This window comes from Podarcis cretensis (assembly GCF_951804945.1).
Source record: "Podarcis cretensis genome assembly, chromosome: 1".
NCBI classification, from domain to species: Eukaryota; Metazoa; Chordata; class Lepidosauria; order Squamata; family Lacertidae; genus Podarcis; species Podarcis cretensis.
Genome location: NC_137170.1, coordinates 7,694,206 through 7,838,384, shown reverse-complemented (window position 1 = coordinate 7,838,384; position 144,179 = coordinate 7,694,206). Strand labels below are relative to the sequence as shown.

The following is a 144,179-nucleotide window of genomic DNA, read 5'->3' as shown; positions in this document are numbered from 1 at the left end:
AGGTAGCCTCCTTTGTGTGGTTCAACATTGCAGCCCAGGGGTGCTTCTCCCAAGAGATGCTGGGGTCAGGGCCGTCTTTAGCAGATGTGGCACCTGGGTGCAAATATCCGCTCAGCGCCACCAAATTACCATGGATAGTGTGTGTGCTAAGCACACTGTCAGCCATTGGGTGTGTGTGCGCGCAACTCTCCCCCATGCTGCTGTGGGAGAGCAATACCTGTAGAAACTTGGGAGAGAAGTTGCTCACCCGCCATATAGTTGCCGGGGCGCAGCTTCCATCCTAAGCCTCTGCAGGGATCACCCTCCTCCTGCGGAGCCTTGGGAGGCAAGCTGCACGCCCACCAGCCATATAATAATAATAATAATAATAATAACAACAAATTTTATTTATATCCCGCCCTCCCCAGCCGAAGCCGGGCTCAGGGCGGCTAACAGCACTAAAACAATACAACATTAAAACATTATAAAAATTAATTAAAATCAAAATTGATGGCAACCATAAACTAAAGTTGTGTAAAGATTGCCAAAGGAGGGAGTCAGGCTGCGCCCTGACCAAAGGCCAGGTGGAACAGCTCTGTCTTGCAGGCCCTGCGGAAAGATGTCAAGTCCTGCAGGGCCCTTGTCTCTTGTGACAGAGCGTTCCACCAAGTCGGGGCCAGTACTGAAAAGGCCCTGGCTCTGGTTGAGGCCAGCCTAACCTCTCTGAGGCCTGGGACCTTCAAGGTGTTTTTATTTGAAGGCCGTAAGTTCCTCTGTGGGGCATACCAGGAGAGGCGGTCCCGTAGGTACGAGGGCCCTAGGCCGTATAGGGCTTTGACGGGGAGCAGCTGGCGGGCACACAGGGAAAGGGGAGGCTGCTGGCAAAGCCGTACAGCTCCCCCACTCATTGGGGCACCCCTTAGAGGCTGGCGCCCTGGCGCAACGCACCACTACATCGTATGGGAAAGATGGCTCTGACGAGTGTGCTGACAGCCAAGGGAGAGCCCCGCCAGAGTCCACGCAAGCCAGCATTGTGAGGGAGCTCAAGAAACCATCAGGGCAACCCTAATACAGACCCTACAAGTGTCCCCATTTTCCAGGAAAATTCCCAGATTTACAGAAGCCGTCTCTGTTTCTGATCTGATCCTGGAATGTCCCGCTTTTCCTTAGGACGTCCCTAATTTCATCGGAGAAATGTTGGAGGGTATGGAGTGATGTGACAACAGAGCCAAGGAAATGAGTAACAATATAACTTGTAGAAGACACCTGAAGACAGCCCTGTATAGGGAAGTTTGCTGAATGCTTAAAATTTTATTATGTTTTTATATATGTTGGAAGCCGCCCAGAGTTACTGGGTTGCAACCCAGTCAGATAGGTGGGGTACAAATAACATCATCATCATCATCATCATCATCATCATTGAATAGGATGTCCTTATTTTCAATGGAGAAATGTTGGAGTGTGTGCATCCCTGTTCTGCAGTACTGCATTTCTCCATCTGTATTCTTTGTATTCCAGAATGGGAGAGGCAGGGGAGCCAGTCAATCAGATTCTTCTCCTTCTTTTCTATAGACTTTGAGAAGGAAAGCCAAACACCATCAAACTACAGACTCTTTAGAAGCCTCTTCCTTTACAGATGTCTTCTGGATTTGGAAAGGACGTTGTTGCGTCTGTCCTCTCCAAAAATGTTCTGGCCCTGCAGCCCCTTTGGAACAGGCCCAAAGTCACTAATTAGATGTTAGACACGGTGGAGGGCCTGTTCCGGAGTCTTCCGTGGGCCTCCGCTCTGTGCAGTTGGCAAGCTGTAATTTTAGCCAAGGAGGCTGCAGTGCCGTCCATGCGCTTGATGTCAATGCAGCCTATTTAAAAGCAAAGATAAACAGAGATGTCCCAAATAACCCAGTTATTTACCAGCGGCTTGGAGTGTATTTTTAATCAACGTGATGCAAAGGGAGAGAGGGAGGGGAGAGAGAGGGAGGGAGGGAGGGAGACCAACTCCATGCTGGGATGTTTGAAAAAGGAAGGCAGTGAAATGCAATCTGCTCCAGATTGGAATACAATTGCAGGATTAATTCAGTTTAAACCCCAGGACAAAGTACTGGAAAACATAGACCTGCTCTCCAAATGTGACACAGAAGGAGGATGGCTTTTGTGCTGTAGAGGATGCTGTCAGGGGTTGCTGTTGTTGTCGTTTAGTCGTGTCCCGATTCTTCGTGACCCCATGGACCAGAGCACGCCAGGCACTCCTGTCTTCCACTGCCTCCCGTAGTTTAGTCAGTTTGATTCATGTTGGTCTCTTCGAGAACACTGTCCAACCATCTTGTCCTCTGTCATCGTCCCCTTCTTCTTGTGCCCTCAATCTTTCCCAACATCAGGGTCTTTTCCAGGGAGTCTTCTCTTCTCATGAGATGGCCAAAGTATTAGAGTCTCAGCTTCGGGATCTGTCCTTCCAGTGAGCGCTCAGGGCTGATTTCCTTCAGAATGGAGAGGTTGGATCTTCTTGCAGTCCATGGGACTCTCAAGAGTCTCCTCCAGCACCATAATTCAAAAGCATCAATTCTTCGGCGATCAGCTTTCTTGATGGTCCAGCTCTCACTTCCATACATCACTACTGGGAAAACCATAGCTTTAACTATACGGACCTTTGTTGGCAAGGTGATATCTCTGCTTTTTAAGACGCTGTCTAGGTTTGCCATCGCCTTTCTCCCAAGAAGCAGGCGTCTTTTAATTTTGTGACTGCTGTCACCATCAGCAGTGATCATGGAGCCCAAGAAAGTAAAATCTCTCGCTGCCTCCATTTCTTCCCCTTCTATTTGCCAGGAGGTGATGGGCCCAGTCAGGGGTTAGGGTCCCAGTTAGAGGATATATAAGGGTTTTTCACCAAAGGAGGCACCAGCAAGGCAGTCAGATAAAGCACAGACTCCACCTCCCAGACTGGTACTCTCAAACCAGATCCAAAATCTCCCACTGGCTGAGGATGCTTCCTCACTTTGGCTTATGGGCAGCTCTACAGAATCCCTTGTGAGATAATGGAGCCGCCACAATCCACATCAAATCCATCTGGTTGAATTCCTTGCGAAAGCAGATTTTATGTTCAAATTTCAAGGGAAATGGGAGAGTTTCTTTTCAAAGGGGGTGGCATCGAATGTGGATGTTTAAACTGGAGTGTTGGGGTGGGGAAACCTAGCTAAAAATTGCGTTCCAGCAAAAGTCAGCCCACGTTGCCCAAATCCCAGTAATGTATTCAGCCCCATTAAGATGCCTATAAATCCTTATTTGTATGTTAATAGGTTTCAAATTAATGCTGCGTCACTAGCTAGGAATTAGTGCTGAGTCGTCACACACCTCTTCACCACATCTGATTACGAGGTGCCCCTCCCCGCCCCCCCCTCATATAATCTCAGCTCATCTGTGGGCTAGACAGCACCAGCACGGTTTCACTTGCCGGCTAATCTTCCACATGGGCCTGGTAATCCATGAGCCACAAAAAAATTAGCCTCAAAAAGCACAAAAGGGCTTTCGGGATCCCTGCAAAGTAGTGGTCAGTTTGGTGGCTGCTCTCTAGTGATGAACAGTACTGGAGAACTGAGGGTGGTAGCCTACAGCTCTCTGTTAAGTGCCTTCTTTGAAGATAGCTCAGTTGGGTAGAGCATGGTGCTGATAACGCCAAGGTTGCAGGTTTGATCCCTGTATGGGACAGCTGTCTATTCTATTCTATAATATTCATACCCAAGATCCCATTGGTGAGGGGGCATAGCTCAGTGGTGATTTGCATTCAGCCCCACCCCCATCCCCAGAGAGCTGCTGCCACTCAGTGCAAACAATACTAAGCTTGATGGACAAAGGGCCATCTAGGCAGTGTTATGTACTAAGCTTGGATCCTAGAACAATAAGCAAGTAGGATCCTAGAATGCAACAACTGATTGGCTTGCAGGAAAAGACCAATCAGGCTCCAGGAGGAAGTTAATCAGCCTATTAGGCTGGTAGGATGGTAGAATGCAACAACTGATTGGCCTGCAGGAGAAGACCAATCAGGCTCCAGGAGGGAAGCAGAATCAGCCAATCAGATGGGACTCATTGTGTAAATAATGTATATAAAAGTCTGAGGTTTGGGGGGCAATTAAATCACCGTTTTACAAGCTGCAATAAAGAGAATGAAATCACTACAGGACTCTGAGTATATTTCAGCAGCTAACTTTGTCCCATCCATTGTAGGTTTGCTTGCTTGTTTATTTGCATGCTGCTTTCCCACCAAGATTGTGGGTTGCCAGAATCCAGGGGCATCCGATGAATGCTGGAAGATTCAGGGCAGAGTGAACAAAAAGGGACCCCAGGGGTCATCTAGTCCAACCCCTTGCAATGCAGGGATCTCAGCTAAAGCATCCCTGACAGATGGCCATCCAACCTCTTGTCCTGCTGCTTTGTCCCGGGGAAAACCGCTCCTTAGTGTTCTATTGGTTCAAATGGCAATGTTATTATGATTATCATATTATTATTGGGGGGGGGGGGGGTCTCAAAGCAGTTTGCAACCTACATTAAAAAATCAAATAGAACAATCCGGAATAAAACATTACTGAAGAAAGTAAAATATAAAGTATATATTTAAAGACAATTAACATTCATTCAGGGACGCAGGTGGCGCTGTGGGTTAAAGCCTCAGCGCCTAGGGCTTGCCGATCGAAAGGTCGGCGGTTCGAATCCCTGCGGCGGGGTGCGCTCCCGCTGCTCGGTCCCAGTGCCTGCCAACCTAGCAGTTCGAAAGCACCTCCGGGTGCAAGTAGATAAATAGGGATCGCTTACCAGCGGGAAGGTAAACGGCGTTTCCGTGTGCGGCTCTGGCTCTGGCTCTGGCTCTGGCCAGAGCAGCGATGTCACGCTGGCCACGTGACCCGGAAGTGTCTGCGGACAGCGCTGGCCCCTGGCCTCTTAAGTGAGATGGGCGCACAACCCCAGAGTCTGTCAAGACTGGCCCATACGGGCAGGGGTACCTTTACCTTTACCTTTAACATTCATTCAAACATAAGTAACAGGAAACTTAAATATTATCCTAAACATTTAAAAACAAAACAAAGCAAAACAAAGCACTACAGAGGTCAACTGCAGAATGCACACTTAGTAGAGCAAAGTTAACAAAAAAATTATCTTAAACATTTCAGAAGAAGGCATTACTAAGTGAAGTCAAATATAAAAGGCACATTTGAAACAGCGTAACTAGCAAAATGATGGGACGCAGGTGGCGCTGTGGGTTAAAGCCTCAGCGCCTAGGGCTTGCCGATCGAAAGGTCGGCGGTTCGAATCCCTGCGGCGGGGTGCGCTCCCGCTGCTCGGTCCCAGTGCCTGCCAACCTAGCAGTTCGAAAGCACCTCCGGGTGCAAGTAGATAAATAGGGACCGCTTACCAGCGGGAAGGTAAACGGCGTTTCCGTGTGCGGCTCTGGCTCTGGCTCTGGCCAGAGCAGCGATGTCACGCTGGCCACGTGACCTGGAAGTGTCTCCGGACAGCGCTGGCCCCTGGCCTCTTAAGTGAGATGGGCGCACAACCCCAGAGTCTGTCAAGACTGGCCCGTACGGGCAGGGGTACCTTTACCTTTACCTTTAACTAGCAAAATAATAAAATATGGGGTTTCTCCTAGATGGGCCACCTTCCCAAGTGGATGAGCCCCATCTGCCCCTCGCTTCCCTCTACGGCACAGGCAGAAACCATCTTCTTGGCTGTTGGACCCACTCTTGGGTTTCTTCTGCCAGAGCCTGTCTTTCCATGCAAGGGGGATGCAACAACAGCCACAGAAGCTGCTCACAGTCTCCCCTTTCCTTGCTAATGGAGTTTTGTTGTGGGAGACAGCAGGCGGCAATGTGATATGCCAGGGCATGGGCAAGAGACATGACCCATTCTTGTCCCTGTTGGCAAGGACAAAAGATGCCCTTGTGCTCTACGCCCCCCCACGCCCCCCACGCAACCTCTGCACATGCATCAGGGTGAATGGACAGAGGGCAAGTGAGATAGATCCTGGGCTCTGCAGTTAAAGGAGCTTTATCAGCACAGAGGGACCCCTGAAAAGGTTGCTGTCAGAGCTGCCTCCAGGTCCCAGCTCACAGAGGAACAACGCTAGGCTGTAGTTATGTACAAAAGTCTTTATTGAGATTCAGTTTCCATTTTAAAGCCGCAGCGTGCAGCTCTACGTCTCGACCTTAGACCGGCGAAGTCCCGTCTGAGTCTCCTCCCCTTCCACACCAGTTTAAGACCCTCGCCTTGCTCCACCTCTTCCTAAGTTCCTTTCTCCTCTGGGCCCTCCTGCCCACTAGGGTCTCATCCTTCCTGGACTCCTCTGACGCTGACCCTGACGATTCTTGCCCCTCCTTCCGGCGGGCTTTAGGACCTGGTTCCCTATCCGGGCTACCTTCTGTGCCGCTCGCCTGTACATTTGAACTTGGCGCGCGCGCCCAGCCTGCAACTTTCCTCTTGACCGTTCCCTCGCTCTCCGATGGAGGCGTGGTCAACCCTGACTCATCTTCTCTCGCTGGTGGTGCATATGTGGGCTCTGACACCTGGGACTCCTCCCCCCCACTACGCTCTGGTGGGGAAGCTGGTCCTGATTTGCAACTGCTGCTCTGGGAGTCCCCGCTGGCCCCTTGCTTCTGGGGTGTCCCCCTTGGGTCGCCCCTTGCCCTGCCCATCGGCGCCCCCTTCTGTGAATCTTCCGATTCGCTGGAGAGGCTCATGGAATCTATCGGGCTGCTGTCATATTCTCCTACGCTGCCCTCGGATTGCTCCCCCTCGCTCTCCATCTCCTCTCCTCCCTGCGCTCCCGCTGAGTCCCTGACAGTTGCGCTTTGTCTACTGCTGGAGAAAGTCCCTCTTGGGAGAAGGGCTTTGCTATCCCACCTTCGCTATCACACCGGCATGTCAGAGGGCAGCCAAATGGGCTTTGTATTTAACCCTCTGTGGTCACAGATAGATGTAATGTTTTTAAGAGGAACCTGATATGGGTTTGTGGCTTGCTGTGCCAGACCAACTCCACATTGCAGAGGTAAATTCTTGCAAGCAGAGCAAGGGGAGGAATGTGAACCAATCTAATCAAGGGCATCCTGATCAAATTTGCAGATGGCACCAAACTGGGAGGGGTGGCTAACACCCCAGAGGACAGGATCACACTTCAAAACGACCTTGACAGATTAGAGAACTGGGCCAAAACAAACAAGATGAATTTTAACAAGGAGAAATGTAAAGTATTGCACTTGGGCAAAAAAAAATGAGAGGCACAAATACAAGATGGGTGACACCTGGCTTGAGAGCAGTACATGTGAAAAGGATCTAGGAGTCTTGGTTGACCACAAACTTGACATGAGCCAACAGTGTGACGCGGCAGCTAAAAAAGCCAATGCAATTCTGGGCTGCATCAATAGGAGTATAGCATCTAGATCAAGGGAAGTAATAGTGCCACTGTATTCTGCTCTGGTCAGACCTCACCTGGAGTACTGTGTCCAGTTCTGGGCACCACAGTTCAAGAAGGACACTGACAAACTGGAACGTGTCCAGAGGAGGGCAACCAAAATGGTCAAAGGCCTGGAAACGATGCCTTATGAGGAACGGCTAAGGGAGCTGGGCATGTTTAGCCTGGAGAAGAGGAGGTTAAGGGGTGATACGATAGCCATGTTCAAATATATAAAAGGATGTCACATAGAGGAGGGAAAAAGGTTGTTTTCTGCTGCTCCAGAGAAGCGGACACAGAGCAATGGTTCCAAACTACAAGAAGGAAGATTCCACCTAAACATTAGGAAGAACTTCCTGACAGTAAGAGCTGTTTGACAGTGGAATTTGCTGCCAAGGAGTGTGGCGGAGTCTCCTTCTTTGGAGGTCTTTAAGCAGAGGCTTGACAACCATATGTCAGGAGTGCTCTGATGGTGTTTCCTGCTTGGCAGGGGGTTGGACTCGATGGCCCTTGTGGTCTCTTCCAACTCTATGATCCTATGATTCTATGATTAATCCTCATTTGGCGAAACAAGAAACAAGTTGAAACGTAGCCATCCCTTGAAATTCTTTGGATTTTGCAGTTCACTTCTCCAGCAAATAACATGTATAGCAGTGCATATGCTAGGGTAAAGAGTGCATTTTAAAAAACGCGTATATCTGGGGAAATAACACACATGTGTCTCCCCTTAGGCAAAATTGCTTTGTAAAAATGTGTATATTTTGCAAAATTGTATACCGACCTGTGCATATTGGGAGAAATTTGCACTTAAATGCTGATGAATCCCTGGGAAAGGTGATGCCACGTTACTACAACTCATAATAATAATAATAATAATGCCCCCCCGTCCTCCCAGCTGGGTTTCCCCAGCCACTCTAATACAGTTGTACCTTGGTTCTCAAACAGAATCTGTTCCGGAGGTCCGTTTGACTTCCGAAAATGTTCAGAAACCAAGGCACGGCTTCCGATTGGCTGTAGGAGCTTCCTGCACTCAATCAGAAGCTGCGTTGGATGCTCGGCTTCCAAAAAAAAAAAGGCCGCAAACCGGACCAATCACTTCCAGATTTGCGGCATTCGGGAGCCAAAACATTCGAGTCACAAGGTGTTTGAGAACCAAGGTATGACTGTACAGGAATGGGGAACCTATGACTCTCCAGCTCCTATGTTCTCTTACCATTGGCTGGGGCTGATGGGCGTTGGAGTCCAACCACATCTGTAGGATCACAGGGTCCCCATTCCTGTTAAAACAGAAGGAAACTGAAGTGTTCTGCATTTGCTGTGGCCAACACAGGTAGTCCAGTCTCATGGCTTCTTGGTCCTATACCTTCAGGATGGAGTCTTTATCAGCTGGCAAAGGAAAGGGTGACTACTGATCCCTGCAGATGTTGCTGAACTGTAACTCCCATCTGCCCTAGAAAGCATGGCCAATGGTAGAGGTGATGGGAGCTGGGAGTTCAGCCACGCTCCTGAGCAAGCGCATGAAATATACATGCCCGCCACATCCCCAGGGCAGACAGCAGCAGCATGTTTAGAAACAGAATATAGCCATGAACCCGAACCAATGGCTTCAAGTTACAAGAAAGGAGAATCCAACTAAACATCAGGGAAGAGCTGTTTGACAGTGGAGCAAACTCCCTCAAGAGGTGGTGGGCTCTCCTTCTTTGGAGGTTTCTAAGCAGAGGTTGGATGGCCATCTGTCAGGGATGCTTTAGGTGAGATTTAGGTGAGATTCCTGCATTGTAGGGCGGTTTGACTAGATGACCCTCGCAGTCCCTTCCAACTCTAAACTTCTATGATTCTAAGGGACGTGGGTGGCACTGTGGTGTAAACCACTGAGCCCCTTGGGCTTGCCAATCAGAAGGTCAGTGGTTCGAATCCCTGTGATTGAATGAGCTCCCATTGCTCTGTCCCAGCTCCTGCCTACCTAGCAGTTCGTAAGCACACCAGTGCAAGTAGATAAATAGGTACCGCTCCAGCGGGAAGGTAAACGGCGTTTCCGTGCGCTCTGGTTTCCATCACAGTGTCCTGTTGCACCAGAAGCAGTTTAGTCCTGCTGGCCACATGATCCGGAAATCTGTCTGTGGACAAACACCGGCTCTGCAATTCTATGATTCTATGACCATCGAAATAAATGGTGCAGAGGTGGAAGTTTCACAAAGCCACTTCCGGCCTGCCCAGGAGGTGGGGTTGCGGGCTTCACGTCCACCCCACGTGAGCGGGGGCTGGTCCCAGCCCCCGCGAGAGCAGGGGAATCCCGGTCGGGTCTGCCCCCCCCCCAGCCAGCCAATCAGCTGGCTGGCTGGGGGGCGTGGCCTGCCCTATTTAGGGCCGGCATGGAAGGGGCTCGCCTAATTAACCTTAAATTATGGTGTCTCGTGTCTTTATTTACCCTGGTGGGGGGCGGGAACTCGCCACGCAATGGCTGCATGTACATCAATTTTTTAAAAAATCCCTGAAGGCGCACGAGAACAATCACGTGAAGATTTTACGCAGATTGACGAAATCATGTATGGCATAGCGAAAGCAGAAGGATAGGTTTCCCCCGCTCCCTGTCCTGTAAATTCTACAGCTCAGGGTCACTCAATAATACTGACTGGCAGGAGATCTCAGCTAAACCAAGGAAAACCCTTCGCAGAATGGATGGCTTGCGTAATTCACTGCCATGTGGTGATGTGATGGGTTAAAAAATGGGTTGAAAGCGGGCTCAGACAAATGCATGGTGGGTGGGTCTATCAACGGTCTATAAGAGCCAAACAGCCGCAGGGGAATTGCTGTAGCTCTGTGAGAGAGTATCGGTTTTGCATGCAGAAGATCGCAGATCAAATCCCCAGCATGTCTGAGTAAGGGCCATAGGCTGGTAGAGCATCTGTCTAGCATGCAGAAGGACCTACATAAGCACATGAGAACAGCCCTTCTGGATCAGGCCAGTGGTCCATCTAGCTCAGCACCCTGTCCTCACAGTGGCCAACCAGGTGCCTCCCCACTTCTGACCCCCAGCAACTGGTGTTCAGAAGAAACCCTGAGGAGCAATCCGTTTGTACCTGCTGCATTGCAGGACATATTTGGGAGAAGAAAAGGCTAAACAGTAAACCCTACACAAATCCAGAATGAAGTCCCTAAGATGGTTGGATGGCCCCTTGTGCGTCTCCTTCTGGCAACTCCTGCAGCCAAGCTGGTACCAAATACATTGCTCTGCTTTCTTTGGTCCACATCAGCAAGACCGAGAAGGTGGTCTTTGTCGTCTGGACAGCCCAGGACCTCCAGACACACTGCCCAGGCTTGCTTGCGCTCTGGGAAGCTCACTTCGGTACTGCAAACACTGGTGTTCAGAACAGTAGCAGACCTTGGGGATTTCAGCAGCTCCCTGTGTGATGCCAAAATACAGCAGCCCTGCCTCTCGCCTTCCATTCTACAGGGGCACCCTTTGCAGCACCCCCAAGGCTCTGCACCCAGTGCAACCAAACTGATTGGTGTTGTTTAGTCATTTAGTCGTGTCCGACTGTTGGTGACCCCCTGGACCAGAGCACGCCAGGCACTCCTGTCTTCCACTGCCTCCCGCAGTTGGGTCAAACTCATGCTGGTAGCTTTGAGAACACTGTCCAGCCATCTCGTCCTCTGTCGTCCCCTTCTCCTTGTGCCCTCCATCTTTCCCAACATCAGGGTCTTTTCCAGGGAGTCTTCTCATGAGGTGGCCAAAGTCTTAGAGCCTTAGCTTCAGGATCTGTCCTTCCAATGAGCACTCAGGGCTGATTTCCTTCAGAATGGAGAGGTTGGATCTTCTTGCAGTCCATGGGACTCTCAAGAGTCTCCTCCAGCACCATAATTCAAAAGCATCAATTCTTCGGTGATCAGCCTTCTTTATGGTCCAGCTCTCACTTCCATACATCACTACTGGGAAAACCATGGCTTTTACTATACGGACCTTTGTCTGCAAGGAGATGTCTCTGCTTTTTAAGATGCTGTCTAGGTTGGTCATTGCTTTTCTCCCAAGACCAAACTATTTGTGCTCCTCCAAATCTACCTCTGTTCAGAAGCGTGGTGCCTCTGAACGTGGAAGCAGAGTATAGCCATCATGACTAGGGCCAGCTCTGTGTGTCTCTGTTGTCATTGAGAAAACCAGTACAGCAAACCCTAATAATAATAATAATAATAATAATAATAATAATAATAATTTTATTTATGTATAACCCACCCATCTGCCTGGGTTTCCCCAGCCCCAGCCAGTGAGTTTTTACCTATGCCTAGATTGTACAACTTGCATGCAATGCAATGCAGCTGGCTCCCAGGTAAGCCAGTAAGCCTCTCCAGTTGTGCTACAGACATATATTTCTCAAGCACACAAAAACAACGCAACTTGTCCTTGGATTATTTATTGATGTGCACTTTGCAATTGCAAAAACCCACACAAACTGTTGCTCATCCAAATGGAGAGGACTCTTTAGCTGGGACGCAATCAGTCAGTCTGTCAGTTTTACTGCACATAGCCAAAGGCTGCTGCATTGTACACAGAATCATTCAACAATTAAAAGATTAATACAAAAAACTTAAAACATTTATATTATCAAGACATTACCTACTCTAAACAGAGCTATAAAAGTACCTTAGTATACAGGTTAAGACATTAAACAATAAAATTTATAGTCTAAAATCGTCACATGGCCACTAATATATTAAAAAATAATGTTAATTAATACAATGTGCAATTATATTTGGAGTTTGGTCATAAAGACAGAATATAGCTTGATGTAGATAGGGTCAAATAAATTCATCTCCTTTACAGTTGGTGGCTATCTTGGCTATATAATTTGCTCTAATTTTCCTAGTGGCAGTTGCAAAGAGTGCTGCCCGCCAGGTCACATACCGTACTTATCTGAGATATAAAATCATGTCAGGGGGGTTCTGGCCAGGGGACCTTGTCATTATAGGTGCTGGGACACTTTTCTTGGCAGGGATTGGGTACGCAGGTTGTGGTGGTGCTATTAGGCTGGGATTTGTTTTTGCTGCCAACTTCGTAATGCACCTGTGCAGTGGTGCCCCGCAAGACGAATGCCTCGCAAGACGAAAAACCCACTAGACGAAAGGGTTTTCCATTTTTGAGGCGCTTCGCAAGACGAATTTCCCTATGGGCTTGCTTCGTAAGACGAAAACGTCTTGCGAGTCTTGCAATTTTTTTTCGCTCCCCCCCCCTTTTCTAAGCCGCTAAGCCGCTAATAGCCGCTTAGCCGCTAAACCGCTAATAGGGTTGCTTCGCAAGACGAAAAAACCGCTAGACGAAGAGACTTGCGGAACAGATTCTTTTCATCTTGCGAGGCAGCACTGTAACTCATTGCTGCAGGAACCTTGCCGAACCAAGACTGGGAAGCTCCGCTTTGCCTTCTCTCTTTCTGGTGTGCGTGTCAAGTGAGCATCTCTGGGAGATACCAAGCGAGCTTTTCTCCAGAGCGCTTTGTTTATGGGGTAGGAGGGGGCGACTCATTAACAGGAACTTGAGTGGAAACACCCTGCTGGCAGGTGGAAGACAAATGCTGAGTCGACTGTGTCATTTATCAAACCAAGGGGGAATGACCTTTGCTATCCATTTAGAAGGGAACGGAAAGCTTTGAGGTTTTTCAGCTTGCCTGGAGTGGAGGCAGGATGCTCCCGTCGCGACACCTCCAATTGGTGCTTTGCCCAGATTAATCAGAGAATACACTTTGGAAGCATTTACCGGTAACTAGAGGTTGTCCTTAGGGATGGGCTGCTCTGTAAATGTCAGTATTTCTACAGTTTCTCCTTTTTCCCAGCCTTAAATCCCGCTCTTCACATTTCCACATCAGTTCACATTTTTTTTTAAAAAAGTCTTCATGCAAATTCGTCAGCATTCCAGTGCAAATTTCTCCTTTTTTTTTTTTTTTGCATGCAGTTTTGCCTAATAGACACATTTTTGCAAAGCAATTTCCCCGAAGGTACCACATTTTTGCATCCCATTTTCAATTTAGTTATGCTTTTTCTGCAGACTTTATCCCAGCCGGTCCTTTTTTTCCTTTTACACATCACTTGGCTGGGGAACTGCACTGAAAAAAATTGGAGAACTGCAGATTTCAAAGGATGGCTGTGCATATTGTTTCAGAATGTGTGAATTAGGTAGGTTTGCTTTTAAAAGCAGTATGGAATTGAATGTCTCCCCCAGAACACACTATTTTTAAAAGAGGCCTTCAGAAGCACTGCTGTTATTTGAAAGTCTCTCTCCCCCCACAACTGCAATTTATCTGAATGCATACTGAGTGTTGTAATGGTCAGATTCATTGATTAATGGGATGCAATACAACAAAGCCCACACAATGAATTCTGCTAACGCAACAGGATTTCTCTCCCCTTCTTCCATGCACCTTCCCATCCAAAAGGATGTGCAACAGATCTATAAATCTAAGTTAGCTCCACGTATATTACCAATCGATCAAACCTCTCCATTCTTAAGGAAATCAGCCCTGAGTGCTCACTGGAAGGACAGATCTTGAAGCTGAGACTCCAATTCTTTGGCCACCTCATGAGAAGAGAAGACTCCCTGGAAAAGACCCTGATGGTGGGAAAGATGGAGGGCACAAGGAGAAGGGGACGGCAGAGGACGAGATGGTTGGACAATGTTCTCGAAGCTACCAGCATGAGTTTGACCCAACTGCGGGAGGCAGTGGAAGACAGGAGTGCCTGGCGTGCTCTGGTCCAGGGGGTCACGAAGAGTTGGATACGACTAAACGACTAAACAACAACAACAAATATTACCAATCGCATCAGGAATGTATGGTGGGAAATTTAATCTAGGAAAATTGGGCACATTTGTGATCTGGAGAAGAAATGATCAGAGCTTTATCAAGATTGGGCACAAGTTCAAGCCTATGAAAAAGCAATGCAGAAAGTTCAATATGATTCCTCCCCCCTCCAGGTTATACAAATAAAAGGCCTGTTTAAATAGATTAGACCAAAGGCAAATGATAACATAGAGAACAAGGTGAATTTGGGAGACTGTTAACAGAGAACAAACTAAAAATGTTTTCAAGGTTATGTAAAATTTTATCTGATGTAAAAATAAAAAATTCGCAAGGCAATATGTGATAGGGGATGGTGAAGAATATTGCAAAATTGCACAAGTTTGGAGCTTTTTATTTAACAGAGGTTCTACGTTTCTGGTTTCGAGCAGTTATAAAGAAAACTGTTTTAAAATGACGCATCAGTATCACTGGACTCTTTAGAAGTCTTTTAAAGTTGGAAGAAGAGGTGGCAGTAAGTGGAGCAGATCATGAAGGTGACATTTCTCACCTTTGCTGGAGATGCAATAAAGTGAAAGTCTTTGGGCAGGTGGTTATTACTATGTGTAATGAAATCTTTGGACACCACATTCTACTGGACCATCTTCTGCGCTCGCTAAACTACGCGGAAGGTCATGCAAGAAGATGTCATTCAAACCAAGTGTTATATATATTGCAAGGCAGGCTGGAATATTAGATGCTAAGTCATGGGGAAATAACCAAAAACCTAGTAAAATAGAACTCGCAAGGAAGAAGTCAAAACGTCTAAATGTTGCTAAATTAATTAAGGAGCAAAGTTTAGAGAAGTTATCGGCCAGAAGAATCTGGTAATGCAATCTGTAAAAGGAGAGCTGGGAGTCCCAGGACAGGGAATAAAAACATGTACCCATGACGTTAAATAATGTTAACTGTTCTGGGTAAACAATAGTGTGACTTTTTAAAAAGAAGAATTAGGAACTAGTCAGCCAGTTAGATTACCCACCTTATATTGAGTAACTGCATTGCAAATGCATATCTTTGTATTTTGTGAACTTTGAAAGGTTTCTCCCTCTCCTTCTGCTGGGTGGTATCCAGCAAACACGTCCCATCAGTGCAAGGATTTCCACTTGTGCTACTCCTTCCTATTCTCCACTGACATATGCCACCCGCCCTCCCCAAATCTGCTCCAGAAGGCTGGGAGAACCCTTACAACAGATTTCGGGGGAATGTGGGGGAGAGAAGAGGGTGGGGAAGTTCTGTCACACAAACAGAAATCCTTATGCTGATGGAACAAGTCACAACTTGCTACTTCGGATTCAGTCTGCTGTTTAGATCTTCATGCCATGCTTTGTATTGATTACATATCATAAATATCAAATAAATAAAGGATCAGACCAGCTTTCCTCAAACTTGGGTTCCAGGATGTTGTTGGGCTACAACTCCCATCATCCCTGACCACTGGTCGTGGTAGCTAAGGATGATGGGAGTTGTAGTCCAACAACATTGGGGGGATTCAAGTTTGAGGAAGGCTGGATGAGACAAATCTATCCATGGCTGTTTGTTGCAATGGCTGTATGGAAGCTCCAGGCTGAGAGGCAGTAGACCACTGAATGTTGGAGACTAACATTGGGAGAAGTTTCTGGCCTTATTGCCCTCCTTGGGGGGCTTCTTGGAGACATCTAGTTGGCCTCTGTGGGAACAGGGTGGTGTCTCAGCAACGCTCTTCTTATGTTCTTCACCCTGGATATGATATGCATCTACCCCCTTCAGCTCAGAGATTTTAATTCTAGGAAGAATGGGTGGGGGAGGGGGTTGAGCAAGGTCTCAAGGGCATCTTTAGGACGAAGATTGCGCATGGACGGATATAATGATATTCGGAACGTATTTACTGAAACAATAGTGACATGTGAACTGATGTATACTAGAGGGAAATGAGAAGTTCATCTATTTACATATATACTACATAGTTTTGTAACCTTAATTACATTTTATTGTCATATCAATGTTGGTATTTTTCTCTGCTTTCTTTTGCTTTCTTTACGAATTTTTACATACCTCTAACCAGGCCTTTGGCTGATTGATATCCTATTGCCTTTTAAAATGTGTTGGGGAGGGGAGATTATTGGGTTGTTCTTGTTCTTGTTTTTATTATGTATATTGTGTTTTTATGTTGTGTCGTGAAATGCCCTGAAAGCTGTAGTTACACGGCAGTATACAATAATAATAATAATAATAATAATAATAATAATAATGATGATGATGCTTTCCTTTACTTAAATTCACTGCAAAACTCTCAATTTTTAAAGAAGGCACCTCAGAAGCAGAAAGGGGACACCAAGTTGCCAGGAAGAAGTAATTAGGAATCAGAATCGTGGAATGTAGAGCTGGAAGGGACCACAAGAGTGATCTAATCCACCCTCTTCCAATGCAGGAATCTTTTGCCCTACACTGACTATGAGATTAAGAGTCTCACACGCTACCGACTGATCTATGAGACGCTTGCAGAATATGGAGAAAGTCGGAACCACTTTGTTGCTATTTTCAGGGGGAATTCGATTGCACACTTGAAAATTCAGGATGCGCAATTAAAGCGGAGTCCATGCTCTCTTCCAAGAAACCCCGAACTTTTTGCGGTAAGGAAAGTGACAGGAACTTGCACTGGGAAGTGATAACATGAGCTCGACACAATGTTGTCTAGCCTCCCTACAAACAGATCGGGACGGATGCTCGTTAAACAGTGACTGAAGAGTCCGCAAATTTCATTCCTGTGAACCCAGACATCATTTCCAGGGAAATGAGAAGTTCCATTTCTGCAGGGTGTGTGTGCACACACCTTCATTTCAAATCCTTCTTTGCTGTCTTTAGCAATGCCTCTGACCTCTGTTGCAGAGAACTTGATATCTTGTTCCCCCCTTCCCTCCTCCTGGAGCTGAGCAATGGCTGGTTTCCAAGACCTGGTGCCGAAATCTCACTTCGGCAATAATGGAGCAGCGATGCCTCCTTCAACCCTCCGGTAGCAAATTAAACACAACTTTGTGGCTTTGGTGGTTTGCTGGGAAGAAGCAGCGCGGAGCTCCCTATTAATAGTTCATGACAGAGTTCCTCTAGAGTTTCCTTGGCAGCCAGGAATGCCTTGGCCTTAAATCCACTTGTGGCAAAAAAATAAACAACAGAAGCATTTTCGGAAATAAAAGCCATCTTTGGGGGGTCAAGTGAACTGTGTAGGGGGCTGCAAGGGTCTGTGACTCCAGGCCCATGTCCTGGGCTTTACCTTCTGACTAGGAAGGTCCAAAGGAGGACTTTAACCACGTTCAGTTCAACATGGTTGGAATCCTCCCACAACCAGGAACTCCTGTGCAGGTTTTATTTCTTTATTAATTCCTTCAACAAGGTTTATATACTGCTTAATCATATTGCCTGTCAGCAGGTAACAGCTTTGCTCAGAGGTGTGCACTGGCTGCTGATTTCCTATGGGGCCAAGTTCAAGGTGTGACTATTGGTATATATACAGTGGTACCTCGGGTTAAGTACTTAATTAGTTCCGGAGGTCCGTTCTTAACCTGAAACTGTTCTTAACCTGAAGCACCACTTTAGCTAATGGGGCCTCCCGCTGCTGCCGCAACACTGCCACGCAATTTCTGTTCTCATCCTGAAGCAAAGTTCTTAACCCGAGGTACTATTTCTGGGTTAGCGGAGTCTGTAACCTGAAGCATCTGTAACCTGAAGCGTCTGTAACCTGAAGAGTCTGTAACCCGAGGTACCACTGTATATAAAAAAAGCACTCCAGTTGGAGAACAGCCTTTACCCAAAGGTGTCGTGGGCTTTGAAGACGCTTGAACTCAGGTCACAAGGGAGAAACGTGCTAAGAGGAAGGCACGCTTGGCAAATCCGCACAGTGATCAACGCCCACCCGGAAACCAATGTCCCCACTGTGGAAGGATGTGTGGATCCAGAATTGGCCTCCACAGTCACTTATGGACTCATTGTTAAAACCGTGTCTATGGAAGACAATCTTACTCGGCTACGAGGGATCGCCAAAGAAGAAGATTGGTATATAAACAACTTTTTCTCCAAGGAGCTCGAGGTGGAACACATAGTTCTTCCTCTGAATAAGAGGCACAGCTTAGTCTGGCATCTCATCACACGATTTTGGTTCCAAGATGGCAGCGGCAGCAGCTTCCCAGTTGGCAACTGAGGCAGGGAGTTTCGGCACCCTCCCCCCCAATAGCACTGCTGCTGCCCATAGATAAATCACAAACTGTTCCAAGAGCAGTTAGCTGGAGTTTAGGCCGGGCTGCGGCGTCCGCTGTTAGCCCTGGCCAGGAGGTCTCCCTGGAGGGTGCGCCGAGTAATCTTTCTCCTCTTGGCCATCATGCCTGGCTGCCTCGCAGCAGCTCGGATGTCAAGTGAAACCAAATGGGCTTTGACGACAGGGCAGGAGAAAACAGATTCCTGGGATGAACTTAAACAAAAAACAAAAAAAAAAACCAACACACCCGGGGGGATTAGAGCCATTTATTTTCACGGCCGCCCTCCTGGTTTCAGGATGAAATGTGAAGACTGAGTTCGTTGGTGTTTTTCTTCCGTTCTGCGTGCTGGTTTTCCATGCGCAAAGCCACACATCTATCGCTGGAGGACTTTGCCTGCCTCTTCCAAGATGGTGGCGCAGGCCTGGTCTGTAGTCATATAAGAAAACTTGGGGGTGAAGACCTGAGGCGGCAGCAGGCTGGGCCCACCACCCAGACTTTCCTGCCAGTCTTCTACCTCTGGCCCATTCTCAGTGTCCTATCCCTAGTCCCCTGGCTCCGAACTGTTATGTACTGAAGTTCTCACCCTGGGCCAGCAGGGGGATACTGTAGATAGTTATGCAAATGAAGGATCGAAAGTGACGTTCAGTGATTGGATAGTTTGTATGCAAACGAAGGATTGAAAGTGACGTTCAGTGATTGGATAGTTTTAGAAAGTTGTTACAGTAACAAGGTACTGGAGCTCTATATAAGCAGGCTGACTGAGGCCTTCAGTTCAGTTCTATTCTGGCCTCTGAATAAGCAAGAGCTGTTGAAGAATCGCTGTGTCGTCTGATATGTTCGCCCACAACTTAACACGAACCTTCTTCATCTGGGGGTTCCCTTGCGGCAGGGACACCATCTTGGGGGGCCGAGGGTCCCCAAACATTTTTCAAAGAAGGGACCAGGTCCCTTCATTATTTCTCAGGCTGCATTGGGTCCCACTGGGCTTTCCCACGGCTGCAACGGGCCCCACTGGGTCTACCCACAGCTAGCAGAAGGTTGCACCGAGAAACACGTGTGATATCATGCGTCACATGTTTTATATCACATGTGTGTGCTAGGCTCCTTCGATCTTGGAGGCATCCCGATGCATGTGCCCTGGGGGTTCCCCGGATGGTGCCTCCCACCGCTCCTGAATTTTGGCCTCGCACAGGGCACTGCTGAAATTTGAAAGACCAAAGTCTGCCCCTGATATATCCTAAAGGCATCACAGTCTCTGCTGACTTTCATCCAAAGAGACCCAGACCCTGGAAAAGAACTTGGAACACCCAAAGTCTACCAGACTGGATTATTGTAACTCACTCTATGTGGGGCTGCCCTTGAGACTGACCCAGAAACTCCAGCGGGTGCAGAATGCTGCGGCGAGACTCCTTATGGGGTCCTCTCCGTGGGATCACATTCACCCGGTGCTATACCAGATGCACTGGCTCCCGGTGGAGTACAGGATCAGGTTTAAGGTGCTGGCTTTAACCTTTAAAGCCCTATATGGCCTAGGACCTTCGTACCTCTCCTGCTTTGTCCCACGGAGGACCTTAAGGTCTTCAAACAAAAACATCTTGGAGGTCCCAGGCCACAGGGAAGTTAGGCTGGCCTCAACCAGAGCCAGGGCTTTTTCGGCCGTGGCCACGATCTGGTGTAACACTCTGTCCCAAGAGACTAGTGCCCTGCGGGACTTGACATCTTTCCGCAGGGCCTGCAAGACAGAGCTGTTCCACCAGGCCTTTGGCCAGGGCACAGCCTGACCTCCTCCTTTGGCAATCCTCACAGAACTCTAGCCCAATGGTTGCCATTAATTTGATTTGAACTGATTTTAGAATGAAATGATTTTAGAATGTTGTATTATTTTACTGTTGTTCTGAGCCTGGCTTCGGCTGGGGAGGGCGGGATATAAATAATTTATTATTATTATTATTATTATTATTATTATTACTCATAGATTGGGGTGTTAGACAAATAATGTTGGGGTTTTTTTTTATTTATTAAAAGGATGATCCCATGATAGAAGGCAAGCAAGATAGAAACGGTCAGGGCAGAACCAAATTCATGCAGTGTGGGGCAAGGAAAGGGGGTGGCAAGGCTGGAACAAATCTGGGTTCATCGTCTCTGAGTCCAGCACAGCCATCGCTTTTGTGCTTCCCACCTCTGTGCTCAAAGTGTTCCTTGTTAACAGTGGCGCGTTTCAAGAAGCAGAAGGAGAGAGAGGGAAAAGGAGAGGCTTTGTCTCTGCAGCCTGACAGTGCCAGCCATGCTCTGTGGGTGAAGGGCATGGGGCGGGGGAAGCCCAAGAGGCAACCCACCCCCTTTGGCACCACCGAGTGCCTATTGATCCGTCCATCAGCACAAACAATGGGGGAGCAAGCAGGCTGGAGACCGGTGGCTGCTGCTGCTAGGAAGTGGCCGCGCTTATTGGATCCGGCAGATGTGCTTATCTGACGCTGCAGATAAGGCTGCGAAGGAATATGGTTCAGGCTGGCTGGAGATGCTGCAGACTTTGGGGGCAGGACAGCATGTTGCACAGAACTCAGGACGCCTGCCTAAAGTGGCAGGCTCAAGTCAACCCTTTGGTAGATGTGGAACAATTCATAGAATCATAGAATCATAGAGTTGGAAGAGACCACAAGGGCCATCGAGTCCAACCCCCTGCCAAGCAGGAAACACCATCAGAGCACTCCTGACATATAGTTGTCAAGCCTCTGCTTAAAGACCTCCAAAGAAGGAGACTCACTTGTCCCCACATCTTCCTGCACAGGAAGAACCAGGTGCACAAACATAAGCCGGGGGACACTTGGTTTACTAGCAGTACATGTGGAAAGGATCTAGGGGTCTTGGTGGACCACAAACTTAACATGAGTCCACAGTGTGACTCAGCAGCAAAAAAAGGCTAATGCTATTCTAGCATTAGGGATGCGGGTGGCGCTGTGGGTTAAACCACAGAGCCTAGGACTTGCCGATCAGAAGGTCGGCGGTTCGAATCCCTGTGATGGGGTGAGCTCCCGTAGCTCGGTCCCTGCTCCTGCCAACCTAGCAGTTCGAAAGCACGTCAAAGTACAAGTAGATAAATAGGTACTGCTCCGGCAGGAAGGTAAACGATGTTTCTGTGAGCTGCTCTGGTTTGCCAGAAGTGGCTTAGTTATGCTGGCCACATGACCCAGAAGTTGTACGCCGGCTCTCTCGGCCAATAAAACGAGATGAGCACCGCAACCCCAGAGTTGGTCACGACTGGACCTAATGGTCAGGGGTCCCTTTACCTTTATTCTAGCATTAGCTAGAAGAATATTATCCAGATCAAGGGAAGTAATAGCCCCACTCCATTCTGCCTTGGTCTGGCCACACCTGGAATACTGTGTCCAGTTCTGGGTGCCACAATTTAAGAAGGATGTTGACAAGCTGGAGGGGCAACCAAGATGATCAAGAGTCTGGAAAGCAAGCCTTATGAAAAATGGTTGAAGGAGCTGTGTATGTTTAGCCTGGAAATGGGGAGACCGAGAGGAGATTTGAGAGCCATCTTCCAATATCTCAAGGGCTGTCATATGGAAGATGGGGTGAGCTTGCTTTCTCCTGCTCCAGAGGGTAGGACCTGAAACAATGGAGTCAAGTTACGGGAAAGTGTGCTGGGCCCAGGGGTAACCCTTGAAACGGGGTCCAGGACCGGTCCAGAATCCGAAGGTTCTGCTAGGAGTCAGTCTGACAGGGCCAAGGCAGGACACGAGGCAGGAAACCAGGCAAGGACAGGTACAGGATCTCATCTTCAAATATCTCAAGAGCTGTCACATGGAAGATGGGGTGAGCTTGTTTTCTCTTGCTCTGGAGGGTAGGGCTCAAACCCATATCATCTCCGAATCTCCTCTTTTCCAGACTAAACATCAGGGGTGCCAACTTGAATAAAATATTTGGGGGCCCAAGTAAGTCCCACCCTGCATAATCGATCACAGGATGTGGTGCACACATGTCATTTGAGTTGCAGTGCCCATCAATTTGGGGGGCAGCCTCCTCAAATATTATTTATTGGGGGGTAGCGGCAAAGGGAACTCGACCCCCAGAAATTGGCTCCTATGCTAAGCATCCCCAATTCCATCAACTGTTCCTCATAAGGCAAATCCCTCCCATTACGTATACACATTCTGTATTTTGGGTAGGAGAACACACAGGGAGGCCAGCCAAAAATAAAATTAAAATGCAGATATGATAAAGGGGAGGAAAAATAAAAACCTCCTCCAGTTCCATCTGTAGGCAGTGACCTTTGCATAATTGGGGACTTGTTCCTCGTGGTAAAAGTGGCGGGTGGCTGCATTGCTTTGGTTGCTCTCAGCCTTCTCTCGGTGGACTGGAATTCCGAAAATGATTGATTGGCTGCACATTTTTAACATTTCAGGATTTATAAGCAGTAAGCGTTAGCCGGAGGCCCGGGAAGGGAGAGCTGCAAGCGCTTTTGGATCACAACTGCGGATGGAATGGGAACAGGATGGAAGTCTCTGTAGCATGTTCAGTGCAGCTAGTGAGAAGCGCATCACCTTCAGGCTCCTTCAGAAGGGTGGGGTGTTTTTGGGTGGTTGCATTCCACAATACAGTGGTGCCTCGCAAGACGAAATTAATCCGTTCCGCGATTCTCTTCGTCTAGCGGTTTTTTCGTCTTGCGAAGCAAGCCCATTGACGGCTTAGCGGATTAGCGCTATTAGCAGCTTAGCGGCTTTTAGCGGCTTAGCGGCTTAGCAGATAAGCAGCTTAGCGGCTTAGAAAAAGGGGGGGGGGGAAGGAAAAAAACCCCGCAGGAACTCGCAAGACATTTTCGTCTTACGAAGCAAGCCCATAGGGAAATTTGTTTTGCGAAGCACCTCCAAAACGGAAAGCCCTTTCGTCTAGCGGGTTTTCCGTCTTGCGAGGCGTTCGCCTTGTGGGGCACCACTGTATGTAATTGATGCCTTTGCAGTGGATTTATGCTGGACCGTGCGCACGTCATTGGGCTTTGTTATCATTTCTTCATTGCATTTGCATCCCACCATTTCCCTCCGAGGAGCTCAAGGTGGCAGATCCACGGTTCTCGCTCTCCCCATTTTATCCTCAGAACAACCCTGTGAGGTAGGCTAGGCTGAGAGACAGTCAATGGCCCAAGGTCACCCAGTGTCATGGACTGGTTGGACAAAGAGGAATGGTGGGAGGAACCAGCTGGAGAACCCCCAAGAGAAGAAGGCGCAGCACCCAGTGAGTGGTGGTGGGACAAGGATGAGTGGTCAGAGGGATAATAATAATAATAATAATAATAATAATAATAATAATAATATATTTGTACCCAGCCCATCTGGCTGGGTCTCCCCAGCCACTCTGGGCGGCTTCCAACAAAGATTAAAAATACATTAAAATGTCACACACAAAAACTTCCCTAAAGACTGGGGGGAGGAGGCAATGGAAGTGGAAGGAGTAACAGGGCTTAGGGAGCAGGGAGAATCAGTGGCAGAAAGTCCAAAATCAGAGGCAGAAGCTGAAGCAGGGGAGGAGGGAGGCCAGGAGGCAGAGATGAGTTGGGCTGGTGAAGAAGCACAGAGATCTCCCCCTCCTGGTGAGACAAGGTCCCCTCCCCTCGGTCTCCCGGAATCAGAAGAGGGCTGAAATGGGCAGAGCAGTTACAGACTGCACACAGACGCAGTCTCTGATTGCTCGGGGACTTAGACACCTCTGAGGACGAAGGAACTTCCAGTCTCGGCAACTGATTTCATGCAGCAAGACTACCGAGAATGAGCTGCTGTTGCTAATTATGCCTGACGCTCAGCCAAATCTTTGCTCATAAAGAGTTAACGTCAACTGTGAATTGAGTGACTACTCACCAGCACACTCTGTGATACCCAGTGAGCTTCAGGGATTTGAGCTCTGGTCTCCTAGATCCTAGCCTGACACTCTAACCACCACAGCACACTGGCAGTGCTTCCCCTGGTGTTATTCCATTATTGCCATCTGGGGAGGCAACAACGGCAGGACAGAAGCTATTCTGATCCTGATCTGATTTGAGGATGTATTTTAATTGATTGTCTGATTTTATGTTAATGTGTTTATACATTTGATGTTAGCCGCTCTGAGCCTGGCTTCGGCTGGGGATGGCAGGATATAAATAAAATTTATTATTATTATTATTATTATTATAATTATTATTATTATTATTCCGGAACATCTGTGGTATAAAAATTACTGTATATGGGCAGGAAGTTATAGGACAAGCCCTGATTGGAGACGAAGCAATCTTTCTGCCCCAAAAACCTTTGCAGGTGCTATCCCTTCTGAAAACAGGATCACATATTACTGCCTTGATAACCATGATAGGCAAAAACAATCATGAATGCACAATGAAAAATGTCTTCGTTAGCGGCAAATTCTGTCTGATGCACAGGGCAAAACACATTCAGTGGAATCTGTGGGGTTGTTTTTTGTGGTTTATCCCTAAACAGGGTTCGGATCTGGGTGCCTAAATATCACCGCTATAGGACAGTTTGCGTCTTTCTCGTCTCTCCCAGCAAAGGAAGTGAATGCAACAGGTTAAATTCAAATGAGAAAGAAAGGAAAGCTTGCGTCCCTGTGCGAGTAATTAATCACAGGAAAGAGTCCACCCAAGGAGACTCGGACTTCGCCGTGGTTTGCATTCTTCAAATCAAGATTTAATTCACTTGCAGAAAGGTGTGCTTTTGGCCAAACTCAGCAGCTCGATCGAGGAGCAGGGGAGGAAATTCTGACACTGCGAGGCTCTCGCTGGGTGCTTCTGGTTTTTAAATTCAAGGCTCGGCCAAGGCAAATTAGGAGCACTGCCAACTGAAGGCTTTGAACTTGCATGTAGATTGAGAGTGCAAGAACACCAGGAATCCCTCCTCGCCCTTTTCCGGACAGATGTGCAAACCACCGCATTCTGCTTGGGAAAAGCAGGTTCTTCCAATCTGCAGAAGGAGCCTGGCTGTGCAGAGTGCTGATTGGCTGGCTCAGTGACAGAAGGTCTCAGGTTCAAACCCAGGTAGGCAGATAACAGAGTCTCCTGCCTGAAACCCTGGAGTGCTACTGCCAGCCGGTGTAGGCCGTACTAAGCTAGATTGATCAATGGCTCTTACTTGGCAGCTTCCAAGGTAAGATCTGATTCATGCAGCCCAAAGTTCGCTGTCCATGTCAGATGAGGAAGAGCAGCCACCCAAGCCAGCATCAAAAGCCCCAGGCAAAAGAGCAGTGACAGTGTGCATCTACAGACCCAGAGTGATTGTGTGGCTTGTAAGTATGGGGTCTACTCATGAGTAAAGAAGTCCCTGAAACTCCTTGACTACCATTGGCTGGGTTAGGGTGTGAACTAGTATGTAAGGTCTCCCTGTTGAGCCTTCTAGCTGATAGAAACAAAATAATAACAATAATGATGATCATGATTTTATTTATACCCCGCCCTCCCCAGCCAAGACCAGGCTCAGGGTGGCTAACACCCGATATAAAAACAATTGATTGAAATACAACTTAAAAACAAGATTAAAATACAACATCACAGCATTAAAATGCAGCCTCATTTCAGTGGAAACGCAAATCAAAAACTTTTTTGGGGATGAAAATGTCAAATCTTCACCAAGGCCAACTATCCAGACTGGTCCTACATGGACCAGAAAAAAGCCAGGGAAGTCCCCAAGTAGGAGTTCCATCACAGAAAGAGAAAGGAAGAAGGAAAGAGGGGGAGAGGATCAAGTTGATTCCAAGCCAAAGGTCAGGCGGAACAACTCCGTCTTACAGGCCCTGCAGAAAGAAATCAGATCCTACAGGGCCCTGGTCTCATGAGGCAGAGCGTTTCACCAGGCCGGGGCCAGTGTTGAAAAGGCCCTGGCTCTGGTTGAGGCTAATCTGACTTCCTTAGGGCCCGGGACCTCTAGGGCGTTGCTATTTATGGACCTTAAGGTCCTCTGTGGGGCATACATGTCTCTGGCTCCTTTCCCCCCGTTTCCCCCTTACTGGTGAGCTCACTGCGATAATTGTCCCTGGGCTGTTTTTGTCCCTGGGCTGTCCCTACAAACCTTAGGTTTGCAGAGCTGGACTAATTCCTTGTGCATGTCCTTGACTTGTCAAGACCATGCTGCTCCTTGAGTCTCACTCTCTTGGGTAAGTGTTTTGGTAAAAGGTTATTGGGCTGAGAGCCCAGCACCCCGAGGGAGCTCCCTGGAGCACCTCGGTTTTGAACCACCCTGATTCCTGCTAAGTTCCAGAAAGCAATGTTGAGTTGGAGGAGGAGGAGGAGGAGGAGACTGACAGGCGATGCCACTCCCTGGACCACTTGTAAGGAAGAAGGCAGGTAGGTGAGGGCGGGTTGAGGTTTGTGGGACAATGCCCTTTGCACTCTAGTGGACCATCCTCCATTGGCTGGGTCGAAGATCAATCAAGACAGGAGGTCAAACTAGAAAGCAGGCCCCAAAAGCAAGACACCCCACTGCTCAGGTAGACTCTCTTGTTCAATGGAAGTTCTACTTAGACTGTTCAATGGAGGATCCCTGTGCTCTGGTTGAATCTGTGTATGGGAAGAAGCCAAGAATTTTGCTCAGGAGGAACGGACACCATCCTAAATGACCTCTCTAGGACTACCTGTTGAACGCAGCCTTAGTGCTAGTTGATGGGCCATTTTGAAATAGGTTTGGATGGCAAGCCTGCAGGCTTTCACTTACATAGTGCTATTACAATGGATTATGGAGTTCAAGATGATAGACCCCTGCCCCGAAGAGCTTACAATCTTTAAATAACGATGCAACTCTCCACCTCCAGGCCAAGGGATCTCTTCAATCTGCCTGTTCTCTCTCCATTTCCCTTCTCGACACCTGCCATTGACCTGTGGCCCTTCCCTTCACAGCATTGAAGCAGTTTGGCCAATGGCAGCTGCCCTGTCACTCTGTGACATAAGGGCAGCTCAGCCAATCACCATCAGAGGCTTTCTCACCAGCAATGATGAGCATCAGTATCGATGAGTACATGGACGGTGGCTGGGTCATGAGATGGCATCCCTAAACATAGCCCTTCCTTGCTCTGTCAAAACAAGAAGCCAGATTTTTATTTTGCATTTTTTTTTGTAACCACTGCAACGATGCCAATGGCAAAACAGAAAAAGGGGGAGGCGGGGCGGAAAAAAGAGAGGCACTTTTGCCAGAGCTATTTGTAAATGTCAGTACGGAGGAAAACTTCAACAAAAGGCCTCCTTCACCACTTTAGGAAGTCGGCATGAGTAATCCCAAAAGCACAAACCACGAGATATTTAAAGTTCTTGCCGATAATTGACTGCAGCTGTGAGAACACTCCTAAGCAACTGCTGCATTTGTTGCTTCAGTTACAAGGAGGAATTTTTTTGCAACTGCTGGAAATCATGGTTACTGTTCCTCCTTGCGGGAGGCCACGCTGGGAGGACAAGTTGACCCATAACGCATGAGAGACACAGATTGGGACTTTCTGTATCCAACCTGCCTGACCAGCCATAGGTAGGAACGAGAGAGCTTTCACGTCAAACAGGCCTGACATCCACAGAGTGGCCTGGTATGGCTTCAGAAAGGCAGGGGAGCTGGGGTTGTTTATAGACCACAATTTCATAGTCACATAGCAAAGCAAGAATATAGTCACTATTTCATAATAACATAGCAAAACAGTAGTAAATGTAATAACACAAACCCCATTTTTCAATGCTATAAACATAAGATTACGTAAACAACATGCAGCATGCAATAGCAAAAATAACCAGGGAGCGTCACAGTTTTACCTCAGTCCCAGAAACACCCCTCCCTGGAAGTTGCTCACGTTTTCTCTCCTGCAGCAGCTTGTTACGAGGATTCCCATGATGTAACTGACTCTCGTCTTACGTTCTAATGTCCACGTTAAATATCCACATTGATCTTTCATGGCGTTCTATTGCTTCTTTTATTTCTTGCAACGCAACATGAGGAATAAAAGAAGCAATAGAAACAGAATTTCAAATCATGCAGCCGCTAGCATTAGCAAATCTAACTGTTTCCACAACAGGAAGGAAAATTCATTAAACGGTCCACCAAAAGCTATCAGCAATTCTTTGTTTTTAAATATTTGTTATTAACAGACCAATCAAATCAAATCAGATCACATAAATTCCGAATTACAGAACATAATTTTAAATTTTTGTTGGGGGTACCCATATTTCAAGTTCCGAAAGGGATCCAATCCTCTTGTTGCTGCTGCTTTAAAAGTCCACAAATCTGTCCAAATAATGTTCACCATTCTGTCCAATCCTTTCTTTTCCACATCTCTTCTAGTTGTTTTCATGTATTTTTCCTTTCTCTTTGTCTTTGTGGCCTCTGATAGTCTCCATAAGCGGGTTGAAACAAATTTGTATTCCTGTGTGGATTTTTCAATTCGTCCAAGGGTCATATTTCAGACAGCTACCATATTTCATCGCTTCCATAAAGAAAAACATTCTTGCTGTCTACTCTTAACTTTTCACAGGTCTGTCCTCTCTTTCTCAGTCCTCGAGGAGGTTCTATCAGGAATCCAATATGAAAACAAAGCTTCCTCCTCCTGATCATGAATCTTTCGACAGGACCTGTCAAAATGGCGACTCCCTTTTTGCTGCACCATCAAAAGCCCTTGTTCTTTTTCTCAATCTCACAAGCCAAACTCTTGGTAGTAAATCATTTCCACACAGTTTTTAATCATCCTGCTTAGGTCGGTTATGCAAACGGTTCTTTTTGGGGAGGGGTTATTGATTAATCACATAGAAGAAAAGAAAAAAAAGGCGTCCCCCCCCCCAATCCAGTCCCACTCCAGCATACTAAACCTGGTGTATTTTCTTCATGTTGTATTCCATTAAATCATTTCACAGAGGTCACTTCAATTAGCAGTCTTCACTCCCGTTCTTCACTTGAAATATGTGCATTTGCTTCTTTTCCAATTATATATTTCGAGCTGATGCAAACCAGTGCGCGATCAGAGACAGTGTCTGGGAGAGCCAGACCCACCCGAGGGCTTTGTGCCTAGTGCCCTCGCCCCCTTCTTTCGAATCTGGGGGTGAATTATGGACACAGCAGGCAAGGCAGCGTTCCCCATTCCCTTGGGGCAACAAAGGGAGGCTGCATACTCCCATATCAGCCTCTTAATTACCTCGTGTGGGTCGGAGAGATGTTATTGTCGGCCACCTTCCAATGCGCCCCCTGGTGCCCCCCTAGCTATCAGCAATTCTTAAGTGGTCTGCAGGGCAAAAGAGGTTTGAGAAGCACTGCTCTAGGCAATGCTGAGCTAGATGGGCCATTGGCCTGACTCTGAACAAGGCAGCTCCCTATGTCTGCCTGTGCGTTAAGACCATAAGAAGAGCCTGCTTGGGGAGGGGCGCGCCGAATTTTAGCGTCGCTGCTGAAATTTGCAAGCCCCAAATTTCACCACTGGCAGAGTATAGCCATCATGGCTAGAAGCCTTTAATAGCCCTCTCCTCCATGAATTTGTCTCTGTTTTAAAGCCATCCAAGTTAGTGGCCATCACTGCCTGTTGTTCAAGATTCTGGGATCGGGGGCAGACTGGTAGTATGGAGCCCTGAGCAAGGACAAAATTTGGCGAATGCACTCTTGCAAATATTTAGTAATTCCTTTTGGTACAGTTGATGGATCTTCTCAGTAAGTACCTGTATAAATGTAGGTATGATGATGATGATGATGATGATGCACCCCCTCACTTTGGTGCCCTGTGCGGGGGAACTGCCCATACCACCCAAAAACCAGCATTGTCAGGGTTCATTGTAGTGCAGAGATGCCATTCAAGTAGAGAACTGGCCTATTAAGCTTTTACTTGCCTCTGCTTACAGCAAACTCTGGAACAAGGGCTAGATAGAAGGGAGGTTGTGATTGGCTGGTGGGTGGACCCCTAGCCAGTTTTCAGTTGTCCACTTCGTGTTTTCCAGCTGTTGCAATTCTTGCTGGGCGAGATGGACTTTGCCTTGGCCTGATCCGTCCAGGCACTTGTGCTTCAGCCATTAAGAGGTCCTGAGTACGCACTCCTATTTTGCAAATTTTACAGCGCTCCAGTGGACCACAGGTATGCAAACAACGAAGTCAGCCTGCCCCTGCCTTACAACGGCTGAATCAGAGCAAGATCAATGCGCAGCTTGGAATGTAATTCCACACGAACTCTTAATGCTCTCTTTTCCATTCCTGCAGATTGGGTAGTCTCAGACTCTCTCTGTTTATTTAGCAATGGCAACAACAAAATGCCTTTTGGAGTTTCCATCTCCTTCTAAGTCGGGCTGCTGAAATAAAGGAAGTTCTGGAGGAAATCAAGAGTAGATTTATTTATTTATTTATTTATTTATTTATTTATTTATGCAAAAGGGGCGAGCACTCAATTCTGGTACAGTCAAACCTCGGTTGTCGAACGTAATCCTTTCCAGAAGCTCATTCGACTTCTGAAATGTTCAACAACCGAGGCACAGCTTCTGATTGGTTGCAAGAGCTTCCTGCACTCAAGCGGAAGCCGCCTCAGACGTTCGGCTTCCGAAAAGCGTTTGAAAACCGGAGCATTTACTTCCAGGTTTTCAGCATTCGGGAGCCGAAACGTTCAAAAATGGAGCCGTTCGGGAACGGAGGTTTGACTGCAATGGAAAAAAAAAAAAACATGGGTTTTCCATGTGCTCAGAGAACCTCTGTCCCTGCGTATTTGCCCCCCCCTCCTGATCTACTGTTTTCTTGATGGACCTTGGTATTATAGACAACCCTCCCCCCAAACATAGCCCACAAGTCTGACATCTACCCATTCGTGCCCTAGATTATAAGCCTGTAGATAAGGCCTTGTTCTGTTCTCTTTGTAGACTAGCTCGTTTTTTTTTTAAAGCACTTGATTATTCATATTATTAATGCCCTTGGACCGGGTCCAGAAGCACCAGCTGGTATAAAATGCTGCAGCTAGACTGTCGGTGGGGTCAAAGTACCTCTGCTCCAGCAACTTATGGGCTTAAGAGCTTGCATAGGATGCCCGTCTGTTACTGGGCCAAGTTCAAAGCGTATTAATTTACAGGGCCCCTAACAACTTGGGTCCAGGGTACCCTAATGTACAAGCATGGCTCCTTATATCACTGCCTCAACCTTAAGTGATATGTAAATTGTTAAGACTGATCAATAATCAATCGAATTAATGCAATACTGTACTTGGTTATCCTTAACATTATCCCTAAAACAAACAAATGTCTGGTGCCTCTCCAGCCGCCCCTTCCATTGCTTATTTCTATTTTCTGGATGCGAGGCTGCCTCTTGTCTCTCTGCCTTCTCTTCCCTCACCCCCCGCCCCTCTGCTCTGAAGTAGAGAAAATGTAATTTAAAGATGAAGAGGCTATTATTCCGCCTCACCCTCCTCGCTGCCCCAGCTCCGTAGCAGAGACAGTTCCACATAAGTCACTGTCAAAACAACAGACAAAAGCTTTTCGAAAACAAAAAACCACATTAACCCAGTGCTGGATGCCTGGGCTCCTGAGGTTATCTCTGAGGTAGATTCTGCAAGTAATGAGATGAATACAAGCCTTTAACTCTTCTTCTTTTTAGCCAAGCCAGCTCTGATCCAAAAGGGTGGAGTTTCCAGATGTGTTGGCTTCTAACAACAGGCTTGTATTTTGCAACACGAGTTTCCAACAACAGCAACAACAAAAAGACGCCCCTTTGCAATAACCTTGGTTCTGAGGCCACCACATCAATGTCACTGTTCTGACTCGACCAGACATGTCCCTTTGTGATTACTCGCATACTCTCTAATATTTCACAGCTGGAAAACAGGGACACCCTCATTCAATTGTATCAACCCCCCCATAGCAACAGCACATCTGGATATCTGATGTAAATTAAAGAGTGTTATTTCGTTCAATAATGTACACCAGAAAACTGGGATTGTCCTAAAATATGTTACTGGTTTTAGCAGTTCTAAGGGAATCTCCCCAGCTGGAATGTGTTAAATGGCTACTTGGTTCCTTAGTATGGGAGGCACCCAAAAACTAGATTCCGTCTCTAGAAAATCAAGGGAGAAGAAGAGAACTGAAATCCTGAGGATGGAAACTCCAGCAATCCGTACCTGAGAAATTTAAAGAAGGACTCTCCAGTCATTCAGTTCACCTGAATGTATCTGTGATGGCCTGGGATTCAGACTCGGAGGCTGAACCCGAGGAATCCCAGCCTGCACAGGAGTCCCCGTCTCCAGAACCAGCTGAGCCGGGGCTGCGGCTTGAGCCTGAAGGGTCCTCACCTCAGAGTCTGCTCTGGCTCCTGAGGTGATGGAGGACCCATTGCCTGCAGGTGCTCCACTCTCAGCCCCGTCAGAGGAAGCTGAGGTTGCCTCTGGGTCCGGTAACCCTCCAGCCTCTCCTGAGCTGCAGAGGCTCAGGGCAGAGAGGCAGAGGGAACTAAGTTCCCACAGGAGGAGTGCTTGCCTTCAGGCCAGGAGAGGCGAGTCACCTGTGGACCGGGGCCGCCCTATGCCTCGGGGCAGATAAAAGCCAGCCAGCCCCAGTCCCAGGTTGTGGGAGCAACGTTGTTGGTAGCCTGTTCCTGCCTGTACCCTGTCCTGCTCTTCTGCCAGAGTTCCTGACCTCACCCGACTCCCTGCCTTGGACCCAGCTTCAGCCTTGACGGACAGCCTCCATACCACACGCTCGACCTCGGACTGGACGCGGACCTCGCCGCACGGTTAACCCTTGGGACCAGCACAGTATCAGAAATTTTATTTGCTCAAACAACGTGAATTAAAGTGCTCTGCTGCCCCAATGCAACAAATCTGCCTAAATGCAATGGACTTTTTGCGGTTAGGAAAGTGATGGGGAAAACACACTGGAGAGTACAGGATGAATAAATCATCAACAACCCCATGAGCAACTCAAGAAGAATCCCCATAGTCGTATAACTGCCCCTCAAACAAATAAGGACAAATGCTCAATTAAACACCAGGCATAGTCTAACCCCCGTGTAAGTCTTGTGCAAGCAAAACAGGACAAAGGCTCAGTAAGTAGGTCATCTGCAAGCGCCCACAAAAGCAGAATATGGATAAAATTGGGACAATGATTTAGCAGCAGCATGTATTGCAGAAGAAGATTTCTGTCCAGTAAATCAGGATAGTTGTAGCAAGCGTAAATTTGTGTGCGTAGCAGGGCTCGCCCCGGGTGTTAGGGCTGAGCCATAGGCAGCTACTAGAGTGAAGCCAGGGCCAAGTAATAGCACCAAAGAGCAGAAACGCACCAGAGGGAGGACGACTGTTGTTGCCCAGGAAGAGTCCCCATCCACACGGGAAGCTGTTTATAGCTCTTCCTGCCCAGGAGAGCCCAACAGCCAACATGGGAGCTACAATGGAGACTGAGAATACTTGACTGAAGAAGAAGAAGAGGAGGAGGAGGAGTTTGGATTTGATATCCCACTTTATCACTACCCTAAGGAGTCTCAAAGCAGCTAACATTCTCCTTTCCCTTCCTCCCCCACAACAAATACTCTGTGAGGTGAGTGGGGCTGAGAGACTTCAGAGAAGTGTGACTGGCCCAAGGTCACCCAGCAGCTGCATGTGGAGGAGCGGGGAAGCGAACCTGGTTCACCAGATTACGAGTCTACCGCTCCTAACCACTACACCACACTGTGGATCAAGGTATCCAGGTCTCTCCCTCTCTGGACCTCAGGACTTGCCCTCATCAACCTTGTTCTCTACCCCCCTTTGGTGTTTCTGGCTGGCTGGAACAAGTCCATGGACTGTAGGAACATAGGAAGTTGCCTAATAGCAAATCAGACAATTGGTGCATCTCATATGCCTCAACTGTCTTGGTAAAATTGGGTCACCCCGTTTCTCCACACGAGAGCATGGTGACCATTTGGGGCGCTGTGACCTCATACTGAAAAGGTGCTTCTTCTGGAGCTACAATCTCACAAGGTGCCCCAAAATGGCTCAGGTGTGGAAACAACAACAATTGCCAACAGTAGCAGAGTGGCAGCACAAGGTCATGGAATATGCGGAAATAGCCAAATTGATGGGGAAAATTCGACAACAGGGTGAAGAAACATTTCAAAAAGAATGGGAAAAAATTATGTTATACATAGGATAAGGTGAAATCGTGAAATCAGTAGAATGGAAATAAACCTCATAATGGGAAATTAAAAGAAACTTTATTGGATGTTAACGACAATATGAATTAAAATGTAAAATACAATCAAGGTAACTAATTGTATCTGTAAATGAATATAGAAAAACAACAAGAAGTGTATATACAGAAAGGTTTATTTGTATATAGACACTGTACGGATAAAGTTGAAAGAAGAACAACAATATACAAAATCGATAAAGACAATGCGAAAAACTTAGAGACGACATAAAAAAGGCAGAGGAAGGAAGGAGGGAAATCAACTCTTAGGAGTAAATGTAAATGTAAAGTAATGTGTATATGTATAGTATGTAATCATAAAATCAATAAAGTTTATCTTCAAAATGTGTGGTTTTGGGTGCTGTGCTCGCGTCAGAGAGCCCAGCCATCCAAAAGTATGACTTTTGGGGCCGCGATCTTGCATGGGTCACGTGGCTCACATGGGAGCCCTGCCACGGAAGATGCGTGTCCTGGTTTTTCGTGCATTGGAGGGTATGCCATCCAGCTCAGCACAGTTGACACTGGCCAGCAGTAGCTCTTGGGAGGTTAAGGCAGAATCTTTCCCAGCGCTATCTGGGGATACTAGGGATTGAACCTGTAACCTGCATGGCAAGCATTCTTTCTGCCCCTGAGCTAAGGCTGCTGCTTCTGTATTAATGCCCCTCAAGGCCTAGGACCCTCATACCTACGGGACCGCTTCTCCCAGTATGCCCCATGGAGGACCTTAAGGTCCATAAATAGCAACACCCTAGAGGTCTCGGGCCCTAAGCAAGTCAGATTAGCCTCAACCAGAGCCAGGGCCTTTTCAACACTGGCCCCGGCCTGGTGAAACGCTCTGCCTCATGAGACCAGGGCCCTGCAGGATCTGATTTCTTTCTGCAGGGCCTGTAAGACAGAGTTGTTCCGCCTGGCCTTTGGCTTGGAATCAACTTGATCCCCTCCCCCTCTTTCTTTTTTCCTTTCTCCTTCTGTGATGGAACTCCTATTTGGGGACTTCCCTGGCTTTTTTCTGGCCCACATAGGACCAGTCTGGATAGTTGGCCTTGGTGAAGATTTGACGTTTTCATCCCCCAAAAAGTTTTTGATTTGAGTTTCTACTGAAATGAGGCTGCATTTTAATGTTGTATTTTAATCTTGTTTTAAAGTTGTATTTCAATCAATTGTTTTTATATTGGGTGTTAGCCACCCTGAGGGAGGGAGGGGTATAAATAAAAAATTATTATTATTATTATTATTAATATTATTATTATTATTATTATTATTATAGCCACATATCACAGAATCATAGAATTGTAGAGTTTGAAGGAACCCCAAGGTCATCTAGTCCAACCCCCTGCGATGCAATGTTTCTCCGCCCACTTTTGCCTAGTCTACACACCCCACCCAGACAAGAGGGTGCAAAGTGGGGTTGGTGAAGAGTGTGACCTTGGAAGAGGGGGCATGGGCTGTATAGTGTCCTGGGGGCCAGGCTGAGGCACGTGGAGGGCCGTGTAGGAGCCCCTGGGGGCTGAGGTTCCCCACTCCTTGCTCTAGGGACAGCCTGTGGGACATGGAAAGTGAGACTGATTTAGAGGAGGCAGAAGAGGTGTTTGCGTTTGGAGTAAAATGTGGGGATGCTCAATGAAGGCCAGCCGGCTGGTTTGATTTCTCACGTTGCTTGCCAAAACGTTTTTGCTTTCTCTGACAGCGAGTTACAGGCACAGCTTTCTTCAACGCTAACCAGGCCTAATAAAGAAGATAAATCTGTAATAATTCAGCTCCTGGTTTTTAATAAAATCTCATCTTTCTCCCTTCTCCCTCGGAAGACGCCAGAAAAACCCTCGGTGTTTTTAAGATTAGCTGCTTTCCCCCACATTTCCTTATCTCTGGAAATGACAGGGGCAGATCTGCACCAGGAAAATGAATAGCTGGAGATCATTTCAGTCAAGGAAAGTGAAAACCCCTCAGCCAAGCAGGCTAGTCCTTTGGGTTCCTGAAGCCTTTGCACCAGCCTGAAAGCCCATAACTCACAGAGGGTTTGAGAGCCATCGGCTACCCTCACCTGGTTTTGCTGGCCAGTCGAAGCCATTTCCCAGGGTGTGGCCGCTGTGGCATGCTGGCAGCTTCTAGGAGCCACAGGTGAGAGCTGAGTGCAGGGTGGGGACTAAAATTCTACGATTCTATGAAAGGTGGACAAACTATCCCAGAAGGAGCTAAAACCCGTCCCCTCCCGCCAGGTAATATGTACATAAATGCTTATGCATCAGGGTTAAGTGTGCATCTATTAGTGAAAACAATATAGCAAAATGTGTTATATTAGGGGGAAGTTGTGCTGCAAAAATGTGTACATTAGTGGAAATTGCATACAAATGTGTGCTGTATTAGGAGGAATTTGCACTGAAACGATGGGGAATTTTCACAAGGACTTCTTGTTGCAGCAGCAAACTGATGTGGAAATGTGGAGGACCAAAATCGAGTGGACAAATTAGAAATGGAGAGAACCCGAAATGGACAGATTCACTAATATTCAGAATAGTAACCATGAACTGTGCATTTATTCAAACAAAGGTGTCTGCGAACGTGACGTAAGAAGGCTGGCAAAGCCAACCCTGCCCTGTGGGAATCCCTTGCAGACGACAGCAGAGCCTGGAGACAGACAGGTTGTGCACCCACAGGAGTAACCAGAGGAAGGATTACCGCTGGGAGGAGCACACAGAGAAGAAACGCCATGCTGCAGCAGCAGCAGCAGCACCAGATGCCTTCATCTGCCCCAGCTGTGCCCTCCATCTTTCCCAACATCAGGTCTTTTCCAGGGAGTCTTCTCTTCTCATGAGGTGGCCAAAATCTTGGAGCCTCAGCTTCAGGATCTGTCCTTCCAGTGATCACTCAGGGCTGATTTCCTTCAGAATGGATAGGTTTGATCTTCTTGCAGTCCGTGGGACTCTCAAGAGTCTCCTCCAGCACCATAATTCAAAAGCATCAATTCTTCGGCGATCAGCCTTCTTGATGGTCCAGCTCTCACTTCCATACATCACTACTGGGAAAACCATGGCTTTAACTATACGGACCTTTGTTGGCAAGGTGATGTCTCTGCTTTTTAAGATGCTGTCTCGGTTTGTCATTGCTTTTCTCCCAAGAAGCAGGTGTCTTTTAATTTCGTGACTGCTGTCACCACCTGCAGTGATCATGGAGCCCAAGAAGGTAAAATCTCTCACTGCCTCCATTTCTTCCCCTTCTCCTTCATGGATCACTGGATTGCCATGGCGAAGGGGCTTGAATAACTCAGAGAGCTATGCCGTGCAGGGTCACCCAAGATGGACAGGTCATAGTGGAGAGTTTTGACCAAACGTGATCCACCTGGAGCAGGAACCAGCAAGCCACTCCAGTATCCCCGCCAAGAAAACCCCATGGACAAAGACAACAAGCATAAGCAATAGCTATACACAAAACGGACGTTCCCAGCAAGCAGTGCTGGAGTGTAAACAGACATGTGACATACAACAATCCACACATCTATTCTTAAGGTGGAATGGAATATTCTAACAGTGGACTCTCCTTCCTTGGAGGTTCTGAAGCAGAGGTTGGATGGACATCTGTCATGGATGCTTTAGTTGGAATTCCTGCATTGTAGGTGGTTGGACTCGATGACTCTTGGGCTCCACCCAACTTTACAATTCTATGATTCCTAAGTGGTAGCAGGGAGCAAGGGCTGAATGTAACCACCCTGATTTGAAAGCTAACCAGGGATCAGGTATCCCATAAATAAGTCATACAAGCCAAATGTTCCTATCCCAGACGCTCAAGGCAGGAAAATAAACTTGGCTTGGGATATCTACTTGTCTGTCACGTAGCCCAACAGACATTAATAATTTGATCAACTGCTTTTATCCACAAGTCTAAACCAAAAAATGAGAGAGAAGGATGGAGGAAAATGTTCCTTTACATAAAAAAGAGAGAAAAGAATGATATAATAACCCTGCTCAGCTCCCTAAAGAGAAAGAACTGTAAAGCTCAGGATACTTGTTAAGGCTGGAAAGATAAAACAGCATACAAATGACTCCAAAGAGGGAACATGGACTTTAAACATTTTCACTTTAAATTGTTCATTTAAAAAGTGTGTGTGTTTTTCTAAAAAAAAATAAAACTCCCTGAAGAACAAAGAATCCAGCAGTTAAGACAATTTATTTTCGTCTCAGAAGATGAAACAGAATGGAAGCGGTTGAGACCAGAGAATTTAAAACTGTCGTTTCCAATTGCTGATAAATTAAAGCCCAGAGAAGAAAAGTCACTTACCTCAGCTGCACACTGAACTTCTTGATCCCCCAAACAAGCCACACTAGATTTAAACCAGCACTTCTTCTCTGCCTTTGATGCCCTTCTTAGGGCAGACTCCAGGTTACACACAGCTGGATATTTCTTTCCCTTGATTTTTCTGTATACTCTATTGAAAAACAGGTTTGGTGGCTGACATCCTGAGCAGAAGAGTGGTGGCGGTGGAAGAAAGTTTGCTTAAATCCTGTATCCGCTGTAGGTCAGAAAGCAGTCTCTGGTGGTGGGGTTTATGCTGATAGCCAAACACTACTGCTATTCTAAACAGGTGCACAAAACTTTTCTTCTGTGTACACATTACCAACTTAAAAAACACAGCTAGGTTGTTCCTTTTCTCAGTTTGGATCAAAGCTGGTTTGGGGAAAAACACAGAATCACAGAGTTGGAAATTGGCCATGTGCTCCTTGGATAAAGGTTGGTATATAAATTTAATAAATAAAACAAATAAAATTAAATGTGGACACTGCTTTCCAAACCAGCACAAACCAGAGTCAATGGGAGAAAGTATAAACAGCTATTTTACTTTTAAAAGACAACTGAAGGTGGCCCTGTTTAGGGGAGTTTTAAATGTCTGACACTGTATTGTTTTTAATATTCGGTTGGAAGCCGCCCAGAGTGGCTGGGGAAGCCCAACCAGACGGGCGAGGTATAAATAATAAATTATTATTATTATATATATTACACAGCCTAAATCTTTGAAGGAAAGCTATTCTGGCACAAGTCAATATTTCCTCTTATGCGGCAGTGTGCACTCAGTAGCCCTAGAGCTCTGTCTCCCTTGCTGGCATTAGCTCTACAGTTTTAATGAAAGGCCTGGTGCTGTGCTGTTTTTAATTGTAATAATTTGTATGGATTTGCATAGATTTTTTATGTGTGTGTACATGATCCTGTTGAAATTCCTGCATTGCGGGGGGTTGGAATACGTGACCCTCAGCATCCTTTCCAACTCTACAGTTTTTTATTCTATGATTCTATACCATTTATTGCTTTGCTTTCTTTTTTGTTGTGTATTTTGAGTTTTTATCTTGTATTTTTCTGCCATGAACTGCTCTGACGTCTATGGATGAAGTGTTTCATATGAGTTTTATGAATAATATAAATAAGATAACGATGATGATGATGATGATGATGATAATAATAATAATATATACACATAATCAGGTGACATATATATCTATAAAAAGGTAAAGGGACCCCTGACCATTAGGTCCAGTCGTGACCGACTCTGGGGTTGCGGTGCTCATCTCGCTTTATTGGCCGAGGGAGCCGGCGTACAGCTTCCGGGTCATGTGGCCAGCATGACCAAGCCGCTTCTGGTGAAACAGAGCAGCGCACGGAAACGTCGTTGTTTACCTTCCCGCCAGAGTGGAACCTATTTATCTACTTACACTTTGATGTGCTTTTGAACTGCTAGGTTGGCAGGAGCAGGGACTGAGCAACGGGAGCTCACCCCGTTGCGGGGATTCGAACCGGCGACCTTCTGATCGGCAAGTCCTAGGCTCTGTGGTTTAACCCACAGCGCCACCTGCATATATATAGATATATATCTGTATCTAGTTTTAATTCTATAAATTTCTAATTATGTTTTGATGGCTATTTCCACAGCTGTGTTTTTAGCTGTTCCTATTCTTGCCTACAAACCGCCTTGAGTCAAGTGGAGGATAGTTAATAATAGATAATATAGATGATGATAATAATAATAATAATAATAATTTCACGCAGTTTCCAACGTCGCCCATAGGGGGCGCTCCTCCTCCTCGCCCACTCCCAATCCTATCCCTATGGTTTATGAAAGGCGGCATTGACTTTAAGAGGCGGCGGGCCCTTTAAGCGCCTCCCCCTCCCTTCCCCTTTACTCCTCTGTTTACATAACAGAGCGGACGATACCATCGCGGCTTTGGGGCCGGGAACGGAGGGGGGGGTGTCGAAGGAGAGGCTGAGAGCCGAGGGGGCGGGGCCATTCCACGCCTCCTCCTCCCCCTCCCCCTGTTCGGAGGCGGCGCTTACTGACTTGGTCTCTCCCGACCTCCCCCTCCGGCAGTTGGGGGCTGTTGTCGCTGAGGAGGGAAGAGCGCGGAGTCCGCGGCGGGCGGGCGCGCGAAGAGTGGGGGGAAGCGGGGGACGATTTCGACCGACCGAGCGACTGACTGAGGGAAGAAAGAGAGAAAGAAAGAGAGAAAGAGGGCCGAGAAGCGGAGGGGAAGAAAGAGACGCCGGACGGACTTCTTTTTTATATAGATAAATAACAAGAATAAATTATTATTCTTCGTTTTACCCGCCCCCCGTCAGGTTTTGTTGTTGTGGTTGTGGTTGTTGTTGTTGTTGCCCCGCATGGGATTATAGCGGAGGCTGAGGCGGCGGCCCCATGTTTTCTCCCAGCCAGGAGGAGCACTGCGCGCCCAACAAGGAGCCCGTCAAATATGGGGAGCTCGTGGTGCTCGGGTGAGTCGACGCGCGCGCACACCTCTGTGTTTGTGTGTGTCTCGTGTGGACGCGCGTTCACGTGTGTGCGCGTGTTTCGCGAGGACTCCCGCCGGTGGTGCCGTTGCGGTGTGTGTGTGTGTGTGTGTGTGCGCGGACCCTTGTTTGTTTGTTTGTTTGTGGGCCCCCCCCTCTATTGTGTGTGTCGTGTGAACGCGCGTTCACGTGTTTGTGCGTGTTTCCTGAGGAATCCTGCCTGGTGGTGTTTTGTGTGTGTATGTTTTTTTTAAGAGAGAGGCTTGTTTGTGGGGTGACCCCCATTTTGTGTGTGTGTATGATAGAAAGGGGGCTTTAAATTCGAGAGGGGGCGGCTGTCCTTTTTGAGGGGTGGGTGACTAATTTACTATGGGGGTGCCTGTTGTGATTGATCGGCCTTGTTGAGGGATCCCCCTCTTGTGAATTCACAATGTGTGAAAGTGTGTCGTTCTGTTGTGTTGGTGGGGTTTTGTTCAGAGATTGGGGTCTCTCTCTCCCCTCCTCTTTTTTGAAGGGTGTGTTGAGTAACGGGGGGGGGGGACGTGATGCTGGTAGTGGGGTGTCCTTTGGTGCTTTCCTGACCCTGTTTTTTTTTTTTTGGGGGGGGGGGAGGCCCTTAGAGTTGGCCTGGGTGTGTTGATGAAGTGCAGAGATACTTGGGGGGTCTTATTTGTCTTGGAGAAAACGGGGGGGGGGGAGGGTTCTGTTGGGCGAGGGCTGCTGGCACCCCCACATGGTTTTTTTGGGGGGGGATTGTTCAGAGAGAGTGCCCACGAGGGGTGCTAGGACCCTTGTGTGTTTGTGTAGATTGTGTGTGTGTGTGTTTGTAATATATTGGGCGGGGGGGGTCTTATTGGGGATCCCTTTCTCCCCAATTAAGGGAGGGGTGGAGGTGAGGAACGTGCAGGGGGGGGGGGGAGGGAAGAGAAGAAGGGTTTCCCCTGGGAAATGACTCTGGAGTGAGACCCAGACGTGCCCCATGAGAGAGACCCCTAAAGTGATGGGGAGCGTTAGGGAGGATATGTGTTAATCTCCTGTGTTCTTTCCCACCCATCTATGGCATAAAATAGTAGTAATATATCTGTTTCTACGACTATTTGTTTCCTTTGAGATGCAAAGGGATCTCGGGAAAGGATGGTTGGAAAAGATTGTGTTTAGCTCTTGGGGTGAGGGTGGGGGTGAGATTGCTTTCCCTTGGAAAATTACATCTTTCTCCCTCCCCCCCCCCTTTAATTTTTGGAAGCAGGAAAGCCTCTGGGGGCTGTTGGTGGGATGGAAAGACATCTGCCAGGCTTGTGTGTGTGTTCGTTGTGGGGAGAGGAGTCTTGTGTGTCAGCTGGCAGGGAGGAGGTAAAGAGGAGTTTGGTGGCTGGAGGAACACCCCCTGCAAAGGGAAAGAAGCTAAAGGGGGGTCTAGTCTGTGTGAGAAGTAAGCAGAGGGGGGAGGCAGGAGGATTAGTGAGTGTGCTTGAGGGGTAGGAGTAGTTTGCATGTGGGAGGGGTGGAAAGGGCGCAGAGGGAGGGGCAGGCAGGTGCTAGCACGCCTGGGGCCCTGTATGCTTTGTGCTTGAAGTTCACAGATAGAGACAGATCCTAAAGTTGCTTCGTTCATGTTTGGCTTTAGAAGAGGAGCCCCCATTCATTAACAGGGGGGCTGATCCTCCAGCTGCCTGCTCCTCATTTTCTCCTGGGATGCAAGGATGTGGGAGGGTGCACTGTTCAGGAAGAAAACACCCCCAGGGTGAAGTGAGGAGGGGATTCAACGGACTTCTTAAACTTTGGCCAATAAGCATGCCTTTTGTGCTTTTGTGTGTGTGTTGGGTTTAGGGACTGGTTGTGTGGCCCTACAATTGTGTGTGTGGGGGGGGCTTGCTTTCTGCAGCCGTTAGTCGCAGCTTGTCAGGAGGACATGTACTTTGGTTAATCCTTGACCCACAGCTTAGTCAGTTCCCTTGGAGCTTGTGTTTGCCTCTGGCCTAATATGTATCTAGGACTGAATTCCCCCTCCTATCTTGGCTGAGCCTGCAGGATTGCCAGGCATAATAGCTTGGCTTGTTACATGGGAGCAGTAGAGCTGAGGGCTGTGTGCTTAGCCCTCTCAGGCATGCCACTGTTTCAGGGCAAGGGAGAAAGCTATCAGTGTCGTAAGATACAGGAGCTGCTTCCAGCTTGGACGGATCTCAAAGAAAACTTGCAACGTTCCCAAGTATGCAATATGACAGCAGCAGAGATGGTGACAGACTCTCTTTTTCTAAGTTCGTCACATACAGAGGAATGTGCAAAAGGAGATTATCCATCTCTCTGCACAGATCCTAGTCTGCAGATGGCTACTCCCTGCCTTTATGATGCTCTTTGTAATTAAAGGCTTCGTACCATCCACTTCCTGACTCCTGGCAGTGTATTATTTACTGTGATAGACATTGTTTTGTTTCCCCAGATGCTATGTGGTGTTGCTGATGCATAGTGGATGGCAGATGGGGGGGGGGGGGAGGGATATATAAGAGATGGACAACACTCCTCCTTCACTGCCAGTTCATGGGGAGGGGGTTATTTGTGTAATCCGCTTGGTGTTATGCTTCAGCCCTGCTGTTCTAGCTTGGAGCCTCGCTGCTGAGTGCCACAGAAACTGATGTTGAACGTAAGGCATCTAAGCCCATGTTCACTGAGCCCCAGCGAGCCCTGCAAGTGTGTTTAATCTCGATAGCTGAGCGTGCATATGATGTACAGCGGGCAAGTGAACTTGTTTGATCGAATAAACAAAGCATTAAACACTCTGTGAGGCATAGTCCTCTGCATGGAAAACCCACCCCGCCTAGGAAATAAGGCTGTGGAGTACACTCCAGTAAGCATTAGCTGTTTTTGGACATATCCGAAAGGATACGGGATCAGTGGGCTTGAAACAAAGCCAGCAGCAGAAAACTGCTCTTACTTTAGCCTTCTGTTCTTGGTAAACCTTTGTAGCCTGTGGTGTGAGTTTCTTAACACTATTCTGTGTTTGGCAGCACAAGGAATCTGTCAAAATCTGGTTACTAAGGAATGGATTATTTTAGCAATCGCTGTGAAAATGTAACACGACTTCAAATACTTGAAAGGCTTGAGATGTGGCAAAGCTGTTTATCTCAGCAGTTTCAGGTGGAAAAATCCATGTTAAGTTGCTAACAGCAGAGAGTGGTTTACTTGGAGTGGTGGCATGCTGAAAGCAGAGGGGGAACCTCAGCTGTGCTGTTCAGGTTGTGTCATTTCTGGAACTCCCATTTAATGTCAAATTCTTAATTTAATTAGGTAGGACAGATTCATTTTGTGCTGCAGCTGCTTGCTTGGTCACAGCTGGAATGGAAAGGAATTAGCTGTTGTGGTTTTTAATAGTAATTGAAAGTACAGAGGTGCAGGACACTTTGGTTGCAATTTGAACTTTGGTTTAGTTTCAAAACATTTGTTAAGGGATATTCTCACTGATTGCTTTCTATGAACAAATGTATCCTGTAGCTGTATTTTACTGCATTGTGAAATAATAAAAGCAACGTGTGTCCCCTTTCTCAGTAGTCCTCAGTGTTGGATTTAGGGGTTTGTGTTGTGTGCCCCCCCCCCAGAAAGCCCACCTCCCCCAGCTGTGTGTTGTGAAGCATTTGATATTTTAAACTATATCTACATAACTGATAACAATTTTAATTATTTTATAAAAGTACCAGCCACCAATATTAATAACACTGATATTAAAGAAGATTTATGCTTTTTACTGAAACAGTTATTCAGCTATGCCAGTGATACATCTAATCCTCTCCTGGCTGGATTGTAGCAAACCACGTTTTGAAACACAAGGTGCCATTAGGGCTAGAATATCTGGACAATAAAAATCAGTTGAGCAGATTGAGGGTGAGGTTTTCTGCTTGAGCCTGAACCAATTTATAGTAGTCTATTTTGGAAAAAGAAGAGGAGATTTTAAGTTGTTGTTTTACTCAAAACATCTTCCTCTCTTCTTTTTTCAAGATGCTTAATCATTCAGTACAGTGCTACAAATAGCATTTTGCTATTTCCCCCCCAGAATTGGATCATTAGTAGGAAATAATCACAGAACAGCTTGAACATCTGTTCAGCATTCTTTAAAAAAAATACAGAATAAGTAATCTTTGTGTAATCTTATGCTATTACCAGTGCCTTAAAATGAAGAACTCCAGGTAACAAGGTTTTGAATGAGATAATCACATCCTTGGAGGATTAGAAATAACTTGAATTGTTTGTGGTTTAGAGGTGTTAATGTAATCATAACAGTGCATCTTGTTGTGACAATTGCTGAACTGTAGATATAGTAAAGTGATCTGTTTAATAATAAACAAACAAGCAAAGAAACAAATAAAACTAGCTAATTTCCCTTAAATAGCACAGACGGGTTGTGCTGGAAGTAACTTTAAAAATATAAGAAGACTGAAGTGAGTGAGTAGTAATACTAAAGGAAATAATTTCGGACCTTCTGTCTGATTGAGTTATCTCTACCCTTCAGTGACTGCTTCACATTCAGACATGTCTGTATAGGGATAGTTCTCTGTACAAATGTAAACTTGGGGAAAATTAATTGAGCTGGAAGAACTGTGCACACTTGCCAAAAATAGCATGTTATTGCTGCTGTAAATGCATTTTAATGACCTTTCCCCAGTAGCCTAGCTTGATTCTTTGTAAATATAAGTAATGTGGTAGTAAATGTGTGGGAAAGGCTTTCTTGTACAGTATACTTTTATGTGGCTGATACTGTGATGAAGAAAATGCATGCTCCTGTAAATTAAGCCAGACCAGTAAAACAACTAGTTGAGAAGGACCATCTTTGTAAGAATATCCAGCAGAGTTGCCTATTCCTGATAATATATATAATACATTGGTCCACTAATTGGGAAGCAGAGCAGCCTGCCTCAGATATGAAACTTAGGAAGTGCAAGAGACTTAGCTAGTCAGCAAGTCTGCATCCATGTATGTGTGTTCATGCACGTTTCTAAAACATACCAGTATATAACTTTGGGTGAATAGGCATAGGCACCAATATCAATCCCTAGGGATAGCACTGAACTGTTGGTTTTTTTTCCTACTCTGTGTTTCCTGTTTCTTAACCACAGGAGGAATTCTTTTGTTCCATAACTGTTAAGGTTACTCAAAAGTCTTTTGCAAGGTACTAAGACTTTTAAAATGCTTCTGACAAAGCACACAGTGTCAGTTGAATACTTTATTTTAGTATTAAGGATGGCTGAATCTGTTTCTCATCTTCCCAATCTTAAGTTCAGTTATACACACGTTCACATCAGTTTGCTTAAAAAAAAAAAGGCATGAAATTTCACCAGCTTTTTCATGCAAATTTGCCATAATATACACATGTTTGCAAAGCAATTGCCCTCCCAATACAGTGCCATTTTTAAAATTTATTATTAAAATAATTATATGCATTTTTATGCACACTTTACCTCACTATATTTTTGTATGCATTATTTGGTTGGAGAACTGCATTGCAAGATTTGGAGAAGGAGTGGAAATTTCAAAGGATGACTTTCAGTTTCTGTATGGTTTCAGAATGTGTGAATTGGGTAGGTTTGCCTTTAAATGTGGATCTATTTCCCCTTGCTTATCCTTGAGAAGGATGGAAAAGTACAGGATGCAAGAATCAAAATGGGTGGTGAGTTTAAGCATGCTGTTTGAGTGTGCATGCTTACTTTTACTTCTGGTATGATGTTGCTGATGCAAAACAATCTCTGTCCTCATATAGTAATCACTGGTTTAAAGTCAGTAGGATGTACAGTGGTACCCCAGGTTAAGTACTTAATTCATTCCGGAGGTCCGTTCTTAACCTGAAACTGTTCTTAACCTGAAGCACCACTTTAGCTAATGGGGCCTCCCGCTGTTGCTGTGCCGCTGCAGCACAATTTCTGCTCTCATCCTGAAGCAAAGTTCTTAACCTGAAGCACTATTTCTGGGTTAGCAGCGTCTGTAACCTGAAGCGTCTGTAACTTGAAGCGTATGTAATCCGAGATACCACTGTATAAGTAACAGAAGCATGGAAGCCCAGGTTTCTCTGCCATAAGGGAAGGCAGAAAAGAAGCTCAGGCCTGGACATCAGCTCCTGAAGTCAGCCTCAAAATGTTTTGTACCATTTGTTTGTTTAACATTTTAATTGTAAACCACCTTGGGTTCCTCAGCAGAAAGGCAGTATGTAAAGGCAGTAAAATAAGTAAGTGGCAACCAATAGTTTGCCTCTATAGTATATATAAATGTTTAAAATAGACTGCATACCTTTAGCTGCTTTGCTTTTAGAAAAAGAAAAAGGGAGGGGGAGAGCTAAAGGTACTGCTGGTGGCCTATTGCTCTGAAAGAGTTCTTTTTTTTTTTTTCTATCTATGAAAGTACTTTATTTATTTATTTATTTTTTATTATTAAATTTTGACATAAATATATTTCACAAACATACAAAAGACAAAATGAAAAAGAAAAAACAGAAAAAGAGAAAAAAACAAACAAACAAAACATGAAATACATACAACTTTGATGACATTGATCGACTTCCCTTTATCTCGATTTCGGAAATTATTATCTTGTTTATCTATCTGCTGTGTCTATTCCTTAATAAAACTTTTTACGTAGTAAGCGTTATCTCATGCCTACTGTGATTTCTATAAGTACATATGTGTTTCTGATCAACATTTTAATTTTCCCCTTGTCTCTATTTCCATATATATCCTAAATTTATCCCATTCATTGTTAAATTTTGCACTTCTTTGATTTCTTATTTTCTGTGTCAATTTAGCCAGCTCCAAATAATCAGATAATTTAAGTTGCCACTCCTTTAGTGTTGGGATTTTTGGTGTTTTCCAGTACTGTGCTATGAGGGTTCTGGCGGCCACCGTTGCATATTGAGGATACTTTGAGGATACTGAAATATTTACGGTAGGCGACAAACACACTTTCAAACTGCCCTAGCCCTCTTCAAAGAATCAATTTTTATGCAAGATACAGTATATTAAAAGGGCACTTGAAAAGCTTCTCCTTAGGATTGACTTTGTTCCTCAGGTGTAATACTGTGATGCAGCGCACATGTATTTCAAGGGATTTAGAATCTGCCTTCTAGAGCTACAGCCCAGCTAAAATGGGAAATGTTGTGCCCCTGGTTACATTAGTACAGTGGTACCTCTGGTTATGAACTTAATTCGTTCCGGAGGTCCGTTCTTAAGTTGAAATGGTTCTTATCCTGAGGTGCCATTAGTGAAAGTGCGCCTCCGGTGTGCGACTTCCACTCGCATCCCGGGGCAAAGTTCGCAACCGGGAGCAACTACTTCCGGGTTAGTGGAGCTCATAACCCAAAGCGTGTGTAAAGAGAAGCGTGCGTAACCAGAGGTACCACTGTACCAGCTATTTGGTATCCTGTGCTCAGCCAGCACCATCCTGCCCACTCCTCCGCCTAAAATTAGAAAGTTAAACATCATAATGCAAGAACTGCAACATGCCCACTAGAGTCCAGTGCCACTGCACATTACTGCACAGTCTGCCAGTCATGCTTGCCATACCTGGACACAATCCCTAACACCAGCACCAGTCAGGATGCCGAAAGATAATTCTATGTTGCTGCTAACACCTAACCTTTTGTTTTCCCTTTCCTCACTTCCTTCTGGACTGCTGTGTTGAAATTGTTCTTTAACTTGTGTTCTTGTTATTGGTGATGTTTTAACTACCTTGAACACCTTTTGGTTGATAGGCAGGATACAAATGTAACAAAGATGCAAATAAATAAATAAATAGGTCTTCAGGGGTAATAAATATTCTTAATTATTCTTCTCAGCCTGGAGCTGAGAAGCTATAACATATGAAGGTAGACCCATAAAAGCTTTTGCTATTTATGGTTTCTTTTCTTTTCTGTATGAAGTTTTCCGAAGGAAAAGAAAATCTATATAGTGAATGAATATAAATGAATAAGTCTGTATTGATGGGTTGGGTTTGTGTGAGTACGTTCATGAAGATGCTTGGGAGCAGTAGGTGTTGATAGAAATTAGTGTTTTATTGAACTGTTACACGGTGCATTTTTACTGACTGGATAGGTCACTAACAGAGGCAAAGCTCTGTTTTCCTGCAGGTCAAACACCTGTATTATCCAACTGAGTTGTCTGTGTTTCGTTTTTAGTTTATTTCTTTGTTTGGTCCATGGTTTTCTCCCTAGCATTTATTTTACTACTTGCATCTTTGATGACACTCATTAAAAACACAGGTGTTCTTATTTTATTTGTGCAGTGTTGTTACCTATTCAGTACATTTGCATGTATTCATACAAGGCAGCCATGTGATGAAACCTTGACTGGCTGACTTAACAGTATGATGGTTTTATTCCCTGGTCAGTGGGAGTGCTATTTTTTGGTGAGCGTATATGCTGGTAATGTCCTTTCTAATAGTAATAGCTAACTGTTCTCTCTTTTCACACCCCCCCCCAACACTGAGACATTCTACTTCCTCTTTGCTTCTGCGAGTCTGATTAATTGATCTGGAAAGAGAACAGAGGCCATCGAATCAGTCTCCTCTTTGGTTTTATCTACCACCTGTGCCCTCCCCCTCCTAAAAATACCCCCTATAGTTTATATGCCAAAACCAGAAAGCTGGTATGCTGCAGGAAAGTACTATTTGGTTGTGGCTTCCAAGACATGCAGATACTTCAGATATGCTGACTAACCGCACTTCCTATCCCCCCCCCCCCCGCATCTGCAGTGACAAAATATTCAGTCTACTTGGATGTTTTGAAAGAGCTCCTCTTCTCCCTGCTCAGGATTTGCTTCTCAAGTTACCGTATTTAGTTTAAGAAATAGGGTACATGTACATCAATCAGTCTGAAGATAGATGGGAATTGCAAGACCTCCAGCTGATTCCAAGAAAAGAATCTATGTGTATGGCAGAACTTTTTGCTCACAAGGTTTCTTTTAGCTCAGAGACAGATGTAATAAATGTATGTGTGTATTATACTTCATGCATGACACAGTAAATTGCTTTTAGATCATAATGCGCCTTGTAAGAATTTATCTTTTTTTAAAAAAGTGAGAACTGACCCTGAGCAGACAAAAATGGTTTAGGTTTTTTTCCAAGCATGGTCTGGTTCTTATTTTCTTTCTTGGGCCCATATATGAATCTGTCAATGACTTGCCCTTTTTACCAGTCCTGTGTCCTAGAAGGGAAAAGTGGGGTCCATAATGAAACACCACAGCTTTGAATTTTATTTTTTTTAATGGTAATCAATAAGAATCATTCTGGGCATGATCCCAGATTTTCTTCTCAGTGGACATGTAGAGGATTACATTGAACTCACTAGGACTTGCTCCTGGCTAAATGCAGACTATACCTTTGTAAACTTACCTTGAAAATTAATTTTATTTCAAAAATAGAATTTACCATACTTCAGAGTAAACATACACAGAACCATAGAATTGTAGAGCTAGAAGGGACCTGAGGATCATCTAGTCCAACCCTCTGCAGTGCAGGAATCCTGCCCACAGCCATCCCTGGGTGGGCTTGAACCACCAATCTTCTGGTTAAGAGCCAGACACACTGACCCATTGCACCACAGAAGACCATAGGATTGTGCTGCACATGTCTTATTTGCCTTTGCTTCCTTTGCTGTAGCTTATCTGAACTTAAATTGCCAGACTTTTACTCTGATCTGGCTGCACTAGGGAAAATAAATATTAAATGAAACAGAGCCTTTTAAATTTAAACATTATTCTAGCAGTTCACTCCTCTTGAACTGTGATTTAGAATTTTTGAAGAGATCTGAGAATGGATTTAAACTGAACATTGCCTCTGGGCAGAAAATGACAGCATTGTTTTCACACACACTTGGCTTGAACAGTCTTCTACAAGTTGTAGCCCTGAGGCTGTATTTTGGATAGGAGGAGTCCCGGAGGCTTCACTGAAATTTGCAATCGGCCCAGCCCGTTGAAAAGTTCCTTGCAAATCTGTTACAGTTAGATATTTGTGGACTTCTCCTCTTTAAGTTTAATTTTATTACATATAGCAATGGCCTGGTTGGCACACAATGCTAAGCTAAACTATGATTTAGCATGGCAGGGGGTTGGACTCAATGGCCCTTGTGGTCTCTTCCAACTCTATGATTCTATGAAGGAGCAAGTGAACAGTAAGAAAGTCACAGCCACTTTACTCTTCCCTCAGTCCTCCTGCTGCTGCACTAAGCCATGGTTTGTTCTTAGCATTGTATGTGTTCCATACTCTGGGTTGCATCAAAGTAATGACAAGCTGTAGCCAGAGTTTGTTCTTGGCTTCAAACTTCAAAGTGAGTTTTCCATTATTCTTCAGTACAAATGGGGATACAGTTGTACCTTGGATCTCAAATGCCTTGGCTCCCAGACAAATTGGCTCCTGAACGATCGAAACCCGGAAGTGAGTGTTCTGGTTTTTGAACAATTTTCAGAAGCCGAACATCCGGCGAACTCCCGGAATGCATTCTGTTTGAGAACCAAGGTACAACTGTATTATATACTACACCACACAGATAAGTATATACCTTCAAGGCAACTCATTGGTGAGCTCTTTCCTAACTTGTTGAGATGCTCAAAGGACCTGAATGATTTCTCTGCCTTATCTCTGATAGAACTGCATAATACATTTCTACTGCTCTCTTGGTTTATGCAGTAACTGAGTTAGACATTACTACTGTAGTAGCTGCCTTGGGCAGCATTGCATATGAGTAGTTGTTCTACCTGATTTGTGGATTTAGTATACGCCTCATTGTACTCCAGATGTGTGGAACTGATGTGTGTTTTCATCTGTAATTTTAGGTTATACTTTTAGCACTATATCTTAATCATTATGCTTTTTATTACTTGCTTTTAACATTGGTTTTCCTGACATTTCAAATGCACGTTTTATGTTCTATGTAAACTTCTTAGAGGTTTTCATTACAGTTAAGCAGTATACAAATTTTGTTAAATAAACAAATTGTAGTCACTTACCAAGAAAAGTCAAACTTAGCTGCTGCTTTGTTGTTGTTGTTGTTGTTTAGTCGTTTAGTCGTGTCCGACTCTTCGTGACCCCATGGACCAGAGAACGCCAGGCACTCCTGTCCTCCACTGCCCCCCGCAGCTTGGTCAGACTCATGCTGGTAACCTCGAAAACACTATCCAACCATCTCGTCCTCTGTCGCCCCCTTCTCCTTGTGCCCTCCATCTTTCCCAACATCAGGGTCTTCTCCAGGGAGTCTTCTCTTCTCATGAGGTGGCCAAAGTACTGGAGCCTCAGCTTCACAATCTGTCCTTCCAGTGAGCACTCAGGGCTGATTTCCTTCAGAATGGAGAGGTTTGATCTTCTTGCAGTCCATGGGACTCTCAAGAGTCTCCTCCAGCACCATAATTCAAAAGCATCAAGTAAAATTAAATAAGATAGTAAAATGTGCACTGTAGACCTTTCTGATAATGCTAGTCAGCTAGTGACTTCTGATAACAGCAAACTATGAGCATAAATTTTGCAATTCATATACATAGTGGAAAGTTTCTCAGCTGTTTTTAAAACAATGTGGTTGGTTTTTCTTCACTTACCTTGCCATCGTGAGCCCCTTAAGAGGAAAAAAAGTTTTGTTAGCTTTCATCTTATTTCAGCTTACCGTATTTTTTGCACCATAACACTCACTTTTTTCCTCCTAGAAAGTAAGGGGAAATGTCTGTGTGTGTTATGGAGGGAATGCCTACGGGTGGCGGGGGGGGGGGGTGGAATCTGCTGCAGTTGTGAGCAGAGGATTCATGGTTCCCCTTCCTTCCCTCATCCGTGGCTCGCTTTGAAACAGCAAAGCGGGAGAAGAGCCGCTGAGTGGGGAGGAAAGAGGGACAGAGAGCCTGCTTGCTTTAAAGGAGCAAAGCGGGAGAGGAGAGGAGCCGCTTACACGAGTGTAAGCGGCGCCTGTCCGGTTGGCTACTTTAAAGCAAGCAGGCTCTCTGTCCCTCTCCTCCCCACTCAGCTCGCTAAATAGCATTATTAGCAGCATCCTTCTCCACACACCCCATGCGTGCTCCTTGTCCCTTGAGTGCTTTTCCTTCCCTCCCCACTTATAACATAGTTACAAAGCACGGATCCACATGGATCCTCAGGATTTTTGCACTGGGTCACCCCGAATTCACCATCAGATCACATAGCATGTCCATGGCTACATCTTGCACCAAAAAAATCACGTACCCACTGTTGCCTGGGGTCGTAGTGGTGCAAAAACGTGGTTACAAAGCATGAATCCACATGGATCCTCAGGATTTTTGCATTGGGCTACTCCAAACTCACTGTCAGATCACGTCTGTGGCCACAGCATGAACCACAAAAATCATACATCCACTGTTTTGTTTAGAATATTTTTTTCCTTGTTTTCCTCCTCTAAAAACTACGTGCGTGTTATGGTCTGGTGTGTGTTATAGAGCGAAAAATACGGTAATTTAGAAAAAAGTTGACATTCCTTCCTTGCAGGTAGGCAGGCCTTTCCTCCACCCCTAACCCCCTTTATCTTCCTTTCTGCCATTGTGTATGTGGTTTCCTATGGCGGGGTGTGTACATGTGAGAGGGATGGGAAAGATGTGCAAGGTGGATAGAGTGAGACAAGATAGAGTGGGTCTTCTGTTCTCTGCTACCTATTTTCCCCTAGGTTTGGGAACTCATGAGCCGTAACCACATTAGGTTTCTGGCCTGTTGTCTGTATTGAATTACTAATGCAATAACTGGAGTAGAATGTCACACTTTCTCCCTGCTCTGCCTCAAGCCAAAAAGAGCATAACCTGAGTTTCAAGTTCTGAAAGGATTTGAGGCTTCCAAAATGTACTGTAAGAGGAAAGTTTTTCAGCAGACCTAAAAATTACTGAGCTGGTATGTTGCTAATATAACTTAGTAGGTTTTCCAGGATCACTTCAGGACATTTCATGTCTACTGATATATAATAATGCCCAATATCTTTAGCTGTCTTCTCATGTCAAGAGAAAAATGAGGACTCAAATTGTGTAGGGGGTGCATATGCCCTGCCCCAGTGCCCCTGTGGATGGGGGCCTTATGTCCTCCTAATTCACAAAGAACTGAAGAGGAATTGTTTCTCCAAACCTCGCTGCCCTGCTCCATGCCTGTCACATGTAATGCCAGGTTTGGGGATGATTGCAAGATAACAATTGGGACTCTCAGAATGTGCTCTTGATTGTTCCTTGGCAAGTGAGGATTGCTGTCAGTGCCAGTGAGGCTTGCAGTAAGCTCTGAAGGGATTTGCTGTGCTACAGGAGTCCTGCTCAGGAACTCCATAGGGAAGCTGATCCCTTCCCACAGTGGGGCTTGCTATAAGCACAAATATTCCTTTTTATCACCAGCTCAAATTCAAGCATGTTATGCAAGGTGTGGTTTGAGCTGTGCCTGCATCTGAAAAAAATATGTATTCTGGCGTCACCTAATAGATTGTGACACTACATGATTGACAGGTGGGCGGCCTGTCAAAATGACCCGTGTTGGGTGGGATAGGTCAGATTCTCGCACCTCTGGCTTAGAATATTTCAATCCTCAGGGTGTGAACTCTAGATTCTGTAGGGGAGGGTGATTAAAGCCATGCATATGGGCTAAATAAATAATATTCAGTGTACCTTAGAAGTTGTTTTTTCTATTTTTTCTGTTTTGGTGTCATCTTTTTTCTTTTTTGCTTCTGAGAGGAAAACCTAGGACTGTGTCTGTCTGTCTGCATGCCTCTACATTTCCTCTGTCTTTCCTCCGCCTTAAGGATTATGGGCCCTTTTTAGTGGGACAGAACTTTTAAAGGCAGGTGTACAGATTGATACAGTGGTGCCAAGTCCCAGCGTGCAGCTGCTGGAAATACAGCAGCTGTCTCGATCATTTGGCAGGACTTTCGCCTTCTCTAACCCTCCAGCAGTAGCTCCCATGGTTGTCTTTGCCTTCTGGCGCAAGGCTGAGGTGGCACCGCTGCCCAGCTTTCTGCTTCAGCAGGAAGGCAGGGAAAGAGCTGCTTGCTTAGGAAACTTCCAGACATGAGTTTATTGTGGAATTGTGTGCTTCTGGTGCTTGGAAGTTTTTGCACTGCCAGCCCATACTTTATTTAACAGCCAATCCAGCCCAGCTTTTCCCCTACTGAGGAAAATCTGACAAGCACAATGGGTTTTTTTACATCTTCAGAAGCTGTTAGTGTGAAAGCCCATTAACATGTTGTGTTTGTTTGTTTAGGGTGTTTGTTGTATGTGTTAATGTTTCAGTGGGTGGCCTTTATTGCTACACCCTGCTTCCATTTACAGTGGTGCCTCGCAAGACGAAAAGAATCCGTTCCGTGATTCTCTTCGTCTAGCGGTTTTTTCATCTTGCGAAGCAAGCCCATTGACGGATTAGCGCTATTAGCGGTTTAGCGGCTTTTAGCGGCTTATCGGCTTAGCGGATAAGCGGATTAGCGGCTTAGGGAAAGGGGGGGAAAGTCGGAGAAACTCGCAAGACATTTCGTCTTGCAAAGCAAGCCCATAGGGAAATTCGTTTTGCGAAGCGCCTCCAAAACGGAAAACCCTTTCGTCTAGCGGGTTTTTCGTCTTGCGAGACATTCGTCTTGCGGGGCACCACTGTATTCTTCACCTGAACATAGCCTAGCCATGGTTTTATGGTGGCGCCAATCTACATGAAATTGGTGGGAGTGGCCATTATGAGATTCAGGGAGATGTGTCACTAGAGTGCTGATGATACTGAGCTCTATTTCTCTGGAATATCTGAATTGAGAGAAGCCATGCAAGCCCTGGGCCAGTGTGCCTGCACTTAATGGTGGGCTGAATGAGGGCCAGATAACAACAACAACAACAACAACAACAACAACAACAACAACAACAACAACACCACCACCACCACACTTATTATTTATGCCACTCATCTGAACCCTTGTCCTGAACCCTTTCAGAGTATTTGAGACTGATTCCTTTTCCAGTAAGATAAAAACTATAAATAAGAAATAAAGAAGTTGGTAGATCAAATTCTGGATCTTTCGTGTAACATATAGATGGAGTTTTTAGGGGCCTAGTTTTGCTTTGCATTATATTTATTTTCAGGCTCTCTTATTTTTGTGTGTCTCTTTAATAGTGGTGTTTTCATAGGTGTGTTGTTGTTTTTTGCGGTCATAGTCATTTTGCCTGCACAAGTTTTAAACATATATTTGTAACCATAAGGGCTAAAATACTTCTTAAAAAAGAAAGCTGAGATATTAAATACATTACATTTCTACCAGTTCTGTGGTCACCTTTTTGTGCTTACACAGAAACATGGAACATGTGCTGCATCTTTTTTTTTGTCTCATGTCATACAGAGGGTGAGAGAGGGTTTATTTCCAAGGGCAGAGTCTGAAACTACCAGCAAAGCCCAAAACAAAGGCAAAATTGTGTTTGTGGACTTAGTAAACCTTTGGGCATGGTTGGTCTAAGAGATTACTGTTAAGTCTAAGAAGCATGTCATGTGATGGAAATTTTTTTGAACCCAGTAGCTGTGGATTTTTTTCTTCTCAAAGTTCAAAGGGGAATTTTTTTGCAAGCCCTCATAAGAAGAGTTATCACTGCTTTCTAATCTGTAAGAGTGTGTGATGCAATATTCATTGGAGCAAAGAATGGCTGTGTCCTAGTCCATTAATGCTTCTGCGGTGCACAGTCATCTTTTCGGATACCCTCAGGAATGAGAGCCATATTGTTGAAAGCAACTTGAAAGCACCCTAAATAGGGATGAGAAGCTTCTTTTCCAGACAGACTTCTATTCTTTTTTGAAAAGGAGAAATACAACAGCTGAAGATTTCTGGAGATACAATATGGAAAAAGTTTCGCCTGCTGAATTTTTGTCTTTTAAAAGCATAGGAAGAAGAAGAAGAAGAAGAAGAAGAAGAAGAAGAAGAAGAAGAAGAAGAAGAAGAAGAAGAAGTAGTAGTTTGGATTTGATATCCCGCCTTTCACTCCCTTCAGGAGTCTCAAAGCGGCTAACATTCTCCTTTCCCTTCCTCCCCCACAACAAACACTCTGTGAGGTGAGTGGGACTGAGAGACTTCAAAGAAGTGTGACTGGCCCAAGGTCACCCAGCAGCTGCATGTGGAGGAGCGGAGACGCGAACCTGGTTCCCCAGATTAGGAGATTACCGCTCTTAACCACTACACCACACTGGCTCTCTGCACTGGAAGCTGCAACCATAAACTCTCTTGGATATTCTTGGCAATCCATTGTCTGTTTTGCTGCTTCTGCCTTTCCAAAGCTGGGGAGATCCCTTCCACACCTTTCACAATGTGCTGAAGTTTTGAGCTGACATGATCTTCTGCATTTTCTGCATGCTCAGTGTGGCATGAGATTCCCCTGCCCATATTCTCTTCATTTCATGGGGAATTGAGGGCAAAGAATTTGCTCGGCATCCTGGCCAGAGGCTATTGCTCTCGGTGATCAAACTTGTGGAGGTGTTTTGGGATTACACAGATGATGTGGTGCTTGTAGCACCACAAAGTGCACCAGTTTTACAGTACTACTAAGAGGGTGGTGGCGGAAAGGCAGTTGAAGGAACCTTGTTCTTGAATACAGAAGAAAAAGGGCCTCGAGGCATGTTCATTAAACACAATGAATATGTAATCGTGCTTGTTTTTCAAAGCCCCAGAAAGGCTTGTGGGAGGAAAACTGCTTACACTGAGGAACAACTCATTCAAAATGTGGGTGGGCAAAACATGGATTGCAGGCTGATTTCAGGTTGACTGTCTTTAGCACCTTCTGGCTATGGCTATTGAGGCTTCCTGGTGCTCAGAATGCTTGCTACCTGCTCTTTCATGCCCCTTTCTGAGCTACTGAATACCCCCCCCCCCCAAGTGTGACTGTATTTTATTTACAACAAGTAATAGCTTTTGCTCATTAAACTAAATTACTTTTTACTCAAGAAGATTGTCCTCTTTCTGGAGTCTCCTGAAAGTACCTTCCTGGAACCTTCTGAATATGTAAATTACCGTATTTTCGCTCTATAAGACGCACCAGACCATAAGACACACCTAGTTTTTGGAGGAGAAAACAAGACAAAAATATTCTGAATCCCAGAAGCCAGAACAGCAAGAGGGATCGCTGCGTGGCAGTTAAGTCTCCAAGGACTTTCAAGCCCACTCTGGTATGAATGGAGGATGTTTTGAGGTTATGTAGCATCAGTGATTGGTGATTATCTGTTGTGTATATTCCATCTGGTATGCAAAATGAAGTTGCTGCTTCTATTTACAGTTGCACAAATACTTCATTTACTTAATTGCTCTTACAATTAATACTGCATTAATTAGAATTAATACTTAGAAATAAAACAGGGTGGGAAACCTATCCTTCCCTAATCTACAGTTCCTGCTAATAAGGGTTCAGCTGTGCATGCTACCTTTACTTCCCGACTGAGATATAATATTGTAATTAATGGAAACCGTTCGCTTGAGAATGGCATCAGATGAAACTGAGCAAGGTGGGCTGGTGTTTCCAACCATATCATACTGTCAGGCTTCAAGGTTTTTGTTTTCAACGAGTTGCCTAAAATGTAGCCTCCTGAGTGCTCCGATTAGTTCGTGGCTACAGCAGAGCAGTCAGATAGGGAAACCAATGGCTTTCTGGGGAGCAGGCACTGAGTTTAAAGACACTTCATGCAGCCTTTTTATTTCCACATGCTTTTATTATGGAGATCTTTTCATTGTTTTCAAACCTCTCTAAGATGTAAACACAGTAAATATTGGTGGTGGAGGAGGAAGTGCAAATGCAAATCATGATGTAAACATTCCTAGTAGTTAAATGCATACCACGAGATACTGTGTTGCCCAGAAGGTACCAATCAGGCTAAGGTTGAAGTTCAACTAAGCTTTGGGGGGAAACGGCTTAGAGTTGGGGCGGGGAGCCTTGAGTGCTCCTTTTTTTGGTATGCACCATTTGTATGTTGCACTCATAAAGTGAGAGATTATAATCAGGACTGTTTCTCATCTTACCTTCTGAAGACTCAGTATAGTCTAGTGAATGATACCCCGTATTTGAAGCTATGGGAAAATGTAATATGAGGCAGTAAAAGATCTGTGTCTGACTCGGAGCAAAGAGACCTCCGGGTGACAAGACACTAGAAGCTGGGCGTCTTTTTCCACGGTTTATACCTGTAACATTCACATGCCTGGACTCTGATGTTTACCAACTTGCTCGCCCGCCCTTGTGGTGTTGGATTTCCCTAAGCAGAGATAATGATGAAGGAACAGATGACTGACTGTTCAGGCTTCAAGTTTCTTAGGCCTTCAAGTTAAAACCACAGCTTGAATTGTGCCTCAGCAACTAGGAAAGGTGGGTTCAAGTTCCAACCCCTCTCCTATCTTTTTGTTATTGTTATTATTATTATTAAAATTATTATTAAAAACAGCATAAACTAGATAAATACCATCATGGGCAGTCGTGGTTTAGTAGGAATGGTGATCATCCTCATCAAAGGGGCCACCATTGTGTAATGATTCCAAATTAAGGCAGGACATTAGCTTGCTTGTTGGTTCAATAATTCCTCTGAATGGAGCTGCCTTCTGTTTACTAAGTTGTTGTTTGCCGTTGTTGGCATTTATTTATTTCACAGAAGTTATGCACTGCTTGATTGTAAACAACAATAACCCTCAAAGCAGTTTACAAAGTAGTTTATTCAATTTAGAAGTCGCTTACTGCATACGGGGACGCAGGTGGCGCTGTGGGTTAAAGCCTCAGCGCCTAGGACTTGCCGATCGAAAGGTCGGCGGTTCGAATCCCTGCGGCGGGGTGCGCTCCCGCTGCTCGGTCCCAGCGCCTGCCCAACCTAGCAGTTCGAAAGCACCTCCGGGTGCAAGTAGATAAATAGGGACTGCTTACCAGCGGGAAGGTAAACGGCGTTTCCGTGTGCGGCTCTGGCTCTGGCTCTGGCCAGAGCAGCGATGTCACGCTGGCCACGTGACCCGGAAGTGTCTCCGGACAGCGCTGGCCCCTGGCCTCTTAAGTGAGATGGGCGCACAACCCCAGAGTCTGTCAAGACTGGCCCGTACGGGCAGGGGTACCTTTACCTTTACCTTACTGCATACAGACTCTCCAAGTCACTTGCACAATTGTTGTTGTTGTTTAGTCGTTTAGTCGTGTCCGACTCTTCGTGACCCCATGGACCAGAGCACGCCAGGCACTTCTGTCTTCCACTGCCTCCCGCAGTTTGGTCAAACTCATGCTGGTAGCTTTGAGAACACTATCAAACTATCTCGTCCTCTGTCGTCCCCTTCTCCTTGTGCCCTCCATCTTTCCCAACATCAGGGACTTTTCCATGGAACTTGCACAATTAGAGGAATGTAAAACAATGAAAAAGAACAATACAATACCATATAGATGCCCCTTGTTGCGACCTTTGCCCCGGGATGCTAGCGGAAGTTGCACTCCGGCGGCGCGGCAGCAGAGGGAGGCGCCGTTAGAGAAAGCACGCCTCATGTTACGAGCAATTTCAGAACGGATTAAGTACATAACACGAGGTACCACTGTATTTTACCTGATACCTGAAGGATATTAATTATGGTGCGCAAGAGGGGAGCTACAACTGAAAAGGCCCTCTCTCTCTTTTGCCATCTTCTACACTTCCCTCGGCTGAAGACTAAAGGGCCTTGGTAGGTTCATATCAGAAGATGCATTTTGGAAAACTGAGCTTCACAAGGTTTTATAGGTCAAAACCATCACTTTGGACTGGACCTGAAAATAGGCATGCATCCAGTGCAGCTGTGGCAGAGTCAGTGTTATATTTGGCTTGCCTAGAGACTTGTCAGTTGGGTGGTTGCATTCTGTACTAGCTGCAGTTTCTGGACAGTCTTCAAAGGCAGCCTCACGTAAAGCACCCTGCAGTAATCCAATCATTACGTTACCATAACACAGATTACTGCTGTCAGAAATCCTTACCCAGATAGTGTTGTAGTTGGGTCATCAGCCTAAACTGATGGAATGTACTTTGTGTCCCCCAGGCTGTCTGTGCCTCAGGTAAAAGCAGTGGATTCATGTATTTTAATCTTTTGTTGGAAGCTGCCCAGAGTGGCTGGGGAAACCCAGCCAGATGGGCAGGGTATAAATAATAAATTATTATTATTATTATTATTATTATTATTATTATTATTATTGATCCAGGAGGAACCCTAAACTACAGCCCCTCTCTGTCATAAGGCATGTGACCCTATCTAGAGCAGGCTGAATAATATCATGGTCAATGGTATTGAAAGCTGCTGAGAATTTGTTTGATTATGATACTCAAACCCTCCCATTTCCCCCACCCAGTCCATAATACCAGGGTTTGAATTAAACATAGAATGTTACCATTTGTGAGCATGGTTCTTTCTGGTGGCTGCTTGATTTTCATGGGAAGAATCTGATGCACGTGCCAGTTGCCCTGTCTGGACTGGGTGCACTTTCTGGGTTAAGTCATGAAATAGTGACAGGGCAGTGCTGTCACTATGCAGAAGTGAGTGAAGTTCAGAGTTCTGTGAAGATACTTAGGACAGCTTCTTGTACTTAGGTCTTCTGCATGTACTTCCACTATCAATGCTGAAAAATGCATTGCGAGAAGCAAAGCTACAGGGAACCAGGCAGAGGGCCTTCTCGGTAGTGGCGCCCGCCCTGTGGAACGCCCTCCCATCAGATGTCAAAGCGATAAACAACTACCTGACATTCAGAAGACATCTTAAGGCAGCCCTGTTCAGGGAAGTTTTTAACGTGTGATATTTTACTGTATTTTTGGTTTCTATGGAAGCTGCCCAGAGTGGCTGGGGAGGCCCAGCCAGATGGGCGGGGTATAAATAATAAATTATTATTATTATTGTTATTATTATTATTATTATTATTATTGGCACAATTCAGGCCACCGGGCGAGCAGCACCCACGTGTGAAGGGGTGAAGGGAGCTTGAGCTTTATTGGAGATCTGTTTCCCACACTTGTGTGTATGCCGACATCCTGCAGTTGCATGGGCCAGTGATGCACTGCCTTGTCTCCAAAGCCTGTGTTCCAGATCATTTTGTTTTTTTTTTTTTTAATAAATGTTTATTAGCATTTCAATAATACACATAGACACACACACACAAAAAAAGAAAAAATAACAGAAAATACAAAAATTTAGAAAAAGAAAACAATTAAAAACAAATGAAATTTCAATTGCTTATTTTCATATAACTTCTTTCTTAGACCTCCTCTCCCCTCCCCTTCTTGTATTCCAGTTCAAGTTATTAGTCCTGCAAATCCTTATTACTTAATTCTCAACCTTAAACTTAATAATTTTGACATACTGTAATTTTACCTTTCCTCATTCTTCCATAAAATTATTATTACATTCCTCATTTTCATTTCCTTTTAACCATTTTAGACACCAATTTTAGCTTATCTAATCTTAAACATCTTATACATCATTTCTTATTCTTTAACATATTTCTTAAAGTCAATATTTCCCTTCCATAGCTTTCCCAACTTCCATACAAATATCAAAACAAATTAAAAGTAAGTAATTAAGAATTCTGTACCCTTTGGATTATCAAACTCCAAACCCCCTTTCCCGGTTTGGTCCCCAATAAATGTTCATCAATCAATACTGTTTAACCTGGAGATCTCACGTCCAAGGCTCTCAAGTCACCCTCAGTTCCTCTCTGCCGGCCTCTTGGATAGTCCTTTAGGTTAAGCCCCAAGGCTCGAAGGGGCTCTGACCCAACAAGATCCATGATTTTTCCAGTTGGCCCTCCATATTTAAGATTAATGCTAATGAGGTGCTCCACTCTCAAATTTGCAATTTCCAACTCAGTCCAAACTTTCCACCTCAAGTTTTTATTCTCCTTTGTTGTCTGCATGCCAGGCCCCAAGCTGTAATTCTCCCTTGACATCTGCAAAATTACCAGTCCACCTTCCTTTTCCTCAAAATCCACAGTCTCGTGACTCTCAAATTCCTCTTGTTGTTGATGTATATGAACTTCCTGCCTCCACTCCCTGTCAGCTTCAGCAATGTTGTTTACTGCCAAGGCCAGGGTGTTCGCATTTGTAGTCAAAACATCTGTCTGATCTTGTAACTTTCCCAGGAGAGCCAGTATTTTGTTGAGTTTAGTCTGATTATTGCTTCTTTCAGCCATTTTTACAGTGTCTCTCAGTTTAAAAACCAGTCAGTAAGTTAATTTGTAGCTGCTCTCCCTTATTTTCTAGAAGTTGCAACAAATATAGCCAGCAGATGCAACAAAGACAAAGTTCCCTTTATCCTTTCCTTTTGACAGCTATTTTGACAGCTGTCAAAATCTTCAATAGTTCCTCAACAGGTTCTCTCACGGGGCGTCCCCGGGTTCTGGGGGGGGTGAAACTTTAGCTCCAAACGTCAAGTTTATCCTCCGGTAAAGTTTATAGCGTCAAGCCGTGAAGTTTTTTTTTTTTTTTTTTTTTTAAAGTTCTCTCGACCTTAAGTTGCAAGCTCTTTGCGTTAGAATATCTACTCAAAGGGGGGGGGGGGCGACTTCCTTTTTAACCCTTCCCCGCTCGTTCCCAATTCAGGAAAAATTTGTTTAAGATCCAAATTCCATGTTTACTCACGGGTTCTTGTTTTTGAGTCCGAATGTTTCAAGGAAAAAGTCAGCGCTTCTCCGGCAATGGCATGCGGCTTCGCTCCGCAGAAGGAGCAATCGACTCACAGCACCGCGCCGTCCCCCGTCCCCGTTCCTGAGCCTTTAAAAAGGCTCCTTCGCGGTTTGGGGGGGCGCAAATGGTGCCCGCCGAGTCACCACGTTCACAGGCATCCGCGCCTGTGATTTTTAAGGGTCCCCGCGTCGCCGGCGCGGACAAGACCCGATCCTGCGGAGCCGATTCCCTCCGGAGCTCGGAGGGAATCCGCCATTAATCGGCAGCGCTAACCCGGAAGTCCCAGATCATTTTGTTTTTAAAATGTGAATGCTTATGACGGATGTTGCTGAGACTCTGGAGTTCCTTGTTGATGTGGAGTGGTCAAGACTTTTACTTTTTATCCCACAAATAGCCTCCATTGTTTACCACAGTTATCAGTTGCCTTTTGCACAGTCTCTCTTCCTTTTATAATTAACCACGATGGGAAGCACCAGCTCTTCAGATTACAGCTTCCTGTGGTGGGAGCAGAGCCTTGCCAAAGTAGTTCAGTTAAATGGTTTTAAATCCCCTCTTCCCTGCTCTTTTTCTCTACAGTGCATAGAGTGACGGAGAAGGGTGTTTTCCTACAGTAATTATCTGCCTTATCTTAGAGATGTGTGCATTCATAGTCCCTCTTCAGACTATGGAAATGCTTTTAGAACCCTGCTGAAACGAATTTATTTCTTAGACACAGCTCATTGGCAGAGCATCTGCTTTGCCTGCAGAAGGCCCCTGGTTCATTCCCCAGCATCTCCAGGTAGGACTGGGAGACAGCCTCTGCCTGAAACCTGGAGAGCTGCTGCTGGTCAGTGTAGACAATACTAAGCTAGATATACCCAGTGGTCTAACTTACTATAAGTTAGCTTCTTGTGCTCCTGAGTATCCTGTCAGTCACAAAACCTTGAACTTGTTAGCTAATGTGCAGCCAGTGCCAGTCTTTCAACACCAGTGTAAAATGTGTAAAACTGGGTTTCTCTAGCAGCTGCATTTTCTACTTGCTGCAGCTCCTAAACCAGGTACAAGGGTACCGCCACATACAGATCATTACAGTTGTCTGATCATGAGGATACCAATATATGAATGACCATGAGAAGTCTGTTGCTGCCCACTAATGGTTATAGTTTATGCACCAGCCAGAAGTTGGTAATGAGCTCTTGATTCTATTGTATAATAATAATAATAATAATAATAATAATTTATTATTTACACCCCGCCCATCTGGCTGGGTTTCCCCAGCCACTCTGGGCGGTTTCCAACAAAATATTAAAATACAATAGTCTGTTAAACATTAAAAGCTTCCCTAAACAGGGCTGCCTTCAGATGTCTTTTAAAAGTCTGGTACAGTGGTACCTCGGGTTACATACGCTTCAGGTTACATACGCTTCAGGTTACAGACTCCGCTAACCCAGAAATATTACCTCTGGTATTAGGAGAATCTCTCATGTACAGTCATACCTCATGTTACGTTTGCTTCATGTTACGTTTTTTCAGGTTGCGTCCCGCGGCGACCTGGAAGTACCGAAAAGGTTTACTTCTGGGTTTTGCTGCTTGCACGTGCGCAGTAGCGCTAAATCACACTTCGTGCATGCGCACAAGCACCAAATCATACCGTGCACCTGCGCAGATACGGCGCTTCAGGTTGCGGGCTTTTCATGTTGCGAGCGGGCCTCCGGAACGGATCCCGTTCGCAACCGGAGGTACCACTGTATTGTCAAAGGTTATTTAGAGGCATGGCTTCCTTTCTTGTCCCTTACTTGCAATGGCATATTTATTCCACAACTATGCAACTAAGGTACCTGATCCATCCTGCCACCCCTTGTAAAATGCTACACTTTGGACATGAAAGCAGCAGATATAGTCAGTGATAGAGCCAAACTCAGCAGTATGTTTTCCTGTTTAAGGCTTCCGCTGCAGGGCTGCCATCCTGTATTATGTTGCCTCTCAAAAAGATGTTGATGAAGAAAATGCAGTTTGCTTGTCTTTAACAGATGTCCTCTGAGGAGTCTTTGTTGTACTCACAAACCCACTCTCCGTCTCTGTTGCTAGCACCTCCCATGTTTACAAGGGGTATTCCTGTGGTGGTCATGAAGGAATGCAGCAGAAAGATGTTTTTCCTACCCCTTGAAGAGGAAAAGTTTCCTCTTGAGGGAAGAAGCCTGAGTGCTAGCTCCTCAGATTGAGTGCTAGGTAGGTTGCAAATGAGAGTCGGCATAAGAGCAGCATCCCTATCTGTGTGACTGCACAGATGACCCTTTAAAGAACATCACATACAGGTGAAAAACCTCCTTTCTCCAATCATTATTTCGCTGATTGGAATCTGTAGACAGAATCATATTTTTAAAAAGCTATAATAAATAAACTGGCATTTCCCATTACTACAGGGGGTGATTAAAAACCTCTCAGGAGTTTTCATAGTCGTATGGGCAAATTTAAAGAGTGGGATTTTATAAATCCAACTTTTAACAGAACACATAGCAATAAAGTAATTGATCAGATGCATTTAAGTCTATCTGCAGTGCAAATGGAACATACCTAAGTTTCTACAGAGTGATGTGTGCACATCGGGAGGTGGTTTAGAAAAGGGTCAGAAGATACTAATGTTCCTCTTCTAAGAATGTGTGGACACATTATTCATATGCTTAAACCTCACTCAGAACAACAGTTTCACCCAAACTTGTTGGGCTGCTATAGATCTTTATATATAGGGACCAATGATGGACACAATACAACAATGTTATGGCCTTCCATTACTGATTTGCTGCATAACAAACTAGAGTTTGATCTTTTGAAATGGTGAACAGAGTATCCCTTGCTATAAATAGCTGGGCATAGTCTCAAATGGTTGTGAATTTTAAAAGCCTTGCATAATTGAACGCTTAAACGCTTTTAGTAGTTCTTTAAATTATAAGCTAGATAGATGCCATTCCAACATTAATGACATATGAAAGCCAGCAGTAGGGTGTTTTGTTGTACTGCTATTTTTTAAAACCATTCCACAAAGGACCAAATGTTAAAGCTTGCTAGCAGCTGCAGGCCTTCCAGGCAACTTTTTTATAAAAAAAACTAGTTTGTACTGATAAAAAGAAGACATCAATGTCAATAAAGATTCTAAGTAGAATTGAGAATACTTGGGCTTTAGGGAGCAAGAACAATTCAAAATGGGGTGGTTTCATTGCTACAGTTACTGCAAAAAAAAGTAAAGTGTGCTCAGATTAAGAATTACTACTATATATAAAAGATTGGTTGTGCTAACTTTTCTGCAGAACAGATATAGCAAAAAGGTAGGCTTAAAATGTTAGTTATGGGATCTTTTGTGTACTGTATTTGGCTTACATCTGTATTTACCTACAGTGTGGGGCTGAATTCAGAGTTTACAGAATGTTGTCCTAATAAGTAAGTGGAATGTTCAGAAGCTTCAGTTTTGGGTTGAGTTGAAATATCAGATTGACTTTTTTTTTGCAAGCTGAAACCTGCCTGCATATTTTGCAGGGGCTGCTGGTTTGTCGTTGTGGGTTTTTTTTTGTAGACTTCCCGTCTATAACTACTTTAATCAAAAATTATTCAAATGATTTCATATGATTTTTCACAACTTAAGGCATTATCTAACTACTTGATGCCTGGAGTTGTTGTTTCATACCTTTCTGGTTTTGAATGTGAAATGTCGTCAGCAATGGCATTACTTGCAAAGTGGTTTTTGATAGCTCAGTTAAGTGATATTTTATTTAGAATACTAATCTGCTTTGCAGCCTCGAGAGGCACTCTCATAGCAGCTTATGAAATCTTCTCAAAGTAAAATGATGCTAAAATCTAGCACAGTGGAGATGGGAAAACTGCGACTCTCTGGATGTTGTTGGACCAGACATCGTATCCAGCCTAATGGTCAGGGCTAATGGAATTAAAGTTCAGCAACATCTGGAGGGCCACAGGTTCCTCAATTTTGTAGTGTAGTAACAGAAATTACAAGGTTTCCCTATAGGATTAAGATTATTCATGCAGCATTTCCTGCCTTCATTGTCCTTTCCTGGTCATACCAGGCAGCAGCTCCCACCAGATTGTCTTAAGTTGCAGGATATCACTCAGCTGATAATGGAAGCAGTTCTTCCTTCCTGGCAATTGCCAAACAGCGGGTCTTCTGAGGCAAGGGAGTTGGGGCCAAGGAGATGGAACTTGCTTTGCCTAAGTATAATTCTGAGTCCTCTATTGTTTTAGGGGATCAGAGCTAGGCCACCATCAAAGTACAGTGGTACCTTGGGTTACATACGCTGCAGGTTACAGACGCTGCTAACCCAGAAATAGTGCTTCAGGTGAAGAACTTTGCTTCAGGATAAGAACAGAAATCGTGCTCCGGCAGCGCAGCGGCAGCAGGAGGCCCCACTGGCTAAAGTGGTGCTTCAGGTTAAGAACAGTTTCAGGTTAAGAACAGAAATTGTGCTCCGGCGGCAGCAGGAGGCCCCATTGGCTAAAGTGGTGCTTCAGGTTAAGAACAGTTTCAGGTTAAGAACAGAAATTGTGCTCCGGCGGCAGCAGGAGGCCCCATTGGCTAAAGTGGTGCTTCAGGTTAAGAACAGTTTCAGGTTAAGAACAGACTTCTGGAATGAATTAAGTACTTAACCTGGGGTTAAGTACTTGGGTTTCCTGGGTTTCCACTGTATGTGGGTACCTGGGTTTCCACTGTATGTGGAAAGCAAGTAGAAAACTTTCATAGTTTGAGCCCATATCTTGTTGCCTTTTTTCTCATGCTTCTGTGGTGACTTGTATATCTTGGAAATACATGACTAGGACCAGTCCTATAGTTCTCTTCTACCCTGAATATTGTCTTCTCCCAGTCCACATTGAAAAAGCAGTCTAGCCTTAAGTCTGAACGTCACAGTCAGAACCATGGCTATTTAAGAAGGTATTAGTGTCAAATCTGTTTTGCTGCTCTGTGGTATGGGTTATTCTCTGTTCTACTTCATGGTTTTGGTGTGGTCATACATATTGATTCTGTGCCTACGTAGTTCCTTATTTGGGAACATTCTCAGCCTGGGCTATGTGCCCCCATCGGCCCACCATCCAATTTTGTTTTGACTGTCACTGCAGAATCCTTGTAGGAAACTGCTGTCTGATAATTACCTCAGGGGACAACATTTTCATTCTTTCTTTGTATATTTCCACTTACATTTCTCTGTACTTGTCCATGTTTTAGTATTAGTCACCCTTTGGTCATCGTCCAGTTGGCTACAGTTACTACGCCTTTGGTGGGGAAAGAGTTCCTCTTTGAAGAACTATTTATTTTACATTCTTCCACTGTGTGTCTCTTGGTCTATCTGGTGATTAAAAACAAATGCTTTGTTAGCCACTTTGACTTTTATGATAAAGCAGGATACACACACACACACAGAGAGAGAGAGAGAGAGAGAGAGAGAGAGAGAGAGAGAGAAATGGATAAAGTGGGAATTTGCAGCAGGGAAATATGGCTGTGAATCAGTTGTTCGAATGTTGGAGGATTCAAGATAGATAAAATGAAGTACCGTATTTTTCCATGTATAAGACGCCCCCATGTATAAGACACCCCCTATTTGGGGGGACTCAGATTTAAGAAAATGGGGGGAGGTGGCCCGGAGTATAAGACGCCCCCTAAATTTTGACATTCTTTTTTAGGAAAAAAAACCTAGTCTTATACATGGAAAAATACGGTACTTCTTCATTCAGCACATGAACTATGGACTATGGAACTCCCTCCCACAGGAGGCAGTAATGACTATCAACCTGGGTGACTTTAAAAGAGGTTTAGACAAAATCACAGCGCACAAGGCTGTCAGTAACTACTAGCCATTATAGCAGTGTTGTACCCTCATGGTCAGAGGCAGCATGCCTCTTAATACCAGTTGTTGGGAATCACAAGTTGGCAGAGTGCTTTTGTCCTGCTTGTAGATGTGTCATTGGCCTGATCTAACAGGCTCTTCTTACGTTCTTAGGTTGTGTTCTTCAGCACTCCATTCAGTTTAACTTGCTTCTTTTATGGAAATACTGTGAAGGCCCTTTAAGTGCTAAATGCATCATCTTGTTTCTCTTAATAATTTTTCCGTGGTGCCTGATGCAGTGGAGCTTTTTATCTACATTCCCTGAATAACTGCTGCAGAGTGAAAGACAAAAAGGAGAAGCATTGAACATCTTACTGTGTGTAAACACAGTTTGTTTGTGTGCAAGGCGATGACTTGAGGATAAATTTGGGGTTACTTTTTATTTCAATATGACGCGGCAAGGGCTAATTCATAAATAGTGTATACATTTAGCATCATTGTGTTTTGACAGGGTTTTTTTTTATAAGAACTGTGTTGTAGGATGAGTGAAGGGGAGTGAAAGCGACATAATTGTCTACACTCTTCCTATAGTAGTGATGAAATTGTGCAAATATAGTAATAGACAGGGCTAAACTAGCAGACTTATGAATACACAGTGGATCCCTTATGAATACACAGTGGAAGTGAGGAACAGGTTTAAGGATTTAGATTTGGTGGACAGAGTGCCTGAAGAACTATGGATGGAGGCTCGTAACATTATACAGGAGGCAGCAACGAAAACCATCCCAATGAAAAGGAAATGCAAGAAAGCAAAGTGGCTGTCCAATGAGGCCTTACAAATAGCGGGGGAGAGAAGGCAAGCAAAATGCAAGGGAGATCGTGAAACATACAGGAAATTGAATGCAGATTTCCAAAGAATAGCAAGGAGAGACAAGAAGACCTTCTTAAACAAGCAATGCAAAGAAATAGAGGAAAGCAATAGAATGGGAAGAACCAGAGATCTGTTCAAGAAAATTGGAGATATGAAAGGAACATTTCGTACAAAGATTTCCATAATAAAGGACAAAAGTGGAAAGGACCTAACAGAAGCAGAAGACATCAAGAAGAGGTGGCAAGAATACACAGAGGAATTATACCAGAAAGAAACGGATGTCTCATATACCCCAGGTAGTGTGGTTGCTGACCTTGAGCCAGACATCCTGGAGAGTGAAGTCAAATGGGCCTTAGAAAGCACTGCAAATAACAAGGCCAGTGGAAGTGATGGTATTCCAGCTGAACTATTTAAAATTTTAAAAGATGATGCTGTTAAGGTGCTACACTCAATATGCCAGCAAGTTTGGAAAACTCAGCAGTGGCCAGAAGATTGGAGAAGATCAGTCTACATCCCAATCCCAAAGAAGGGCAGTGCCAAAGAATGCTCCAACTATCGCACAATTGCACTAATTTCTCACGCTAGCAAGGTTATGCTTAAAATTCTACAAGGAAGGCTCAAGCAGTATGTGGACCGAGAACTCCCAGAAGTGCAAGCTGGATTTAGAAGAGGCAGAGGAACCAGAGACCAAATTGCAAACATGCGCTGGATTATGGAGAAAGCTAGAGAGTTCCAGAAAGACATTTACTTCTGCTTCATTGACTATGCAAAAGCCTTTGACTGTGTCGACCATGGCAAACTATGGCAAGTTCTTAAAGAAATGGGAGTGCCTGATCACCTCATCTGTCTCCTGAGAAATCTCTATGTGGGACAAGAAGCTACAGTTAGAACTGGATATGGAACAACTGACTGGTTCAAAATTGGGAAAGGAGTACGACAAGGCTGCATTTTGTCTCCCTGCTTATTTAACTTATATGCAGAATTCATCATGCGAAAGGCTGGGCTGGATGAATCCCTAGCCGGAATTAAGATTGCCGGAAGAAATATCAACAACCTCAGATATGCAGATGACACAACCTTGATGGCAGAAAGTGAGGAGGAATTAAAGAACCTTTTATTGAGGGTGAAAGAGGAGAGTGCAAAATATGGTCTGAAGCTCAACATCAAAAAAACGAAGATCATGGCTACTGGTCCCATCACCTCCTGGCAAATAGAAGGGGAAGAAATGGAGGCAGTGAGAGATTTTACTTTCTTGGGCTCCATGATCACTGCAGATGGTGACAGCAGCCACGAAATTAAAAGACGCCTGCTTCTTGGGAGAAGGGCAATGACAGGCCTAGACAGCATCTTGAGAAGTAGAGACATCACCTTGCCAACAAAGGTCCGTATAGTTAAAGCTATGGTTTTCCCAGTAGTGATGTATGGAAGTGAGAGCTGGACCATAAAGAAGGCTGATCGCCGAAGAATTGATGCTTTTGAATTATGGTGCTGGAGGAGACTCTTGAGAGTCCCATGGACTGCAAGAAGATCAAACCTCTCCATTCTGAAGGAAATCAGCCCTGAGTGCTCACTGGAAGGACAGATTGTGAAGCTGAGGCTCCAGTACTTTGGCCACCTCATGAGAAGAGAAGACTCCCTGGAGAAGACCCTGATGTTGGGAAAGATGGAGGGCACAAGGAGAAGGGGGCGACAGAGGACGAGATGGTTGGATAGTGTTTTCGAGGTTACCAGCATGAGTCTGACCAAGCTGCGGGGGGCAGTGGAGGACAGGAGTGCCTGGCGTTCTCTGGTCCATGGGGTCACGAAGAGTCGGACACGACTAAACGACTAAACAACAACAACAAACTAGCAGACTGTTGATGGGCAGGATGGTTTACATGTGGGTAATACGTGCCAGCTTCAGCAGCTCCATTTATTCTAATGAGTGGCTCAATTTGTGTTTTGCTGCTGGGATATGGTGTGTGTATAAATATGAATGTAGAATTTCCACTGGTAATTACTCCTTTTGGGACTGAATGCTAGGATTCTATCATTACATAGCTAAGGTTACACTTTGTTGTTACAGGGGACTTGAATGCAGCTGTCACTAATGGAAATGATCTTATTGGGGTTACTGGGTTGTTGTTTTTATTTTGATTATATATTTTGTGGTTTTATATTTTGATTTTGTTCTGTGAACTGCCCTGAGACCTCCGGGTATAGGGCGGTATATAAATTCAAATAATAATTATAATTATAAGAAGAAGAACAAGGTTTTGTGTTTATTGAAAGCAGCTCCTGTGCTTAAAATCCATAATAAAAACTGAATGTTATTCGAGAACTAAGGGAATGTGTGGTTTTAAAAACTCCACTGCAAAGTGTTGGTTCTAAGTAATTTATAGCATGTTCTCAGCACAAAGCAGCAAAGTCATATTTCCCTTGAAATTGGGTTATTTTGGGGCTATATCTGAGCTGGTGTCAGACAGATGAGTCCCTGTGGGAGATTTTGGAAACATTATTCCATGATGAGCTTTCGATTAGCTAAACAGATATGGCTAAATCAGCATGTCATGAGCTTTCATATTGGTATGGCTGGCTAGGCAATTTTGTAGCCTTTTGTTGGCAAGCATTAGCTGGTCTCCTGCAACTTCTGTTCTGTTTTAACTAGACACAGTACTTGAATTAAGCAAAATCTTGTACTTAGAATAGCAACAAGCTTAGTGAACAGTAGTCTGTACGATCATGGATGCCAACCAGCTTAACAAATGGCTTAAAAATGGAAGGAGTACTTCCATTTCCATAGAAGCAGACCAGCGGTTCCCAGGCTTGTTCTTCATGGACCATTGAACATTGCTGAGGCTTTTGGTGGACCACGTAATGATTTTTCTGCCTCCTGTAGCAAATGTAATGCACTTTGCTGGATCCTGTATAATTTTTAATTGCATTTTTATTACTCGTTTTATTTCTCATGTATTACCATTTCAAATTTATAGAATTCAGATTGTAATACAATAAAAGAAGCAACAAAAATACAATTTAAAAAAATCTATATACATAGTTAATACTCTGTATATGCCATCTCCCATCCCCTAGCCACAAACCCACAAACATACCACCAGTCATCTGAATGAAGTTTGCATGCATACAACTGATGGTCCACAGTCCACACTTTAGGAATCTATGACCTAGACTAGGCTTCCTCAACCTTGGCCCTCCAGATGTTTTTGGCCTACAACTCCCATGATCCCCAGCTAGCAGGACCAGTGGTCAGGGATGATGGGACTTGTAGTCTCAAAACATCTGGAGGGCCGAGGTTGAGGAAGCCTGGGAGACCATGCATCTCTCCCTGCCGTCTTTTTGATTTTCAACTTCCTTTTCCACTACACGTAAAACAGTCTCTCAAATAACTTTTGCATTTGTCTTCCTAGGTACAATGGCTCCCTCCCTAATGGTGATAGGGGGCGTAGGAAAAGCAGGTTTGCTCTCTATAAGAGACCCAAAGCAAACGGCGTCAAACCCAGCACAGTTCATGTGATTTCAACACCTCAAGCATCTAAGGTAAGCACTTAAGCCTCTGAGATTGCAAAAGGGTGCTGATCTTGCAGAGTATTGGTGATTAGGGGTGGAATTCAATCTTGCAGTCTTCCAATCATTTGAGAGCACTGCAGTTTGCCCAATGGAATGATTCCCATCTCCTCCCACTGCATGCTTTTCTTGGATTTCCCTCTCTCTCTTTTATGGAGAAGAGAGCCCTGTTGAATAAGCAGAAGTCCTTGTACAGGCCTTCCGCTGATGGGGCTGGTTAGGTGAATCCCCCTCTCTTGTGTTTTTCTGCCTTGCCATTGCTTGCCTTTCTAGATATGTATCTTCTTTTGCAGTTGGAATACATTTGTTCATTGAGAAGATGTTTTCGGTTCCATCAAGAATAGTGTTCTGCATTCTCTCATAGCAAATCATTAACCAAAGCCAGACCCCACTCCTCTTACTGAAAACCCAATTCATGGTTAATTTTTTTTATTTGACAAGATATAGAACTTACTTAGTTATACAGTTTATATTTCTCTTCCCTGTCATGTGCTACTTAGCTAATATATCACTACTGTAAACTAAGGAATAGCTTTTCTTTCTTTCTGATATATCTTTTTGCAAGACCAGTTCATCAGTGTAGTTGAGTTTTATGTTTTCTCTTTAAAATCCTTCCCAAGTCTCTGATACCCAAGGCAAAAGCCATGTGGACAGGGACTTGGAAAGCTGATTGTGTTTGGTTGTGTCTGAATGACACAGTGGATAGTGGACTGTTGCCCAGACACACAGAATTTGATTATAGTATCCCCAAATCTGAAATACTCTCAATCCATCTGCTAGGCAACTATATTGAGTTAAGAGAGCATCACCGCAGATGTAAGGGCACATAAAGATAGTCTAAATGAAGGAACAATGTGGATGTGAAACTGAGTACTCAAATTAAGCTATTCACTCTTATACCGTGATGGCAATTTAATAATAGCTATTGGAATGTTGTGAGTCCCTGCAACAGCCAGCTGTACTTCATAAATTTCAAATGTTTTTCTCAATGAAATTCAAATGCTGGATCTAAACATGTTTGCAAGTATTTTTTATTTCTCATCTTACTAAGGGCAGGCAGGAAAGGTGGACTCCTTCTTAGAATGTGCAGAGGAGTTTAGAGGTCTGTCCTGCTGTCTGTCTGTGTAATGCTACTGGGGGGAGCTTAGATTAAAACTGAAAGGCTCAAGAAAAAAAATAGCTGTCTAAACATGATCTGGCATGGTATTCTGCAGTCACTGAAAGACACTGCTCTTCTGTTGAAAGGATGTGCTGAAATAGGGGAATCCTCAGTTTCTCTGCTGTAGGGGTTTAACAGATTACTAACTGTTGTTGGTTTATTCTTGCATTCATATACTGCTTTTCTTAATACCTACTTGCTTAACAAAACGGGAACTTTGCAATGTCCGCCTTCATCTTTAGAAACCTTATCTGGTAATTTTGTTAAGGCATGGATGATGCCATGAGCATAATCTTTCTCCATGGGACGTTGCCCATACTTCCGTAATGATGTCACTGTTGAGGAAAGACTGGAGAGTTTCTGGGTTTCCCCTAGTGCAGACTGGTGTGAAGAAATTCACAATATGGCCGAGCAGCTTGAATCTAAAGCATACCTCCTCCCTCCCCATGCGTACTTGCTGAACCTGGCCATTCCTAATGTAAGATGTTATTTTAGTTTGCTTTTCAATAAAACAAGACCTCCAAAGAGTCAAATAATAGCAAACTATTTATGGAACACACACAGTGGTTCTGTATGATATTCACTCTATAGAGGAACCTTGTTTGTGATGGAAATGCCGATATCTGCATCCTGGAATGAAAGAAAATACTGATGATCTGAAATCTGTGATATGTAAACTGTAGATACATTTGTGAATTCAGATAGAAGAATATATAGATTTCCAGAATTGATGGAATGTTCTTTATAAAGAAAATATCTTTGTGATGTTATGGAAAATGATATATTTTTAGCAGTTCTGATATAAGGCGAATGCACCAGAAAACCTACTCTCACAGATAAAAGGATATTATTATTAATAATAATACTCTGCCATTTTCCCTGACTCAGAGCAACTTACAGCTAAAACCATTCAGGAGGAGAATCATTAAAAACCAATTAAACATTAATATAATTATCTATATCTATTTCTCTATCTATCTAAAGGTAAAGGTAAAGGTACCCCTGCCCGTACGGGCCAGTCTTGACAGACTCTGGGGTTGTGCGCCCATCTCACTTAAGAGGCCAGGGGCCAGCGCTGTCCGGAGACACTTCCGGGTCACGTGGCCAGCGTGACATCGCTGCTCTGGCGAGCCAGAGCCGCACACGGAAACGCCGTTTACCTTCCCGCTGGTAAGCGGTCCCTATTTATCTACTTGCACCTGGAGGTGCTTTCGAACTGCTAGGTTGGCAGGCGCTGGGACCGAGCAGCGGGAGCGCACCCCGCCGCAGGGATTCGAACCGCCGACCTTTCGATCGGCAAGTCCTAGGCGCTGAGGCTTTAACCCACAGCGCCACCTGCGTCCCTTCATCTATCTAATCTCATACAAATAATTACATACAAATAATTACAATAAAATTACAATCATACAAATCATACAAATAATTACAATAAAAACAGCATGGACCCAGTCCTTTCATGAAAAGCAGTCTCTTCCCCAAATCCTGTTGGAACAAGAAATTCTTCTCCTGCTGGCAGAAGGACAGCAAGGAAGGTGAAAATCCATAGCGCATGAATGAGAGCGCAAAATGTAGTGCCTGTTTGAAATCCAGTTGGTTCTCTTCTCCCCACACGCCTGGACGACTCTACATCTTTCACTTCCTAGCTTCCCCATGCTTATAAAGGAGCAATTACACTAGGAAATCTCATCCTTATTGGTCTCTGGGATCTCCCTGACATTCTGTTAACAGATTTGCTAGATTGATGCATAATAATAAAAAGTTCTTATTATGTCAAAGAGAAAAATAACTATCAAACTTTTAGAAGACATCTGAAGGCAGCCCTGTTTAGGGAAGCTTTTAATATTTAAGAGGTTATTGTATTTTAGTGTTTTGTTGGAAGCTGCCCAGAGTGGCTGGGGAAACCCAGCCAGATGGGCGGGGTATAAATAAAAAATAATTATTCTTATGTAAGTCCAAGACCATCTTGCAGTCTGCTTGTGAGTTCAAGGGGTGGGATATTGTCTGAACAAACCAGGAAAGGGAGTGGAGGAACTAAGAAGAAAGAATGAAAAGTACCACATATACCACAAAAAAAATTAAAGAACTGGTTAAGAGAACTAGAAATCCTTTGGGATGTTTACACATGAAGCAAATGGCAATAAGCTTATTGTGGATTTCCAGTTTCAAGTGCAAGTACTGTTCAGAGTGAGTGGGTGTATTTTGGGTGGGGTGTTAGAGCAGGTAGAGTCTTAATAGTGAACAGGCACCGACTACAACTTGACTCCTGAAGAGCACATTTGAGGATCCAGTAATTTCTCCGGAAATGGGAGTTGTATATAAAGAAGTTCTGTGCCCGCATGGTGATATACTCTATCCCCCCCCCAAATTCCTACCGTGAAAAGCTAAAGTGCGGCTTAAATTCACGACCTTCCAAAAATTGGCTTTTACGATATCACTGCTGAAACAGTCATGTGGTAAAACGGAACGGGTGTGAGTGCCTGCACTATTTTAAGGGAGCAGCTTATATTTGGGTATTGTCTCTCCCCCCCCTCAATTTTAAAGGTGTGGCTTATATTCGGGTGCGGCTTATATTCGGACCAGTACGGTAAATGTTTCTGATGTTATCAGGTGATCTGGATAAATGCTGCCGCTGCATTACTATTTCTTACTTGAGTTCTTTGCTACACGCTTTTAGGTGGAGTGCACAGCTCACTGAGAACTCAGCATTCTTCATGTATAACTACTTGGGGTGATTTTTTTTCTTATCCACAGTTCCATGTTGTAGGGTTATTCTCTTAGAATCAGATACAACAAATTCTACCCTTTTGTACATGTGTATTGTCAAAATGACTACCAAAGTTTTAAGATCAGAGGAAAATTAACATTTCTATGCACAAGCATTGCTTGTTTGCACTCTCAGTTTTCATGATACAAGAGGGTAACAGAAAGGGGAAATTGCATCCAATACCATATTTTCTAACATCTGGATTTCACAATAGCTAATCGCTTTGCCAAAAGCCTGTTGAGAGTGCCAGAGGCACCTTGTTACCTAAAAACAGCTTCATCCTGATTACATATCATGCACCTTGAATTTAATATGCAGAATACTGGCTTTTGTGAATACAAAGACAATAAAAGTTAAGTGAGATATGGTAATTAAAATCCTTTATTATTTTGCATTTCAGTGGAAATTGATGCCAGGTTCAACATAATTCTCTTGCACTTTCTTTGAACCCTTATGAAAGAGCTTTTGTGCTTTTTAAATCGCTGTGTAAGGTATGGTTTCTGGATGTCTGCCCAGAGAACAGTGATGAAATGGGTTACAGCTATTGCTGTTTCCAAAGTGCAAAAGCAGATTTGAACTTTAAAAAAATAAAAAATAAAATAAACTGAAAGCCTTTTTTAGATAGCTTTTCTTTGAGCTTATGGAGCCTGAAACTAAATCAAGAGGGCCAGGAATTATTTTTGCATGTTCCATAGTCACATGATTTCCAAACTCAAATACAAAAGAACAAGAAACTTGCTTTGTTCTTAGAAATAACTTCTAGACTAACATTAAAACTTTCGGTTCTGCTCTAGCTCTTTCAGCATTGACCTTTAGCATCCGCAAGAGACTAAATGCAATTCTCACTTTACGAAATATTAATGCATTCTGGCCTCTGTGTCATGTTTCTTTCTTAATGTCCGGCATGTATTTCTGAGTTGTTTGCCAAAACAAAAATTGCATTTTCCTGTTTATTCTGTCCTTAAGCACCCGAAACCTCAAGACCTGATTATTGCAATGTGCTCTGTGTGGTGCTACCCTTGGGCCTGATCCAGAGGCTCCAGCTGGTGCAAATTGCTGCAGCTGAACTGTTGATGAAGACAGACTATCGCCAGCACATAACCCAGGCACTCAAAATCTTGCACCAACTGCTCATATGCAACTGGTCAGGGTTCATGGTTCTTGTATTAATTTACAAGGCCCTAGCAACTTGGGTCCAGGATACCTCAGGGACCACCTGATAACTTCTATCTCTGCTCCAGTATAGAGGTCTCTGGGGGAGTCACTGTTAGTGCTCCCCCATGACTCAGATGCACAGCTTGTAAGTAGCCATGCATTCAGTATTGTGGATCCTGTTTTGTGGAACTCTCTTCCAGTTGAACTTCAGAAAACAGAACCTACATACACAGTGTTCTGTATTAATTGATTATCAAATTTCTATCCTTTTTGTCATTCTGTTCAATGCACAGACATTAGGGACTGTTGGGAGTGGTGCTGGCCGGTGCAGTTCTCCTCCATGCATGTGGTAGATACACAGAAGCAAATAAGTCTGCACTTTCCTTTGTAGGTTCTAAAATGTGTGTGTTTGTGCATATGTGCGCAAAAACACATGCCTGGATTTGGAGTAAACATGTATTGTTACCTGGTGTTGGTAGTTGCTTGTCAGAAGTCAGTGTAGTGTAACCCAGTGCTTAGGTTAGTGCACAGCGGTGAGTGAAAGATAAAGGCTCATGTGCACTCCTGTATTATCTTTTCAATAATGTCACCCATCAACTGTGGTGAATGTTTAGGAATGTTTTGATAATGTCTTGTGAATAGTTGAACTTACAAAGCATGAAATGTGATGTGTTGGCTCAGATATTGAAATTGACCTAACTGAAAATGGGGTCTTCCTTCCAGATGTGTAGGACTCATTCTAAAAGCACGTAATGCGGGCGTCTTGATATGAAGCTAAACAGGTCTGAGTCCTAGTCAAAGTCTGGATGGGAGACTGCTTCAGAACACTGTATGTGCTACATTTCTAAGTTTTGAGGAAGCATGGAATATAAACAAAATCTAGATAGAAAGAAGCTGTCGGATTTATATTTTGAATTATTGCATTTGTTCTGCTTTCCGTACTCATGAGAGGCATCTGGAGAACAGTGTCTTGGATATGTACCTTCTTAGGAACATTGTGATCAGAGGGAATATCTCTGGTGTGCAGAATCATGATGCTGACCACCATCTTATGATTATATATAAGTGTACATATGGTGGGGCTATATGCTTCCACCAGTTTTTGCATTCTGCACCCGCTGGAGCTTCAGAACCAGACGCAAGGACAGCCCCATATGGAGAACATTGCAGTGATCCAGCCTAAAGGTTACCAAGACAAAGGCTACAGTGGTCAAGCTATCCCTGTCCAGGAACGGCCATAGCTGGTGAACCAGTCAAAGGTGGTGCTTGCTCCTTCAGAGGAAGTGCAACCCTATTCAGAACAGGCAGCTTGCCTGTCTTCTAAACATGGGAGCTAGCCACTCAAAGAGGCTCCATCTTCCCAGGATTTAAGCACAGTTTATTGGCCCTCATCTCGTCCATCACTGCATTCATACACCAATCCAGAGCTTTCACAGCTTCTTCTGATTCAGTTGTTATGGAGAAGTGGAGATGCGTGCCATCAGCGTACTGGTGACATCTTGCTCCAAAACTCCTAATGACTTCTCCCAGTGTCTTCATATAGATGTTAAATAGCACTGAGAGGAGGATAGTTCTCTGTGGAACACCAGAGGGGACCGAGGAACACTCACCCAGTCCTACTATCTGGATACAGCCCTGAAGATATGAACAGAATCACCATAATACTGTGCCTCTGATACCCATCCTACTGAGTCAGTCCAGGAGGAGAGAGACCATGGTCCATGGTATCAAAAGCCACTGAGAGATTGAGTGGAAGTAACAAGGTTGCACCCCCTCTGCCCCTCTCAAGATAAAGGTAATCCATCAGGGCGACTAAGGCTGCTTAAGTTCTGAATCTGGGTCTGAACCCAGATTGTAGTGGATTTAGATAATCAGTGTCATCCAGGAATACCTGCAGTTACTGAAATACGTGTAAATGGGGGGTGGGGGGTGTCTGTGGTGTCAAACCATGAAATCAGAAGAAAATAGGCTTTACTTAATAGCAGCTAGACCAGCAGGAGGCCTTGAACTTTTAAAATGGAGAAACAAGCCCTAGCCATTAGAAATGAGCTCACAATTTTGTGTTGAATATACATTTCAGAAAACAGATGTGGCTGAGGCAAAGAGAGACGCCACGGCAGTAAGGTGCAAGATAGATCTCTCTGACTTTTCACTCTTCTATCATATCATCAATCACTATCAGCAGTGTTTTTCTTGGGTTGAGATGACAAGCTGCCGTTGGTTTCTTACTTATGCGAGCCGCTTGGGGCATCACAATAGTTTCCTTTGATCTGTATTTAGAGGGCTAAGTAAGTTATTTCTGCTGGTCTCCAATGTCTTATTGTACTCTAGCATAACCAAGAAACTGAAGGCAACATGGGGCGGCCTAAATCTGATTGACTGGGTTGATAGGGGCAGGAAGCTGTTTAGTCCTCACCCCAACAGGTTTTCATAGTTGCCCACTTCTCTTTTCTTCCATGAACATGAATCACAATAGTTGTGATTCACTTGTGTTTCATTTAGTGATGTCCCTGTGGTGAAAACAAAATCTGCTTCCCACCCAGGTAACTGGACATTCCATGATTCTATGGAGTGTGGTATGTCTGCATGTGTCTTTGTGCACAAGTAAATTGTATGTGGCCCATCTATCAAAATGATGAACATTTCCAAGTATAAAAGCTAACATCAAGAACTCTCATAGGAAATTGCTTTATAGCAGATGGGGTGCTTGAACAGTTAAGTTTTGTGAATTCTGAGACAAATCGACCTGATCTGCGCCTGGACTAAAGTACACATTGGAACTTAGTCATTTACTGGCTTTTTCACTTCCTGAATGTTTCAAAGGAATTCTTGACTTTTAAAAAAGTATCAAATACACTTAAAATGAATAAATGGAGAGAGAATATGTTTAGACATGTATGTTTTGAGAAAAATACATTTTAAGGTAAGTGTTCAAATACAATGCAAATGTTCATGTGGATTTAAAAAACCACACAGTTAGTATGAACATGGGAATATTGAGGAACACATGCAAAAGTAACATGGACTGGAAATAGATTTGCATTCCTAATACCAGGTCAGCCTATTTGTCCTTCTAGTCTTTTCTTGCATTGCCTACTCTAACTGGCAGCACCTTTCCATATTCTTAGGCAGAGGTGGGACTTCACACATGGCCCCTTCCATAAACTGTTATTACTCAAGTCATTAAGAGTAGAAAGGAGATGTTATGTGCACAATGCTGGGTGTGGGAAGAAAGAAACAGCCATCAAAATTGGCTCTTACTGTGCAGGAGCTCTTCCAGTCTTCACTCTTTTCCAAATCCTGAAGAACAAATTTGTAGGGGCTGTGGCCTCCCTGAGTAAAAGCACTCAGGTTGTACATTTCCACTTACTTTATGTGATTTATTGCTGGCTCACACCTGACACTAGTAGGCTAGTCTGTTTGATTGGGGTTGGAACCAGGGCCCCCCATGCCTTTTTCATTTACAGAGTGCTCCTGTAGGAAACTATTAAATCAAAACAAATAATCTTTGGCATTGCTTAATTAAGTTAAACTGAAATTGGGACCTTTCAGTACCAATATTTCTGGTTATATTTCCTTCCTGTTTATGAAAGAAACTAAAAATGAGTAGATAAATTGAAGTGGTGTGGGAGAGAAGAAAAATAGTTTTTTTTTTCAAGTGTCCCTCTTGAGAGGCAGTGTGAGGCGGGCAATGTTTAGCTTCCAAAGTCCTTAAAATACACTTTGCTCTGTATTTCCCATTATTTGCTGGTGAAGATTGCATTTTTTCCCAGTGACAAAATATTGTTGTGTTTAAATGCTGGCCAAATGTGATACTGCTGCCATAGGAACATCATCCTTCAGGGAGAATGTCCTTTTTTCTTGCAATAATTAAGTAACAGCTGCACATTTATTCTAACAGTACATGAAGCATGCTTCTTAATATTTGAACCAATAAAATACCAGGTAAAGGTGTTCTTGGGACGCGGGTGGCACTGTGGGTTAAACCACAGAGCCTAGGGCTTGCTGATCAGAAGGTCAGTGGTTCGAATCCCCGCGACGGGGTGAGCTCCTGTTGCTCAGTCCCTGCTCCTGCCCACCTAGCAGTTCGAAAGCACGTCAGAGTGCAAGTAGATAAATAGGTACTGTTCCGGCGGGAAGGTAAACGGCGTTTCCGTGCGCTGCTCTGGTTCGCCAGAAGCGGCTTAGTCATGTTGGCCACATGACCTGGAAGCTGTACGCCGGCTCCCTCAGCCAGCAACTCCCTCACCGCAACCCCAGAGTCGGTCACGACTGGACCTAATGGTCAGGGGTCCCTTTACCTTTTTTTTAAAGGTGTTCTCAGTAGCTTTTCCCGCATTGCTGTTCTGCCAGATACAGGCCAGTGCTGGTGTGTTTCAGTTCTCAGGTGGATTTTGCATGGGGCTTTTCAGCTCAGGAGAAACAGAGGCTTTAGATCCACGCTCTTGGGTTGCTCGCAGAGGTGGTGGTGGATGCAGTGGTACCTTGGTTCCCAAACGACTTAGTTGTCAAACAAATCAGCTCCTGATTGCTGCAAACTTGGAAGTAAGTGTTCCGGTTTGTGAACGTTTTTTGGAAGCCTAACGTCCAATGCGGTTTCCGATTGAGTACAGGAAGCTCCTGCAGCCAATTGGAAGCCATGCCTTGGTTTTTGAACAGTTCCGGGAGTCGAAAGGACTCCGGGAACGGATTAAGTTCAAGAACCAAGGTCCCACTGTACTTGAAATTCCAACCGCATTTTTGGATTCTCAGGCCTTGCTTTATCCTACAAAGGGTGCATTCATCATCCAGTTGGAAGTCAGTGGTGGAACTCATTACTGAGATGTCTCGATGAAAATTACATTCAACACCATTCTCATGTAATTGTTTCCCTTCTCTTAGCATTCACAGTGCCTTGAAGTTTTTATATGTGCAGTTTTTTATTATGTATTTCCATTTAGGCATTCCGTAGTGAGGCACTATCGGTCTTCCTCTTGTCTTAAATAAAACAGCTGGAAGTGGCACTTAAGGCTTTTCTGATCCCCCCCCTTCACTGTTCTTCACTTGATCAAAGTGTGTTTGGAGGTCATCTATATTCTCAGTTTCTTCATCTTCCTGAACTTTCCTGATTGAAAGCTAACCTGTTGGTAAAATGTCATAATCTTTGGCCTCTTACATGTGCATTAAACAGCTCTTGAACTTGGAGAGGTTAAGAGCCAAACTAGATGTTTCCTTAGTACATAGTAGGTAGCCACTTATTTTGTCCTCAAAGAATTACAGGCCTTGAGGAGCAGGATTCTTTCTAATAAGCCAGTATACAAGAAAGGGAGACTTCTTCTTTACTCCCCCTTTATGATCAGAACGGAGATTCCCACCCCACACCTCGGGACTAGAAGTTATAGAGAAAGGTCCCAATTTCTCTTTGCTGAGAAAAATGCTGCAGTGTTTGTAGGTGGACTTCTGCAACTTAAACATGTTGATCTAATAATAATAATAGTAATAATAAATATAAATAAATAATGTAATAAAATTATATCTAAAACAGTCTGTGCTTGAAACTCTCTTTCTCTGGACCAGAACCTATAGTTTGTGTCAAGTGAAGAAAAGTGGGTTAATTCCAAAAGCTTTTCTGTACAAAATTGGAACATAGGCAAGAAATCTTGGGGAAAGGATTATCAGTTGGTGGGTCATCTCCAGGTATGAGCAAAAACTGCTCGTCATGGAAGTTTCCTCTGCAGTCATGTGAGCTAAAATGCATGTGTGTTTATCCTTTCCCGATATCCATAGTGTATGCAGTTATTGCACTATGTGGGTGTGCTGTATCTAAGGGGCAAGTTTTCTCTGCTTCTAATCTCTACGTTTTTGGGGTTTTTTTTTGTAAAACCCACACACATACGATTGTTCTCAAAGAGGGTTTCCAACTGCGGAGAAAGTGTTCTGTGTAATTATACTTGTATGCATGGGGTATTCTTTGACCTTACTGTGAACACATGTATGTGGGGTGATGGAACCTGCTGTAATACTGCCCCCCACATTAATTATTATAGGCAAAATTGTTTTATGCTATATTGTGAAATCTCTTTGAGATGCTTCATGGGAAGTGATTTATAAAGAAATATAATAATGAACATTTGAAATGGGCTTTGATTTCAACTCTGTTGGCATTGTGAAAGGCAAATGGCCGCTCTCCAATGGATTTCACATTCCATGGTCTGCAGCCTTCTTGTGGTCATGCAGATTTCTGGATGTAGAGAGGGAATAATACTTGGGCACTTAATAATTTTATTTATTATTTCTTTCTGGCTTCTTGTACCCCTTTGCTTAAAATAGAAACCAGAAGGCTGTCTCTTTCTCTAAAAGATCACAACTAAGCATGAGAAAATAGCTTGAGTAAAAAGGCATGTAACATGTAACACCAATGGTTCCTCATGGAGGATTGGGTTGATTGGGAGTCAAAAGTGGAAAGTTCTGAGCAGAATATGATAGGAGCTAGAACCCAGGAAGGCCCAGGCAACAGCTTGCCACATTGCATTAAAAACCACTTTCTGGTTAATTGAACAGAACTAGACATTTTAATTGTTTGAAGTCTCCTAGAATACAGCGGTGCCAACAAAGGTCCATATAGTAAAAGCTATGGTTTTCCCAGGAGTGATGTATGGAAGTGAGAGCTGGACCATAAAGAAGGCTGATTGCCGAAGAATTGATGCTTTTGAATTATGGTACTGGAGGAGTCTCTTGAGAGTCCCATGGACTGCAAGAAGATCAAACCTCTCCATTCTTAAGGAAATCAGCCCTGAGTGCTCACTGGAAGGACAGATCCTGAAGCTGAGGCTCCAAGACTTTGGCCGCCTCATGAGAAGAGAAGACTCCCTGGAAAGAGCCTGATGTTGGGAAAGATGGAGGGCACAAGGAGAAGGGGACAACAGAGGATGAGATGGTTGGATAGTGTTTGCGAAGCTACCAGCATGAGTTTGACCAAACTACGGGAGACAGTGGAAGACAGGAGTGCCTGGTGTGCTCTGGTCCATGGGGTCACGAAGAGTCGGACACGACTAAACGACTAAACAACAACAATAGAATACAGCGGTACCTTGGAAGTTTGGGAACCAATTGGATGATGGGAATTGTAGTTTCAAAACACCTGGAGGGCCGAGGTTGAGGAAGCCTGTTATAGAAGAACCAAAGCACCCCACAGAACTAATGTTGGTGCAACTGGATCATAGTTTGGAATTGCTTGGTGCCAGATTTGTGGCACTCTTGAGTTGGCCTCTTCATATATGAAACTGAGATGGCATCATAAGAACTTTGGCCTTGGGCAGATAGGTTAGTGAGACTGGACTAACCCTTGCAAAATCCATGCTGGTTCTGCTCTAGCAAGACTTATTCTATCTTTAATAATGTTTCCACCAGTTTCCTTGATCCCTTTTAAAACTCAGTGTTAATTTAGCCACTGGCCAGTCCTTGGATATAGAGCTTATTTTATTAGAAGACCAGCGATTTCTTCTTCTTTTTTAATTCTTTAAGAACTCCTAGGTGAATGTCTTCTGGATTTGGTTCCCCTCGCCCTGCTGTTATTAATTTGCCAGCTCAGGGCAGTGTTAGAAATTAGCCGGGCACCAGGCACAGGTCCATTTGTGACCGTGTGGAGATCTCTGGATGCCAAGCGACTGATGTCTCCATCAAGCAGAAGAGCTTATTTATTGCATTTATTTCCCACCGTTTTCTTCAAGGAGCACATGGTTCACCCCTGCCTCTCAGTTAATCCCTCTAACGACCCTGTGAGGTAGGTTAGGAGACTGCTACGGACTCTAAGGTCACCCAGCTGACCGAGGGGGGATTTGAACCCCCATCTCCCAGTTCCTAATCTGACACTCTTGAGTCTAACCCACTGGCTTCCTAGCAGGTGAATAAGTATGGGGAAAGCAAAATGTCACTTCAAGAAGAATTGGAAATCTTTTCCTGGAAGCTTGAATTTGTTTTCTTCTGGATTGTTTTATTTGATGTTTTAATGTGTTGTCAACTGCTTTAAAATCCAAAGTACCTTGGGTTACAGACGCTTCAGGTTACAGACTCCGCTAACCCAGAAATATTACCTCGGGTTAAGAACTTTGCTTTAGGATGAGAACAGAAATCAAGCTCCTGCGGCGCAGCGGCAGCAGGAGGCCCCATTAGCTAAAGTGGTGCTTCAGGTTAAGAACAGACCTCCAGAACGAATTAAGTTCTTAACCCAAGGTACCAAGGTATAGAAATGCAGATGATGATGATGTTGATAAGCCCCAGTGAGGTGCAGCTGGCACGTAGATATGCTGTTGTGGCAACCGCAACCCAGGTTTAAGGTGCCATTTGTCAGTTAGCTAACTGTATATATCAGAGTTTCTTAACACTGGCTCATGGTATTACTTCACAAATTCCCAGCTTCAGTCTGGCATCAACAGTTATCTACTACCTGAGACTCTGGAGACATAGCTGCTAGTCATTGTCAGCAGTACTGAGCTAACAGGACAATGATAGGCTAACTTGACTCAGTATAGGGTATCAATATGTGTAAGTAGAATATTTTTGAAAGAATTAGTAGGCTGAAGGTCTAGATAAAACTTTACTTCAGATGACTATATTGAAGCATCCGACCTCCCAGTCTGCTGTCTTTCCTGAGATTATTTAGATTTTGACGTTGCTTCACTTAAGGAGAAGAGTGTAGGATACATGCTGTGCTTTATAGCTGCCATTGCTCAAAACTATCATTTTTTCTGTCATATTTTTCTTCTAATTCTAGCTTCCAGCCAGATAAGTCATCTGTATGATAAATGGCAGAGAGCTCCCTTTACTGATACACATTGCTACAAATAAAATAAATCCACTCTTTGGGGTTGGGGGGGGCAGGTGGTGAACGAAGGGAAGAATCCAAACCATTATTTACATTTGCAGTCTTACTGTACTATAAAATGTCTTCAGCCTAGGCTGTAACTGTCTTTTACTGAATTGCTTTTTGATCTGGGGTTGTTGTTGTTTTCTGTTTCTAGTTTATGCGCTAGAGATATACAACATCTTTGGGGCTCGGTTCATGAAGAAAAGTACCAGGTTCTGAATGCTGGTACCAGATAACTAGAATAAAAAATAAGCACTCTTGTAGCTTAGCTATTCTTGACACCACTAAACAATTATTTTAAATTTGATTACAGAAGCAGCTTCTTATCAAGAATCTATCCACTCACAAAGCTGGCCAAGTTTTTAGGGTGCAGAAAAAACCAAAAGGGGAGAAATAGGCTGCCATCATAAAAGGGAAAGGGTGGGGGAGGTTTAGATTTGAAAGAAAAGGGGAATTATCCTACAAAATTTGGGGAGACAAGAAAAGAAGGGGCCATTGCATTTGAACATAGGGACGAAGGAAGGAGGAGAGAGCAGAATGGTTTCCTGCAGAGACACAGGATCCAAACAAAGAACACTGCCCCTTTAGAAAGAATGCATGGGACGGTCAGAAGGGAAGAAACTGAGGGGAGGGGGGGATAGCCAGACAGTAAAAAGGAGAATAATCTGGTGGAGGTGGAGAGGAAGAGGTCAAGGGAAGGTTGTGTGGCCCTTCTGTTTCTTGTTCATCCTTGAACTACTTCTGGAACATTTGGTGTTCCTCAGAGACTGAGGAGCCACAATACTTCAGTGAATTGATGGGACGGTTTGAAAATTAGCTGAGTGAGCAAGTGGAGGAATCTCTCTGGCTGTGGAGCAATGATTTTGACCAGCTTCTCCTCTTCTCTAGATGTGCAGTATTTGTGCCTCTTTCCATCCTCAGATCAGTTTGCATGTCTGCTGACACTGATACACCTTTTCTAGGTCAGGAGAGGGTGGAGGCATGATCTCCCGTGTTGGACATAGACCTTTTTGCACCTTCTTTTCTCTGCTCACCTCAGTAAACTGACAGGAATCAGTGTGTGCTGTGTAAAGCTTATTTCAGGCAAAGACCCAGTTGGCTATATACTGGTAGAAAATAAATGAAGAAGCTTTTAATGCTTTAATTTGCCTCTTTCTCCTGAAGGGCTTTGTTATGCAAAGTCATGCCACTGCTGCCGCCTCCTCTCCTAACCTTCAGAAATCCTGGAAAGCACAGTATGTGTGGGTTGCAGTTGGCAACCTGCTTGTGAAGTGGCAAATACCGTATTTTTCGCTCTATAACACGCACCCGACCATAACACGCACATAGTTTTTAGAGGAGGAAAATCCGTAGGCATGCCACCAGTAGGCATTTCCTCCATAACATGCACAGACATTTCCCCTTACTTTCTAGGAGGAAAAAGGTGAGTGTTATGGTGCAAAAAATACAGTAATCATGTTTACATTTCGTTCTCTTCTTGTTGATGATTTACGTATGTCCTTTTCTATTTTAAAAAGGGGAGACTTCAGCCATAAAGAACCAGCCTACAAACAGTTATTGGAATACACCAGGGGTGTCTAACCGGTCGACCGCGATCGGCAGGTTGATTCCCAGATGAGTGTCTTTTTTTTTTTTTAATTCTGCATATTCACTTTTTAAAAATAGTTCAACAACTTTGACCTGCCCCCCCCTAAAAAAGCTCAACAACTCTGAACTCCACCCCCCCATGAGTAGTTCACTGCCAGTTTTTCCCCCCAGGAGTAGATTGCAGTCTTTTGGGAGTTGGACGTCCATAGAATACACTCATCAGACATGTTTAGCAAATGGTGGTAGTGAGCTATGAGAATAAGAAATGCCTTGCTAGATCGAACTGAAGGCACACTTAGTCCTGCATTCTGTTCTTGTGGTGGCTAACCAGATGTGTATGGAAAATCCATAAACGGGACCTGAGTACAAAAACTCCCTCCCACTAGTCATTCCTAGCAGCTGGTATTTGGAGGCATGCTGTCTCTGATACCAGATGAAGTACATAGTCATCAAAGTTAGCAGCTGTTGATAGCCTTCTGTGTCATTGTCCAATTTCCTTTAAAAGCCATCCAAGTCGTGTGTGAAGAAGTACCTTCTTTTGTCTGTTGTGAGTCTTCCAGCATTCGGTTTCATTGCATGACCTCTGGTTCTAGTATTATGTAAGAGCAAGGGAAATTTCTGTATCCACCCCCCCCATGCATAGTTGAATACACCTCTATCCTGTCCCCCACCTCCACTCACCTTTTCCATAAATGAAAAAGCTCCAAATGTTCTTAATATGAGAAATGCTTCAGCCCTTTGTTTTGTTGCCCTTTGTGGACTCAGTAATAACCTCCTCAAGCTGTGATGACCCAAACAGTACACAGTATTCCAAGTGTCATTCCTAACATGGAGTTTGCCTTTTATCACAGCTGCTGCGCACTGGGTTGGCATATTTTCATTGAGCTTCCTGCCACAACTCCCAATATATCTCTTCTGGCCACCATCATTTCAGATAAACAATTCACAGGATGCAGTTTTGGTGTTGTACAAATAGCTTCACTGAAACAAGATTAAGTACAACTTGTTCTAAATGAACAGTTATTTTAGAAGCACAGGGCATCCATTATCTGTTATTATGAACTAAAGGCAATCTGGAGTTATGTGTGTAGAAGAACATGTGTATTAAGCTACCTAGTGAGAATTAAAACTTGGAAATTATTAGTGTTAAAGGATATCTGAGATGCTTCTATTAAACTGGGTTTGCCTTGTACTCGCTTTATAAACAGGCTGTTTCCAGATACAGTGGTGCCCCGCAAGACGAATGCCTCGCAAGACAAAAAACCCGCTAGACGAAAGGGTTTTCCGTTTTGGAGGCGCTTCGTAAACGAATTTCCCTATGGGCTTGCTTCGCAAGACGAAATGTCTTGCGAGTTTTTCCGACTTTTTCCCCCTTTCCCCCCCTTTTCTAAGCCGCTAAGCTGCTTATCCGCTAAGCTGATAAGCCGCTAAAAGCCGCTAAACCGCTAATAGCGCTAATCCACTAATCTGTCAATGGGCTTGCTTCGCAAGACGAAAAAACCGCTAGATGAAGAGAATCGCGGAATGGATTCTTTTCGTCTTGCGAGGCACCACTGTATCTCTATAACTTTGAGATGAGAAATTCAGTTTTTCTTTTTGAACATGGCTCTGTGATTTTTTTTGTGGTTACACAAAGGTAAATAATATACTTATGGCTTACTCATGAGCAAGGCTAAGCACCTGTGTAGATGCTACATTGAAAGATATTCAAGAGACATCTTGCTGTACTATATTGTAATGAGAGCATAATTAACTCAGTGACATGGGCAAGAGTGTAAACAGCTGCTGCAAAGTTCTGGAAGCTTCAGCCATAGTAATTTTTCTTGAGAATTTGCTTACTCTGGTTGAGATTAAATTCTTAACTAGAATTCAGATATCATATTTAATGCATAATCCTACAAAATCCCCACAAAACAGCCAGACAGCTCTTCTACTGATTCATTCTAATACTCATTCATTGGTATATACTGGGCAAATTACTTGCCTAGTAATACCAGCTCTTTTAGTCCATGTACTTGACCGGAGTGTTGAAACAGCTCTGAAGCACTGTTAATTAATTCTGCTTGTTTTGGTTGCCAACTGCATAGGTTTCTTACCTATGTCTTTAACACCTCTACAATTTTTGTCACGTTCATAGTAACAGTGTTTACTTCTGTTACCTCAGACTGCCAAATCAAGGAAGTCCAAATTATGGGGGAAGACTATATGTTGTAAGAAAAGTTACATATAGGTTGAATGTATTTTCTTTCAAATTTGTCAGAAACTACCGTTGTTCTCAAGATTTCAGATGTACAGTGCCTCAGATTTTATAGATGTGCACACTAGCTACACCTCATGAATGTCCTCTTTGTTAACAATTGGAATTTGTCTTGCTTTATTGATGTTGGGCTTTAACTGTTTTCAGCAGAATAAGATGGTTATCCTATGTTTGAAAGAAGCTGTGACATTATGTTGGAGGAAATGTTTCCTCTCAAAAGACGTAGAGCGGACAAAAAGTTTCTGAGCGGCTGCCAACTCACTTGGTTTTTAAAAAGGATTGGGGAAATTAATTAACTGTAGGTATATAAAATGGCTAGTATCCATGAAAGACAAATTTACCCCTTAGCGCTGTGGGTTAAACCACAGAGCCTAGGGCTTGCCGATCAAAAGGTCGGCGGTTTGAATCCCCGCAATGGGGTGAGCTCCCGTTGCTTGGTCCCAGCTCCTGCCAACCTAGCAGTTTGAAAGCACATCAAAGTGCAAGTAGATCAGTAGGTACCACTCCAGTGGGAAGGTAAACAGTGTTTCTGTGCGCTGCTCTGGTTCGCCAGAAGCGGCTTAGTCATGCTGGCCACATGACCCAGAAGCTGTCTGCGGACAAACGACGGCTCCCTTGGCCAATAAGGCGAGATGAGCGCACAACCCTAGAGTCGGTCACGACTGGACCTAATGGTCAGGGGTCCCTTTACCTTACAGTAGTAGTAGGAGTTGTATCCTGTTCTGCTGTTTCACACAAGTGACAGACATCTACTTGTGCAACAAGACTTCTCCTTTCTTTCATTTCCTTGTACACCTTCAAAATCTACTCCAGAGGATTGGGGGTAGGCTCTCCGGAGATTTTGGGTGCACGCAGGGTAGATGAGAGGAAGACTACATCCAGTTGTGCCAGCAGAATGACATTTTCGCTCAGAACTCAAGAATTTCCTTGCTGCATCTGTTCAAGGTCTACCTTGCTCGACATTCTGTTTCCTAAAAGTGGCCAACCAAATGTCTTTGAAATCTCATGAAGAGGCACTTCAGTGGTGAATTTATGGCTAGGCAGTATATTTAATGTTCATTATGCATTACTTTACTTGTTGTTCAATGTAACCAGACATTTCAAAATAGGTATATTATATCAGCCGATATTGCAGAGTTAACAAAGCCTGGGGATAGCACAACGTAAGACTTAACTTCAAGAACATTAAGTGGCTTTGGAAACCTATTCCGAGCATGATGATTTATGGGCAAGTCACTTTGACATAAGCACAAATGAGTTTTCGGTCTATTTTTGAGCAGCAGAACCGAGAGCTTGCTTTCAGCATCAGTGACATTTGGAGACTTTTTCAAAGGCGTTTGTTTGTCCCACACCAGCATGTCTTTTCATACTACGTCTTTTTACTTCAACTTAGAAGACCTTTTATCTGTACGCCATAAAGATTTTAACTCTATATCATTATGGCTAAATTGTTCTGATTATAAAATTATTTAGTACAATAATATTAAATAAGTTTTGGTTGTATTGCGCAGGCATAGCCAAAATCATTTAGCAACAGATAATGGTGAATTGTACCAAGGGCAAAGAGTAAGGCTTACATTATTATGCATAGCCCCAAAAATGTTAGGAGTGTGTTGGGTTACCCAAAGCAAGGACTATAGAGAGATGTTAGTAGTGCTAACTTTATGTTATAAAATGACATAATTTTAAGGGTTTTGGTTATTGTTTTCGTTTTCCTTAAAAAAAGATGATGAGGCTACCCAAGACCTGCTGCAGAGTGAATTTAAGGAAAGGCTTCCCCTTCTGAGCTCTTTACAGTGGTACCTCGGGTTACATGCGCTTCAGGTTACAGACTCCGCTAACCCAGAAATAGTGCTTCAGGTTAAGAACTTTGCTTCAGGATAAGAACAGAAATCATGCTCCGGCGGCGCGGCAGCAGCAGGAGGCCCCATTAGCTAAAGTGGTGCTTCAGGTTAAGAACAGTTTCAGGTTAAGAACAGACCTCCGGAACGAATTAAGTACTTAACCTGAGGTACGACTGTACTAATGTATTAGCAGACAGCCTAGCTGAGTGCTAGAGTTTCTGTTGCATTTCGGATGTTTGTGCCTGAGAGCAGATACGTAAAGCTATAGGAAGACCACTTAATTGGTCTTCAGCTGGTAGAACTGTGGCAGAGAATTGACATCCCAGTGCCACTCTCCTTTTTGTTTATATTGCTTAATACGAGGACAAGTAGGATGGGGGAGGAGGACAGAGTGGGTCATGATGGGGGGGGGGGTGATCCCGAGTCTGAAAAGCTCGATGACTGCTGATTTAAATGTTTTCCTATTTGTATTCTAGATACTTCCTAGACAAAACCACATAGAAATCAATTACTTTCACCATTAAAGCATGATTTCACAACCTAAGGTGGTAATTCAAAACTTGTGCTCACATGTCATCTGAAGAGAGAGTTGAGAACATCTGCAAAATTAAAGGACTTCTGGTTGACCCTCTATAATTACATTTGAATCTCTTGAACAAGAGTTGAAGATATAAGTACACAAGGCTTTCCAGAAGCAAGAACTAGGTGCTACTGGGGATATAGGTCACATCCTCACCATACATTTAAATCGCTTGGCTTCCCCCAAAGAATCCTGAGAATTGTAGGTTGTTTAGGGTGCTGGAAACTGTAGCTCTGTGAGGGGTAAACTAAATTTTTCAGGATTCTTTGATGGAAACTGTGTGTTAAATGTGTGGTGTGGATGTTCCCTATGGCGCTATTTTCCATGGGACAGAAAGTAAATGTTCTGGTTGGCTGACAGATAGTCATAAATATTTGAAAAATGAAACACTGAGCTCAAGGTGTTCAGTGGGTTGTATACCAGCCTTCCTGATGGGATGATGTACTCCAGACACTTGAAGGGCACCAGATTGGGGAGGGCTGTCATATACAGTATGAGAACACTCAAGCTGCCTCTGTGAATGAATGACCCTGTTGAGATACAGAGTGATGTTTCCTGGAAGCAGGGGTAGGAGCTGGATCTTAATACCTGTGATAGGTCCCTGCAGCTGCTGTTTCAAGCCCTGATAGTAATATAGTTTATGGCTGTTTTGTGCTAAATTGCAGTGCTTGGCAATCAAAAGGAAGATATCTTTCCCCATTGTTTTTCTTCTTCTTTTCATGGAAAAGCAGCCTTCAACCAGCTGTCCCCCCCCCCCCCCCCCGTTTGTGTTTTGCCATTGCACAGCATTAAGTGATGCCAGTTGTGTGCGTAATCGATAGCATTTTGGCAAGGGTTAAATTCTTGTCTCTGCTCATTTCTCACGAGAGAGATTGGGAAGCTGTTTAAAGGTCTCTCTTAAAGTGCCTATCGAGAGTATCTTTGGCTGTCAATACAAAATAGATTTGCATCAGATTCAGTTTGTAGTGTCCGAAAATAATGGAGTTATTTGATGGGTCTTATCTCATTAGTGTGCTATACCAATGAGAGTGCCTGCTGTTTACCCACTCAAACTCTGAACTTCTTGGAAGCAGTATTACAGAACTTACAAACCATCACTTTATTTTTCCTGCTCTGATCCCAATTTACAGTGGAATGCATGTATATTCATAGCTCTAATGAAGGATTTGGCATTATAGCTATTTGGGCTCAACAATATGAAATCTAATCTGACATGTTTGGTCTTGATTGTTACCAGCTATGAGAGTCTCTCTCAGTGAGTTAAAGGAAGCGAATATTGATAGTTGCACTATGCTGGTTCAACTGGTTTTGACACCTATCCAAAATTGACTCTCTTAGTTTTGCACGAAACCATGTGTTGTGGTGAGAGGACTCAACAGACAACATTTGCTATGTACCTTGTGGTGTCTGCAATTAATTTTTCACTATCTCTCTCTGCCTGATGGTGCAATGAATTGGTTGGGGAGCAATTGTTATTGGAATAATTGATCAATCTTCTCTGGATTTAAGTCAGACATTTATGTGCAAGTAAAGTATAAATTTTATAAATTATTTCCTTTGAAGTTTTCTGTGCAGCCATTCCAAAGGGGCAAGCCACTTTACCTGTTCAGAACAACTGCATGGTGTACCTCAGCAATGTTGGAGGTTGGGGACAAGTACAGTTCAGACTGGGTGGGGAATTGTACATAAAAATCAAACTTCCTATATGTAGAAATTGAGCACACCCTAAAGTGTGCTCTCAAACTCTTTTGTTCTCAATTGAAAATAAAAATGCAATTTAGAATTAATATGAATATCATTGTAATGGATGTGCTCTCTCCCATTTTCAACCACAAATTCATACACACCACATAACTAAATACATTTGGCTGTGTTGTTGTGAGCAGGTGAGAGCAACTTAAATGTATATGGACATTTTCACCAGAAGTGCAGAAAAACTCTCAAGGGAGGGAAATTTTGTGGGGTGGGGGTGAAGGAACTGCCAAAATGTTTGTGAAAATAGTGAGTAGTTTTGACTTAGTCCTACTTTAAAAAGTATTTTTCACCTTTATGTTCTGCAGCATTATATTCTCAGTGGGATTCAAAGTGTTTTAAGCGCTTCCAAAATGCACATGCTTAGCTGAGTTATTTTTTAAAGACCTTATCTTGCAAGAAAAAACACTGAAGATGGCCAGGTGTGTGGTTAAAAGCATTTGGGAATTCTTTTAAAAATGGTTTCTAATATTCTGCTTCAGATGGGCTTCCTTCTCGGCACTCAAAGCTCATGAGGTTTCCATGGCAATGTTCTCTTTTGCTAAAGGTTACCAGAAAATTACACTTAATGGCTTTATTGGCAATACAGATCAATTTCACTTCCCAGATTTACTGTTGTCTTACAACTTAGAAGCAGTAATTCTGGCCAATTAATTTTCATCTGGTGTGTGTTTAACAAAGTAGCAGTCTTCTCTACATACAAAGTGGTGGCAGTCCAAAGACAGATGGTGACATCCCTCGTCTGTCCATTTCACCGCCCTCCCATTTCCAACGACTGCTGTTTAGCAAGGGGACTAGACATGATAATGCCAGGGCCAGCCCAACCATAAGGCACACTGCACACTTAAGTGGTGGAACCCCAATGAAGTAGCACCTCATGGGCACCCCAACATAGCTGTCAAGCGTCCCTTATTTGGCGGGAAACTCCCTTATCCCAGCCGTGTGTCCCGCTGCTGTCCCTTATTGATGATGTCCCTTAAATTTCCCGAGTTTCAAAGGAAGCAGCTCCTCTCCCTCCCTCCCTGCCGGCCAGGGAGGAGGGAGGCTCCAGCTGTGTTGCTTGGCTGTGTTGCTCACCCAATAAGGAGTCTAAGAATGACTGGGGGGTGGAGCTTGCATGCCTTGTGCCGATCAAATCGGCCGCGTTGCCTGGGGACTCCCCTTTGCTCAGCGCTTCCCAGCGGAGAGGTGACGGTGGTTTTCCTTGCTGCATCCCCTTTGCCGGGTTGCTGCGCTGTGGGAACCACCGCTTGAGGCTTCGTTTGGCTGCTGGCTGGGCTTTCTGCCTTTGGCTCGGAGGGGCTTAGAAGTTGAACATACCTGTGCTCGCAAAATCCCTTATTTTGGCTGCTGGTCCCTTATTTTCGAGGCTGCTGGTCCCTTATTTTTAAATCTGTAAGTTGACAGCTATGCACCCCACCTGCCACCACCAGATTAAAGGAGCAGTGGCAGTGGGGGGGGGGGAATCTCTTGCTGATGCTGGGACTTCTCCAATAACAGTGGGAAGGCTTCTGCAGTGGCACTGGAGACTCCCAAGTAAAACGTGCATGGATTGGGGACCTCAGTGACTAAAGCCGCGTGTGCGTGACTAAGGCTAGGGTGAAAGGGCTGCTTTTGTTATAAAAGTAGTACTGTTTAAACTAAGTTCAAATCCAGCACAATACTTTACATAACGCGTCCCACACACACATATGCTGGCATTTGAAAATATTCATTATTCTCATGACTTAGGGTTTTGGCTGCCATTGCAGGGGCTGAGCCCCATTTATGTCTGTGGTGTCCAATTAAGAATTGCTATTGAAAATATGATATTAACCATGTGTCACTGATGTGAATAGTGAATTAGTTCATGCATTTTGAAAGAATAAATAGAAAGTGCTGCTGAACGGGGGTGGGGGTGGGGAATGGTAACTAGCTATTCTGTTTTTGCTTCCGTAACCTAGGTTCCAGGGGCCATTTCTATTCCCAGTTTCTAACACAGGCATGTGCCCACTCCACCCCCCCACTGGTAGAAGTGGCTCCTCAGTAAGAACGAGGCCTAAGAAAAACAGGGCATAGACCTTGATTTTTGATTAGTAGGAATCTTGTAGCCATAAATGCATAATGTATCAAAATTCTTGGTGAACTTAATTGGCTTGTTTTGGTTGAACTTTGAGCAGTTTTCTTTCTGCATGATGGGGTATCATATACTCTTAATTCCATTAGTCCTGTATTTTGTTACAAAAATCAACCATTTTTAGTTCAAGTTGTTATACAGGTCTGCTCATAATTCAGTTTTAATGATTCCAAATACCACAGCTTTCTTATCTGTTAAGCAAAATGACCAGTTGAACAACATCTGTTAGTAATAGTTAACAATAAATCTGTATAGTTGGTCTAGAGAACCAACGGACATATAAAGGGGTTTAGGAAAATAGCAAAAGTAAATCTGTGAGTGGTTATTTTAACAAGAACCAAATATTCATTTAAGAAGTAGAGTCTGAACATTAGCAATGTGCTATAGGATATTTAGAATAAGTTTTCACCAGGTCTTAAATGTCAGCTCCTGCACCAGTTGGATTTGTGTGGAAGTCTGCCATGGCCTTTCACAAGCTAATGAGGACAGAATTCCACTCTGCTACCCTAGGCAGCAGAGCTAAAAATAACCTATTAGGAATATCCTGCCCCAATTAGTTCCCTAGAGGAAAAGGAGTCAAATTTGCTTGAACAATTGCCATTCATATTAATGATTCCAAATTCTCAGTTTAAATGGGATGGGAGCATTAGAAAAATAAAAATGAATTTTTTTCACCCAAGCAGCATTTTGTGCCAGACTCTCACTTAGCGTCTTATTTTGTTTTCCAGTTGTGTAGGGCGGCTAGTTTTCTGCTATGCTGCCCTTATTCTTAAGCGTGTTCAGCCTAGGATCCAGAGTTTGTAATGATTACGGCACTTTGGCCATTCACTCCTAACAAGCCACCTGAGTCCATGACTATGTAAATCAGGCTACTATGCCTGGTAAAGCTGCATTGACCCCTTTTCTAATTATAAGCAGGTGTCTCGTTGCAGTTTGCCCTTCCATGTGGGCTAGTAGCTTCTGTAGACACAAAGGTCTTTCAACTAGTCTCCCAGTCCCTTGAACCCTTTATCAAGCCAAGTCATCTGTAAAGCCTTCATCAAAGTGAAGTCTGTTTCTGACCTGTACAGATGGTAACCCTTTATTGTTCCCAATTTATTACTGCAGCAGAAATCAAAAGGGCACAGTCTTAGGGAGGAGAGAACCCCTTAAAAAAATAAAAATAAAATTGAACTTAAAGTTAAGGCAGGTTCACATGCACTCACTGTTTTCTACTTTTGATGCATTTTTTACTCAGTACCACACACAAATTCAGTAATATTTTGAAACCCCTGAAAGAGGAGCTTCTATCTTGGAGCATCTCAGAATGTTATGTTAAGACTTTTCATTGAGCAAGGATGCCAACTTGAATAAAATATTGGGGGGGGGGGCAGGTAAGCCCCGCCCTGCAACCCCATCAGAAGATGCAGCAAACCCATACCATTTGAATGGCAGTGTCCATTAACTTTGGGGGCCCCCGTCCACCTCAAATATGGGGGTGGGGGCTGAAGAGACCTCAGAGCCTAGGAGTTGGCTCCGATGTCTTTGAATATTTCACAGTTCCTTGTGTGAACTCCATTCCTAATAATAATAATAATAATAATAATAATAATAAATAATTTTATTTATATCCCGCCCTCCCCAGCCGAAGCCGGGCTCAGGGCGGCTAACAACATTAAAACAGTGTGACATTATAAACATTATAAAAATGAATTAAAATCAAAATTGATGGCAACCATAAACTAAAGCTTTGTAAAGATTGCCAGAGGAGGGGGTCAGGCTGCGCCCTGACCAAATGCCAGGTGGAACAGCTCTGTCTTGCAGGCCCTGCGGAAAGATGTCAAGTCCTGCAGGGCCCTTGTCTCTTGTGACAGAGCGTTCCACCAGGTTGGAGCCGCAGCCGAAAAAGCCCTGGCTCTAGTTGAGGCCAGCCTAACCTCTCTGAGGCCTGGGACCCTCAAGGTGTTTTTATTTGAAGATCGTAAGTTCCTCTGTGGGGCATACCAGGAGAGGCGGTCCCGTAGGTACGAGGGCCCTAGGCCGTATAGGGCTTTGAAGGTTAAAACCAGCACCTTAAACCTGATCCTGTACTCCACCGGGAGCCAGTGCAGCTGGTATAGCACCGGATGAATGTGATCTCTAAGCGAGGACCCCGTAAGGAGTCTCGCTGCGGCATTCTGCACCCGCTGGAGTTTCTGGGTCAGTCTCAAGGGCAGCCCCACGTAGAGCGAGTTACAATAATCCAGTCTGGAGGTGACCGTCGCGTGGATCACAGTGGCTAGGTCAGGGCGAGAGAGGTAAGGAGCCAACTGCTTAGCTTGGCGGAGATGAAAAAATGCCGCCTTTGTTGTAGCTGCAATCTGCGCCTCCATGGAGAGGGAGGTATCGAAGATTACACCCAAACTCTTAACGGACGGTGCTGGCACTAATTGCACCCCCGCAAGAGATGGGAGTTGCCCCCTCAGTCCCATGTCGTCCCGTCCCAGCCAGAGGACCTCTGTCTTCGAAGGATTTAACTTCAGCCGGCTCCCACGTAACCATCCAGCCACAGCCTCCAAGCATCTGATCAGTGTGTCTGGGGCCGAGTCCGGGTGGCCGTCCATCAACAAATAGAGTTGGGTGTCATCAGCATACTGATGGCAGCCCAGCCCAAAACTCCGGACAAGCTGGGCGAGGGGGCGCATAAAGATGTTAAAAAGCATCGGGGAGAGTATTGCACCCTGAGGCACACCACACACCAAGGAGTGGCGGGATGACAATTCCCCCCCAAGCGCCACCCTCTGTCCCCGACCAGAGAGAAACGAGCGCAGCCATTGAAGGACTGTGCCCTGGATCCCCACGTCGGCAAGGCGGTGGTCCAGGAGTTCGTGATCGACCATGTCGAAGGCTGCTGACAGGTCTAGAAGAATCAGCAGCCCCGACCCGCCTCGATCCAGCTGCCTGCGGAGATCATCTGTTAGGGCGACCAGAGCCGTCTCGGTCCCATGACCAGCGCGGAAGCCGGACTGGAATGGATCCAGAGCTGATGTTTCATCCAGAAACCTACCAAGCTGTTCAGCAACCGCTCTCTCAGTCACCTTACCCAGGAATGGAAGATTCGAAACCGGGCGGTAATTGGATAGATCTAAGGGATCTAATGATGTTTTCTTTAAGAGCGGGCGCACCACTGCCTCCTTCAGTTCCCCTGGGAATGTCCCGGTGCCAAGGGGCAGATTGATGATATCCCCCAGGGGGGCCCGCACCTCTTCTGGACACGCTCTAATCAGCCAGGACGGGCACGGGTCGAGAGGACAGGTGGTGGGCTTTCCAGCTCGGAGGAATCTGTCTACATCAGCTGGGGATATCCAGTCAAAGTGGTCCAATACTGAACCCGAGGACAGTCGAGGGGCCTCCAGTTCCTTTATTGTATCCAAGTTGGCAGGGAGGTCATGGCGGAGCAACAAGACCTTCTCCGCAAAAAAGCTCGCAAATGCCTCACAGCTGTGTGTCAAATTGTTATTTAAATTTGGCTGTCCTTCGAGGGACGTTAAAGACCGAATTATACTAAATAATTGTGCCGGGCGAGAGCTAGCGGATGCAATGGAGGCCGAGAAGTAGGACTTTTTAGCGGCCTTCACTGCCATCTCATAGGTTTCCATAAAAACCCTGTAAGATGTTCTTGAGGCTCCGTCACGGGCACCCCGCCATACTCGCTCTAGCCGTCTGAGGTCCCGCTTCATTTTCCGGAGCTCCTCGGTAAACCAGGGAGCCCGGTTTCTGCGGGGTCGCAGAGGGCGCTTAGGTGCGATCTCATTGATGGCTGCCAGGAGCTGGGTATTCCAGGCCTCAACAAGCTCAGTCAATGAGTCGCCAGGGGGAGAAAGGTCCCGCAAGGCTTGACGGAATCTATCAGGGTCCATCAGCCTCTGCGGGCGAGCCCAAATTGGCTCGCCACCCAAGCAGGGTGGGGGTGGAACGTCAATCCTGGCTTTCAGAGCATAGTGATCAGACCATGGCACCTTCATCGAAGGAAACATGATCACATCTATACCGACGCCAAAGATCAAATCCAGCGTGTGGCCTGCTTGATGTGTGGGGCCCGAAACAAACTGGGAGAGCCCTAGTGTCGCCATGGAAGACACCAGGTCCAGAGCCTGTGAGGAGGGAGTGGCATCAGCATGGATGTTGAAGTCCCCCAATACCAATAGGTTAGGGAACTCCAAGGCCCAGCCGGCCACCGCCTCCAGCAGGCCTGACAGGGTGGCTGCTGGTGCGCTAGGTGGCCGGTACACCAGCCAGACAGCCAAGCTCACCTCGGAGCCCCACACTAGGCCAACACATTCAATGCCGGGGATCGATGGCGATGGTAGAGCCCTGAAAGAACAATCTTCCCGGATTAATAACGCCACCCCTCCCCCCCGGCCCACAGTCCGCGACTGGTGAAGGACGGAGAAACCCGGGGGCGCCATCTCTCGTAGGGTAACAGTATCCCCTTCGCGCACCCAGGTCTCAGTCACACATGCCAGGTCAACCCCCTGCGAGGTGAAGAAATCTCGCAGGGTGGCGGTTTTGTTGCCTATAGACCTGGTATTGCACAACACCAGTGACGGAGGTGAGTAATCCTTGCTCACCCTACCCTCGTCTCTCGGGATGGGGCGCAGATTGGAAGGGGTACGAGCATATCCGTATCTCGATCCCCTTCGCCTATGACATCTGCCCCCACCGCCATTCCTAAACAATCCTTTCATTGTTTGCATAGCCGCTTGGGGCCATTTAGAATATTACTCAGCAACAGAATTGGTTTGTCACAATGTACGTGCTCAACAAGAAGACAGTCGTGGTTTTATGACTGCTGTGCTTGTATGAAGCGTGTGTTTCTCTTTAACTATTTGGGGTTTTTTGCAGTTGTACTTTACATCGTTAGATGTATGCTTAATGCATCTTAAGTGTGCACACAAACAAATAAAAACCAGCGAAATGGCCCTTATCATCCAATAGCTGAGAAGCCCTGAGAGTTGGCTGATATTTCTTTCAACTTTCTTCCACTTCTAATCAAATATCTTAACAGAGAGAGACAGAACAGAATTTAGGGTCATTTATCTCTAGTCAACCGGCCGTCAGACTCTGTTCTCTTTTATGGAAAGTTCCAGCTTTTGAAGGATATCTGTCACCACTGTTGGGTTCATCATTTCCCTTTATTATGGGAGGGTCCTTAGCTCAGTGTCAGAGACTGGTCAGTGAATGCCACCTGACTGCTTTTTATTTAACTGTGCTTCAGAGAAGCTGCCTTAGTAAAATTGCTTTCAAAAATTATTTCTGCTTTTCATAGGCACTGTTGCTTTAATTTTATGACCCTGGTATTTTGGATAAAAGCTAAAGGAGAAAAGGGTGGGTTAGAGCTCAATTTCGAGCCTACCAAGTGGCGGTAGCGACGGCGAAGAAGACTTTCTTCACCGCCTCTATTGCATCTGCAGGAGACTTTTTCAGGTGGTCCGCAATTTAGCGGAACCACCTGCTACATCAGGGCCCAGTACGGGCCACATGATCTCCTGCAATGATTTTGCAAAGTTTTTTGCAGATAAAGTCGCTCAGATTCGGGAAGAGGTAGACGCCACCGTGGGAGCAGGGCCGGGGCGGGAGAGTGCTAGAGTCCTGTCTAGTCAAATTGCATGGGATCAATTCCAATCTGTTACCTCCGAGGATGTGGACAGGCTGCTTGGACGAGTGAAACCAACCACCTGTCTCCTTGATCCTTGCCCATCCTGGCTTATAAAAGCTAGCCGGGAAGGACTGGGCGATGGGCTTCGTGGGGTGGTGAATGCTTCCCTCCGTGAGGGAGCCTTCCCAGACCCGCTGAAAGAGGCGGTTATCAAACCACTTCTTAAAAAACCATCTTTAGATGCGGCCACGATGGCCAGCTATCGCCCAGTCTCAAATCTTCCATTCTTGGGCAAGGTGATTGAGCGAGTGGTTGCTGAACAACTCCAGGCACGCCTGGAAGAAGCGGACCATTTGGATCCCTTCCAGTCGGGATTCAGGCCTCATCATGGGACTGAAACTGCCTTGGTCGCACTGGTTGATGATCTCCGGCGGGCTAGGGACAAAGGTGAGAGCTGTTTCCTAGTTCTGCTGGATCTCTCTGCGGCGTTTGATACCATCGACCATAACATCCTTCTGGACCGTCTTGAGGGGCTGGGAGCTGGGGGCACTGTCCTACAGTGGTTCCGCTCCTTCCTCCTGGGCCGTGTTCAGAAAGTGGTGGTGGGGGATGAGTGTTCAGACCCCTGGGCTCTCACTTGTGGAGTGCCTCAGGGTTCTGTCCTCTCCCCCATGCAGCCGCTGGGAGAGATCATCAGGGGGTTTGGGCTGGGTGTTCATCAGTATGCGGATGATACCCAGCTCTACCTCTCTTTCAAATCAGAACCAGTGAAGGCGGTGAAGGTCCTGTGTGAGTGTCTGGAGGCGGTTGGAGGATGGATGGCGGCTAACAGATTGAGATTGAATCCTGACAAGACAGAAGTACTGTTTCTGGGGGACAGGAGGCGGGCAGGTGTGGAGGACTCCCTGGTCCTGAATGGGGTAACTGTGCCCCTGAAGGACCAGGTGCGCAGCCTGGGAGTCATTTTGGACTCACAGCTGTCCATGGAGGCACAGGTTAAATCCGTGTCCAGGGCAGCTGTGTACCAGCTCCATCTGGTACGCAGGCTGAGACCCTATCTGCCTGTGGACTGCCTCGCCAGAGTGGTGCATGCTCTGGTTATCTCCCGCTTGGATTACTGCAATGCACTCTACGTGGGGCTACCTTTGAAGGTGACCCGGAAACTACAACTAATCCAGAACGCAGCAGCCAGACTGGTGACAGGGAGCGGCCACCGAGACCATATAACACCGGTCTTGAAAGACCTACATTGGCTCCCAGTACGTTTCCGAGCACAATTCAAAGTGTTGGTGCTGACCTTTAAAGCCCTAAACGGCCTCGGTCCAGTATACCTGAAGGAGCGTCTCCACCCCCATCGTTCTACCCGGACACTGAGGTCCAGCACCAAGGGCCTTCTGGCGGTTCCCTCACTGCGAGAAGCCAAGTTACAGGGAACCAGGCAGAGGGCCTTTTCGGTAGTGGCGCCCTCCTTGTGGAATGCCCTCCCACCAGATGTCAAAGAGAACAACAACTACCAGACTTTTAGAAGACATCTGAAGGCAGCCCTGTTCAGGGATGCTTTTAATGTTTGATGTATCATAGTATTTTAATATTCTTTTGGAAGCCGCCCAGAGTGGCTGGGGAGGCCCAGCCAGATGGGCGGGGTATAAATAATAAATTATTATTATTATTATTATTCAACTAATGGGTTCCATCAGTGGAAGTCCTATGAGAAGATTTTCTCTTGTGCAATGGGGCTCCCCGCGCCCCACTGTGGGTGTGGGGAAGTTGGAAAAATCCCTGCAACAGCATGCGGGAGGAAAAAGGGGAAATAGTTCTGTCTGGTAAGCCATAATGCCTCCCCTGGCTGAACAATCCCATTGAATTCCTCCCAGAACATAGTTAAAAGCTATGGGTGGTAGTCAGTTAAGTTTTACTCATAGTAGACCAATTGAACTTAATGAACATTGATTTCAATAAGTTTACTCTGAATAAAACATAGCTGACTGCTATCCCAAGTTATTTGTTTATAATTTTTTAAAAAGTTAATTTCATTTGTGATTAGCTTAGCTATCAAGCAAGTTGACGAAAATACCTTTTTGTTCTAAAAATGCTTTTAAAATATCTGACCAGTCTTTGGCAAATTTTACAAATCTGTTTTCACCTGTCGCTCAATACATAGATGCTTTTCGGTTTGGTCCCTGATATCTCTAGTTAAGGACTCTCTAGAAGCAGAATAGGCCTGGAAAAGATACAGTACCTGTCTTTGAACGTCACTGCTCCTTCAAGGCATCTGGGTTAGATTTGGTAGACATGGTAAAGAAAACAGGCTGTTTTTCTTTTTTGATTATGGAAGTGGGTCATTTGAAAAAATTGTGTGCCTAAAAGAGAGAAAGTGTGAAAAGTAAAACTTGCATGGTTGCATTCAAGATTCATTTGTCTTGATTCTATCTTGGTTTGTTTTTTAAAGGACAGATCTTCGTAATTTTCTGTTCATAAACAAGAGCTTTGCTCGTGGGGGGGAAGGGTCACACCTTGCATGGGAAGTCCCTTAGCAATGCTCTTTGTTGTGATCCAGAGTTGCGGCTGAGCCACACTTGCTGCAAACCGCATAAACAAATTGAATTAGCCAGGATAGGGAGAAACTCGGTAATGGCTGTAACAGCATTTACAAATGTTGAAGTGATGTGCTTTTCCCTGACTCAGACGTTACTTAAATAAAGCAGGAACTGTCTTATTCCACAGGCCATCAGTTGTAAAGGGCAGCACAGTATATCCTACACGTTGTCAAGAAGCCAGACGGTGGTAGTGGAATATACACACGACAAAGATACAGATATGTTTCAGGTAAGTGCATTTGCATGACCTAAAAACAGCTGCTTGTGGGCTTTTATAGCGTATTTCCTGTGTGACGATGTCCTGAAATGGCTTACAGAAATGGTGTCCTGGAGTACAGGGTTTATTCTCAGATGTTGCTCTCTCTGAAAGAAGGGTCTTACCTGCTGGTTCCTACATGGGCAGGTTGCACATTGGTTTTAGAAGTGCACACTGGGAAGCTTTGGTACACATACATGCAGCAAAGTATGCGCTTTGTTGTCATATGTGACTGCACACTAACTACTTGCATACTTGTTTTTCTGACACTGAAAAGCTTTCCCACTATCTCACTCTGAACTGTCACAGCTCTTTTTTTGCTCAGTGTGTCATCCTTTCAAAATTCACTACTGGCTTTTGTTATTGGCAAAAGTGTAAAGGCATTCTACATGCCTTTCAATAATAATCTTGAGCCTGGACTGTGTCCCACTCTTGCTCTTTTGAAAGCACTCCCAGTGGGAACTGGTGTGGCTGCATTATTTATATTTTCATTTAGTGATGCTCTCTAGGTCTTTCCAATGACATATTCATTCAGCAGTAAATATATTGAGTTACAGATGCTCAAAAATAGGTTGTTGGTTTTCTTCCAGGAGCACAAACAAAGCCATTACTTAAACGCATTGTTTCAGATTTTCATTCATGGCAGAGGTAGTTCTGGAGTGTTTAGACAGTGGGTAGGTTCATCAGTTTTTCTTTGTTCCTGCATGTACCTAGATTCAGTTAAAATACTTTCTGCCACATCCGTATGTGCTTCATAGCGATGAGAGGTCTCTTGTGCTTTCAAAGCACAGTGCGTACTAGAATATTGTTTGTTAATATAAAAACCTGCCTGTCTTTTGGAAAACTCAGTATATTACATGGAGCTCCCAGTGTTGTCCTATCCTTCCACCATGTGGGTCCATTTCTCTTTAGATTCACTAGTGTTAGGGGATTAGGTGCTCCTTGGTCCATTCACAGTCATGATGTATACAGTACTATCTTATGCCACACAATATTGTATTTCTGTGTTGTGACTCACCCTGAGATCTATCTATGGATAAAGGACAGTATACAAATTTTATTAATTTATTTATTAGTAATATGCGATCCTATACATATCTAAGGGGACGTGGGTGGTGCTGTGGTGTAAACCACTGAGCCTTGGGCTTGCCGATCAGAAGGTTGGCAGTTCGAATCCCCGCGATGGGGTGAACTCCCATTGATTGGTCCCAGCTCCTGCCAACCTAGCAGTTTGAAAGCACACCAGTGCAAGTAGATAAATAGGTACCGTTCCGGCGGAAAGGTAAATGGTGTTTCCGTGCGCTGCTCTGGTTTTGCCAAAAGCAGCTTAGTCATGCTGGCCACATGACCTGGAAAAACTAACTGTGGACAAACATCGGCTCCCTCGGCCAGGAAAGCAAGATGAGCGCCACCACCCCAGAGTCGTTCGCGACTGGACTTAACTGTCAGGGGTCCTTTACCTTTACCTTTATACTTATCTGGGCTTTCTGAGAATGCCAATTTGTACTGAAAATGCAAGGCTCATGTTTGGGATAAATATGTCTAAAATGAGCTGACAGTTCATCGATTCATAAACTGTAGGATTTTCAGCTGGGTTCGATTTATTTTGGGGCAGGGAGAAATACAGGGTGAGTCCTTTAAAAGAGGCACCGTGGATACAGAGTACACATGTTCCACGGGGCATTTTTTAAAAGACTCACCATATACAATGTTCCACATTGGCTCCCTTTACTCGATCACCCTGTGGTCTTGCTTTGATTACCCCACTTGAACCAAAGTTATCTAATATCTTCAAAGAGTGAAGTGGTTGTGTTATGCTAGTTCAAATAGCAGACAACATGTGAAGCTTTCTAGGCGATTTATCTTACAAATGTTGGACAATTACAGTTGGCCTTTAGACATAGAGGGGCTAGTAATTCCTTAACTGTTGAACTAAGAACATAAGTAGAACTTGCTGGATCTGCCAGTGGCCCATATAGTCCTACCCTGTTCTCACAGCCGCCAGCCAGTTTCCCCCCGAATCCTGCAAGCATTTTTTAAGAACAAAAAGAGGGTGGAAAGGGACAGGCACCCGGGAATAAAAACTTTGGCAATCCCACCCACCATTGAACCCGATGTGTTTTGACAATACACGATTTTGGCTTTATGCGCTATTCCTGGACCATAATCCCAGCGTAAATTGAAAGTCACCTGTACTATATTTTCATCTTTTCTACAGAGGTGCTTGATTAGCATTTTAGTAGAATAAAGCAAGAAGGCTTATCTTCGCTACCCTGTCTTCCACAGCAAATATTTCTAGCAAATAATAAATCCGGCAGAATTTTGCAGTTAGAATGTTTCATAAACTCAAATGACACAGCAAAACAGCACAACCCTGTACCTTGGTAGTCAATGTCAGACATTAGAAGACAGCTTTAAATAGAATTCTCTTTTTTGGAAGAAAGAATCCAAGCGATTCAGATATTTAATCTGATATTTAATTTGCCGCATGTTTCTTTCCAATTCTTAGATGCACAGAGACCCAACTTAAAATCTGTTGAATTCCTTGCTGTTGTCTAGGAAGTTCCTAATTCTGGTTTATGGCATAGCTCCAAGAAGCAACATTAATCTCTTCAAGAGCAAGACAAATATATATTACTTTTACTGCAGTTAAAGCGGTAACAGAAATTCAGGGCTTGCCACGTTCATTTTCACCCATCACAGTGTTTCTGCAGCTGAGCAATCTGTAATAGTTTTTATGCCATAACACACCACTAATACCTCTTCTTTTAATAAGTGAAACATTCAAGTGCAGCCGTTGACATCTTGATGCCAAAAGGAGTCAAGTAATACCAATGAAGCAGAACATTTGGTGAGGGCTATAGCTCAGTGGTAGAGCATCTGCCCTTTGTGCAGAAGGTCCCAAATTCAATTCCTAGTAACTCCAGGGCTGGAAGGGACTCCAGCCTGAAACCCTGGAGACCATCTTCCAGTTAGTGTAGACAGTACTGAGCAAGATTGAGCAATGTTCTGACTCAGTATAAGTCACCTTCTTACATTCTGTGCTCCTAAAATATTTCATAGAAAGGTGGAGCCATGAACACGTATGCATGCTGCAATATAGCTCCCTCTCTGGGTGAAATGATTTCCTCCTTAGCATTTAGTGAAAGGCGCTGTGGTCTAAACCACTGAGCCTAGGGCTTACCAATCAGAAGGTCAGTGGTTCAAATCCCTGTGACGGGGTGAGCTCCCGTTGCTCGGTCCCAGCTCCTGCTAACCTAGCAGTTCGAAAGCACACCAAAGTGCAAGTAGATAAATAGGTACCGCTCCAGTGGGAAGGTAAATGGCGTTTCCGTGCGCTGCTCTGGTTTCGCCAGAAGCAGCTTAGTCATGATGGCCACACAAACCAGAAAAAATGTCTGTGGACAAACGTTGGCTCCCTCGGCCAGTAAAGTGAGTTGAGTGCCAGAGTCGTTCGCGACTGGACTTAACTGTCAGGGGTCCTTTACCTTTTAAGAGACGTTAGGAGAATTTCATTCTTGTGCTAAGGTATTGTTCTACCATGGCAAGCAATTTCAGCTTGTCAAATAGAGTGACCCCCCCCCACCATCCACCAATGCACCATGCTGTTCTGGGCGTTCTCCCCCCAAAAGACCAGGAACTATTTTGGTGGGAGCCATGTGAGGAGAGGAGGGAGAAAGTCCCACTGAGAAGGCCTTCTGCTAATGGAACTCATTAATGAAGCCATTGTGTTATAATTTGTATACTAGGGTGTCTAAAAAGTAATTCAGGATTACTTAACATTGGTTTGTAGAGTGGATCTTTTAAATCTAAAAACAGACAAAAGCTTTTGTACATTTTTGTGGGGAGCAGGGGGATCTTCTGAGGGGCTTGCTTTTATTACAAGTCATTCAAATTTTGAAGGTACCCCATGTAACTAAAACAGTTTTAGAATGAGAACAAGGTGCCTACTTACGTTTATTGTTGATTTCTGGATAATACTTGAATCTACCTAGATGTACAAGTTACCCATAGATTTTTCTTATTTAAGGTTTCACATGCTCTCACATTGCATAGTTCTACAAAGAGTCAGTCAGTTTATTGTGTTTTAGCGAACAACCTTTCTACACATAATGTATAATGTAAAAGTATCATCTAAGGTATTCCTCTAAAATATGTTTTCAATGTCTTCAGGTTGGCAGATCGACAGAGAGCCCCATAGATTTTGTTGTAACAGATACAATTTCTGGCAGTCAAAATGGTGATGAAACTCAGATCACCCAAAGCACCATCTCCAGGTTTGCGTGCCGCATTGTCTGTGATAGGAACACACCATACACAGCCAGAATCTTTGCAGCAGGATTTGACTCTTCTAAAAACATATTCCTTGGGGTAAGTACATGTAGCTTCTCTGCAAGCCTCTCTGTCGTGATAACTTGTTGCATAAACCAGCCCTCTTATCACAACATGATGGCTGTTTGCTGGCATTCAACTGCAGATTATTTTTTCTTAATATTAACACATAGTACATAGGAAACTGTCAGATTATTGTCCATCTAGCCCAGCATAGTCTACTCTTGGGTGGCAGCAGCTCTGCAGTGTCTCAGTCCAAAATCTTTCCTATCACTTGCTACTTGATCTTTTTAACTGGATATTCCAGAATATCAATTTGGGATCTTCTCCATGCAAGACTATGTGCTGCATCATGAGCTAATGTTACCATAGTAAATCTGGAAGTAGGATTGATTAATCTCACCCTTTGCTTCCTCATTGCAATGTGGAATCAAGTGCCCAGTTGGGCAAAATTGACGGTAGAGGAGGTGATGGAATGCTAGTGGAATTGCAGAAAGGCCCATCCTTCCATATGCTTGAGAGGTATTGGAACTGCTATCTGTAAGCTTGGTTACCACGCTGAAAGAGGAAGTCCAGTAACTTGAGGCCCACCTGTCCACACTTCAAGCCACCGGGTAACATGAGGACATTCTTGCTAGACTAGAGTGGACTGTTCTGGAACAGAGATGTAGGCACAGTACCCCTAGGGAGGAGGAAGATTGCCCAATTCAGGAGACAATACTCTGGAGGAACATGACACAAAAAGTAGGACTATCAGGAGCCATGCTGTGTCTCTCGAGCTACAAAGTTGATTCTATGCTCTCACCTCAGACACTGATTCTTGGCCAGAGAAGCAAGAACAGTGGTTGCAGACCTCAGAAAACATCAAGGTGGCAGCAGAAGGTACAGCATACAGAACAATCCCCAGAAAAGGAGGAGTCATGTGGTGGTTGTGGCAGGTGACTCCTTATTGAGTGTTATAGAGGCAGCAGCAGTGTGTTTCATGGTTTCAGTTGTCTCTACACAAATGCACAGAGTATGAGAAACAAGCAAGAAGAACTTGAGCTCTTAATACAGGATGGCAAATATAGGCTGTTGGGGTGAGACTCATGAATGGAATGTAGAAATTGAAGGGTACAACCTGCTCAAATGGAATAGATCAAACAGGAAGGGAGGAAGAGTATTAATATATGTAAATGATGTGTACACTTGTGAAGAGATCCATGGCTTGGAACATGGAAGACAGATTGAGAGTAGGGAAGGAGGCAGTTTTTCAGATAGTTGGGGCTAGGCTGTTTAGGACTTTAAACACTAATGTGATTTTCTTTCTGTCCCTTCTGATATAGAGGCAAGCTGTTTTATTAGCCAAACTATTACTAATAGTTGTAATTGTGTGCAGATGTTTACTTTGCTGTTCTGTGCTAAATGTTGAGTTTAGAATTTGAAGCAACCCTTCCTTTATTATAGCTATTTTTCTTTGGGAAGCTTACTTGTGGTTGCAATCTTGAATACCGTTACAAGTTTTGAATGTGGAAAGGCTGAGTAATTTATTTTTTATTTCTTTCTGTGGCCTTCTGTATAGGAAAAAGCAGCAAAATGGAAAAATCCCGATGGACACATGGATGGATTAACAACCAATGGCGTTCTAGTCATGCATCCAAAAGGAGGGTTCACTGAAGAATCAAAACCGGGAGTCTGGCGGGAAATTTCAGTTTGTGGTGATGTGTATACTCTGCGTGAAACAAGATCTGCTCAGCAAAGAGGCAAACTAGTAAGTTGGGAAGTTCATGATAGCTTTATTTCAAAACTTTCTAGCCATATTTCTCCATATTACTCTAATTGGCTTCCATATGAAAAGAAACCATAATTAAAAATGCAACCTAGATAGTATAAGGAATAAAGCAACAGAAACATTACAGTAAACAAAGCTCTAATCCTCTAGTCCTAAAGATCTCCTAAATAAAAGTGTCTTAGCACCAGGAGAAATGGGCCGGGAAGACCTAGCTGGCAATCCCTGAAAGTGTGGTAGCACAGTTAATTATTGAGATAAAAGCCCTTAAGATATAATAATAATAATTGAATAATAATTATTTATATGTTGCCCATCTGGGTTGCCCCAGCCACTCTGGCCAGATTCTAACAAACTGTAAAACTACAGTAAAAATATACTGATCCTAGGCCTAAAGCTCAATGCTGCCATATTCAATAAAGCGTAGAAGTAGCTAATAAGCTTTATAACGGGAAGGTAAACGGCGTTTCCGTGTGCTGCACAGGTGCTGGCTCGCCAGAGCAGCTTCGTCACGCTGGCCACGTGACCCGGAAGTGTCTCCGGACAGCGCTGGCCCCCGGCTTCTTAAGCGAGATGGGTGCGCAACCCCAGAGTCGGTCACGACTGGCCCATACGGGCAGGGGTACCTTTACCTTTACCTTAGCTAATAAGCCACTGAAGTTGGGGTAATAATTCTGTTGGGTGCCCTCACACCAGCTTCCAGCTAGGACTCTTGACGTTTTGCACTACTTGTAGCCTCAGTGGCAGCCCCAATAGAGCATGTTGCAGTAATCTCACCTTGATGTTACCAAAGTGTGCATGATGGTAGCCAAGTCTTTCCATACCACTGGGAATTGTCCCTTACTGGGCTCACAGTGGTTGCCTTGTGGTATGTCGCAGGTTAACTTGAATGGTGGCTTAATGTTTTGTCCTATCCTCTGGCCTTATAAGGGAGGGAAAAAATCCATCTTGCTCCAAAAATGGAATGTCTCCTGAATGCTAGGCAGAAAATGCTGCTTTGCATTCTTCTCAGCCTGCAGTTTCTGTGATGGATGGTTCTGACCATGACTGTGAGAGTCTGCAGTATGACCTTTCTGCTTCATTTAAATCCAAACTTGTTGCTGATGAATTGTGTGGCAAAAGAACAAAAGTTTCAGAAGAGTTTTAGTTTTGAACACAATGCGCGTGACAATCTTGAAGTAATTCTGGCCTCGTCTCCTAATAAGCTGAGCCAGTGTGGTGTAGTGGTTAAGAGCGGTGGACTCGTAATCTGGTGAACCGGGTTCGCTTCCCCGCTCCTCCACATGCAGCTGCTGGGTGACCTTGGGCCAGTCACACTTCTCTGAAGTCTCTCAGCCCCACTCACCTCACAGAGTGTTTGTTGTGGAGGAGGAAGGGAAAGGAGAATGTTAGCCGCTTTGAGACTCCTTCGGGTAGTGATAAAGCGGGATAACAAATCCAAACTCCTCTTCTTCTTCTGAATGTGTGAAGACATGCCTGTTGACGATCTCTTGCACTTTTTCGCCACAGTTGTGTACAATTGTGGCCAGACTCACTGTGCATGCATATATAGTGATACCTCAGGTTACAGATGCTTCAGGTTACAGACTCTGCTAACCCAGAAATAGTACCTCGGGTTAAGAACTTTGCTTCAGGATGAGAACAGAAATCGCATGGCAGTGGCGCGGCGGCAGCAGGAGGCCCCATTAGCTAAAGTGGTACTTCAGGTTAAGAACAATTTCAGGTTAAGAACGGACCTCCAGAACGAATTAAATTCTTAACCTGAGGTACCACTGTACTCTTGCCAACTTGCCATGTCATGCCTCTGACAAAGTGGGCTTTGTTACAGTGAATGTGTTTAGACTAATAAGAGGCCACAAGACCCTTGCCACAACAACATAGTATCATGGCTATCCTGCAGGATCTGTCAAAAGATATTACTCTTGTTTATGCAGTTACATCAGTTTACATGACACATTGAGTGACATCTGCATTGTAAGTTCCATTACTTTTGCCTAATTTAGCGGTAAGCAAGACAACAACAGTTGAGGAGGAAATGGAGATACCAGGACAGAAAGGAATTTGGATTTGCTCTTTTTGTTTAATCTGTAGCAGCTTGCTGTAGAGGAGGGGCTATTGCATCAACATTTCTACGTAAAATCCATGTAGGAGAACAGAAGGAAGCTGAACGCTACATTGGATGTACAAGAGGCTGACAGAAAAGGGGTGTGTGTGTGGAAAATGCATTGCGTGGGGTGGGGTCACTTCGCTTCAGAATGAATTAGCTGTCAAACCGTTCTCCATCTCCGTCTGCCCTTTTAGGTAGAAAATGAAACCAACGTCCTGCAAGATGGTTCTCTCATTGATCTGTGTGGAGCTACACTCCTGTGGAGAACAGCAGATGGTTTATTTCATACACCGACTCAGAAACACATAGAGGCTCTACGGCAAGAGATCAATGCAGCGAGACCGCAGTGCCCCGTGGGGCTGAACACGCTGGCGTTTCCCAGCATCAACCGCAAGGAAGTGGTGGAAGAGAAACAGCCCTGGGCTTACCTCAGCTGTGGCCACGTCCATGGCTATCACAACTGGGGGCACCGTAGCGACACAGAAGCCAACGAGCGCGAGTGTCCTATGTGCAGAACCGTTGGTCCCTATGTGCCTCTCTGGCTCGGGTGCGAGGCAGGCTTTTATGTTGATGCTGGTCCTCCAACGTATGCTTTCACCCCCTGTGGGCATGTGTGCTCGGAGAAGTCTGCCAAATACTGGTCCCAGATCCCACTGCCACATGGTACTCATGCGTTCCATGCTGCCTGCCCTTTCTGCGCTACCCAGCTGTCCGGAGATCAGAACTGTGTCAAACTTATTTTTCAGGGTCCAATTGACTGACGACACCATTTTACAGATGACCACGATAAAGCTCACATGGTTAACAATTTACTGTGAAGATAAAGAATTTGCCACTAACTCTAGATTTTACCTTTTTATAGGATTGTTATTAATGAGGGCTTTTCGGGGGTTTTTTGGGGGGGGAGAAACCAGCTGGGAGTAATGTGGAGTGTGGTGATACACTGATACCTGGAACCAAACAGATATCAGTGGCATTGCATGCTCAACAGAAGCATGTTCATGATGACATCTTCTTGGTAAAATTGTAGTATATTTGTAATATTTTTTTCTTAGTACCCTTGATCAGAAGAAGAAAAAAAAAAGATACCAATGTCTTAATGATTTTTTAATCTTGGATTTTTTAACAGAAATGCTTTTCTTCTAAACTTTGACAAGCCTTTAAGACACATATTTTTTCAAGCTAAAAGGAGCATACAGAATGTAATTTGTCTGTCCTTCTCTCTCTCTCTCTCTCTCTCTCTCTCTCTCTCTCTATCTCTATCTCTATCTCTATCTCTCTCTCTCTTTTTTAATTTGCAATATAATTAACTTGAATAGTTCATTCTCAAAGAGGATGTACTGAATGTGTGAGCAAACCTGGGTGAATGTTCACTAGATACATGCATTAAACAAGCCGTGAACACGAAAGGTTGGCTTCATAAACAATAGCACAAAAATATTATGGAATTCTGCAGTGTGGTGTAATGCAGCTGTCCAAAAAGAAAGAAAAAATACTCAAAATTACTTGAAATTTGGAGATCGCTGTCACTTCGCATATTAATGTCTTTTTGACACAGAAGTTACCCTTGCATGTTCTTCCTGTATTTAGCATTACGCGTGAAACATAATGTGGGAAGATTTAAGATACGGGTTATCTGCTCCAACAGATGTGTTAGGTCACTTTTTTTATGTGCAAAAAGATTAGTTTGCTTCTGACTTCTGGCAGCACAACTCTCTGACAGCCACTGTACTACCATCCTGCCACGTGTTTTATAGATTTCGCACCAACATTAAGCTAATTTGTGACCAACCTTGGGCCCCTTCATATGTTGTCATAGTGTTGCAAGAGCCACTTTTCCATGATTTCATCCTGTGCCCTTACTGTGTGTTTGAATGACTTTATTCTATGGCTGTGCCGTGTTGTGCGTGCCCTTCACACCAAGGCTGGCCTTGCCTACATGGCTCCATCATTTTCTGGTGTTGCTGCAGCACCAGGGGTTGAAGCCAATGAAAACTGGCTCCTTCACCAATGTGGGAACACAGGGATTTGTGATAACATGAAAACAGCTTTCATGAAAACCCAGGGATGGTAAGGCACAATATGATATCAGCCCTTTTCAGCTTTGCATCTGATGCAATTTGTGTTACTTTTTACATATATGCAGTTACATTCGCCATGTTCACAGTTTTCTGTCCGTTTCTAATTCTGCCTTTTTGGCTTTATTGCCACTTGATATCGTTTCCCCTCGCATGTCTTGGCCCTGTGAGCAAAGTGACTTGTTATAAATCTAGTTATTTAAGTGGCTGCTTTGCTACATCAGCAAGAAGGTTTCGGTCTGCTCTCTTGCAAAACATAAGACACGCTGGCCAAGATGTGATGGCTGGTTTGGGACACTCTTTGAGTCTTAAGCATGCGAGTCACCAAGAATCCTCCTACAGATGGTTAAATATTTGGTAGCTATTTTGAAATCAGTAATTAAAAATAAGCTGTTTTGCTGAGCTTCCTTCTATGATGCTGTCCAATGTGCAAACATCCTGCAATAGTTTAACACAGGCTATTAACTTTTCAGTTTGCCATCTGTCCTCCCCATCCCCCTTTTCTCTATTTTGAGATTCAGAGAAACACCAAATGTTACTATTAAATACCCAGAATTAATTCATCCCCTATGTGGTTTGAAATTCCTGGTTTGAAGTGGGTGGGTGGAGTTGTGGGAAAGGAGACAACTCAGTGCTCATTGTGAACTGACTGGGATTTCATGTACTATAATGCCCTTACCATATTCGCATTTTCATCTGCTTGGGGTATTTTTATGCTTCTCCATCCCCCCCCCACCACCACCGTACTTGTGGTATCAGAGGTATTAGTTCTTCAATGTTGACATGAAAAAAGAACCCACAGGGAAAAATTAATTGCACATCTGAAGTGATTCTGGCAGTTTGGATCTCCATTTTGTTAAATTCACAGCAACCCCTTGCTATGTGTGTGCCCTTTGTATAAATATATAATTTATATGATTTTAATATATTGTGTATATACTTGAACTGGCCTGTTCATATTTTGGATGTAATATTGTTTTATAGTTAACCTTTTAAACATTTTCAGATGTTCATTGCCCACTGAGTGATGGGGCATGTTGTTTTTATCTGCTGCTGTTTAATACAATTTTGCTGTATAAAAAAGTTCAGCATTTTAAGTTGATGCACCAATTTCTTTTGTTTGGAAAGGTTTCACTCACTCTGCTGCATTTTCTGTCAAATGCCATACTCCGTAGCTTGCCTGCCCCACTCAGTAGGTTGGGAAATAGGGCCAATTGTTTTATAAACACTTTGTCCTAGTGCCTTTTTAAAATGAGTGCTCCTCACCTTTGATATTCCTCAAGACAAATGTGTAGCTCAAATTCTGACGATAACCCTGTTTTTGTGTCACGGTTTGTAACCCCATCCTGATCTTTTATTATAGGTGCCTCAGACCCCTCCTTTATTCTGTCTGCTGCTCTCCAGGCTCTGTTATCAAGAGGCCTTTTGCCGACTGGCAAAATATCATAAAATCAGAGTTTTGAAATCTGCCTTGCTTGCCAACTGCAAGGGCAGACAAACACAGTAGTGATACTCAGGCCCTGCTCAGGTGTAGAATATTCCCACAATTAGGTTTCCTTCCATGTGTGAATGTATACCTAGAGATTGTTCCCACTTCAGTTGTGGATTACATTGAAGCTACTCCAGACTCTTTGAAGAAGGATCCATTGGACAGTCCAACCTGTGATTCTGAATCCTTTTTTGTTACCTAGGTTCCGCACGGTGACAGGTGCATCTAGTGGGTGTTTCGAGAAACGAGGAACTGATTTACTGTAACATTAATGTCAAAAGTGTTGGATTCACCCCTGTTTTCATTGCATTTTTGTGAGAAAGAGAATGATGTTGGAACAGTTGGAAGATTTCCCAGGTTTCCATAATGCTCAGGCTGTGTTCAGTAGCTCTGAAGCACTGACTTCTCTGACATGCTCATTTCCATAAAGATTTCTGGTGTTCTGTATATCCAAAGAGTTGTCCAAATTGCATTGCTTTTCGCTCTTCTCGTAGTTCCTATACTTCCTAGTTGACGTTTAGATTATCCCAGACTTTACCGTGAATGGCAAAACTAGTGTATAAGATCGCTGTTGTGCTGCCATGATTGTCAGTGTTTGAGAGCACATTGAATCCGGACCCATGCTCCAATGCTGATTAGCACGAGAAACACTGAAGTCAGAGGAGTTAAGTTCTCTCTGAAACAATCCAGATTTTGTTGAACAAAGTCTCATTGTGGCTAACACAAGTAAGTGATACTGCTGGTGTGTAGGGCATAGGTAGACTTCACAATTTTTTGCCATTGAAAGCTTTCATACCTCCATGTTGTAAGACATCTGTCTCCAAAAGCATCATAACAATATGAAATCTGGTGTTTTTTTCCCCACTGAACTGTTCTTGTTTAGCTGCTTCCAAACAAGCTTTGACTAAACTCCAACTTCTGGCTCTAAACGTCTTTTCCTGCTGATGCTTGTATGTCTTTCTCACTATTTCTAGGTAGAAAGTACAGGAGCAGTTAATGTCTGTAGAGAGGAAGTTCATTTTGAACTATCATATTGCCTAAGATTGATTTACGATGGCTACACGTTCCATGGAAGTTGGCTCTCCAGTTCCGGATAACCCTTTTTGGTGCACCTGTTTTTAGAGAATAGCCTAATTTAGAAAATCCATAATAACTTACTCTTATAGCCCCTGCACTCCTTTTTGCCCCAAATTTGATTTTAAATGGGTGTGCCTTAACCAGTCATATCAACCCCATGATCCAAACGACTCTGGAAAATAATTTGAGCCCAGCAGCAACTTTGGTCCCTTAAAAATTTAGTGAACAGTCCTAAATTGTTCTTGAGATGTAACTTTCCCCAGCAGAGATCAGCAAACCATTTCCCTTTAAAATAAGCAAAACAAAAAACAAAAATTCCTATCGATCCCAAGTCACTTATGCAAATTTCTCCTTGGCTTCACTGAGAAGCTTGCTTGGGGGGGGGGGGGAAGAGCATTCATTGTTTTGAGAGAGGTGGTTGCTTTGCAGCAAAGCAAGCAAGGAGTCTTGTGGCACCTTAAAGAATATCAAATTTATTGCGGCATCAGCTTTCAGAGACTCAAACACACTTTGTCAGGCTTGATGAGCCCATGAAAGCTTATGCCGCGATAAATTAACTGGTATTTAATTTGCCCAAGACTTTGTGTTGTTTAGAGCACTTTCTAGTTTTTGATAGCAGTTGATCTTGCTGGCACAGAAAATGCACGTGATAATTGTTTGAAGGGCAATCTGGAAGGAAGAGCAAAGCAGGGCAGTGGGTAGTTGTGGAATCTGAGTTATTTGGGATTTTAACCTAGCCAACCTGTGCTGTTTCTTGACCAGAATGGTGGTGGTGGTTAACTTTGTCAGAAAAGCCTATTTCAGAGAAAGAAAAGCGATCAAAGTACTTGATCTGCTCTGAGCCATAAACAGGAGGTGACTGAGGGGTGAGATGGTCACCCAGAAGTCGTGAAAAGCATTTATTTTATTTTATTTTGCCACATCTCTTCCCCAACAATGGCAATACCATTTCAGTCTTGTTTCAGACCACAGCACACAGGCTCTGATGTAAGTTTCCAGATACCTGCTGAGTACTGTCTTGAACAAGCAATGGCTCTGCCCTCTGATGCCCCCTGCCCAGCCTGATCTTCAAGGTTCTTTCAACGAAGGTGCCAGGGATGGAATCTGAGACTGTTTGCCTGCAAAGCCATGCCTTTGCCAATGAGCTATGGATTTTCCTGAGACTCCTATGGTAGTTTGCCATGTATCTGAGAGAGATTTCAGCAGCAAGCCCTCTGCAAACGCATTTCAAGGCACACATGACATTTTGACATTCTCCTTGTGAACTCGGCACCTGGATAAAATTGTAGCATGATCCAACAAGTAAAAGTATATTTTTGCTATGCTCTAAATACATTTCTTAAAAACAAAACAAAAACCCAAGCCCAAATTTCAGAACTGCATCTCATTCCCATGAGCCCACTGGGAATGGGGGTAATGGCAATGTTTACTTCAAAAGTGTTACCAGCTGTTGAACGTTCTGAGTTATGTTTGTGAAAGCTGGCCTTTTATATACATCAATGTGAATGGATATTAACACAATTTAACTGTTGTACGTTTTGGAAGTACAAGCCATTTTACAGGAGGGGGGGAATAAAAGGTATTCAAGTATTACCACCTGACTCCTTTTGATTCTTTTTCAGTCTTCAGAGCTGTCAGAGGAATTCAGTGTTTGCTTTGTGAATAATGCTTAAAGGCAGCGCCACATTGTGTGACCAGTTGAGTAAATATTTGTGTGAGAGTGAAAGAACAAGTGAGAACGCCCTCTTACTAGATCATAGATGGACAGACCTCTTTAGTGGACCCTAATTCATTTAAAATGCTGGGAACGATATTTGAATGACACAAATTTAGGTATTTTGGCATAAGATTTCAAAGGAAAACAAAAATGAAAGCTACTCTAGACTATGGTTAATATGGTGAAAATTGAGCGTTGGGTCAAGCGAAGGAGCAAGAAGGCTAATGCGGTCTGTCTCTAACGGCCTCTTCCATTTGGGAACCACTTGGCTGCAGTTCAACTCCCTGTGGCTAAGTGCTAAGTCCTGCTGCGGTAACCTGGTGGGAGGGGCTGATCAGGTGGGTCTTTCCTAGCTGGGTGTCAGTTGGGTAGAAATTACCCCTGCAAGTGCACACATTTACAAACACCCAGAAATACTAGCAGTCAAATCTTGGTCAAATGAGGAATAGAGGCGTCCAGAAAGTTTGATGTAAAACTCTGTATGGCATAATTGGGACAAATCCAGTCTCATGGGAATTAGGTGTTGTGACACTCTGCACTCTTCTTGTGCAAAAGAGGAAGCCTTACGTCAGATGAGTTCCCAGAGTATATGCCATCCTTGGGCTGCCTCTGTTGGCCTAGTTAAAAAACAACACTAAGCCATACTTTATTAAACCCTGCCCAGCCACTTAGCTATTGATCTGTTTAACATTGTCTGAAACCATGGTATCTTGTTTTACAAAACTTTGTTTGCTTTAAGTACGGCTGGTATTGCGTGTGAACACAGCATCCTTCCTTAAGTGTTTTTTTGGCCACTGCACCCCTTATGCTTACCAAGCTACAAAGGCAGTAGGTAAGAGCAGTTAGAAAACAAGCTAAACAATGCAGAAACAAGCCATGGTTTGTTTTTATCATCTGTGGGGCAACTCATGGTCAAACCATGGCTTAGCATAATGTGTGAACCAGGCCATTGGCAATATATATTGGTACATCTTCTGGCTAGCTGTTCCCTGTCTTCATGTAAGGAGATTGAAAGGGGATGGCTGGATGATGAGGAATGGAAAATGTGGAAGAAGAAAGATTCAGCAGGAGAGGAATCCAGGGCTTTAGGAAATCCACTTTTCTGACAATTCTTCCTGAAAACTTAGCACAGCAGCTTGGACACAGCTTCCACCAATTCTCAGATCAGAGCTTTTCTTTTTATTTCAAGAACTTAACACATGCAAGTAGAAAGGGATGGAGGGTGGGCAGATCCTCTAGGACAGGGCGTCCCAGCTTTTCATACCAAGTGAGCTGTAAGAGTACTTTGACACGGGATCTGTGAGCCGCACACTACCTAGTTGCAAGGGAGAAGCAAGACCAAAATTGACTCCCCACCCCCAGCCCTCATGCTGCCTTTACAAAGCCATGTAAGTGAGACACTGGGCTTTGGGAAATAAGGCGTGAGGCCTCTGACAGGTTCTTAGATACCATATCAGTGGCATTTACCAATTTTAGCAAAACTTGAATGTTCACATTCTGTTCTAAGAAGCCCAGTTATGAAATGAAACACACAGCTTTATGACCACTGCAGCTACATCCTCTTCTGGCTTATCATAGATTTGGAAGGGACCCCGAGGATCATCTAGTCCAACCCCCTACAATGCAGGAATATGCAGCTGGCCAATGTGGGGATCAGATCTGCAACCTTGGAGTTAATCAGCTCCATGGTCTAGCCAACTGAGCTAACTCTGGCAGGTATTCAGTTTCTGAGCTTCTCAGTTTTCAAGACTTGCAGTCTATTCCCTCCCCCCTCCCCACCAAGTTGGTATAAAAAAACCCCAAGGACTAGAAACTTTGTGGGTTTAAAAAAATATAGGGGTGGAAAATACAAAGATTCTGAAGATACTAAAGTCTGCCTCATATCCAATACTTATGAAAAGGACCTTTGAAGTTCCTTCCAACTCTTGACTGCTCTGTCAACTTCACACACACAATCAATCTGCCTTGGCTGCCATCACTGTTACAATGGCAACTTGCTCTGAATCTCTCACAATAGCCTATATTCTGTTTCTCTTGGCTCCCCTCCTATGAAATATCCCTGGCTTGATCAGGTAGGAGCTTTTAGAGTGTGGTAAATCTCTTTCTCTCATCAAAGTCCTCATTTTCTCTCTTCTGGTGATTAACTAATACCAGTCTCACTCTTCTAGTGTGGGTGACCTCACACTGCGTTAAGCTGCCTATCACTTCTATTAATAGGATTATTATGTAAAATGCTCAATAATACCCCAAAGAGATCAAACGGGAACACGGGGAGAAATTATTATACTGGCTCGCTTTGCTGCTTTAATTTCTACAGCCCTGTGAGAACAGCAAGCAAAGCGGCAGCAAAAATAAAGCACCCTTCTGGATGAGGAAGCTGGGATGAGGGTGCAGTTTAAAAGGGTGTGTAGGGGTGCCTGTGGGGTGGAGATCCTGAAGCCTTAACACAATGAGTGGAGTAGTGGACGTCCGTGGGCCAGGTTAGCAAAGGGAAGGTACGTGTAGTGAAATGATGAACGTTTGGTCTATGGAGAACCTGACGCATGCTCTTTTGATGTTCTTGGACTCCCAGCTTCCATCAGCCCCAGCCAATATGGCTCATGGAGCAGGGCTAATGGAGGCTAATGTGGCCCTCCACATGTAGGAGTCTATCCCCAGCTTAACCCTTTAATGCTCAGCCCCAGCTGAAATGAAACATGGGGAATTGGTGCATTTTAAGGAAGGGAGAGTGATGGGCCAGAGCATCAGCTTTGCATGCAGAAGGCCTCTGGTTTAGTATCCAGGTATGTATTGTGTGATTTTATATCACAGAATTGTAGAGTCGGAAGGGACCCTAAGGATCATCTAGGCCAATCCCCTGCTATGCAGGACTATGCAGCTGTCCCATACAGGGATTGAACCTGCAACCTTGCTGTTAATCAGCACCATGCTCTAACCAACTGAGCTTGGGGAATAAATAAAATAAATAAATAAATGTCCAGTAGCACCTTGCAGACCAACTAAGTTTGTTCTGGGTATCTACAGTGTATCTGAAGAAGTGTGCTGGCACACAAAAGCTTATACCCAGAACAAACTTTGTTGTTGTTTATTCGTGTCCGACATTGTGACCCCATGGACCAGAGCACTTCAGGCACTCCTGTCTTTAGAACAAACTTAGTTGGTCTCTAAGGTGGGTTAAAGCCTCAGCGCCTAGGACTTGCCGATCGAAAGGTCGGCGGTTCGAATCCCTGCGGCGGGGTGCGCTCCCGCTGCTCGGTCCCAGCGCCTGCCAACCTAGCAGTTCGAAAGCATCTCCGGGTGCAAGTAGATAAATAGGGACCGCTTACCAGCGGGAAGGTAAACGGCGTTTCTGTGTGCGGCTCTGGCTCGCCAGATGCAGCTTTGTCACGCTGGCCACGTGACCCGGAAGTGTCTCCGGACAGCGCTGGCCCCTGGCCTCTTAAGTGAGATGGGCGCACAACCCCAGAGTCTGTCAAGACTGGCCCGTACGGGCAGGGGTACCTTTACCTTTACCTTTTAAGGTGCTGCTAGACAATTTTTTAATTTGTTTCGATTGCGTCAGACCAACACAGCTACCTACCTGAGCTTGGGGAATTCTTTTTTTTTTTTTTTAAGGCTAACTCCAGCCTTATTATACAGAAAGGGATGGAGATAAAACAGACTAGAATCTTAAGGTGCATGTGTTGTGGTGTTGTTGCATTATCTGTTTTCAATATCTTAGAGCAGGATGGAATTTACAGTATATGAAAGCCTTAAAATACTGCTCACTTGCTTTGCTTTCTGGGGGCCAGGTGGAAGGCGGGTGTTCTCAGTATCTGACGGGACAGGGGTGAGTGATTCATGAGGTTTGGTGGACCCTTGTCATTAAATATAGGCTAAAAAGAGGCCTCTTGAAGATTATGTTCATTATCTACATGTTAATGGGCATGCGCCAAATAGCTGCTTGTAGACCCCAGAGCTTCTGCTGCTTTGATTTTCAGGGAATCTGTTTTGCCATATTACATGTCAGGCCTCTTGTACATATGCATATATATTGGCTCTCAATTATCACCTGTGGTGCAGACACCTGCCACACAGCCTTGCACCAGCTGGCCACGCAAAGATTGCCAGGTTATCACTGGACCGTGAAGGGCAAGGTCTCTGCATGGAAGGAGTTAACCCGGTTCCAACAGCCATGAGCTTTCCCAAGGACCATATGGCTTGCAGCATCTCTCAGGCTTTAGGCAGCGTACGACTTGTCTGGGAAGCTACGGGTGGCTGGCTGCCTCATCCCGATGATGAGACAACAAAGCTTTATCCTAAAATAACTGAGCTTTCAGAGTCTGGTGTTCAAGGAACACCACCTCCACAGCACTGGCATTTGAGAAATGACTAAGTCAGTGTACTTGGCTTGATTTTGGGTGGTAAGGAGCTTCTGAGCTGCGGTCAGCCCTATCCTTTTTGATAATCCTGATAATGTGCAAATTCAGGAGTGCAGGGTCCCTCAATAATAGCAACAGCCCTGCTAATATTATACGCTAATACTATAATTAGATAATAATTAGGGATGCGCTGCAATGATGGATGCGGATCTCTGTCCGTTGCCTTTTTGCTAGATCTACTCTTTTTTTCTGTGCACGTACGTGGGCAAGTGATTTGGAGTGCTGCAATATATTCTTTCGGAGTCACTTCAGGAGTGTTTTCCTCTAAGTTCCATGGGATATAACAGAACTTGCAAACCGTTCTCTTGGAACTGAAGCATGTTCTGTTTTCAGTGTTCCTAAATGCTTAGCTTTGGGATGCACAGTGGCTAAAAAAACTGCCCTTCCATGCTTATTGGGTGGCTCTAGTACCCTGGAGTCAGGGACCCCGCTGCAGAAATAGTATTAGGTCTTTATTGGAAGCCCCCAAAGAAATCATTGGAGTGCTTTAAAAAAAACTGGGTAAGTGTGAAAAGTGGCGCTACGAAAACAAGATCAGCTTGTTCATCTTGAGAAAATGCTCGCTGTCCTCCTTTTGCACACTACAAGCACACGCAGATCAATTCACATGTGCTTTTCCTTGAAGCTTTTCTAGGCATGTGAAGAGCTGCCCTTTCCCTATCCATCTATCCACCCCCAAACCCTACACAGAGCAGGTGCAACCATCCAACCCCTGCCTCAAAAAAATTCAAAAACTTATGCAAATATTTTGACTGGGCCCAGGGCCCTTGGGCTGCATCTTCCATCAGGGTTGCCCAAGACATTTTGGTACCCAAGTGGCATAATATTTTCAAAAAGGTGGGGTACTGGGGGGGGGGGAGAATCACTAGCCCAAGAAAACTGGTAGATTCTATCCAGAAATGTGTGATAGAACTCATGTTTGCATGCATGTTACCTGTTGATTTAGTAATTTTGTAACTTCCCGTGGTGGGATTGGCTAGTGATCTCAAGGGTGAGATGTGCCCACCGCCCTCTTTATGTTTAAGCACCAGTCAAAGACTTTTCTCTTTCCCCAGCCTTTTGGCCTTTCATTCAAAGGGTGACATTTTGACCTCTTTTAATGGGGCAGGATTTGTTAGTCCTGCCTTTTAATTGTATAGCTGTGTTTTTAGGGTTTTTGTTGGTTCTTAATTGTTTTTAATGCAAGTAATATCAATAATAATATAGTATGGTAGCTTGCTGGGATCCGGGTGGCGTTGTGGTCTAAACCACAGAGCCTAGGGCTTGCCGATCAGAAGGTCGGCGGTTCAAATCCCCCTGACGGGGTGAGCTCCCGTTGCTCGGTCCCTGCTCCTGCCAACCTAACAGTTCGAAAGCACGTCAAAGTGCAAGTAGATAACTAGGTACCGCTCCGGCAGGAAGGTAAACGACATTTCCGTGCGCTGCTCTGGTTCACCAGAAGCGGCTTAGTCATATTGGCCATATGTCCTGGAAGCTGTACACTGGCCCCCTTGGCCAATAAAGCAAGATGAGCACCGCAACCCCAGAGTCGTCCACAACTGGACCTAAAGGTCAGGGGTCCCCTTTACCTTTATGGTAGCTTGCCCGTCAGATCCATGATCATCATGCAAACATATTGACAGCATGGGGATAAGTTCCTGGAAGAGCAGGACGTGATGATGAATTCAGTGAGGTCTACTGTGGCCCCTTTAACCTCCCTGATCCAATCTTCTTGCAATACTTCAACAGCAGCTATTTATTTATTTTAAAGCAAGGTTGGCTCATCTGTTGCCTTCCAGATGTTGTTGGACTTGAACTCCTTTCACCTCTGACATTTGGCCATTCTGGCTGGTTCTGTTTTTAAATGCACTGAATACCCAGCCATGCATTGAGCTAAATGTCCCTGGATAAAGTCCAAATATACCATGCTAATTAATTTCTAATAGAGAAGCTACACTTAGTTTCGACTGATCCCATTGCTGCCCTTTTGTTGCAATGTATGGCAGTCACCAATAGCAATAATAGATCAATTCTGTTTTCAGCATCCTCTTATAGGGCCAATTCCATTTAGACAAAACCTAGGGCAGCTCTTCAATTAGGAGTATTCTTGACTTTGTGTCTCCAGTTCTTATCAAAGAAAAATTAGTTATCAATGTGCTGGATGAGGCGAAAGGTTTATTAGTAATCAGTTTGTTAAACTGGCCATATCTTTGCTTAGCAGCTTATATAAAGCATTGGACTACCAAACAACATGTGTGATAAATTAAGCTGTCAGTATTCACTCTGGCCAGAGAGGAGACAACGTCTCCGAAGCAATTGGCACAATAAATCAAAAGCACAGAAATATCCAAATGAGCAGCAAGAGTCCTTCGCCTTGCACAGTGTCTGTGCATATATGATATGCACCCAGAAAATATATCTGGCTGCCTTGGGATGGGGAGGGACAACAGTGGATAGAGCCACATGTACAACAACAAGAACATGCATTGATGTCACAAGTCTTCTTAAAATATATAAATAACTTTCATATTTCTCGCACTTCGACACATGCACACTCCACACAGGGAGTGCTGCAAATGGTGTCCCATGATAGAAGTGGCAAATGGGTTTCCAAATGCACTGGAAGCAAAAAGAGACATGAACCCCAGCTGAGTGGAAGAGATGTCGTAAGAGGACAAAGGCATACTAAGCTCCTGCTTGGGAAAATGTTGCAAAAAAGGTAAGTGATAAAATACTTGCAAGATAGTCTTAAGCGTATTCGTATTGAACTGTATCCAAGTAGAACAGGTGTGTGGAAGCTTTGATCTTCCAGAGGTTGTTGAAACACACCTCCCATCATTCTTGGCTATTGGCCATGCTTACTCTAGGTGATGGGAATTGTAGTTCTGCAATACGAACCTATACAGACCCTGCAATCTGAGGAGATTTCACCCCTCCCATATCCAAGAATCTCCTGAGGAGCCTGCTGATTCTACAGTGAGGAGGAGCAATGTTCTGCTTTCTACTTAATTAGTCAGTGAGTGAATCAGTCAGTGAGTGAGTGAGTCAGTCAGTGTATCGGAGAGAGAGAGAGTGTTAGAGATCGTGTCTAGAGATAAGATTGCTGCTAAGAGCAGCTGCAGACTCTCAGTGTAGCATTGATTTATGCTTAGATATTTTAGCTCTGTATATAGTTTTGTATCATAGTTGTAGCTATAGAATAAAAGGAAGATATTCTACAGAGCTGGTCTCCGAGTGGTTTATACTCTGCAAGACTCTGCAAAACTCTGCTGCGCAACGACTGTATTATTGTGCAAGTGAATCCAGTGCCCTCAGCTCTAAGCTGTGAGTCCACAGCACGGTGACCTGTCCCTGTGAGAAAGGTGGTCGCTGGCAGTGCTACCCAGCTCGCCTAGCCCACTCGGGGTTGTAGTGCATGAGTCCAGTTGGTACACTGGCTCAAAGGCGATGCTGACATCATCTCCAGAAGCTCCCCTTCATGTACCTCCTCCACGAGCGGCCCAGAGGATCCGGCACAAGAACAGGCCTTTTCTGCAGTGGCTCCCCATTGGTGGCATGCCCTCCCCATGGAAGCTCACCTGGCACCTTGATATCTTTAGTCACCAAACAAAAGCATTTCTCGAGATGCTTGCAATGAAGAAGGTTGGACTAGAAGCCCCTCAGGGTCCCTTCCAACTCTACAACTCTGTTGTTGTTGTTGTTTAGTCGTTTAGTCGTGTCCGACTCTTCGTGACCCCCTGGACCAGAGCACGCCAGGCACTCCTGTCTTTCACTGCCTCCCGTAGTTTGGTCAAACTCATCCTGGTAGCTTCGAGAACACTGTCCAACCATCTCGTCCTCTGTCGTCCCCTTCTCCTTGTGCCCTCCATCTTTCCCAGCATCAGGGTCTTTTCCAGGGAGTCTTCTCTTCTCCTGAGGTGGCCAAAGTATTGGAGCCTCAGCTTCAGGATCTGTCCTTCCAGTGAGCACTCAGGGCTGATTTCCTTCAGAATGGATCGGTTTGATCTTCTTGCAGTCCATGGGACTCTCAAGAGTCTCCTCCAGTACCATAATTCCATAATTCAAAAGCATCAATTCTTCGGCAATCAGCCTTCTTTATGGTCCAGCTCTCACTTCCATACATCACTCCTGGGAAAACCATAGCTTTTACTATATGGACCTTTGTTGGCACCGCTGTATTCTAGGAGACTTCAAACAATTAAAATGTCTAGTTCTGTTCAATTAACCAGAAAGTGGTTTTTAATGCAATGTGGCAAGCTGTTGCCTGGGCCTTCCTGGGTTCTAGCTCCTATCATATTCTGCTCAGAACTTTCCACTTTTGACTCCCAATCAACCCAATCCTCCATGAGGAACCATTGGTGTTACATGTTACATGCCTTTTTACTCAAGCTATTTTCTCATGCTGGTAGCTTCGAGAACACTATCCAACCATCTCGTCCTCTGTCGTCCCCTTCTCCTTGTGCCCTCCATCTTTCCCAACATCAGGGTCTTTTCCAGGGAGTCTTCTCTTCTTATGAGGTGGCCAAAGCCTTGGAGCCTCAGCTTCAGGATCTGTCCTTCCAGTGAGCACTCAGGGCTGATTTCCTTCAGAATGGATTGGTTTGATCTTCTTGCAGTCCATGGGACTCTCAAGAGTCTCCTCCAGCACCAGAATTCAAAAGCATCCATTCTTCGGCGATCAGCCTTCTTTATGGTCCAGCTCTCACTTCCATGCATCACTACTGGGAAAACTATACATTTTACTATACGGACCTTTGTTGGCAAGGTGATGTCTCAACTTTTTAAGATAACTCTATGATTCCATTATTCTTCCTGGCCTTTGGCTAATTACACAAACAAACAAGCTTTGTGAAAAATTGTCAGTAGCTTGGACCAAGCCCTTATTTTTGCACCCAGCGCTGTCTACCAGGAAGTTCTTCTGTAGCCTGGTGCAATCTCATGTTTCTGTCATCCTCTTTTCCTCCTCCTCCTCCTTGGAGGAGAACCCGCTTATGAAACATAAAATTACTCATGCAGAAAACTGAAGGATGCTGTGCTTCTATGTTTAATAGCAGCTCCCCCCCCCCGCCCCCTTATCGCTACCGCTTCACTATTTTTTATGCCCGATATAAATATTTTCTGCAGTAAAACCAAGGCAAGAGGAATGCAAAATGGACTCGGAGGCATTTGGGATAGATTTGTGTGATTTGGGAGCTTCTAGGCAGTGATCTGCAAGCCAATGAAGGTGGTACAGCCGGGCTTCAGTGTGTTCGCTTCTGCAGACGTCAGTGAGGCAGAGGCAGTTTATGAGCCTTAAGTGGTCTCTGGACCACATCACAAAGGTTGTTTACTTTGGGCTAATCCAACCGGAGGCCAAGTTGCACACATTGTTCTTTTCAAGTGCGGCAGATGTGAGAACTGTTTGTACTTTCCCTCACCTGAAAGACGTAGAATATGTGGCATGACAGAGTATGGCCTTAGAAGCATGTTGTTGTTTAGTCGTTTAGTCGTGTCCGACTCTTCGTGACCCCCTGGACCAGAGCATGCCAGGCACTCCTGTCTTCCACTGCCTCCTGCAGTTTGGTCAAACTCATGCTGGTAGCTTCGAGAACACTGTCCAACCATCTTGTCCTCTGTCGTCCCCTTCTCCTTGTGCTCTCCATCTTTCCCAACATCAGGGTCTTTTCCAGGGAGTCTTTTCTTCTCATGAGGTGGCCAAAGTATTGGAGCCTCAGCTTCAGAATCTGTCCTTCCAGTGAGCACTCAGGGCTGATTTCCTTCAGAATGGATCGGTTTGATCTTCTTGCAGTCCATGGGACTCTCAAGAGTCTCCTCCAGCACCAGAATTCAAAAGCATCAATTCTTCGGTGATCAGCCTTCTTTATGGTCCAGCTCTCACTTCCATACTTCACTACTGGGAAAACCATAGCTTTTACTATATGGACCTTTGTTGGAAAGGTGATGTCTTATGCTTAGAAGCATAAGATTATCTAATCCAGGGGGGTGGGGAGAAACTGTGGCTCCCACCCCACAATTCCCTATCATCTCTGACCATTGGCCATGCTTGCCGAGGCTGATCGGAGTTTGTGTCCAACAAGATCTGGAGGGCCACAGTTTCTCCATTCCTGATCTCTCATGTGTGAGCTCCTTCCCCACAGAGGTGCATCTAGCAACTTCGGTGTACAGCTTTCACTGAAGATTCACCTCTTTGTCCTTGGCTTTGACAGCTAAGGTGTTTTGTTTTGTGGGATCCACCGCTTTTGCTGAAATTATACAGTTAGGTTCCACTTGGAATGGTTTTACTCTCTTTATAATCGCTGTTCAGAATGAGGAACTGACTATTGTCAAATGTATACTTGCAAGTTAGCAAAAGGCATGTCCATCAGATCCACGTCTCTCTGCTACTCCTAGGTGTACACCCAACGAAGCAATTGCTGCAACAGTGAGGCCCCTCCCCCAAACTTGGCTTATGCATCTCCCCCACCCAAGCTGCGCACAAGCAGGCAAAGACTATGCCCCCACGCATCCTGCTTCTGCTCCTCTCTCTTCAGTCCTCTCCTGGTCCCAGGAGACAATGGGGGCAGGAGGAGGAGCTGTGGAAGCCCTTGACTCTACCCCAGCCTGACCTCTCCCTCCCTCCTCCTGCACCTATTCTTCCCTCTGCCTCTGAATCTCTTCTCTCAGCTGTTCTCCCAGTTCACTGATTCCTTCTTCCAACTCAAGTCTCCAACCCCTCTTCTCCCGGTGCCCACTCCACAGAATCTTTTTTTTTAAAAAATTTATTAAGAATTTCAACATAACAAATTATCAAAACACATCACCTTCATCCCCCCATTTCCCCCTCCCCCTCCCCGAGAAAGACCCTCCCTCCCTCTCCTCAAGACTTCCCTCACCTCCTCTCTCTGATTTTTCAACACATGTTATTTTCTGCATATTGTAAAATTATAAAGATCCTTAAATTATCTGTCTATTATATTAACAATAAATTTGTGTATGTTTATTCAAAACCTGCCAAGGAGTCCAGTTCATTTTGCTGATTTTATAAGTAATTTGTAAAAGGTTCCCATTCTTCTTTAAAGTCACACTTGTCCTTGTCTCGCAGTTTGTACGTCAATTTCGCCAGTTCTGCATAATCCATCAATTTCTCTTGCCACTGTTCTTTTGTCGGGATTTCCTCATTCTTCCATCCTTGTGCTATTAAGACTCTTGCTGCCGCCGTTGTCGCATACATGAATAAGTTCTTCATTTTCCTTGGCAGGTCTTTTCCTACAATACCTAACAAAAATGCTTCTGGTCCCACTCCACAGAATCAAGCCACCACTTCTCAGTGGGCAGCCAGTTCCTGGCAGGTATCAGTGGCTACTAGTCATGATGGCTATTGGAGGTTGTATGCCCCTGAATGCCATTTGCTAGGAACTGCAAGTGGGGAGAGGTCTATGGCTCTCTGGTCCTGTTTGTGGGCTTCCCATGGGCATCTGTCCGCGGAACAAGGCTATCAATCTAACCCAGTGACCGTTGCCACCTCCAGCATGGACTCCCAGTTCATACTGGCTATGCCAGGTTGATTTGTGACTCTAAAACGAGATGGCCCTGTGTACTTTTGGAGGAAGAGCAGGACACAAATATATTTCCCTGCCCTTAGTCCTATGGAAAGAACTGTGACTTTGTGGCAGTGATTCCAGCTAATTTAATTCGAGGAATGTGTTTTTCTGTTACAAAAACCTTGGGTCATTTCTGTGACGGACAAAGAACATGAATCAAGTTTGTGTTTCGAAGGAAAGTTTTGAAACATCGTAGAATCATCAAAGGGAGCTTGAGGATAATCTACTCCAACCCCATGTGATGCAGGAATACTCAGCTGTCCCATACGGGGATAAAACCTGCAACCTTGGTATTATCAGCACCAAATTCTAACCAACTGAGCCATCCAGGCTGTTGGTCCAAAGGTAGGATATGTTACAACGGGGTGTGTGTGTGTGTTAATTAACATGTTCAGAGTATCGACTGAGGGAGTAGCTGAGGACAGATGAAAATCGCTGTAGATGTGACCTTGCCAGTGATCTCGGCATGTTCACGTTGATTAGAACATTTGATAAGCGATTGACTTTCTAGCCTGAGCTGTTGTAGATCTTATCATCAAAGTGCTGCTACATATGGCAGTGGAATTGTTGTCAGGTTGTTAATTAATTGGGGTCACTTAGGAAATAAAAAAACCAAACCCCAATATCCTGTAAATCCTGGGCTTTTATCTTTTCTTTCTTTTTCTTTCTTTTTAAAAAGTAGTTTCACACACACACACACACACAAATATGCACTGGTCCGGGTAGACAAATGGTCTAACCTCCAGGATAAGGTGGTTTCATGTCTACCTATTGCTAATCTTTGGAAATAGCCAAGGAAGAGGATGCTGACAAGCTGGACATGTACAGAGGAGGGCAACCAAGATGACCAGTGGTCTGGAAACCAAGACTTATGAGGAATGGTTGAAGGAGCTGGGTATGTTTAGCCTGGAAAAGAGGAGGCTGAGAGGAGATATGAGAGCCATCTTCAAATATCTCAAGGACTGTCACATGGAACTTGGAGCAAGCTTGTTTTCTCCTGCTCTGGAGGGGAGGACTTGAACCAGTTACTTCAAACTATAAGAAAGGAGATTCTGACTAAACATCAGGAAGAACTTTCTGACAGTGACAGCTGTTTGACAGTGGAACCGCCTCTCACAGGAGGTTGTGGACACTCCTTCCTTGGAGGTTTTTAAGCAGAGGTTGGGTGGCCATCTGTCAGGGATGCTTTAGTTGAGATTCCTGCATTGCAGGGAGTTGAACTATAGCCCTTGGGGTCCATTCCAGCTCTACAGTTCCATGCTTCTATGATTCTATCCTCAAACTTTTATTTATGTCAGCATCCTTCGTCTTCCTTTCATCGCCTGCCCTGTTTGATTAGCTGCATCTCCTGTTGTTAGAAAGTGATTGGTTTTAAGCTTTGCCGTTCAGAGATGAGTGCTGATTTGGAGGGGAGGGCAGGAAAGGCCAGCTCTTGACAGAGGCTCTGACAGGCTGGCTTGGGGAATTACATCCCTACCCATCAATTGTTCTCCCCAAGCCAAGCAGGGGCTGCTATCCCTGAATTAAAGTGACCTTAAACAGTGGCCACCAGAACGATTGGTTTGCTTTACCTGCCAATGTGCTTACTGAGACATGGTGAGGTCACTGCAATTTATACCTGCCTGCCTAGGTCCACGTTGTTAATCTGTGAGAATTTTTCAAGCCAATTGTGATTTCTTAAAAAAAAGAAAAGTACAGTGGTACCTTGGGTTACATACGCTTCACGTTACACACTGTGCTAACCCAGAAATAGTGCTTCAGGTTAAGAACTTTGCTTCAGGATAAGAACAGAAATCGTGCAGCGGCGGCGCAGCAGCAGCAGGAGGCCCCATTAGCTAAAGTGGTGCTTCAGGTTAAGAACAGACCTTCAGAACGAATTAAGTACATAACCAGAGGTACCACTGTATCTATGAAATAGAGCTACTGGGAGACATGCTTACGCATCACTTGTCTCCTAGTAGTTCAGTTATAGAGCATGCAGAAGCTATGGGTTCAATCCTTGGCATAGTTCATTGAATTGTTAAAATTTCGATACTACTCAACTAGGATGAGTCTGTCCCAATTTTGGTTTCTCTCCTTTTCTGTTCAGTTCTCCACATTTCAATTTGTGATTTTTCTCTGAATTCTGCAATGCCTCTCTCCAACCAATAAAGGCACATAAGTCCGCACGGTCATGAAAAAGACATGCAACATGCATTACATTATAGCAAATTGTTTTGCAAAGATGTGCATATCAATCAAAACTGTGTACCAAGATGTGTGTAATTAGGAGACATTTGCTCTCAAAGGCTGCCTGATTTTGATGAGGTTTTGTTTTTGAAAAAAATAAAATAAAATTGCAAATTGCTGCAGGAATGTGCAAATGTGAATTTACGACTGGGAAAATGAGAAATGGAGAGAAACCAAAATTGACAGATTCACACATCCTTAGTATCAACTGAGCAGGGGTTTGGAACTGACAAGGGGAGCCCCATATGTGATCCTAATAAAGCGAGCAGGCTTATGTGAGCAGTGGGGGCCTTTTAGCAGCCCTGCTCCTAAGCCGAATAGTGCCTTAAAGGTCATAGCCAACACTTTGAATTTGGTCACACGAGTCAATTAATTTATCTCTCAGAGTTTAGTAGGGGATTTGTGGGGAAATGGCAGTCCGTTGCCTATAGTTCACCCCAGCACTGCACAGTGAAAATACTATTGTGGCTCATAGATGTGTGTGCAAAAATATATGTATAAAATAACATGAAGCAATGTTGCAAGAGAGCAACTTCCCTTTTCCTCCCTCCCTCCCTCCCCTGTAGTTCAAGGCCCTTGGATTCCATGAAGTAATTGTCTAAGCCTTAGCCTCTATGGGAAAGACATCGCAAGCGAACCAAATAATTAGTTTTTGCTCCAGCGATTAATATAACTCACAAACAGGTAATCTCAGCCCAAACAGGCATGTCTGCAGCAGCCTGTCTTCAAGAGAGGGGAGGGTGGCAGGCAGCAGACCCTATTTCCAGTATTAGAAAACATTGGCAGCTTCCCCCAAAATGGAGCGTGGCACCTGGAAGGTTGTAGGATCCTGCAGGCTAGGAAATCCAAAGGGAGCAGGATCTCTCTCGTTTTCTCTCTGCCCTGACCCTCCTAAACAGCATGATTGTAAGCACCATGCCAAAATTGTTTCGAACCTTTCAAAAGCTGCTGAACAGAATGCTGCCATCTTATTTATTTGCTGGATCCATTTTTTATCACCCCTTTCCAAACTGGTGCCCACTATCTTTAATTTCCAGAAACAAAGGTATTTGTAAAGATATTTTTGTTCTGGCAAGCCTTTCCAACTGGTGGGTGAATGAGTTTTTACCATGGGTGTCTACTTGGTAATTTATTTATTTTTTTAAGTTGTGCTCTGTTTGTTTTTGTTGTTTTTTTAAACCCGTTTTTTAAAGCTGTTTTTATTATATTTTGTACATTGCTTTGAGGCAGATATGGAAGGCATGACAGACTCCCTCACCCCAGAATGAGAACTGGGTAATTTGACCGTTTTTCTGGGTGTTTTAAAAAAACCAGTTCTCCCTGTTAGCAACACTAGAGAGGTCTGTTTCAGTTTTCTGTGGTAGTGTTTTCCTTTATTATACTACAGCCAAGTGTTTTACTTGTGTGAAGGATGCTTTTTTGGCTGCTTATTCTCCCCCAAGCAGAGGTTCATTTTAATGAGGAGGCACATCTGGAACAAAACTAGACTTTTTATTTCTTTACACTCAGTGAGGTTTTTAAGCTCAATAGTTATTCAAGTGAGGCACAATAGTTTCAGGCAAATGCTCTCTACACAGAGCTTTAAAACCTTATTGAGTACTCTAATTTGAAACCTAGTCTGTGGATACTAATAGAACGGTTATTAGTATTACTATATCAGCAACACTCTCGCAGCTTCTTATGGGATTTTTTCTTGCCCCTCAGGAAATTTAACCAGGTTGCCCTGCCTAGCTAACCCCTAATTTCTCACAAGGCCCTTCCTTGTGTGCTCCATGGGAGGTCCAGAACACTGCAACATGAGAACAGGGACTTTTCTGTGGTGGCTCCCCATTTGTGGAATCTCTCCCCAGAGAGGCTTGCCTGGCACCTTCATTGCATATCTTTAGGTGGCAGGTGAAAATGTTCCTCTTCTCCCAGGCCTTTGACTAATTAAACAAGCTTTGGCTTTTAAAAATCTCTCTGTGTGCGATTGTTTTGTTTCTTACTGTGTTGTGTATTTACACGGGGGTTACGTTCTGGGGCACCACACGCATCCGTGAAATCACGTATATTTGAAACACCATTGAAAAAGCCTGCGAACACCCCAGCCAGCCCCCTCCCCATTCTGCCCCTTTTTATGACGTTTTTAGTCACTTCAGGGTTTGGTGCAGATGCTATAGAAATTTAATAAATATAAATAAATAAAATAACAAAACAGGTCCTTCTCTATCCAGATTCCTATGTAGGTGCTTTCCCAAACCCTCCCTGATCCCTGACTGGCAGTTTAACTGCCGGTTCTGAATTTTTGAATTGCCAGCTCCTCCTGATTGGCTGGTGTTCGAACCATCTCCGATTGGTTGCTGGGTCACCAGGAGGCTGGCCCAGGGTCCATCCATCACAGAAGGTGATCAGTTCATCAACAGCAATAGTAACTATCAGGGTCCCATGGTCTCGGCGGGGTCTTGGGCCTTGAGGTGGCGTGAGCCACCCTTTTAATTTCCCCGCCAACTTACTCCAGTGCATTGTGGGGAATTTTAAGCGAGGGAGTGCAGCTATCCGCATCTGGCCCTGATCTGGGAGCATGAGTTTGCCACGTTCATCACACTGGTTGTGAAATCTGCCCCCGTGATATGCCAAGAAAGTGCATTCGGCTCCTGAGAGTTTCGTTTCTCGTGCGCTACGGAGAGAGGGAGGCCTATGGCCGCTGAGAAACGTTGTGTGGCGAGTTCCCGCACCTCCCCAAGTAGAAATAAAGACACATGACACAATTATTAAGGTTAATGGGCTAAATAAGGCCACAACTTTATTGGTTACAGGTGATGAGTGGTATTGGCTTAGGCATTGGTCCTAACCCACTATATCCGACTTCAGCCCCTCTGCTTGAAGTCTGGGAAGGGTTAACACCAGCAGGGGGAGTCCTGCTGATGTACATCAACTAGGAACCCCCCTGGGGTCACTGCTCGGGGGCTTGCCTTAGGCCCTCACCTCCATAGGCTTCGGACAGGGCCATGCCCCCCAGAATCCTTTGCTGGACTACCCTTCAATATGCGGGGCAGGTGATGGCGCTTCCTCCCCTTTTCCATCTACAGAACAATACCAATGCCTAACCAACAATACACAGAAAGTTGTGACGATTTGCTACCAGGTAGGCGAAAACCAAGTGGCTGGTGCCAATTTGCCAAGTGGGAAAATTCCTACCAGGCCCCTTAACGGCGACCAACCAAGGTCCATAGCAAGGTCAAGGAAGAAAAACCTTATAGGGCAGGAGGGTGGGAAAAGCAGGAACAGCTGGCAGGTGGCAAAGAGGGAGATCCCCGGCTGTGTCCTGCCTTAAATAGGGCAGGCCACACCCCCAGAGCCAGCTGATTGGCTGGCCAGGGGGTGACACAGCTGGGGATTCCCCCAATCACGCGGCGAGGGGGGCGTGACACCTGCAACCCCCACCTCCTCTGCAGGGCGGAAGTGGCTTTTTAGGAAATGGCAATTGGGATTCTGAGCCAAGTTTTCCTATTTGCCTGCATGGAGTAGTCAACCCTGCTGCTGTGTAATGAGGCGCAACTGGAACGATCGGTGCCGATATCGAAAACGGCGCGTTTTGAGCTCTTCCCGGCCGCTCGGCCGCTGGCTGGTGCATATCTCTCAGGCGGGCAGGAATTGATCGTATTGATTAGGGAGTGTTTGGCGCCTGTAGCTGTTTCAGGTGCAACGATCAATTCCCTGCATGTGTGTGTTTTATGACACACAAACCCTCCCGCTAATGGCAGGAAGAGATCAGCGGCTCTGACGTGGAGCAGCTGCCGGAGAGGCTTGCAAAGGAACCGTGTCTGTCTTGCTCCTGACATTTCAAAGGGGGGGGGGAGCAAATCCATTTTAGAAATTGATTTATGCTTTAATCGGTCTCAGGGCTTCATTATGCTGTCCATTAGCCCGACTGATCCAGGGGCCTTATGTGTTAATGCGCTGAGTGAGCGCTTGATGGGTTCGTCTTTCATGTGTGACCCAAACGGCTCAGTGATCCATCTCCCCTGCCATTGATTTATTAATGATGTCTTAGTTATTGGAGGGGGGCGCTTTTATAGTGCCTTCCTGTCACACGCGTCCCCTCGAGAAACCATGGGGCAGGGGAAGCTCCCCCCCTCTCTTCAACCCCCCATTTCTATTCCTCATAAGGTGGAAGTAAAAACTCCCCCAAAATAAACAACAGAGATTAATCGGAACAGTAAACGCAGCTCAGAAAAAATCTCAGTGCGATGTAACCTTATTGCAAGCAGAAAGAATGGAATCCATGACTAAATTTTTGTTCTCTTTGTGTGTCTTTCAGAGAAAAGAAGAAACACAGCGCACACACAAAAAGACACCAGGGGGGAACTACTAGCATGAACTATAAATTAAGCTAGGAGGGTGTTGTTGATTTATTAACTGTGGTGTCCTCCTGATTTGGGGGGGTGTCTGCTTTTATAAGGTCTTCCTGCCATGTGTCTCTTAGAGGAATGTGAAGAGGAGGAACCTCCATTTTCTCAAACCTATCATCTCACAAGAGGTCTCTACAGTTTATGGGCCGTTTTTGTTCTCGACCGCATGAGTCGCTCTCGGTTCCCTGTTCCTTACACTGCAATCAAGAGTCCTAGATTTTAGTATCCTAGGGGAAAAAATCACCTTGCCTTCTTCAACCAGAAATCCATTTTCTGAATTTCAATTATCCAGACTATACTGAATATTCTCAGATTTGGTTGTGGGGTTGTTGTTTTTTTGGTGGGGAAGAGAAGAAATTCTAGCAATATTCATGGCAGAGAAAACTGGAAGATGGGGTGAATACGTGCCTTTCCCCCAGTCCAATTTGGCTCCCATTTTCTTTTTTTCTTTTTGCTGTGGTGGCTAAATATTCTTTCTACCTGAAGTGCCCCCCCCTTTTTTTGGTTAGACAAGTGGATGATCCTGATCAGGGATTGTGTAGTGAATTTTAGTAGTCACAGCTCCAAATAACCAGTCAGATTTGGCTATATGACATGATGACATCACTGGGAGCAAGTGAGGGCAATTGCTTCAAATCTACCTTGGAGGCTCTTCTCCAGGTCTCACTGCCATCAGAGGTGAAGCGAACTGTGACAGGATGAGGGCAGCCTTGCCCAACCTGGTGCCCATCATTCCCAGTCAAAACGGCATACAAGAATAGTATACAGTGGTACCTCTGGTTGTGAACGGGATCCATTCCAGAGGCCCGTTCGCAACCTGAAAAGAACACAACCCGCATCTGCGCACATGCGGGTTGCAATTCGCCACTTCTGCGCATGCGTGTGACGTCATTTTGCGCATCTGTGCATGCACGAGCGGCGAAATCCAGAAGTAACCTGTTCTGGTACTTCCGGGTCACCACGGGACACAACCTGAAAACGCTCAACCTGAAGCAGACGTAACATGAGGTATGACTGTATGAGGAGAAAATTGCGCTGAAATGCTGTTGAATTTCCAAGGTTGCAAATACAAATTGTTGTGGCAACATGGAGAACTGAAATTAAGATGGGGAAGGTGAGAAGATGAAAGTGGCAGACCCATTCATCCCTACTCTGGAGGGCACAGTGGGGGGTGCAGGGGGGCCAGCCGCACCGGGCACAACATTTGGGGGGGGGGCGCTCGCACTCGCAGCTCTCTGCCCCTACCTGGCTCACTCACTCTCTCTCACTGCAGTGCTGGCTGTGCGAATCCGATCCGAGCTGCCGGGTCGCCGCCCACTGTGGAGGGGGAGGGTGCCAGGCGTGCGTTGCGGAGTGGAGAGAGAGCGAGGGAGGGACTATCTGGGGGAGGGACAGTGCAGCGACCGCCCAGCACAGCGCTGAGCGCGGGAGAGAACTACACCCGACCAGCCCAGGCAGCAGCAAGAAGAAGCTAGCAGCGACGGCAGGTTAGGGGTTAGGGGCACAAATTACTTGCCTTGCCCCGGGTTAGGGGGCGCAAATTACTCGCCTTGCCCCGGGTGCTGACAACCCACGCTACGCCGCTGGGAGGGCATGACCATTGGCTGCCACTGAATTACACACATGTGCATGTACACGATCTCACTCAGCGATCGACGTGCAAGAGCCGTGCATGCATGTACCCATGCGACAGCTACATCCATGGAGGAATTTCTTCTCTTCTGTGAAACGAGGCTCACTGTGTGGTCTGGGTGAACTTTGGGTGCCTTCCAGTAGTTTGTTTCCAGAGTGTAGATGCTCCATGATAACTTGTACTTCCAGCTGCATTAGCTTCACGTCAGTGCTGCAGAACCGGGCTCTTGATAAACATCCCTTCCCCTCTGATAATTCATTTGGAAGGAGCTCATGCGAGGCAAAGCCCACTGTATATTTTCCTTAGGAACTGTGTGGGTTTATTTTTTTTTTGGGGGGGGGGAATGTGTTCACTCTTCTTGGCAACCTTGAGCTGTTTGTGTGTCCAGACCAGTTTTAGGCCAGGCCTCCTGCAAAGTGCATGTCTTGTCTGTTACTGAATGAATTTACTTTATTACGGTCACATACCAGCATAAGTAAAACATCTAAATAAATAGCATAACAGTATGAATCTAAGCGGGTGGCGCTGTGGGTTAAACCACAGAGCCTAAGACTTGCCAATCAGAAGGTTGCGGTTCAAATCCCCGCGACGGGGTGAGCTTCCGTTGCTCGGTCCCTGCTCCTGCCCACCTAGCAGTTCGAAAGCACTTCAGTGTGCAAGTAGATAAATAGATACCGCTCTGGCAGGAAGGTAAACGGCGTTTCCGTGTGCTGCTCTGGTTCGCCAGAAGCGGCTTAGTCATGCTGGCCACATGACCTGGAAGCTGTACGCCAGCTCCCTCGGCCAGTAAAGCCAGATGAGCGCCTCAACCCCAGAGTTGGCCACGACTGAACCTAATGATCAGGGGTCCCTTTACCTTTACCTTTATGAATCTAAGTGGATAATTATTAAATAAATGGGAGCAAAAGCCAAACGTAGATTGAAACATATACATAGAATACATGATTAAGCATAAGTAATGGGTGAGTAAAAACTAATAAGAAAAATTAAGAGAGACCAGTTAAAACAGCTCTATGGGCCTTCAGTTTAGGACTGATTTGTAGCATAGACCATCCTTCAACGAATATCTATCATGTCTGTTATTGACCAGATTAATTAACGAACTCTGCGTACTTATGCAAGCAGGTGAAGACTTTCTTGTTCCAGCAGGTTTTTTGGGAACCGACTGCTTTCAACTAAAGGGCTATTTTTATTGTTAATTATTTGTACAGTGGTACCTCAGGTTAAGTACTTAATTTGTTCCAGAGGTCCGTTCTCAACCTGAAAGTGTTCTTAACCTGAAGCACCACTTTAGCTAATGGGGCCTCCTGCTGCTGCCGCGGCGCCAGAGCCCGATTTCTGTTCTCATCCTGAAGCAAAGTTCTTAACCTGAAGCACTATTTTTGTGTTAGCGGAGTCTGTAACCTGAAGCGTATGTAACCTGAAGCGTATGTAACACTGTAATGGTTTTAATAGATTTTATATATAGATGCATAGTTTTAATTCTACCAATGTTCAGTTGTTTTTTAATTATTGTTTTTCTCCTCCGTTTTTAATGGTTCTTATTTTTAGCGCTAAGTTGCTTTGCATCCCATCGGGGGAAAGGCGGAGTATAAAAAAATAAAAATAATAAATCAATAAATCAAGGAGAAAACCAAATGTTCTCAAGAACAAAAGCACACTTACTTTGTTTTAAAATGACAACTGTCATCTTAAGAACTGTCCTCCTTTGCCTCCCTTACTGGCAAGGAAGCATTGCCTAAGAAGGAGACTGTGTCTGTACGCTTTAGAATTAGTCATAAAAATAATAATTAAACATCTGCTGGCTGGTTAATTGGGGTCATCTCTTTCGTTAATAATTCAAATACTTTAACGACAACTTTACAGTCAGGCTGCAGTTTTTAGTTAATTAATTTGTTAGGTTTTGGCTAAAGTAGTTTACAATGTAAAATGAAAGCAAGTCAGGTTAATGTTTCAGTGATAGTTGCTAACTGTAATGGCAGGTCACGCAACTGTGTCTTTGAAAGCACTTTGATGTGCAGATGTGAGGAGGCAGTAATGCTTATCTCTATGCCTTGAAAACCTTCGGTTTCTGATCTCTCTGCATGCTGGAATCAGGCAGATGTTCAAGGCGCAAAGCAGCAGGCAAAAATCTGGCCATAAGATGAAATTTCAGAGATATCAAATATCTGAAGGGCTGTCCCATGGAAGATGGAGCAAGCTTGTTTCCTGGTGCTCCAGAGGGTAGGACCTGAACCAATGCATTCAAATCGTAAGGAATGAGATTCTGGCTAAACATTAGGAGAAACTTTAGGACAGTAGTAACTGTACTGGGTTTTCCCAGTAGTGATATATGGAAGTGAGAGCTGGACCATAAAGAAGGCTGATCGCCAAATAATTGATGCTTTTGAATTCTGGTGCTGGAGGAGACTCTTGAGAGTCCCATGGACTGCAAGAAGATCAAACCTCTCCATTCTTAAGGAAATCAGCCTGAGGGCTCACTGGAAGGGCAGATCCTGAAGCTGAGGCTCCAATACTTTGGCCACCTCATGAGAAGACCCTGGAAAAGACCCTGATGTTGGGAAAGATGGAGGGCACAAGGAGAAGGGGACGACAGAGGATGAGATGGTTGGACGGTGTTCTTGAAGCATGAGTTTGACCAAAGTGCAGGAGGCAGTGGAAGACA

At 44.7% G+C, this 144,179-nt stretch overlaps 1 protein-coding gene and 1 long non-coding RNA gene across 2 annotated transcripts; one reads left to right on the top strand and one right to left on the bottom strand.

Annotated features, from left to right (window-relative positions):
* The first annotated feature begins 40,929 nt into the window (after positions 1 to 40,929).
* On the top strand, positions 40,930 to 121,157 carry PELI2 (pellino E3 ubiquitin protein ligase family member 2). Its single transcript, XM_079954148.1, has 6 exons — positions 40,930 to 41,331; positions 74,028 to 74,157; positions 106,585 to 106,686; positions 110,887 to 111,084; positions 112,607 to 112,795; positions 115,115 to 121,157. Exons 1-6 carry the CDS (start codon positions 41,255 to 41,257, stop codon positions 115,679 to 115,681), a joined length of 1,263 nt encoding a protein of 420 aa, XP_079810274.1. The 5' UTR covers positions 40,930 to 41,254; the 3' UTR covers positions 115,682 to 121,157.
* Positions 120,463 to 135,162, bottom strand: LOC307209073. Its single transcript, XR_013835300.1, has 2 exons — positions 134,833 to 135,162; positions 120,463 to 121,898 (listed from the first exon to the last, which is right to left on the bottom strand). It is a non-coding gene; the product is annotated as an uncharacterized lncRNA (long non-coding RNA).
* Positions 135,163 to 144,179: the final 9,017 nt, after the last annotated feature.

Excerpts from the sequence above, each read along its gene's own strand:
- PELI2 (XM_079954148.1), top strand. The coding sequence starts at position 41,255 with ATGTTTTCTCCCAGCCAGGAGGAGCACTGCGCGCCCAACAAGGAGCCC. Across the intron at positions 106,687-110,886 it reads AAGATACAGATATGTTTCAG|GTTGGCAGATCGACAGAGAG; the intron begins GTAAGTGCATTT and ends CAATGTCTTCAG. Across the intron at positions 111,085-112,606 it reads CTAAAAACATATTCCTTGGG|GAAAAAGCAGCAAAATGGAA; the intron begins GTAAGTACATGT and ends CCTTCTGTATAG.